At 34.5% G+C, this 141,726-nt stretch overlaps 17 protein-coding genes, 3 long non-coding RNA genes and 4 pseudogenes across 22 annotated transcripts; 14 read left to right on the top strand and 10 right to left on the bottom strand.

Annotated features, from left to right (window-relative positions):
- The first annotated feature begins 8,782 nt into the window (after positions 1-8,782).
- Positions 8,783-14,808, top strand: LOC111204098 (annotated as a pseudogene).
- Positions 14,809-15,135: 327 nt separating this feature from the next.
- Positions 15,136-20,765, top strand: LOC106410089 (annotated as a pseudogene). The gene is made up of 16 exons (XR_007321372.1): positions 15,136-15,308; positions 15,430-15,543; positions 15,921-15,972; positions 16,176-16,290; positions 16,392-16,442; positions 16,578-16,697; positions 16,893-17,012; positions 17,122-17,269; positions 17,559-17,729; positions 17,918-18,064; positions 18,150-18,256; positions 18,360-18,450; positions 19,551-19,692; positions 19,805-19,973; positions 20,064-20,180; positions 20,256-20,765. The product of XR_007321372.1 is annotated as a rhamnogalacturonate lyase-like (transcript).
- Positions 20,766-24,848: 4,083 nt separating this feature from the next.
- LOC111204707 (cinnamyl alcohol dehydrogenase 7) lies at positions 24,849-27,468 on the top strand. Its single transcript, XM_022700002.2, has 4 exons — positions 24,849-25,137; positions 25,235-25,348; positions 25,982-26,649; positions 27,091-27,468. Exons 1-4 carry the CDS (start codon positions 25,052-25,054, stop codon positions 27,294-27,296), a joined length of 1,074 nt encoding a protein of 357 aa, XP_022555723.1. The 5' UTR covers positions 24,849-25,051; the 3' UTR covers positions 27,297-27,468.
- A 10,046-nt stretch (positions 27,469-37,514) lies between these two features.
- Positions 37,515-40,739, bottom strand: LOC111204706. 2 transcript variants are annotated; one of them, XR_002657227.2, is made up of 5 exons: positions 40,419-40,739; positions 39,833-40,335; positions 39,286-39,493; positions 38,850-39,188; positions 37,515-38,775 (listed from the first exon to the last, which is right to left on the bottom strand). It is a non-coding gene; the product is annotated as an uncharacterized LOC111204706 (long non-coding RNA). The 2 variants fall into 2 exon arrangements; XR_002657228.2 differs by having other exon boundaries at positions 39,286-39,393.
- Positions 40,740-51,745: 11,006 nt separating this feature from the next.
- Positions 51,746-53,050, top strand: LOC106388898 (rhamnogalacturonate lyase-like). The gene is made up of 4 exons (XM_013829074.3): positions 51,746-51,977; positions 52,090-52,258; positions 52,349-52,465; positions 52,541-53,050. Exons 1-4 carry the CDS (start codon positions 51,866-51,868, stop codon positions 52,905-52,907), a joined length of 765 nt encoding a protein of 254 aa, XP_013684528.1. The 5' UTR covers positions 51,746-51,865; the 3' UTR covers positions 52,908-53,050.
- Positions 53,051-57,168: 4,118 nt separating this feature from the next.
- LOC106410078 (cinnamyl alcohol dehydrogenase 7-like) lies at positions 57,169-64,550 on the top strand. Its single transcript, XM_048752972.1, has 4 exons — positions 57,169-57,422; positions 57,520-57,633; positions 63,065-63,732; positions 64,177-64,550. The coding sequence occupies exons 1-4, from the start codon at positions 57,337-57,339 to the stop codon at positions 64,380-64,382; spliced, it is 1,074 nt and encodes a 357-aa protein (XP_048608929.1). The 5' UTR covers positions 57,169-57,336; the 3' UTR covers positions 64,383-64,550.
- Positions 64,551-65,688: 1,138 nt separating this feature from the next.
- LOC125584478 lies at positions 65,689-69,619 on the top strand (annotated as a pseudogene).
- A 5,693-nt stretch (positions 69,620-75,312) lies between these two features.
- LOC106388894 (pentatricopeptide repeat-containing protein At4g38010) lies at positions 75,313-77,252 on the bottom strand. The gene has a single exon (XM_013829070.3). It carries the CDS (start codon positions 77,164-77,166, stop codon positions 75,508-75,510), a length of 1,659 nt encoding a protein of 552 aa, XP_013684524.2. The 5' UTR covers positions 77,167-77,252; the 3' UTR covers positions 75,313-75,507.
- Positions 77,253-77,281: 29 nt separating this feature from the next.
- Positions 77,282-81,113, bottom strand: LOC125584476 (rhamnogalacturonate lyase-like). Its single transcript, XM_048752971.1, has 13 exons — positions 80,825-81,113; positions 80,428-80,485; positions 80,212-80,327; positions 80,072-80,125; positions 79,686-79,919; positions 79,441-79,588; positions 79,155-79,325; positions 78,913-79,071; positions 78,723-78,829; positions 78,552-78,630; positions 78,140-78,438; positions 77,929-78,045; positions 77,282-77,837 (listed from the first exon to the last, which is right to left on the bottom strand). Exons 1-13 carry the CDS (start codon positions 80,968-80,970, stop codon positions 77,477-77,479), a joined length of 2,049 nt encoding a protein of 682 aa, XP_048608928.1. The 5' UTR covers positions 80,971-81,113; the 3' UTR covers positions 77,282-77,476.
- A 4,533-nt stretch (positions 81,114-85,646) lies between these two features.
- On the top strand, positions 85,647-87,730 carry LOC106388892 (probable glycosyltransferase At5g03795). The gene is made up of 5 exons (XM_013829068.3): positions 85,647-86,176; positions 86,258-86,544; positions 86,923-87,155; positions 87,236-87,393; positions 87,476-87,730. The coding sequence occupies exons 1-5, from the start codon at positions 85,724-85,726 to the stop codon at positions 87,575-87,577; spliced, it is 1,233 nt and encodes a 410-aa protein (XP_013684522.1). The 5' UTR covers positions 85,647-85,723; the 3' UTR covers positions 87,578-87,730.
- Positions 87,731-87,785: 55 nt separating this feature from the next.
- Positions 87,786-89,487, bottom strand: LOC106361382. Its single transcript, XM_048752970.1, has 2 exons — positions 88,739-89,487; positions 87,786-88,497 (listed from the first exon to the last, which is right to left on the bottom strand). The coding sequence occupies exons 1-2, from the start codon at positions 89,109-89,111 to the stop codon at positions 88,448-88,450; spliced, it is 423 nt and encodes a 140-aa protein (XP_048608927.1). The 5' UTR covers positions 89,112-89,487; the 3' UTR covers positions 87,786-88,447.
- A 2,615-nt stretch (positions 89,488-92,102) lies between these two features.
- On the top strand, positions 92,103-96,090 carry LOC125583927 (uncharacterized protein At4g38062-like). Its single transcript, XM_048751519.1, has 2 exons — positions 92,103-92,701; positions 92,841-96,090. The coding sequence occupies exon 2, from the start codon at positions 92,874-92,876 to the stop codon at positions 95,916-95,918; it is 3,045 nt and encodes a 1,014-aa protein (XP_048607476.1). The 5' UTR covers positions 92,103-92,701; positions 92,841-92,873; the 3' UTR covers positions 95,919-96,090.
- A 1,464-nt stretch (positions 96,091-97,554) lies between these two features.
- LOC106384190 (uncharacterized protein At4g38065-like) lies at positions 97,555-100,051 on the top strand. Its single transcript, XM_048751520.1, has one exon. It carries the CDS (start codon positions 99,389-99,391, stop codon positions 100,049-100,051), a length of 663 nt encoding a protein of 220 aa, XP_048607477.1. The 5' UTR covers positions 97,555-99,388.
- Positions 100,052-100,460: 409 nt separating this feature from the next.
- LOC106384189 (transcription factor bHLH131-like) lies at positions 100,461-101,645 on the top strand. The gene is made up of 2 exons (XM_048751521.1): positions 100,461-100,715; positions 100,789-101,645. The coding sequence occupies exons 1-2, from the start codon at positions 100,464-100,466 to the stop codon at positions 101,182-101,184; spliced, it is 648 nt and encodes a 215-aa protein (XP_048607478.1). The 5' UTR covers positions 100,461-100,463; the 3' UTR covers positions 101,185-101,645.
- LOC106388891 (protein CURVATURE THYLAKOID 1D, chloroplastic-like) lies at positions 101,394-102,741 on the bottom strand. The gene is made up of 5 exons (XM_013829067.3): positions 102,501-102,741; positions 102,137-102,357; positions 101,884-101,988; positions 101,735-101,806; positions 101,394-101,643 (listed from the first exon to the last, which is right to left on the bottom strand). Exons 1-5 carry the CDS (start codon positions 102,640-102,642, stop codon positions 101,572-101,574), a joined length of 612 nt encoding a protein of 203 aa, XP_013684521.1. The 5' UTR covers positions 102,643-102,741; the 3' UTR covers positions 101,394-101,571.
- Positions 102,742-104,251: 1,510 nt separating this feature from the next.
- Positions 104,252-107,340, top strand: LOC106385821. The gene is made up of 8 exons (XR_007320969.1): positions 104,252-105,408; positions 105,622-105,869; positions 105,987-106,041; positions 106,183-106,225; positions 106,335-106,425; positions 106,498-106,646; positions 106,728-107,023; positions 107,265-107,340. It is a non-coding gene; the product is annotated as an uncharacterized LOC106385821 (long non-coding RNA).
- Positions 107,341-112,143: 4,803 nt separating this feature from the next.
- Positions 112,144-115,229, bottom strand: LOC106384186 (ATP-dependent 6-phosphofructokinase 5, chloroplastic-like; the record flags this gene model as incomplete). Its single annotated transcript, XM_048749839.1, has 13 exons — positions 112,144-112,486; positions 112,567-112,695; positions 112,772-112,852; positions 113,141-113,245; positions 113,331-113,447; positions 113,540-113,680; positions 113,762-113,836; positions 113,955-114,056; positions 114,151-114,246; positions 114,372-114,483; positions 114,605-114,678; positions 114,755-114,797; positions 114,871-115,229. Coding segments are annotated over 13 exons (1,602 nt in total), but the record flags the coding sequence as incomplete, so codon positions are not given.
- A 2,426-nt stretch (positions 115,230-117,655) lies between these two features.
- Positions 117,656-118,394, bottom strand: LOC111204097. Its single transcript, XR_002656512.2, has 2 exons — positions 118,082-118,394; positions 117,656-117,994 (listed from the first exon to the last, which is right to left on the bottom strand). It is a non-coding gene; the product is annotated as an uncharacterized LOC111204097 (long non-coding RNA).
- A 2,014-nt stretch (positions 118,395-120,408) lies between these two features.
- Positions 120,409-121,795, top strand: LOC125583935. Its single transcript, XM_048751549.1, has 2 exons — positions 120,409-121,068; positions 121,177-121,795. The coding sequence occupies exons 1-2, from the start codon at positions 121,054-121,056 to the stop codon at positions 121,570-121,572; spliced, it is 411 nt and encodes a 136-aa protein (XP_048607506.1). The 5' UTR covers positions 120,409-121,053; the 3' UTR covers positions 121,573-121,795.
- A 339-nt stretch (positions 121,796-122,134) lies between these two features.
- On the top strand, positions 122,135-123,272 carry LOC125583934 (classical arabinogalactan protein 3-like). Its single transcript, XM_048751548.1, has one exon. The coding sequence runs from the start codon at positions 122,643-122,645 to the stop codon at positions 123,078-123,080; it is 438 nt and encodes a 145-aa protein (XP_048607505.1). The 5' UTR covers positions 122,135-122,642; the 3' UTR covers positions 123,081-123,272.
- Positions 123,273-123,358: 86 nt separating this feature from the next.
- Positions 123,359-124,949, bottom strand: LOC125583933 (putative clathrin assembly protein At4g40080). Its single transcript, XM_048751547.1, has 2 exons — positions 124,328-124,949; positions 123,359-124,252 (listed from the first exon to the last, which is right to left on the bottom strand). The coding sequence occupies exons 1-2, from the start codon at positions 124,768-124,770 to the stop codon at positions 123,574-123,576; spliced, it is 1,122 nt and encodes a 373-aa protein (XP_048607504.1). The 5' UTR covers positions 124,771-124,949; the 3' UTR covers positions 123,359-123,573.
- LOC125583206 lies at positions 124,822-132,478 on the top strand (annotated as a pseudogene).
- Positions 132,479-132,938: 460 nt separating this feature from the next.
- LOC125583205 lies at positions 132,939-134,207 on the bottom strand. The gene is made up of 2 exons (XM_048749838.1): positions 133,604-134,207; positions 132,939-133,327 (listed from the first exon to the last, which is right to left on the bottom strand). The coding sequence occupies exons 1-2, from the start codon at positions 134,205-134,207 to the stop codon at positions 132,939-132,941; spliced, it is 993 nt and encodes a 330-aa protein (XP_048605795.1).
- Positions 134,208-135,000: 793 nt separating this feature from the next.
- Positions 135,001-136,075, bottom strand: LOC106384184 (glutathione S-transferase T2-like). The gene is made up of 3 exons (XM_013824188.2): positions 135,350-136,075; positions 135,086-135,193; positions 135,001-135,012 (listed from the first exon to the last, which is right to left on the bottom strand). Exons 1-3 carry the CDS (start codon positions 136,073-136,075, stop codon positions 135,001-135,003), a joined length of 846 nt encoding a protein of 281 aa, XP_013679642.2.
- Between the last annotated feature and the right edge of the window lie 5,651 nt (positions 136,076-141,726).

Below are 141,726 nucleotides of genomic sequence, written 5' to 3'. Positions count from 1 at the left end.
GTCGGGTCGCCCAACCCGCGCTGGGTCGTCCGTGCGGGTCGTCCAACCCGTGCTGGTCTACCCCCATCAGCTTCTGTCGTCCAGCCTTCTTCACCCGCGCGGGTAAGGGAACCCGCGGTGGTCTACCCGGGTTCGACGAGGATTGATATGCCTCTAGTAAATCGATCATAACTCCTCCAATACAGCTTCAAATGACTTGAGACCACTTCCATTAGAAAGCTAACTCAATTTACTATGTCCTCCCAAAATATTAGCAACAGAAGATATCTTTAAGACTTTCATCCATGTTCATGTTTCACCCCTTTTGCACCAGAAATGTCTCAAAACACCTCCAAGAACTCCATAGGACGCACCAACACCTGATAAAGATTTATGAATACAAAATGGATCCTAAAGATGCTTAAATCTATTTTACATGATCAAAATATACAAGAATGGATTATTAAAAACATGTAAATATGCAAAATATCATTATTTTATACTAACCAGCCCAAAGAGGGGTTATTTAGTTTTGTTGATTTGTTTTCAAACAGGTTATGCAATATCTTGGCAATCCATATCATTGCAGCAACAAAAGCACGTGGGACTGCAATATCTTGTAGTATCACGCGGAAAGCATAGCCATACAAGACGCAAGCCGTGGGTGTGTGTGTCTTGAGATCCATGACTCAACAGACCAGCCCGTCATTATTACACGAAGACATACCAGCTCGACCTAATCACTTTTGGAGCTCCCGGTTGTATTATAAGCATACATTACCATGCCCGACATATGTGGACTATGAGAGTGTTTTGGTCGAGGTCCGGTCAGAACATGGGATGGTCGACGGCAAAGAAGCGTATCCTGCCCAAAGTTTTCCTTCACCCATGCATTGCAAAGGCAGGAGAGGTACAAGTAATTCATGTTCATTCAAGTAACAATTCAGAAGATCTATTCATCAAGTGAGGTTCAAATCAGGGGGAGTAATACGTGTTGTACTCTTTTTCCTTCACCATGGTTTTGTCCCAATTGGGTTTTCCTGGTAAGGTTTTAACGAGGCAACATCCAAAGCGTATTACAAGTTCTAATGGTTATAGCATCCAAGGAGGAGTGTTATAAATCATATTATGGATGACCCATAACCATAGCATCTTCCACGACCATACTCGACCAATACACATAGACGGCTAAGTCTTTGGGATGTTTTTCCTTTCTCTTGTCTTAATAGTTTTCCTAATCCTAGTTGGTTTAGGTTTTGGATACTTTCCATATTTCTATATCGTGTAATCCTTATATAAAGGAACCATATGTTTTATGAATAAATATACAAACTATTCCCCTTAGTTTTATAACAAGAGCATGATTTTAAATGATAGTGTGGATGATATTAAGACCATGACTGTAAAAATTCAGTTGTAAAATTTGTGTTGTATGTGAGTTGGCTGTAACTATAAGTTTATTATTGCAGATTTGTTTTGCATAGATTTTTGCTATTTTATGTTGGTTGTAGTTGTTGAGTTTTTTGTTGTATATTTAAAAAAACATAGAACATGTGAGAATCTGATGTATATATACAGTAATTATCTTTATCAGTTAAAATATTTTATATTATTCAATGTACTATGTAAATAACATTATGATCTTTAAAAATTCAATAATTTAAAATTACATAAAAGTAATTAAATTATATCTATAAAATGTTATAATTATAGTAAAACTTAATATCTAAATATTAATAAATTCTACATGCAATTATATATTTTTTTGATATTATTGATGATTTTTTATTTTACAGATTATAAAGTCTAAATAAAATATTTAGATTTTTTTGTTAATAAATCTAAACATTATTAGTAAAAAAATTATTAAAATTTAAATGTAGATATTAATTTTTAAAAAGAGTTAATTTGCAGTATCACAATACTAAAAGCACAATATAGTGAACAATTAGGCTATCCACATCATCAAAAATAATCATCCAATTAGTTCATTTCGTTTTTACACATCAGACGGGCTTCAATTACATCTGGACTTCAAGTTTTTCTTTCATTTACAGTGGGCTTATGTATGGGATTTAGTTTCTTCTCATTTTGGAATTATCAAACCAAGCTTTCATTTTTACGACACAATATTTGGTTTTACTATTTTAGATTTCCTTTCCCCCCTTACTATTTGGGCATGATATCTCTAGATATATTTTTTGGTCGTCTCTATGCCATTAACGCCATAACATACTACCATAACATCTTTTATCGTCTTATTATGTATTTGTTTACGAACAGAATATTATAATATTTTGTTTAGTGAACTAAATGAACAACTCCGTTGTTTTTAATAAATATATTAGAGCAGGATGTTGTTTCTACCAAACCTGTATAATGCACAATGGACCAAAATTAGAAACGGCACTGCTGCATTATTATGGCCACCCCCATGGATCGCAATTTTCAATAACTTGCAAGCTTTCAATTAGAAACATAAGTAATTACGTTAGCAAATTATTATCCATACAAAATTTAGTTAACAAAAAAAAATAACAACACAAAATATTTAAAATCATCTTGAACTCACAAAATTTAGTTTACAAAAAAAATAAAAACACAAAATATTTAAAATCATCTTGAACTCGCTTTTTCACTCGCAACAAGATTTTACTTTGACAGCTCAATCAAATACGTCAAGCACTTCAAAGGACGGATAAAAAACATCAAGAAGATAAAAGCTAGAGAGGAAAAGAAAAACTTCAACCTATTTGTTCGTTTTACAAATTATTTTTTGTTTTTTTTATCTTTCTGAAGAACAATTTCTTTCATTTACAAATTTTATCTCTATTTTTAAAATACATAGCCTAGATAAACTTATTTACAAAAGGAAAAATTCATAAAAATTTACCCCTTTTAAAAATAACATCAAATAAAAATATCAACGTTGATCAGCTTGATAGATTTTTTTTGAGACAAATTAATGTTTTCTAAAATATAAAAAAAAAACTATAATGAGTTTTGGAGAATTTGGGGAGTATTGTTAGATGGTTCTACTAAAACCATATAAATGATGCAAATATTTTTAAATTCAAAAATCAGATACGGTTTTACTAAACTAATAAAATGGAATTCAATTATATTGTAGTATAATTACATATAGACTATAAAATTGAGAATTGAATTATAGATGGGATGAAACAGGTCTCCACAAAAGAGATCTATTTAATATTCTCCAACAGTTCTGACCTCTCCTCCCCGTTTTGTATTAGGTGCATTAATGTTTTAGATTTATTGGGCACATGAAGCTCATCGTTGGGCATCATCTCCAGCAACGTCCAGTCCTTGATATGATCACGGGGAAGGAGATTGTTGCTACACGTACAACCTAAACCTAAAGAGTAAGCAAATTGTATTCCATATTACCACCCAACTTCTTAATGCTTCCATAGTAATGATATCCCTCAACTTCTTCCACGCTCATGTCGACAGGAAAGAAGTAAAAAAATATTATTACCCTTTCATATTGAAGATGGAAAGCACTTTCTAATGATTCAATAAAAATAAATGGTGCAGAAGGAGAATCCGGGGACGATGTTGGACGAAGACACACAGCTCATGGAACAAAGAGGAACCTAATCCAAACGGCTCAATCTTTACAAAACTAGCTTGAGATGTATCGATCCTGTGCCTTAGATATATAATGGGTTCTAAGCTGGCAGCACTCTCCTCTCTCCATTCTTAACACGAAGAATGAAGAGCAAGTTTGTTGTGACTCCTCCAGCTAATGTCACAGAGACTGTTCTAAGTAAGAACCCCAAACTATGCTCTAAAAGTCAATTTTTACCATAACATTAATGCATTGTGGCTTGATGAAGGTACTTTCTTGTAGAGGAGATCCCGGTTCAGTACGGTGGTAACGAAAGAGATGATGATACCAAATTATCCAACGAAGCTGATTCTCCAACGAAGCTGTTTCTGAAGTTGTCGTTAAGCCTGGGTCATCTGTAAACATAGAGATCCCAGCTTCTGAGGTAATAACTTAAAAAACAAACTCCTTTCTGTGTTCGGGAGTTGTAAAAGATCTATAGCAATATTTTTGTTTAGTCCTTTTCTTTTTAAAACAAAGTTTATTTCGAGATTGTTGAAGACCTAATTTTTTCTGCATGGGTTCACTGATAAACCCGAAACAGTTGCCAATAAATTCCCTCTAGAGACAATGGTGCTAAGTGTTATCATTAATATTTTTTTGGAAAAATTTACCATTCATCTTTTATTCACTAATCAATTCTTGAGCTTGAGACTAGAGATTTGTTTCTTTCTTTAATACAAGAACAAGGTGAAACCAATACAAGAACAAGGTGAAACCAAAGCCTCTGAAGATGATACTCATCAATCTTCAAAAGTATTTGTCAAATTAATTACCAGCGCTAAATGACATGGGACGGGGGAGTCTAAATAATTTAGCAACGCATGTCCCTGAGCTTCAGCTGTTTCTATCCATTGAATACATGGCCGGAGGATGTAATTCTTGCTGCCTCTCCGGGGCACATGGCAACCATTGCAGCCTTTTTAATCTTTATTTTAGGTTTCTAATAACTATCCGCTAAGTTTCGTGATTTTTAAGCTTTTAGTTCTCTCTCTCTCTCCTGAGTTATTGCTGATGTCTGGAAGAATCTCAGAAGAAGAAGATATCGTTTGGGGACAAAGTGATCTTTGCACAAAAAGATAGAAAGATTAAATGTTTCTGAAGACTTTCAAGACCATATATACACATAAAGTTTATATATCAAAATCCAAGTTGGGAACCTTTTATAAATTATTTGACTAATAAATTAGCTAAGATACATAAAGAACTTAGAAAGACAATTGCACCAAATTTTAGCAAAAAAAAGCATATAAAAACTTAGGAAGACAATGTGTGAGACTTGCCCGCCGTTGAAAGTATTTAATCTTACACCATATATTGGAAACTAATCACTGTCAATTTGTTCCAATGGATTACATTTTTCAAATAATTCGTATGTTCTTTTTGTAACATGGTACGATGAATAACTGGGCTCAAAACAACACATGTAGTTAGTCTAAAATTAAACACGAAAATTGGTAGTAATTATGATGATTGAAATTTTGAACACATTTCATTGGTAACAGTTACGATGAAAAGAGTGTAAAATGGAGAATCAAACACATCATGAAGAGTTGTTTAAGGATTTAGACTTAGACCACTTCTTCAAATTATATTCATTCAACAACAATCTTCATAAGTAATTTAAAAGTTGTGAATATTAAACTAAATCCTCACCATATATAAATTTTTTAAAAACACCAGATTATAACTTTAAAATAAATAACCAAAGGTAGATATCAACATAAAAGTAAAGACTAATCTCTTTGTGACGAGGCCGGAATATCTTAATTTAAAGAGTTATTATTGGTTTATATGATTTAAATATAAAGTTTCGGTGATGGTTTATTTAAAAAATTGTCTTAAAACTGGTTTGGTCTGTTATAATTTTTATTTATTATGTATTTTCATGAACTGATTTGGAGAACAATATTATCCTTAGTTTGGATCAATTTTTTATTCAATTTAATTTCTGTCATGAAACTGTTCAATATGGTATTACAACTCAATAATTCTAAAGTTAAAACAAAGTTTAAATCGGTTTTAAATTTACAATTGTTTTATACAAAACCTAAATTAATAAGATAAATGTATTTTAAAGTATTACAAGGTTTAGTTAACTTTGACCCATCTTACTGATCTTTCTATATATGATTTCCTTTAATAACAAATTGTAAGTTAAATTATATGAAATATTTTAGACACAAGGCAATCAATAAATTCAAACGAATTTAAATTTCTTACCAATTTAATAATTTAAAATCGATTATAGTATATATAACAATTTATATTCAAATGATTGTAATTTTTTTAATTTAATTAAAACTTATACGAATACCCCGGGCGTAGCCCGGGAAAAGCCTCTAGTATACCTAATAATGATCAATATTAGCAAACTACCACTTGGGTATGTAAAATAAAAATCCTTGTAGCGAAGTACACACAAACGGATCATTGTGCCCCTGTCAAGCCCCTGCCCCAATCTTTCCACTCCTCGCTCTCTCTCGTTCTATCATCTCTTTCATCTGTATCTTTTTCTTCTTGTAAATTTTTCTTCTCATTCTCAACTTTCATTAAAATAAAAGTATATTCTTTAAATTTGTAATCAATCTCATCATCGCTTTTCATCGTTGCATACTCTATTTCTATCACCAAATCTATATTAACTTTACTCCACAACTCGTTTTTATCACCATCAAATCACTTATGCGATATTGGATGCGCCATATATGCCATTGAACCATGGACTCAAAGAAAACCAAACCTTCTAAATAGATTACAACTAGATTTAAACTAATAGTAATGTAACTGAATTTATTAAAAAATAATATTATATATAAATATTATATATAATATAACTAAAATATAGGTGAATTTTTACTTTTTGTTACAATAATTTAAACATTCATCACTATATAGTTTTCATAGCCTATTTTTAAAATTTTCATACGTTCTACTATTCTTATATTCTTATAACATTTTCTGTTTCAAATAAAATACAGGATCCCAAAATATTATGTATATATTTAGATGCAAAAACTTATGTAGATATGTATACAATAAATATATAATATATATATACCTAAGATTATGTAAACCAAATATATTTTTCTTTCAAATAAATGTATTTATTATTTAAATATATAATATTTAACAAACTATTGTTAAGATCACGTTCACAATATCTACGATGTATGAGAATAATATCCTTTCCATTTTTTTTAATATTAAGTAATATATATTAAGTTTTAATATATATTAAGTTTCTAGTGAATTGGTCTAACAACTTTTTTTACAGTAGATAAAAATATGACTCTATTTTAATAGAGTAGATTAGTTACATGATTTTACCGATTCAATATTCTGAAATTATTTTAGAGGAGATAGTAAACATAATACGATAACAATAAACATTTAACGCTAACATGTTACATAAAATATTAGAGATAATGTTAGTAGATAACTTGTTTAATAGAAAACATACTTATCAAGTAACAAAAACAATGAAATCAAATTTAATATGTTATTTACCTTATATACCATAATATTAGATATTATTTATTTATTTATATATAATATATTAATTGTTAACCGTTAAGAATATATCAGTTGAATAGATAATGATTAAGTTAACCCGATAATCTAATATGTATCATCTAACAAAATACATAGTAGTTAATAATAGCTATTTTTAACATCTTACCAATCAATTTAAAAATTGATAACATGTTTTGTAACAGCTAACTGAACATGTATGTACTGGCTAATGACAACATATTATATAAAATGTAACCATTAATTTTGGATGTACTATGTTATATGACCAGTTAGACCGGTAACCAATTTTGTACCATCTAAGAGACTGTGTATCAGCCAACGTTAGCTATTTATTTATGTTTTGCAGCGGCTAAACAAACATTTATCTACTCACAATACTTAATATATATCATCTAACAAACATTTATTAGTTAAGTTTTTAATAACAGCTACAAATACTCTCAACTTAAATGTTAGATTCATGTTGTTTTCAACTATGTCGGAGAGATTTGGTTCTTTCTCACTATACTACCCATCCATACATCTGTGTGCCTTACTAGAACATGAACACTCTAATACGCGCAAAGGCGGTTGAGATCGAGTGGAACGACGGAGAAGGTGTGGTAGACTAACTCATGAGGTGATAGTTATTGTTAGATCCATGCTCTGTGTTGAATGAAACATATATAACAGTAAACTCATTTACACTGATGAAAGTTTTTTAAAAAACAAGAAGAATTTATTTAGCATTGAAAAAGTATAAACTATATTTAGAGATTTTGAAGAGATACAAAAGAGATATACAAAGAAGAAAGAAGATAATGGAAAGAAGAAAATTGTTTGGACATGGAAATTTATGAAGACACAGAAGAGAAAAAGAAAGAATGTGGTAGTTTGGACAGAGGTAATATTGTATTATGAAAATGTCAATAGTGTCTAAAATAGTTTTAGGGTAATTAGCTAATATTGGTTTTTTATATGTATATGGAGCCTAAATGTTCTTTTAAAAAGAATTATGATTAAAAATACCAATAATATTGAGTATAGCTCAAAAAGTAGCATACTGTCATTAAATATTAATAGAGCTTAAATATTCAAATAATCAAACTTAATATTTTTAAACCAATTAATTAATAGACTTAGATACGATTTTCAAAATTTAATTGCTAAAGTTATTTTACTCTTTGACTAATATTGATTAGATATTATAAAATATAATAGAGACATATGGATTATAATTAATCAGAAATTATTTATAAAACAAGAATATATTTAAAATCTGAGATATATATATATATATATATTCAATATAAATACTTCAAAGGGAAAAATAAAATATCATTATTATAATTAAATATTTGTATATATTTTGAAGATATTTGTTTTCTTCTGTAATTTGGAAAATGTATTATTAAAAAGGAAAACAAACAAAGAAATCTCACTAATTTATATCAAACTTAAATTATTTAGTCATAAACTAATATGAAGTTATATACATGTTATATATCGGTATGTATATTATTTAGTCATTGTGACTATTTCAGACATATATATATATATATATATATATATATATTTGTTTTTAATTAAATATGGATTAACTTTTTGTTGTGACTTACCACATATTTGATCCGTGCACTCGCGTGGATACTTTTTTTTATTTTGTAATGGATATTATGTAAGAATTTTTTTGTAAAGTTTAATGATCTTGACTGAAACTAAAGTTTGAACATTTTGTATAAAGCTTCAAAAAAAATTAATGGTATTGTTTAATCAAGCATGGAGATTAGATGTATACAAATTATGTCAAATTATTGGTTCAAAAATATATTAAAGGTAGATTATTAAATTAACATTATAAAGGTTTATAAGAAAATTTGTAACAAACAAGCAGAGTTAATTGGTTTAGAACTGAAAAGATTCATAACAAACAATTTTATATCTATTTAGAGAATATTAATGGTATCTTGGATTTTAGATAGAAAATCTAGAATTTAGTTTTAGTTATTTACATAGCAAGTATATTATATAACAGAGTATCTAACTTTAAAATTGATATCTTAAATATGAACAACCATTTGCTATATGATTGTATGTAGCATTCAATAAAAATTGTATAATATAATTTAGTGTGTTTACCAAAAAAAAATATATATATGTAATTTAATTTGTAACCAAAATTATTGTATAATTTCTTGTATATAAATTAATTCAATACCTAAAAATAAATAAATATGTTTCACATTAATTTTGCAAGAAAACATAAAAAAATATTTAACAAACAAAAGATTAATATATTAAATTAAATTAAATTAATTGATTCAAAGTTACTATTCTAAGATATTTAATAAATACCTTAATAAGATTTATTTGCTATTTATATTCTTAAATACGTTATATAGTAATGAATTTGTCCAATCATGATTCTTATACAGTAGATTTTTAGTGACTTTATTTTAACAGATTATATGTATTTCAAAACATGTAAAGGAAACAAATCTGTTGATCTGAGTTATAAAGGATAGTGATCTCTCTTTTTTCTTTTGTTAATTAGAGATTGTAATAGATCTTATTACACTGGTAAATCAAATAGGGAAATATAAATATCGTACAAGAGATATAACTTTCTTCAGTGAAGAGGGCTAATTCTTCCTCTCCGAGGAACCAAAGCTGCAAAGGAACTCAACAAAAAGAAAAATTGTGAATTTTCTAAGTCAACGTACGTGTTTACGATATACTTTGTAGTTATGTTAAATGTGTAATATTTGTAGACCATTTAATGTTAAAAAAATAGTTTTAGACCATAGAGTGTCATTTTGGGATATAAAGTATATTGTCTGATCTTCTTTTTTTTGGGGGCAAAATCTTCTATTTTCTTTGTCAGAGAAGGAGATGAAAAACGGAGCTATTGTAATGAAGATGGCTCGAGTCATGACTCAGGTTTTCGTTCTGATATTTCTTCTTCAAGGTGTTCATTCCCGAACGTCACGGTTCGTTCTCGTAACTTCTGTCTTTCACTGAGTCGGGTTCTTACGGTAGATTATCGATTATCATATGCTAGTGACTTTTTTTTTTAATATGAAGGGACAGATGATAATTGTATGTTGTTTAACTAAAATTCTTCATTTTTTAATTATTTATTCTTCCTGTTACAGAAACAAATCGAATATCGCTAAACCGGGACAAAGCCTCGCATCTCCCCCGGTTACGCTTAAGAAAATTGGCCTTAACCAAGTACGGTCGAAGTTCTTATTTCATCTTCTCATATTCGGTTTAAATATGCTACTAGAATATTTTATTATTTTTATGAAATGTTTTATTCTTTTAGAATATACTTCGGTCCAAAAAAATAATACTCCAAGTATTATTTTGCTTACTTTGTTGTTTTAGTGTTTGGAGTACATGAGATTTGTTGCTTACTTTGTTGTTTTATTAAGGTTGTCGTTGATAATGGTATCATCCAAGTCACCTTCTCGAATCCATCAGGCTTAATAACTGGAATCAAGTATAATGGTTTTAACAATGTGTTGAACGATGAAATCGAGGATCGCGGGTACGATGTAAATTCATATAAAAAAAAGATATAAATTTACATAGCTTTTGATAAAAGTATTAATATGTTTCGCTTGATATTTATTTATTATACATAAGGTATTGGGATGTAGTATGGTATGAACCAGAAAAAAACCCGCAAACAGATTTGTGAGTATTAAAATTTCTCTTTGTATATTTTTGTTCATATATAATCCAAATAATCATTTATTTTACACATATATAATTTACTTCACAAAACATATTTGTTCCTGATAATATTATGTTTTAACAGTTTGAAAGGAGAAAAAATCGATATTATAAATCAAACAAGTGAGCATGTCGAAATTTCATTTTCAAGAACATGGACTATGGCTCGACGTGGCTCGATAGCCCCATTAAACGTTGATAAAAGGTACATCAATTTGCAACAGAAAAAAGTTACAAGATTTCGTTTCGATTAAGTTAAATATATATATTTTTTTCTTGTCATCCGATTAAGTTAAATATAGATCGATCATTTAAAATATTTTCTTTGGAAAGATATATTATTCGACGCGGTGTATCTGGAGTGTATATGTACGCTGTGTTAGAGAGGTTAAAAGGATGGCCGCAAGTGGAGATGGACCAAACTAGAATTGTCTTCAAGCTTGACACAACAAAGTAACAATTATGAAAAAAACAATTATGTTTATTAAAATTTTAATTAATGTTTGATTCCAAAAATATTGTGGCTAATAAATTTTATTTTTTCCTTCTTACGCAAATTTTTTTTCAGATTCGATTTTATGGCTATATCAGATAATCGGCAGAAAGTTATGCCTTCTGATGCAGATCGAAATATCAACAATGGCATTGCCGCTCCATTGGCTTACAAAGAAGCGGTTCGGTTGATGAATCCACAAAATCATACGCTTAAAGGGCAGGTATAAAAAATTCGATCCATAGATTTTTATAGATACAGAATCAAATTTCGACTCCACTAAAATAAATAAACGTGTATAAACCTTAACTATTTAAACCAGACTCCTAATATAGTAACAAGGTAAATGATTGGTTGTGAAAAAAAAAGTGAATGGTTGTGACGCAGGTTGACGATAAGTATATGTACTCGATGGAAAGCAAGGACAACAAAGTACATGGTTGGATCTCTTCTGACCAACGTGTCGGCTTCTGGATGATTACTCCTAGCGATGAGTTCCGTGCTTGTGGGCCCGTCAAACAAGATCTCACTTCTCATGTTGGACCCACCGTACTTTCTGTGAGTCCATCCTTTCTCATTAAACACACAATCTATTATTAACAAAACAAAATGTATTATTCATATTTTAAAGTTTTTTTTCTTTTTGGTAAACATGTTAAGAGTCATATTTTAAAATTGGACTGGCCTAAACTAAAACTAAAATAAGAATGGTGACCAGAGAACAACGAAAAATAATATATTCCCTAACATTCCTAAAAAATATCACTATTTATAAGAAATAGATTTTTTTTTTTATTCTCTGCCATCCTTTTTTTTTGTAGAAAAATAAAGAAGAAAACTATTCCTTGTTAAATTTGAGATGGAATAACCATTTCTTTTCACTCATGTAATTTTATTCTTTTGTGTTCATTTCCTATTCGTTGCTCTTGTTTTCAGAATGATCACCAGTCGAACCCTAAGAAAATTCGGTTTCTTTTCTATATAAATTTTTTATGATGTATTCCCTTTTTTATATAAGATGCAAAAAGTTAAAACTTATAATTTTCATAAACTTTTAGTTTTCTTGATTTTAGCTAAAAATTTAATAAACTAAATATATATAATTTTAGTTTAAATGAATGAATAAAAATAATGTTGATTCAGTGAACTTGAAATCTCCGGCTCGATTTGGAACGTAGACATTTAAAAAAAAAAATCAATCTGCTGATTCAGTGAACTGTATATTTCATTTTTTTCTCTTAATTATTTGGATGTAATTAATATATTGTGCTTTTAGATGTTTACAAGTGTACATTACGTGGGAAAAGAAATGAATACAGCTTATGCAAGCAGTGAGCCGTGGAAGAAAATGTTCGGTCCTGTTTTTGTTTATCTCAATTCTCCCTCCTCTAGTGATCTCCTTTGGACGGATGCTAAACGACAGGTCTCGATATGGTGTGCTTTCAATTAGTTTGTATTGTCACAATTATTGTTATTTATATTTACAATGTTGAATCAATTATTTAGATGGCTGCCGAGGTTCAAAGCTGGCCTTATGACTTCGTGAAGTCAGTTGATTACCCTCTTCACCACCAAAGAGGAACAGTCGAGGGTCAACTATTTGTCACGGACAGGTTAACAAATATATTCCTCTGACCTTTTCTTTCAAATATTACATATCTTCAGAATATCATTTAATTCCAAATGTGTGAAACACTGGTTTAAGAAAAAACATTGAATTTTGTAGTTACAAAAGCAAGTCGAAGTTATACGGGGAGTTTGCTTTTGTGGGTTTAGCACTACCTGGTCAAGCTGGTTCATGGCAAACCGAAAACAAGGTATTATATTGTTGTTTTGTTATACAAATAATATTTGGCATGCCGGCTATATGCTACAGCCATCTAAGTTTTGGTATGAGAATTTTCGAAGACTTTACTCCGTTCCACGAAGATAGACTTTTTAGTATTTTCACACATATTAAGAAAACACATTAAACTACCATTATAAATGTATTGTTTTCTGTAATTTTCAATTTTCAATAACTTTTAACCAATATTAATTCAATAAAGTCAATTAATTTTCTTGAAGTTTACAATTTTTTATAGTAAACACAAAAAATACATTTTTGTGAAACAAGTTTTTTTTTCAAAAAAATCTATCATTAAAGAACGGAGAGAGTATTTATTTTATGCTATATAACGGCTTAATATCTGGACTTGACAACAAGACGACAGTAAAGAGTAAAGACTGATTAATAACGGCTTTTAATAATTTTAAATTTTAATTATGGACAAAGGGATATCAATTTTGGACACGAGCAGACAAAATGGGGAGGTTCGCAATAGCGAATGTGAGACCAGGAAGTTATAGCCTCTACGCATGGGTTATCGGATTTATTGGAGACTATAAATACGAGCGCGACATTATCATCACACCAGGTATATTTCATTTACTTGCATACAAAAATGTAACATGTGTGTAAGTAAAGTCCACTTTAGATCCGACAAAAGAAGCATTAATGTCCGTTAGTTCATAAATTATTAGCTAATATCCAAAAATGTGGTACACAACAAGGGCAAGTTATTCGTTTCATAGCGTGTTTGTTTTGGTGTAGGCAAGGAGATAAACGTAGGACCAATAGTGTACGAGCCGCCAAGAAATGGTCCGACGCTGTGGGAAATCGGGGTACCGGATCGGACCGCAGCAGAATTCAATATTCCAGATCCGGATCCAACCCTTTTGACCAAACTCTATCTTAGTAACGCAAATCCTTCTCAAGACAGGTACGTATATAATTAAGCACCCGGTCGGATATGATTTACATTGTACTTCTCATATATACTAAATGGTGTTTCATCTATATAACAATGCAGATTTAGACAGTATGGTCTATGGAATCGTTACAGTGTTTTGTATCCTCGAAAAGATCTTGTTTTTACTGCTGGAGTAAGTGACTATAAAAAGATTGGTTCTATGCACATGTCAACAGGTAATATATATTTGAAGTTCAAAATTTTTTATATTCACTTAAATCTTTTGATTTTTAAATATTTTTCTACAATACAGATATTCTGGAAAAGAGAAATATCAAGCAACGACATGGAAAATAGTGTTCAATTTAAAAACAATGATTAAAACAGGAAATTACACACTTCGAATGGCTTTGGCTGCAGCCACGAATGCGGATTTATTTGTTCGGGTTAACGAAGCTAATTCCAATCCTATTTTCACGAGCGGGTTAATAGGTCGGGATAACGCGATCGCTAGGCATGGAATTCATGGTCTATACAGATTGTACAGTATCGATGTTCAAAGAAAGTTGCTTAGGGTTGGTGATAATACATTTTTTCTTACTCAAAATCGGAATACTAGTTTGTTTACAGGTGTTATGTACGACTATCTTCGTTTGGAAGGTCCATATTAAGTATAATTAATAAATTAATAAATGATGAGTGAATTAATTTAGTCACAATTTATTTATTAGTTAATATAGCTTCAAATTTCATGGATATTAATTATAATGCATTTTATGGCTACATAAAATAATAGTTACCATTAAAATTATGGCTAATTGTAGTTAAGATAGACGCAAATTCAGTTTTTGCTATTTATGGATATCATTGAACGGAAACAATGGATAATGTTTGAACGATATTCAGAAACTCAAAACTAAAAAAAAAGTTTGTGGTTGCGCGTAGATGTTCATCAAATAACCACAAAATTTTCACGTACTTACAGTAAAATTCGCATCTGTAACCAGTTTTTCTTGATAATAAATACACCTCCAATTTGGATCAGAGTTATAAAACATAGTGACTGTAAAAACAAAAACAAAAATTGGTAAATCAAAAAACAAAAAAAAATTGTACAAGTGATACAAATTTCTTCAGTGGAGAAGGCTCATCATAAGAATTACAGCTGAAAAGGAACTCAATAAATAGAAAAAATAGGGAAATCATATAAGACAACGTACGTATTTATGGATCATTTCTAGTATGTTAAGTGTGTAAATAGTTTTAGACCATAGAGTATCATTTGGGGATAAGAAAGCATATCGTCTGATATTGTGTTTTCTTTGTCGGAGGTTCAGTGAATTAGCCAAGGAGATGAGAAACGGAGCTCCGGTAATGAAGATGGGTCGGGTCATGACTCAGGTTTTTGTTCTGATATTCCTTCTTCAAGGTGTTCATTCCCGAACGTTACGGTACGTTCTTGTAACCTGTATGTCTTTCACTTAGTCGGGTTCTACATACGAACTTATATCTATTAGATTATCGATTTTCATACGCTAGTGAATATTTTGGGAAAAATGGAAGGCATATACATAATAATTGTGTTTTTTTGTCTGATTTTTTGTGTTTGTGGAATTATATTGGTTCTATGTCTCAATCTAGTTTTATTTCGTGTTTATCCTCTTTTTATAAAAAAACCGTGTTTATCCTCAAAATTCAGATGTTTAAAGTAATTAATCTAGTTTTATTTCGTGTTTACACATTAGTCATTCAAGTGAGCATTTTGAACATGTTTAATTGAATTTCTCAGTTTTTCTTTATTTTTAATTGTTTATTTTTCCTATTACAGAAGCGAATCAAATAATGCCGCGGTTACGGTTAACACATCTGGCGATAAACAAGTACGGTCGAAGTTTATATTCTATCTTCTTCATTTTTCTTTGGGTCAAAATATTCTATCTTCTAGTACCTCGTTTAAATATACTACTAGAATGTTTTATTCCTTTTTAATAAAAGAATTTATTATTTTGATATATCATAATACGTCGGTCCAAAAAAATTGTTATACATGAGATTTGTTGCTTACTTCGTTGTTTTTTTTAAGGTGGTTGTTGATAATGGTATAATCCAAGTCACCTTCTCGAATCCAGCGGGCTTAGTTACTGGAATCAAGTATAAAGGCTTTGACAATGTGTTGAACGAAAAATCAAGAATCGAGTGTACGATAAGTTTTCTTTTTTTGCTAAAATGTTATATAGCTTTTGAGAAAAGTATTAAAATGTTTCGTTTGATAAATTATTATTTTATTATATATATATAGGTATTGGGATATAGTATGGTATGAACCAGGACAAGTATCGCAGACAGATTTGTGAGTGTTAAAATCTCTCTTCTTATATTTTTGTTCATATATAAGAAAATAATTCCTAGTATACAAATTTAAAATTTTAGTTTCCTTTTTGGAAAACATGTGTATTTATTTCCGATGAATATTATGTTTTAACAGTTTAATAGGAGAAAAGTTCAAAATAATAAGTCAAACAAGTGAGCAAGTCGAAATTTCATTTTCTAAAACATGGGATACCTCTCGACGCGGCTCGACAGTCCCATTAAACGTGGATAAAAGGTACATCAATTTTCAACAGAAAAAGTCACTATTTTCTGATAAGTTAAATATAGATTCTCTTTTTTTTTTTCTAACAACCGACTCCTTAATAGAAGGCATCACATAATAGGAACACTGTCAAGCAAAGCTCTTTTAGCTAGAGCATCAGCTGCGTGCTCTTGATATAGATTAATTTAAAATAATTTTCTTTAACAGATATATTATTCGACGCGGTGTAATCGGAGTGTATATGTACGGTGTGTTAGAGAGGTTAGAAGGTTGGCCGGCAGTAACAATGGACCAAACCAGAATCGTCTACAAGCTTAACGCAACAAAGTAAGTATTAAGTATCTTGTTCAAAAAAAAGTATTATGTTTTCTTAAAAATTTAATCAACGTTGTGGTTGATAATTTTGTTTTCCTCTCTTACGAAACAAATTTTTCAGGTTCGATTATATGGCTGTAGCAGATCGTCGACAGAATCTAATGCCTTTAGAAGCAGATCGAAATCTCACCGATGGTAGTGCCGCTACATTGGAATACAAAGAAGCGGTTCGGTTGGTAAAACCACAAAATAAATTATTTAAAGGGCAGGTATATAAAAATCGATCCACAAAATTTGTATAGTTTAATTCATATTAAATCAAGTTTCGACTACACAATTAATACGAAACTGTATATAAATCTTAAAACATTTTTGAACGCCGACTATAGATAATACCGCTAATACCAAACTACATTGAAATCATTTTCATTTGTGTAAATATACATAGCCATATAAGGAACCATAAATATGCTTTGAACCATTAAATAAGTCGTTGATACAAAAAAAAAATTAAATAAGTCAAATTAAACATTAGATAAGTGATTGGTTGTGACGCAGGTTGACGATAAGTATCTTTACTCAATGGAAGGCAAGGACAACAGACTACATGGTTGGATCGCTTCTGAACAACGTGTCGGCTTCTGGATTATTACTGCCAGCAACGAGTTCCGTACTTGTGGGCCCGTCAAACAAGAACTCACTTCTCATGTTGGACCCACCTTACTTTCTGTGAGTCCATTCTTACTCAATTAAGACACAATATATGTTTATAAGGTAGTGTTATTATCAACTATTTCTTTTATAAAAAAAACTAATTTAACAAAAAAAGGATTTTTAATAATGTTGATTCAGTGGATATATATATTTCATTGTATTCTCTTAATTATTCGTATTTAACTAAGAATATTTGGTTTTAGATGTTTACAAGTACACACTATGCGGGAAAAGAACTCAACACAACTTACGCAAGCGATGTGCCGTGGAAGAAGATGTTTGGTCCTGTCTTTGTTTATCTTAACTCTGCCCCCTCTCATGATCTCATGTGGACCGATGCTAAACGACAGGTCTTGTTATCGTGTGAAATCAATTAGTTTGAATCATCATGGTTATTCTTATTTACATTGTTAAATCATTAAATCAATTGTTTAGTTGGCTGCCGAGGTTAAAAGCTGGCCTTATGACTTCGTGAAGTCAGTAGATTACCCTCTTCGCCAACAAAGAGGAACAGTCAAGGGTCAACTATTTGTCATGGACAGGTAAACAAATATATTACTATGATTTTTTTTTCTTTTAAATATTGTCTTACATATCTTCTGAATACTCATTTAAATCTAAATGTGTGAAATTCTGTTTTTATAGCTTCAAAAGCAAGTCGAAGTTAAACGGAGAGTTTGCTTTTGTGGGTTTAGCATTACCTGGCGAAGTTGGTTCATGGCAAACCGAAAACAAGGTATTACATTTTTATGTTTAGTTATAATAAGTATTGGCATGCCGACTATATGTTATAGGCAGTAGTCTAAGTTTTGATATGAAAAATTTCGATGACTAAAAGATATTTATTAATTTCTTGCCACATAACTTGTTGTATAACGATTTAATACATGGACTTGACTATATGATATTAGAGTATTGTTATCGGTAGAACTCTTCCAAGAATTCTAGATTTTGATCCGCAATTCGGATTATTTTTTGATTCAGTAGACATATATTTTTAATATATAAAAGTATAAAAACTATTAATTTATATGGTTTTGATATAGCATTTGCGTTTTGGAATTTTTTCAAAATATATTTGAAGATAAAATTTGTGGGTTTAATAGTATAAAAATAGGAAATGAGGTAAATATATTGTTATTAGAAAGATTCTTGTCACATTTATTTATATGTATATTAACTATCAAACTACACAAATATAAAACCTAGTAAATAAAATACTGTTATATGTTATTATTATAAGCGAATGATGTCGTAACAAGGGGATTGACTAAACCACAAAATTTGATATGCATCTTATGTTACTTTGTATTGTTAAGAAAATATTAGGTAATTAAGATCAAGAAATAATTAGCTAATGAATAGATTCAACAACCTTGTTTAAATAGATTTTTTTATTATTATGTTTTAGTTGCATAAACTAGATCTGATTCACCCTTAAAAAGGGCGGGCATATTTTTTGTTTTACATTTTTTTAGAAATTTAATTTTTATATTTATATTTTAGTCATATGTATATTTTTCTTTGTATAATATTTTTCTTAAATGATTAATAAGAAATTTTAATAATTGTATTAAAATAGTTGGACCACACCTATATCAATAGGTCATGTTCATGTTTTAATAGAATAGATAAAAATTTTAAATAAAGAAAATTGATACCAATCACATCATGACAAATAAGCATGAAGATCTATAATTTGTTACGAGTCTAGACAGTTTATGCTCTCTCCTTTTTCTATTTTTCATTTTTTTTAATATGCAGAGCTTTGGTGTAACACCACCATTGTGAATTCACAGCGTTTTTAATAGTTATAAATATTAATTTTGGACAAAGGGATATCAATTTTGGACAAAAGCAGACAAAATGGGGATGTTCACAATAGCGAATGTGAGACCTGGGACATATAACCTCTTCGCATGGGCTGCCGGACATATTGGCGACTATAAATACGAGCGTGAAATTATAATTACACCAGGTATGTTTAATTTATTTGCGTACAAATGTAACTTCTTTCATGTGACTCATGTGTGTAAGTATAGGCCCCTATAGATCCGACTAGAGATAATTCATTTGTTCATTACGTGTAGGTAAGGCAATAAACGTAGGATCCTTAGTGTATGAGCCGCCAAGAAGTGGTCCGACGCTGTGGGAGATCGGTGTACCGGATCGGACCGCCTTAGAATTCAATATCCCAGATCCGGACCCAGCCCTTGTGACCAAACTATATGCAAATCACCCAAATGCTCCTGAAGACAGGTAATGTAAATTAAGCACCCGGTCAGAAACGATTCGCAGTATTGTTTTCAAATATATACTAAAAGGTGTTTTATCTATGTAACGTTACAGATTTAGACAATATGGTCTATGGGATCGTTACAAAGTATTGTATCCTCGAGAAGATGTTACTTTTACTGTTGGAGTGAGTGACTATAAAAAAGATTGGTTCTTTGCACATCTCAACAGGTAAGCTATATTTAAATTTCAAAATGTTTTATTTTCACTTAATATATTGATTCGAAAATATATTCTGTGAAACAGGAGAGCTGGAGAAAAGAAACTTCAAGCAACGACATGGAAAATTGTTTTTAACTTAAAACAAGTGTCCCAAACTGGAAATTATACTCTTCGAATGGCTTTGGCTGCAGCCAACACTGCCGATATATTAGTTCGGGTCAACGAACCTAGCTCCAAACCTATGTTTAGGACTGGGTTAGTAGGTCGGGATAACGCGATCGCTAGACATGGAATTCATGGGTTATACAGATTGTTCAATATAGACGTTCAGAGAAAGTTGCTTAAGGTTGGTGACAATACGATTTTTCTCACTCAAAACCGGGTCACTAGTATTTTTACAGGTGTCATGTATGATTATCTTCGATTGGAAGGTCCTTCAGGAGCCATATAATCTCTTAATAATAGATAAGTGAGTGATGGGAGAGTTTTATTTTTATCTTTTTAATAAAAACGTGAGTGTTTATTTTTTTAATAGGAAGATTTGTTATAAATAATCAATAATTTTTGTAACCAGTGAAATAAAGATTTTGACTATTACATTCTTTCAAAGTTAACGAAAATTTTATTCTTCATTTTGTTTTCATCAAGTTATTATATATAATGTTTCTTAAACAAAATAAAATGACAACATATATACATGTATTCTTTAATTAGTAACTAGATTTTGATCCGCGCTTCAAAAGCGCAGGTTTTGTTTGGGTTATAAATAAAGTTGGATATGAATTAGTATTTTAGGTATTTTTCGTCTTTCGGTCGGGTACATTCAATTTTTTTTTCGCTCATAAATATCCAAACTGAGCTAGACTATTATGTACCCAAATTACATGTATTTTAGGGTTATTTGAATTATGGACTCGTACTGACTCGATTCCAAAAGGAATCAAACTGAACCATAACCAAAAATATTTCAAATACCTAATTGGATTCAAATGTCGAGGACTCGAAGAATTCGGATTAAAAAAAAAATTACCCGACCTAAACCGAAAACTGAATGAGTATATTCTAAGATATCCAAATGTAAATATATATTAGTTATATTTTAAAATTAGGTCGGTTCAGGTATTACAAACATGACAAACATGTTTCAGATACATTGGTTATTTGGTTATTTTTAGGTTCATATACATTAGAACCGAACATATCCGTATCTGGGAGGACCGACTCGAACCCTACCCAAGAACTCAAAAACTCTAATACCCTAAAGAACTGACTCGTACCCAAATGGGTACCAGAATGCTCATTCATACACTTAGGCCTGGACGTTTGGGTCTTTGGGTTGGGTTTGGTCCAATTTTTTTTGGGTCTGGGTCCTTCGGATCCTAGAAATTTGGATCTAATAGGTATTCGTAAATTTTTCGGGTTTGGGTCAGTTCTTAGCACAAGATACGCATATTTAGGGTTGAATATTAAGAAGATCTGATACGATTTTTTAGTTGGAGGAGTAAGGAATATTATTGGAATATAAATTCTACACGATAATGTTTATCCAGTTAAAGTAGGTAACATAATTTTTTTGCACGGAAAATTATCATGTATTGTAGTTAATACGAAACTTGTAGATCAAGTATTCTAATATTTCGGTTTTTATGTATTTAAAATCGTATCGAACATATTGTTTCGAAAATCTATTCAGTTAAAGTAGGTTAGAGAAATTTATGCTAGCAAATTAATAACTTATGGTCGTTAATACTAAATTTGAAAATATTATAGCAATATATAGTTAGGATAACGTGGTTATTATAAACTTGATCTGATTTCTTAAAAACAGATACTTTGATAGATAAAAATTAATTAATAAAGAACGAACTTCTCAGATTAAGAACGAACTAAGAACTCTCTCAAAGAAGAGACTTGATATAAGCACTAATACTTTGCCATATTAGATTGATTCAAAATGATACCGCATTTTACCAGATAAGTTTTATTCAAAATGATACAGTATATGTAAGGTTATGCTCTGAATCATTTTGGCAGATTGAGAATGAATGTGTTGTTTCATCGAGGTTAGGGTATGATCTGGTCTTTCAATTGAATGAGAGTGTTGACATTTGGCGTTTGGGTCTAAGAGAGGAATACATGTGATATGATTATTGTACAGATAACTGTCATCAACATGAGCATGACTCAATGAATAAACTATATAGTGTATAGTGTCTTGTGTATAACATGTATTGTGTTCTATATTATCGTGTAGAACATGTTTTGGTCTGTCAAATATAAAGTTGTTATATTACTGGTTTAGATAAGGCGTAATAAATATAGTTAGCTAAACATACGGTTATATTTTGTTATTGGGCTAACAGATGGTAAGACCAAATAATTGTTACTTAAATGAAAAAGTGCAGTAACCCTGTATAAGTAGATTTTTTCAGAATGATTCTCTTTTAATAGAATAGATAGATAAAATAGTACAACGCTCACCATCATGATATTTTTAGTATATTTATAATATTCTATTTTATTAAATATGTTCGAAGAAAATACATTATAAGAAAAGACAAATGTTTTGTTACCAAAAAAAAAAGAACACAAATGTTTTTGAAAAACTAACATGTTAAAGCCCAATAGCGAAGTTTGAAGCCTATCTATTCGATCGCAGCAAGCGGTGATTTTGCAGCTGAACATGGTATAAAAGCAGCCATTGGAATCATATCCATGGAGTATGTGAGCACCATCATGGATCGACTTGCAAAAGGAGACAACAAATATCGTTTGTCATCGACATTGGTCACATTGCGAACACATTGGTTGCTACTACATCTTAGAACTAAAATGAAAAATATACAAAGACTTCTTGTTGAGACGTCACAAAATATTGAAATAATGGGTTTCACATCGATGTTCTCGTTATGTTCGTTTTTCTTTCCTTCTTGTTTTGTTTTAACTCTTTGTTGAATTAAATTCATATGAAAAACATGGAAGGACATAGCAAAAAAAAAAAGACATATCAATGAAAAAAAAACTATTTTAAATTATCGAAAGAGATATTATTTGTGAATTGAGATAAGAAAAAAAAAAACTCCATGTGATATTTCTTTGTTCGTTTGTATTACCCATGTGATATTTCTTTTCTGTAGTTTTTGCATTATTCATATTTTGAATATACACAAAATGACTTGTCGGAGTGAAATGAAACCTGGGTTTGCAAGTACGTGGTTGATAATTTCCGGTCCATTTGGATTTAACTTTTTTTTATCAAAAAAAAGTGTGGTTGATCATTTCCCACGTGTGGATTAGATTTTGCTCTGGATATAATTCCCTCCACACAAACGTTAAGTAGGCAAACGTATTATTTCAATTAGTTAAATGCGTTAGACTTCAATTATTTCAATATCCAATTTATTTATTTTGGCTTATTCTGAAAAATATGAAGTCGAGTTTCATAATTTAAAATCCAACACACCTATAGTTTTTTTGGTAAAACTAGTTGGGTTTACAGTTAACAATGAATTTAGTTTCAAATATTCAGAAGGTGTGGATCCATTTGAAAAACTGTAAATTAGTATTTCAGAACATGATTTGAACATAAATAATTTATTTTTAATTTTGGAATTTAATGTTTATAATTTGTAACTGTAATCGATGAAGATATTTTAATCACGGTATTGTAAAATAGTTAAATTTGATCATAGATTTTTGCAGTACTATTTTCAATATTTTATTTAAAATAGATGATACTGTTTTAATTTATATCATTCAATAGCAGAGAGAAAAATAAAATTTTAAAAGAAACTAGCAATAATAATTACGAAAACGAAAAAAAAAAACGCTACGAAAACGAAGGAAGAAGACATCAGTATCATACATTCAGTTTTGTTTTGTTTACCGAGAATTATGAGTTATCAGACTTATGACTATGTTTTTGAATCCACAACAAATCTTCAAATCTCAAAGTATAACTTATTTATAATGAACGTAATTCACTATGAAATTGGAAGTAAAATTCTAACCAAGCGGTAGTAGTCTTTTTTTTTTTTTTTTTCATTGAAAGTTCATTTGATTATAGGTCCAAAAAGACAAAGAAAGAGAGGAGGAGAAACCCCTAGTTTGTAGAAAAAAAACAAACGGTAGTAGTTTAGTGGTAATTTTTTTGGGGATTGATACGTATCCACATCAGTTTTTGGTTCGATTCTTCCTACAAACTAAATTATCATCATTTGGCCAGTCTTGGCTTGAGATTCGGTCCAATTGGTTTATATGTTGGATCATAACAGATAATCGGTTCACCTCTGTCATTAATCGGAAGATATTCCAAACTTGGGTCAGAAAGTGTGGTAGTAGTCAATCCAATCTGTAGTACTAAATGCGTTCTTCCCAAGACCGACTAGATCAGCTGATATGATTTATAAAAAAAAAAAATAATTAATTCTCGTAAGAATATTTTGTTCGCGTGAGATCACACCTACTATATAGTCTGTAAGTTCATTGGTTTCACCTAGTATATAGTCTGAAAGCTCATTGGTTTATAGTTCAAAAAAAAGTTCATATGGTAAAACAATTACAAAACATCAAATATACGTTATGAAAATGGTCCAAGAGAGTAATGAGTAATAGTACTCACTACTCACTCCTCAACCTACTATATAGTCCGAAAGTTCATTGGTTTCTAGTGTATATATGGTAAGATAAGTTCAGAAACATCAAATAAACGTAATGAAAATGGTCCAAGCGAGTGATGAGTAATAGTACTCATATCGGTTCAACAAGCCTCTCCTATATTAAACCGTGTCACTCCTCTTCACTATCCCTACATTTCTCAATTATTAATATCATCACTCAAAGAATAATTCTCAGCCTTATTCTCTTATTGCTTATCCATAATGGGAGAGGTCCTTAAGAAGGAGGCGTACGGACTGGCTGTAAAAGACGAATCTGGAGTTATCTCGCCTTTCCATTTCTCAAGAAGGTTCCAGTTTCCTTTTAACGAATTGATCTCTAGGAATTATGTTTCATATTATATGTTTTCTTTGAATGAAACTTAATTTCGTGGGATTAATGTATAGGGAGACAGGAGAAAATGATGTGAGGTTCAAAGTGTTGTTCTGTGGAATTTGCCACACAGATTTAAGCATGGCCATAAACGAGTGGGGGTTTACTAGTTACCCCCTTGTCCCCGGGTAAGACAACATTTGGATACTCAAAAGATACTCAAAATCATATCAAGAATGGAATTTAATATGAAAACATTCCATCTGATCAAATCCAAATAAAAAAATTTAGAAACCCTAAAATTTTGATTCAGATTCAAATAATAATATTTAAGATTACGGATCAGTATCCCAGTCCCCAGACATGGTAAATTCTAATCTTACAATTCATAGCCGTTAAATATACTAAAGTTTTGTAAGAGATACTCAAAATCAAAGATAGAATTATTTATGAAAAGATTCCATCTGAGATTCAATTCAAAGAATTTGGATATTTTAACACTTTGAGTTTGAATTCAAATATTTAAGTTAAGCAAAAACTGTCCGGATCCCAAATATCGTGAATTTCTGATATATTTTTGACAAATTTGAATTTCTGATATTATAATCAATACCTGTTAAATATATTAAAGATAGAGATTATGTACTTTTATATATAAAAGATATACAATTTTTAAATTTATTATAAGTTATAACATATCATACCATATTATTTTTAATAAATGTTATCCAAAAATATAATTTTAGAATTTATTTGCGTGTTCTTTTGAAAATTGTTTTTTTTTTGGTTTTTCATAATTAACCTCATTACAATTGTTTCAGGCATGAAATAGTGGGCGTGGTGACTGAAGTCGGAGCCAAAGTGACTAAATTCAACGCCGGAGACAAAGTGGGAGTTGGTTATATGGTCAGCTCATGCGGGTCATGTGAAACCTGCACTGATGACCAAGAGAACTACTGTCCAAAAATGATCCTAACGTCCGGAGGCAAGTATTACGATGACACTATAACATATGGTGGTTACTCCGACCACATGGTTTGTGAAGAGGACTACATCATCCGTATTCCAGAAAATCTTCCCTTAGACGCTACCGCGCCTCTACTCTGCGCTGGGACCACCGTCTATTCCCCGATGAAGTATCACGGGCTCGACAAGCCGGGTATGCACATTGGTGTGGTGGGACTAGGCGGTTTAGGTCATGTAGCTGTGAAATTTGCTAAGGCTATGGGTATTAAGGTTACAGTTATTAGTACTTCGGATAGGAAGAGAGACGAGGCGTTAACTCGGCTTGGTGCGGATCTGTTCTTGGTGAGCCGTGACCCGGAACAGATGAAGGATGCAATGGGTACTATGGATGGTATTATTGATACCGTATCTGCTACTCATCCAGTTCTTCCGATTCTTGATTTGCTTAAATATAAGGGTAAACTTATTATGGTTGGTGCACCTGATAAACCACTTGAGCTTCCGGTTCTGCCTCTCATCTTTGGTAAGAGCCATCTTTTTTGACCATTATCTCACATGATACTTTTATTGTCAATTTTCATAAGCTTATAATATGTATATGGTTTTCATGACGAAATACTAACTTTTTTTTTAGAGTATGTTGTCTTTAGCCAAATTTAAGGATTGTCTTAATTTCAAAATCTTGACCCTAGACAGATTAAACATTATAATCCCTAAAATTTAAGAAATAATTTACATAAACATATGTGTCAAATTTTTAAATTTTTTTATTAATAAAACTCCTACTAAATTACATATAGCTTTTTAAATCTCTGGGCCTGTCCTGGTATTTTGTATCATTAATAAAATCTACCGACATATATATCCATGACTATTATCAATTTATCATAACAAATTTAATAACATTTCAAGTGTACAGTTGATAAACATTGAGAATATATTTGTGGTTGTGAATATATAATAGGGAAAAAGATGGTGGTGGGAAGTATGGTAGGAGGGATAAAAGAGACTCAAGAGATGATGGATTTGGCCGGAAAACACAACATCACGGCAGATATTGAGCTTATCTCTGCGGATTATGTCAACACTGCCATGGAACGGCTCCAGAAGGCTGACGTTAGATACCGTTTTGTGATTGATGTTGCCAACACCTTGAAGCCTAGTCCTTAATTATAAATCTTAAGAATTGAAGTTCCCTAGAAGCCTTTTTTTTTCTTGTTTGGTTTGTTGTAATAAGTTACGTTGTTTGTCTGTAGCACTTATAATATTGTGCCCTATAAATTGAATCAACTTGAATGTAATGTTTGCTATATTAATAAGATATTGGGAAGTTTAATTCAAATCGTAGGTTTTGACTGGTGATACTGTAAAATCTCAAAAATATTGGAAAATAAAAATATTGTTATAAACCAAATGATGATCGACCATGGACCAGCCCGTACTGCAGGCTCAATCCGGGGCATGATAAACACAACCAGAGACTATGTGTTTATCTAGTATATATTCCATGTATATCTGTAACATAGTGTTTATCCTTATCCTTATCTTTTTATGATAAACATGACCTTATGACGGTCTAATACCTTGTATATATATTGACTTTCTGGTCGACACTAATAATAACAGAAGTATTTCCCCAACACTTCATTTACAACACGTTATCAGCACGACGTTGCTCTCATAAAGTCTAACCCAAAAAACCAGAAATAAATCTGAGCAGTAAAAACCCTAATTCCCGACGAACTTCAAACAGCTCTATCCTTCAACTCCGGTGGATCCAGACGACGAGCCAGATACCAAATTAAAGCTCTTGACGAGATGAAGCCAACGCCGCTAACCCCGCATCAATCGGAGTTCGGACGCGCCCTCACACTCAGCTACAATACAGGCGGAAAATTTGTTCCAGAAACCAAAATCTCTCTCAACCATATATCAGTCTCTTATTCTAACAAGCAGCAACAAAAACAATAATTCCGAGCAATCCATCAGCTAACAAGGAAGATCTCTAACTGATAGACCGATCAACCCATCAAAAGTTTTCAGGTATCATCGAAAACTCATCTAAAACCCATAAAAGTATTAAATACCCCCCATCCGCAGCCATGTAGCTATATTTAGCAACATGTCTCTGCAAATAAAATAAAACCAGAAACCATAAACTTTTTAAAATCTCGAACCTGAACTTGTTTTCAACATGTTCTTAATCTGAAACTGATTTTAAAATTGTTTAAAACTTTTCGTGATGATAGTTTCACATTAGAACTGTTTAGGATTGAAAGTTAAACAATTTTTTTAAAATCTGACTGCTATATGTTGAAAGAAACCGACTGTTACTTGCTTAAACTTATCATTATTGTCCTGTTTAATGTTCTTATCTGATCTGAATCAACTAGAACTGTTAAGGACTGCATGTTACATAATTTTTTTTGAAAATCTGATCATGGTTTCATAAATTAATCCGAGGTTTTACCTCCTGTTTTTGTCTGAGAAATTTATTTTCCTGATGATTGATAACGACTAGAACTTGATTAGGATTGAAAAAAAATATTTTTTTTAATATTTAAAATCGAAATATGAGAGATATATCTGAGAAAATATATTTATTTTTAAATCGAAAAGTATATAATAAATTGCTTGATGATTCCTGATTAAATAACAAATAAAACCTTAATAAAAGGATAATCAGTCCACTGATAGTTGATTTCATGCATGGTTTAACTTTACCTTGATTGTATAGGTTTAACTTTACCTTCCCGCAATCATATAAAATCAGTTGTTGGGTGTAGACTAATGAGTCAGTTCACTGATAGATTGATTTCTCGCATAGATTTAACTTCATCTTGATTGTATAGGTTCAACTTTACCTTCCTACAATCACTTGAAATCAATTAATTGGTACTGATAATGGTAAAAGACACGACATTATTCAGACCCATTGAGTTATAAAGAAAAAAAAATTTCAATGTTTTCTACATTGAACCATTGAGCAAAGAAAATACAATTCCTTTCAGATTTTTGAAAAATCGCCTAAAAGCATTATGAATGCCTATACTCATATTTTCTACTGATTTATTCTATGCTAAGGATCAGTATGAAAGAGGCATAAAGCCATGGTAACCAGTATGGTTCACCACGAAATAAACACTTATTGCATGACCAGATTAGCCATCTTGATCCAAAACATAATGAAAAATTAATTAAGGCACAAAAGTGATCTCATAAAATCTCACAATGTGTTATAAGTACACAGAAGGGAAAATCACTAAAATAACTAAGGCTCCACTGTCCTAAGCACTACGAAATTATGAGTATGTTCATGAGGGGGAGAGAGGACTAAAACCCACAGTCCATGATCATATCATAAATTCGGATTCCATGGTTGACAACCATAATATACACGGCTGAAAAGCTTTAAAGCTCTCACTAATGGTACATCACCCACGTACAGCCTAAAGCTTAAGGACATTATGTATATAAATATTGATTTACATCAGGCCATACATGTAAGCATAGACATTCCCACCTCTGAATGATTAAGGGTCATAAACCAGATATATACACAAACTATCTTAAGAAAATACGAATATTCCACCACATATATGTGTGCCATTTAAGATGGAACCTCAGATGAGGATTGGGAATATATATTAGATAAATAAGACTTCCTCCACGAAACTATAATGTATCTTGTGCCAAACATGGATGATTTAATCAAGTGGCCAAGAACACAGATTACAAAAGATAGTAATCTGATTATCCAACTTTAAAAGGAGAAAGTTATCAGGCTGATAAAGAGTAAAGAGTAAAAGAGAAATATAATGGTATCAACCATAGTTGTCTTGGCAAGATCCTCAGACCAAAGATTATGATCTAGACGTTCTAAAAGAATATGATCAAAAGATATAAAAGCTAGCAGAAATATATGTCAGACACACTGACCCGAAAAGAAAAAATGACTATGTCATACCAGCTTAAGCACCACGAATTTGATGTCTAAGAGACACAATCAAGTTGCTACAATGTCTATTAGAGATAGACAAATAAGTTCCAAATAATAAGGAACCTCGAAAAGTAATGAAAGGTGCTCAGAATCGTACAAATTTGAGTTCATAAGAGAAACCAGTTCAGACAGAGAAATAAGGTTGCGCAACCACACATCTAAGGTACCAGACCATGTAGTTTGGGATGCCAAACTGCAAGGTATAAAGGTCTTGGGTAATAAGATCTCAAAATCTAATTAGATCATGTCTGGAACAGTATGAAACTAAAGATAAAGAGTGTTAACACCAAAGATGTATTTACATACATAAGAGCTCATAAAAGATTGTAGTACTTGAGATTTGAATGATATAACCTGAGGATCATGAACCCACATAGAGTACTCATAAAACCTATATAGGGACGTGGGATGTTCAAAGAATTCAAAGTAATTATAAGACAGATGGGCGTAGTAACCATGTACATACAGAAAAGCCATCTAAGAAAGAAACCAGTGAATGGATCTTGTGAGATAAGAAATTTCGTGAGATTAAAGGACATGACCACATGGTATAGTGTGTCCATGTTCCTTCTAAATAACATTCAAGTATAGCTTGATTACACAAGGATACTCACAAGGACCAAGAAACAATTTATAAAGAGATATGCTCCTATATGGTGGATGCTACTACAGAAAATCAAGTTTAATTTTGTCTGGATATTTACTAAAGAAATAATGGTGTAGTAAGCAGCAAATGGATCACTGTATAAAGGTATCAACGTACCATAGAAATATGAGAAAGAAATTCTCATAGAACAAGCTTTGTTCCTAAGTTGTTTATGGATTGTAATATACAGCAGCTGTAAGTAATATGAAAGACTAAGTATTTACTTAGTACAGTCAGTCCATACAGAAAATATTATAATTCCTTGTGATCATAATAAAGACCAACTGAGAGAAAAATGTTTAATGGTTCAAAGGTTCAATGATACAAGTTATCGATTGATTAAATAGTCTATGTTTTACATATGGAATGTATGTAGAAAAATCATAGCCGTGTGTGTGTGTGTCAGCACGCCTAAGTGAGAACCATAAACCAGGATAGTGACCAGAAGGATGTCTGGTCGTGGCTTAATGATTATAAGCATTGCTAAAGCAAGAAAAGATCGATAACCATGTACAAAGGACATGAGTGTATGACTGCGAATTCATTGTGTGATGAGTTTCATTGCAGCAAATAATTATTTATGGTATGACCTTAGACACTCATGATTACGAACGAATATAGACAAGGTCTATAGCTCAACATGGATCAACAAAAGAAAATAAAGAATGATTGGTTACAATGGATAAAGCCATTAGCACATACGAAGAGATATAAGTCCGAATGAACGAAAGATATGAAGTAAAGTTGTTCGTATGTGTTCTGGGTCTATGACTCAATATATATTGAATGTCCACGTTTTGGGAAAGCCATATAACCAAAGAGAATCCGTGGGACATGAAAAAGGACCTGCAAGTAAAGTTTTATTGCAGATTATAAAGTCCATCCGAGCACCGTTTGAAGCACCATCAGTTCATCCAAGACTTACAAGTTCATTCAAGGAGAATCCAGCTGATCATCTTCACCAAGTCATAGGCAACTTCAACGTTCAAGAAGACTCGGATACCAGATGGGAATGCGTCTACTACAGTGATGCATTCATCTGGGGGAATTCATGTGTTGTACTCTTTTTCCTATCCTTGGTTTCCCATTTACATTGGTTTTGGGGTTTTTCAGGAGATGTTTTAATGAGGCAACATTAAGCATGCAATGAACCTGTGCCGGATGTGTCGATCAAGGGGGAGTGTTATAAACCAAATGATGATCGACCATGGACCAGCCCGTACTGCAGGCCCAATTCGGGACATGATAAAGACAACCAGAGACTATGTGTTTATCTAGTATATATTCCATGTATATCTGTAACATAGTGTTTATCCTTATCCTTATCTTGTTAGGATAAACATGACCTTATGACGGTCTAATACCTTGTATATATATGGACCTTCTGGTCGACAGTAATAATAAAAGAAGTATTTCCCAACACTTTATTTACAACAAATATTACATGTATAAGTGAATGTTTGTTTTCCTGTTCATATTAAATTGGTCTTGTATAGGTTTTGAAGGTGAAATATGCTGGGTGTAAATGATAGAAGCTGTGTTGTCTGAGCAATCCGACCAATAATAACGATATGATTGATTATAAAGTACCAAGATTTTTATGCAGTCTCTTGATAGAAAACTTGCTCTTGTCTCTTGATAGTATAAACACGTTTCATAAGGTATGATTTCGGGACTAAATTCAAACTATTCGTTTGGTCTCGTATCCAGGTGCATGTATCTTAACAGTGTAAACGCGTTTAGTTATGAGTATGTTGCGTAGACGACACTATTTGGGAGCAAAAGCAAGTGGCGATGTATAGACCACAAGAACAGACAAAAAATACACGACTACACTGACAAAATCATATAACTTTGAACTTTGAAGTAGTATTAAATTTCGTCATTTTTACGTTTATTCGATTTAATCAATACGAATAATATGTGAAAATAGCTTTCCTAACGTTCGCAGTGGCCCGCACGTACAGACTTGTCGGTGTGCCAGGTCCATACAGCATGTGGTTCAACGAGTTCCATACATTTAATATGGATTTTTAATTATGCTCGGAAAATGAAAATTAGATAGAACTGAAGAACGACAATTTTTTGGTTACAAGGATTATAAAAGCACGTTTTACATATTCGTTATGAAACTACTTTGCTTTTATTTAATACTAGAAAACAAATCCGCGCGAATCAATTAAATTATTTACGGTCAAATTTAAATGATTGGATATTAATAAAAAAAATCTATTTAACAATTAATTTATCTTAACATAATAATTTTTCATTTAGTTTACATATTTATTAAATTTATTTTTTTATCACACACATGTTTTGCTAATTATTCTTTTCGTTTTTATTAGATGATGTTTTAGGATGGTATATAACGTCTAAAAATATTTAATATGTAAATTTTTTACACAAAAATATTAATAATAGTTCTACTTAACCATAATCTGACCAATAGAAAAACCAACTGCAAAATACATAAAGCCTAACATAAAAAAAATAATAGTTTTTTCATTAGAAATTGAAAACATCATCTAATTTGAAACAATTTTTTTCCAAACCTTCAAATATTAAAAAAAAAGGAGTATATTATACACGTACAAAATATAAAAAGAATAATTTTGTCTTATTTTTTTATTTTAAATACAGGTCAATTTTGTAAAATAAAACTGTTCAGTCAAGATGTATAAAGATTGTTGAATCTTGAAACATTTAACAAAAATGCTGATAGTTTAAATAACACTAAATTTTAAAATACATTGAAATGAAAGAAAATAAATCAATGAATTTCGATCTTTGTCAAGTATTAGGATACACAAAATTTCTTTATATGATAAGACAAAAAAAATTATATTATATCAAAACTTTTCAAATTATTTAGATGTAATACAGTTAAGTTGTTTATCAAAATTTTGTTTTAAGGGTATTCTGAAATTTGAATTTGGGATAATATGTTCTACAAGTTGTAATTTTCAGATTATGTTTGTTCTTGTAATTACTTATATATAACATTAGGAATACCATGTTCTCCAAAGAAACTTACCTCTGAGGTCTCTCCACTTCTTTTTTCGAGTCCAAACTAACCCTCTCAGATGCAAACAGATAAGTGATGCACTTGAGGATGTTGTTGAGGCTGCTTTGGACCATACTCTTTTGTAATTGTTTTGTCTCACCTAACAATCATTCATTTACAACTTCCTAACGATCTGGATAAACTTTTTGAAAATCAGAAATTGGTACAAAAAGAATGTAACAGACATCATCCACATGACATTACGTGGATTCCACTGAAAAACAGCATATTAAAGTATTTATATAGAAATATTAAACTTCAAAACCATTAGATTATTCATATAAATATGATATATGTCCACTGTGCTAATTGAAACACCAAATTACCATATCTCAATAAGACTAATAATTATTTGTATATAGAAAGTTCGTAAAGCTAAACTCATATGTTTCTGGGAACATCTATCATCATAAATTCATAATTATCTGTTTTAACCACTTAATACATTTCTCCTAGCGTTTGTCTCCCTTAGAATTCAGTTTAAAGAGAGTTCCTATTTCAAACTTAATTGGCCATTTCTTGAACAATTCTGCCTCATTTATAATTACTTATGCATACAAGTTTGAAAAGAGAGAAGAGAGGATCATAGAATTTGGAAAAAGATACAAACATGTAACCGAAAAAGAAGATTTTCTTGTTTAGATAGCCATGCGTCAAAGATTGCAAACGTGTGATAGAATGCTGCTATGGAACTCTGCAATAAACACGATATGTGTGCCGTGTAACGATTCTCAAGAGACCTGTCACCATCTATTCTTTCGTTGTCGGTAGTCAGATTAGATTTGGAAGCCTCTTGTTGGGAGGCTGTTTTAAGATACCTTCACAACCATATGGAGTGATATAATTGATATTTTTTTCCAATCCAAGACTTACTCCTACCAAGGATTTTCTTGTGCGATACACATTTCAAGCAGTAGTTCATATGGTATGGAGGGAGAGAAACTCACGTCAGCATGGTGAGCAGGCAAGGGATGTGATCTGTCTGATCAAATTTGTGGACAAAACCATTAGACTCAAGCTTTTATCATTTCAAGGGAGGGGTCAAAAGTTCCTAGAGGAGAGTTTGGTTACTTGGTTTCGAACAAGACAGGGCTCATCTCCAACTTGAAGGATCATTATTTTTCGGTTTTTAGAACTCATTCTTTGATTCTGTAAACTTAGAAAAAACAGCTGCACTTAATGTAATATAGGTTTTGACTAAATAAATTTACATTCATTCAAATAAAAGAAGAACTATTGACATTAATTTTGATTCAAGTAGAAAAATAATTTAGGAGTTATAACCAATGTATAAGAAAATGCACAATAAGATTTGAGTTGAAAAATATTGTAACTAACTGCAGTTTAAAAACTTCTAAAAAATAACGATTCCAAAGACGAAAGAAGTCGGGATCTATAAATCCCTTATATATTAATTGAGGATCATTTAAAAAGTTGTAACCTTAATTTTATACTAATTAAAAAGAGACCATGCTTAAGTGTCACTTAATTAGGATGTCAATTTAGCTTACGTGTCAGCTTAAAAATCAACTGAAAAAATGTTTGTTCAAATCCAATTATTAGGGAACATTATATTAACCCAAAATATAAGAAGCGTGTATTTTTTCTTAAATAAAAGCCACGGAATTACCTAATATGTTTAACATATATATGACAATTAATGACAATGAATAATAAAGATTTGATAACAACTTTTTGCATTTTTCTTCATTTTTTTAATTTTATATTATTAAAAAACATTAAACAATCACATTAACCATATAATAATAAAATTAGATTTTTTTCTTATATGTTATATTTTGAATTTTTAAAAATTACTTTAAATTAAAAAAGTGAGGAAACCTTATATGTTATATATTAATTTTTTTTAAAACGACTTTAAAATACAAAAATGAAGAAACCTTATATGTTATATTTTAATTATATGTTATATTTTTTCTTATATTTTATATTTTAAATTTTTGAAACGACTTTAAATTACAAAAATGTAAGTTATCCTTAAGCATACGACTAAAACCATTAAAATGACATGTATCAATTCGATGGTTGATCTGAAACCTTTCAAAACCTTATGGAAGATAAAGGTCAAGATAATTCAACTGTGGAAACAATACTTTTCACTTTTTCATAAATGTGTTAGGTGGAAAAAAAATAAGGTTTTTGTGTTATAATTTGTTTAATGTCCAATTCGATCAACCCATGATTTATTAATTTATCGTTTAGTTCCATAATTTTTAATAAAAATTGATCCGGTCCATCGGAAAGAAATTATATAATAAAAACAAAAATTATTATATATGTATAAATAAAATGATCAAATATATAAAAAAAAAATTGTCGATAATATATACGAATAAACTCACGATGCGCAAGGCGCATATATTATCCTAGTAATATACTAGTTGAGAACAAATATAAGGGAAAGCATGTTAACAGATTACTCGCTGGCCACAGATTCACTCCATCTCCTCCTACGCATCCCTAACCATTTGAAAAGAGATTTATCTCTTGATGATATCAATAGAATTATGAAGCGATAACAAAATTTGAAACTTTCATATACAGATTTATTAAAAGATGCAAATGACACGTTGACACCAAAAGAATGTCATTTCAGAAGCAAATGAGACATCGTTAATCGTTATATAAAATAGAGATTACTTCAAATCTTTTGTTCTCATTTTTGTTCGCGGTTGTCTGTTGATGGCTAATGGGTTGTGATGCAGAGAATATTTGAATATATTCCAATTGCAAACTCAAATCAAAGGTGAACTTAGAATACAACTTACATGTGACACAAATGTTTTTCCCATCGTGTAAGTCAGCTTTATCATTCGAATGGTAAAAGTACAAAGGAAAATTGGAGTAGGAGAGAGTAGAACTCACTCACGCACGACGTTCCGAATCTATTAGTAACTATATTTCTTTCAGGTTATAAGCTTATCTGAAATTCCGAGCTACAGATAAAAAAACATAATGGTAAAGTTCGGGTAGTTAGCCCAATTTGTCTGACGTCTCTGTCGATATGTGTCCACATCAGTATCAATCTTATCTAATTACAACAAAATATTTGTGGAAAAAGCTATTTCATTTATTTGTGCTCTCATCCCAGTTAACTTGAAGATTTGCTGAGTTTTCAGCATAACAATATTATTATCTATTAAAAAATATTGCTTCAAAGTTCAAATTAAATAAGATAGATTGTTTATACCAAATGTGATATATATAATGTACCAAGTCAAAATATCTCATGGGGAACATGGTTGTGAAAAAAACCTTTCTCTTTTTTTTTTCTCTCTCTATATCCTTTCTACATCCAGATCCAATCGCTTCTCTACCGGCTTGGGCGGTTCGCCGTCGGAAGGGCTCTTCCTCCTTCTCTATTTTTTCTTTGCCTCTATCACTCTGTCGATTTCTCTCCAATATATCAACGCTCTGGTCAGACCACTCGATTTCGTTCTCCAGATCCGGGGCACCGGCGAAGGATGCTATTGACGGTGGTTTGCTGGAGTTGCGGTGAGGCGAGGAAGACATGGATGCGTTAGAGGTCGGCGTTTAGGGTGGTCTTCAAGCGGATTGAGAGTTTTCATATCTCTTTTCTCGATCTGTCTTTTGACCGGAGGTGTAGGCGCGTGAGTTACGGATCGAACTCTCCCAACTTAGATCTATATGTTTGGGTCTTTGTCGGTGTGGAGTGTAGGTGGTAGGTGTCCGCTCCTTTGTCTTGGTGTCTCGACAAGGAGCTGCCTTCCCTCTTTCTCAAGCTGAACTTCAGTGTTTCACAACATCAAGGCGTGCGTCGTGTTGAGTTTCTTGGTGGTGTCAGGAGATGTATCTCGGCGGCGCGTGTAGGTATCCGGTTCGGAGGCGCGTGGAGTAGTAGTTGCTTTGGCATCGTCAGTTTGGTATTATCTTCTTCGGTCTTTGTTTGTTCCGGCTTGCTGGTTTGTCTGGCGGTGAGCCCACAATAGAGTTGGCCTCTCTGGTTGTTGGGTTTTGGTTACCCGTTCTCACTGGTTTTTGTAGAGCTCGTTCTGTCACCGAGTTTCTCTCTCTCAGTCCTAGAAGAATCTTCCTATTGTTCTAAAAGGAGAATGGTGTGGATGTCTGTCAAGTTTTTGTGGTCAGAAAAGCTCAATTTCATTCTGTGGCGGCGTCTTTGGATCTCCTCCATCCCAGTATCGAAGCTTGCTGTTTCAGCAGTGTTTGATAGGAGGATCTCCGTTCTTCTTGGTTGCAGGTACCGTATCGCTTCTAGGCGAATCAGCCTCTTCTCAACCCGTGTTTCTTGTTCGGTGAGGGACCTCGACTTATGGTCTTTTCCTCCAAATAAATGCTCGTCATGTCTGAGCGAGTGCTTGCTCGGGTGTTCTCTCCTTGTGCTGCTGATTGAGAGGTCTCTCACAAGCTATTCTTGAGGAGTTGATCCTTAGAGTTTTTCATCGGGTACTGCCAATTTCTACCGGGCTCAGCTCTCGTGCTTAATGCAGTTTCTCTTTTGTGGCAAGTGGTTGTTCCAACTTTGTTGTGTCCACTAGGTTGTTGATTTGCTTGTAGTAGGCCTTGCTTAGATTAGATTGAGTCTTAGATTAGTTTGTGTTTAGTTTCATTTCTGCATTTTGTTTCTTGTAACTCTTGTAATTCTGTCAAAATCAAAAATTGGTAATAAAATTTAACATTTATACCAAAAAAAAAAAAAAAGTCAAAATATCTTTGGTATGTGGACAAGAACAAAAAAAGAGTAACGCATGAGGGCACATATACCTAAGATGCTCATAAAAGGTTTTAAAATCTAGAAAACAAGCTTATGTGGCTCCATTCCTTGTGCAATGAAAACTGTGCAAAGGCAAGTATTCAACTCTGAAACTACCTCGATGGCTTTGATCAAAGCTCCGTCCACAGCCATCTGGTCGTCGTTTTCCCTATGTGTAGGCACTTTCTGAGAATGAAGAGAGGAGTTGTATTATGTCTTTCATCAAAACAGTTGATATATTTCCCAAAGAAGATTATTACCTCTCTCTCTCTCTGCCTCGAAGACTCTGATACATTGGAGTGTATAAGTAAGGACACGAGAGAAAGGCAACACGCAGAGGAAGAGGAAAGAAGTGAATAAGTACAAGGGAGAGCTTGAGATTGAAGCCTAGCAGAAAACAATAAACTTGAGTACTATAAATAGTACACTTTTTGAATTTTGCCTTTAGGTGTTTATAATTCAGATATATAGATCCACGGCTCCATCAGAGACTCTCCTTCTCCCTTCTTGTTCTTCCTCTCGCCTACCTTTCCAAAATAATGATCATCATATTTATCGAGGCTAACATCAGAGACTTTCAGGACGTGGCAATCATTGATCTTGAAGGACCAATTACAAAATAGGAACATATCAGGTGACACAAGTAGTGAATGCTTAAGATGGATAATAGAACGTGGCAGAATTATAAAAACTCACCGGTCACAAAAAGAAAAACAGAGGGTAGTTGGTTAAAAAAAATTAACTCTCTTGCCCTTGAACCTACCAGCAAGGATGATCAGTAGTGTCCCAGGGGTGATGCTGGATCTGCAATACAATCACATTCACATTCACAAGCCTACTCAGACTGCAGCGTATAAATATTCATTAGATATCTTGATTCTCTTGCCATCGATATGGAACCAGCCTAATCAGACAAATAACATGTAACTGAAGTTAAGAACATGCAAGAGATTAAAAAGAACGATATGTAAATAAGGAATGGATAATTAATTTGAACCAGTTAACCGTCTTCTCCTGTGTATACATCTACCATCTATGCAATATATTATATTCACTGACATCTAAAAACATCTCATCTATACGTTCGGAAACTTTTGTTAAATCAAACATATCTCTACACCTAGTACTTATAACAGAATTTCTAATGTAGTATCAATTACGGGAAATTAATATAAAACTAATTTAGAAAACAAAAAACAGATTTTCAATGGCTAGAGAGAAATGTGATTAGAGAAAGACATACACTTGACGTCTGCCCCGGTTGCTTCCGACCCAAGAAACAGCACAAGATGTAACAGACGAAGCTTCCAAATTGGCGTCGTAGTTGAGCCTCAACATCAGATGACATGATCTATCCTCCGTATCTTATTTTCTTGAAATTGAGCCTTTCAATTCCATCCATGGCAGCGTTGTCACCGCAACAACTTTCTTCTTCTACTTCTTGCTCTTCTCTCTCATCAACTTTATAACGTCAGTCTCATCATCAATGAAGACGGTGGTGGCGGTTTAGATTCGCGGCGAGATATATTAGAAATCAATTGTAGCCATCGAGTTGGCCGGTTAGAGCAGAGCATGATGAGGAACCAAAGCTTTTCCTTGGGACTTCGATTGAGAAGCGTTCTCAGAAAAAAAATAGCGACTCTAACCAGTACTTCAATCTAATAATCAGTTTAAAAGGTGCGTCGTTCCCGTATCAAAAGAGGTCACCGTAAAAAGGTGCGTCGATCAGAGAAGAGGTGCATCAATCTGTGGAAACAATTACATGACGTAAGATTTTGTGATTAAAATAAATCGTGTCCGTTAGATTAAAAGTAGTGATAAACTCAAACCTTAGATCAAACTTCTTTTTTTTCCTATTAAAAAATGCTGAAAACAAAATTAGGTTTGCTATTATATATAGATTCCTAGGCGATTTTGTTAAAAAAAAACAACAACATGGTTTTACCAATGAAATACTTCAGTTTTATAATTTTCGGCCCATTTAAATATCCGTGAGAAGGTCTGTCCGTAAATTGCACCTCCCACCTAAAAATTAGATATGTATATTTAATAGATTCCGATCTAATTTTTTTTTATCAAAAAAAAGTGTAGTTGATCATTTCCCACGTGTGGATTAGATTTTGCTCTGAATATAATTCCCTCCGCACAAACTTTAAGTAGGCAAATGTATTATTTCAATTAGTTAAATGAGATAGGCTTCAATTATTTCAATATCCAATTTATTTATTTTGGCTTATTTGGAAAAATATGAAGTCGAGTTTCATAATTTAAAATCCAACACACCTATAGTTTTTTTGGTAAAACTAAAACACCTATAGTTTGGCGTTTGGGTTTACAGTTAACAATGAATTTAGTTTCAAATATTCAGAAGGTGATCCATTTGAAAAATTGTAAATTAGTATTTCAGAACATGATTTGAACATAAATCCTTTATTTTTACTTTTGGAATTTAATGTTTATAATTTGCAACTGTAATTATCGATGAAGATATTTTAATCACGGTATTGTAAAATAGTTAAATTTGATCATAGATTTTTGCAGTACTATTTTCAATATTTTATTTAAAATAGATGATACTGTTTTAATTTATATCATTTAATAGCAGAGAGAAAAATAAAATTTTAAAAGAAAATTAAAATTTTAAAAGAAATAACCAATAATAAGAAACTAGCAATAATAAGAAACAAAACTTTGAGAAAAAAAAATTCCTCTTTCTCTCTCAAAAAGAAAAAGAAAAAGCTCATCTTTCCTCCGGTTGCTCCGGTGGTTCTCCGCCGCCGGAGGCGTCTTGTTTTCTTTTTCCCTTTCTATCTCTTGCTTCCTCACTGGTCCATCATTCCCTGCTGATATGTTTCCGACCCTGTTGTGATGAAGCTGAGCTGAAACGGAGGAATCTCTACCTCGGTGAGTGACCTTCAAGTATCGCTTGGCGCGGAGTGGTGGTGTCGAGACGAGGTTGGTTCTTGGGTGTACTGGCGATAAAGTCGGCTTTTGGGTTGCGGAGTGGAGTAGATCTAGGTTTTCAATTTCTAGATCTGTTTCCTCTGTGGCGGTGGGAGCGCGTGGTCGTGTGTGGGTGTCTCCTCTCTCTAGATTCGGTGGCTTGGTGTCTTGCTTCAGGTTGGTGAGGAGGTTTCCGGCGTAGGTGGTTTCGTTTTCTCAGGTCAAGTAGGTGAGACCTTCCTACCTTCTCCGGTTCTGTGGGGCTTCGGAGATTCTCCGGAGACGAGCTCGTGGTTTTGTTGGCTGCTGTGTAGTAGCTACTGCTGCTGTGTTGTTCGTGTACCGCTGCCATTCTCGGAGTTGAGGCGGGCCGTCTATGACCTGTTCTTGGTCTCCTCCGGCGGTTGCTCCAACTTGTCACTCTCGGTCTTCGCCGCTTTTGGTGTTCGTTTTGCATCAGTTGTTTATTTTTGGAGGGTCTTCCTTTCCGGTTCGTCGGAGTTGCTCACCGGCTCTCCCACGTTGGCGTAGCTTTGGCGTTGCTCTTGGAACTAGGTCCGGTTCTCGGGCTTAGCGTGAGGCGGCGTTTCTTAACCTCTTGTGGGTCATGGGAGGGACAGTTCGTCGAGGGAGCCTCATGTTTGGATATGTCATCCCAGCACCAGTGTTGAATCTTTTGGTTCACAATGGTGGGCTTATCCATAGTCTAATTGTAGGTTTGGAAGAACAACATCAGAATGTGGCTCTCACTGCACCCAGTTTTTGCTATGGTTCGCATTAGTTCTGAAGCCGAACCGAATAATGATAACTTTTGGAGATTTAGGTGGAACTTCCCAGTGGGCGCAGCTAGAGCTTTTTGGTAAGAGTAGTGGTAGGAGTTCTTGAAGCTCAATTTCCTACTGCTGGTGGTGGTTGGAGGATTGAGTTTCTTCGACTGAGATTTGCAAAGCTGTCCGGAGATGGCATCAATCATTTGGAGCAGCGTTAGCAGGCAAGCCAATTTCTACTGCAGCGTGGTCTCATATTTCATCAAAGGTATCATCTCCATTTGGCAATGCATTCATTTGGTCAACCTCTAGCTTCTGCAATGCTTCTATGACTTAAGATTGTTTGATTGCTCTTTAGGTCTCTTGATGTTGTCTTTTCTTCTTCTTCCCTGTGTTGTTTAGATTTTTTTTTTCCTTTCTCTGTTACTAGTGTTTCTTTGTAAATTATGTAAAAACTGAAAATGATATAAAATTTTAACATTTTTACCAAAAAATAAACTAGCAATAATAATTACGAAAACGGAAAAAAACGTTACGAAAACGAAGGAAGAAGACATCAGTATCATACATTCAGTTTTGTTTTGTTTACCGAGAATTATGAGTTATCAGACTTATGACTATGTTTTTGAATCCACAACAAATCTTCAAATCTCAAAGTATAACTTATTTATAATGAACGTAATTCACTATGATATTAGAAGTAAAATTCTAACCAAGTGGTGGTAGTCTAGTGGTAATTTTTGGGGGTTTGGTATGTATCCAAATCAGTTTTGGGTTCGATTTTTCCTAGGGACTAAATTATCGTCATTTGGCCAGTCTTGGCTTGGGCTTCGGTCCAAGTGGTTTATATGGTGGATCGTAACAGATAATCGGTTCACCCCTATCAGTCGGAAGATATTCTAAACTTGGGTCAGACAGTGTGGTAGTAGTCAGTCCAATCTGTAGTACTAAATGCGTTCTTCCCAAGACCGACTAGATCAGCCGATAGGATTTATAAAAAAAAAAATAATAAATTCTCGTAAGAATATTTTGTTCGCGTGAGATCACACCTACTATATAGTCTGTAAGTTCATTGGTTTCACCTAGTATATAGTCTGAAAGCTCATTGGTTTATAGTTCAAAAAAAAGTTCATATGGTAAAACAATTACAAAACATCAAATATACGTTATGAAAATGGTCCAAGAGAGTAATGAGTAATAGTACTCACTACTCACTCCTCAACCTACTATATAGTCCGAAAGTTCATTGGTTTCTAGTGTATATATGGTAAGATAAGTTCAGAAACATCAAATAAACGTAATGAAAATGGTCCAAGCGAGTGATGAGTAATAGTACTCATATCGGTTCAACAAGCCTCTCCTATATTAAACCGTGTCACTCCTCCACTACAAGAAAACAGCGGTATTCTGACGGACATTCCGACGGAAAATGAAATCCTCGGAATATACCGAGGAAAACACAAAATTGGGATTCCTCGGAATTTCCTCGGAATATACCGACGGAATTCCGAGGAAACCTCAGTCCGTCGGAATATTCCGAAGAAATTCCGAGGAACAATGTGTTCCTCGGAAAAAACCGATGAATTCCGAGGAAATATTATAGCCGTTGGAGAGCCGTTGGGGGATTTTACAAAATTCCGAGGAAATTCCGACGAACTAGCCTTTTCCGTCGGAATTCCGTCGGAATTTCCTCGGTATGTCGGCAGGATTTAATCTATATAAACAAGCACTCCTCTTCCTCTTCATTCACTCCATATCTTCATCCTCCCTCTTACTCTATTTACACACGAATTTGATTCATAAAAAATATGTCTTCTTCAAATTATTTCCGTTCTTGGATCGATCGACCTCATTTGGATCCGAACACGAGATTGCTTACGGAAGAATACCAACGAGGTATAACCGAATTCATGGGGTTAGTTCACCGACAACCGGAAGCAAAAACAGGTAAGTTAAGATGTCCTTGCTCTAATTGTAAAAATAGAAAGGTTATTAAAGAGTGGGATGTTTGGACTCATCTATATTTGAGTGGGTTTACACGAAGTTACAAAATTTGGTATCATCATGGGGAAACTGATTATGAACATGGTAGTACTAGCGAACCTCAGCCAGCGGTTAGATTAGAAGAACCAATTAGAACGGATGTAGATTATGGTGTAGGTACTGAGCAGATGGTAAATGATCATTTTAGAGGGGAAGATTTACCCAATGCAGAAGCTAGGAGATTTTATGATATGTTGGATGCTGGAAAGCAACCATTGTACGAAGGTTGCAGAGATGGTCATTCAGCTTTATCATCTGCTACAAGATTGATGGGCATTAAAACAGATTATAATTTGGCTGAAGACTGTGTGGATGCGATTGCTGATTTTGTAAAAGGTATTCTACCCGAGGATAATGTAGCTCCTGGTTCATACTACGAGGTTCAGAAACTCGTAGCTGGTCTTGGTTTATCGTATCGGGTAATAGATGTATGCAGCGACAACTGCATGATTTATTGGAGGGCGGATGAACAGCGGGTTACATGCAAATTTTGTGGAAAGCCTCGTTATAAAGATATGAGTGGAAGAGTTCCAGTGCCATATAAAAGGATGTGGTATTTACCTTTGACGGAAAGGTTGCAGAGGTTGTATATGTCTGAACGCACAGCGCAACCAATGAGATGGCATGCGGAGCACTCAACAGATGGTGAGATCAGACATCCTTCAGATGCAAAAGCGTGGAAGCATTTCCAATCATAGTATCCCGACTTTGCGTATGAGAGAAGAAATGTCTACCTTGGATTATGTACTGATGGTTTTAGTCCGTTTGGCAAGAGTGGAAGACAATATTCTCTATGGCCCGTCATTCTTACACCATACAACCTCCCCCCAAACTTGTGCTTGCGACGAGAGTTTTTGTTTCTCTCGATTCTCGTTCCCGGACCAGAGCATCCTAAGAGATCACTTGATGTGTTTCTTCAGCCACTAATATATGAGTTGCAACAACTATGGGCTCAAGGTGCTGAAACATACGATGTTTCGTGTAAAGAAAACTTTCAAATGCGGGCAGTACTAATGTGGACAATAAGTGATTTTCCAGCATATGGTATGTTGTCTGGATGGACAACGCATGGAAGGCTATCATGTCCATATTGTCAAGATAACACTGATGCTTTCCAACTAAAACACGGAAGGAAAACGTGTTGGTTTGACTGTCACAGGAGATTCCTACCACCTGATCATCCATATCGTAGGAGTAGGAATTTGTTTACGAAGAACAAGAGGGTGTTTGACAGTCCACCTCCGGAAATTTGTGGGAAAGATTTGAAGATACAACTAAGAGATTTTGGTGCAGAAAGGACGCCAGAAGTCGGTGGACATGAGCGTTTTCCGGTAGATGCTGTTGGAGAACTACATAACTGGCACAAAAAAAGTATTTTCTGGGATCTGCCATACTGGGAGGATCATCTGCTAAGGCATAATTTAGATGTCATGCATATTGAGAAGAACTTTTTTGACAATCTCATGAACACGATCCTTAATGTTCAAGGTAAAACAAAGGATAATTTGAAGTCAAGACTGGATTTAGTCGATATATGTGCTCGTTCAGAACTTCATGTTGATGAAAATGGTAGGGCTCCTTTTCCCATATACCGACTTGATGCAGCGGGAAAAGATGCGTTATTTGATTGGATTTCAAACGATGTGGAATTTCCAGACGGTTACGCATCAAATTTGCGTAACTGTATCGACAGAAAGGAAGGAAAGTTTACTGGCTTGAAAAGCCACGATTGCCATGTAATGATGCAGCGCCTCCTTCCGTTCGCCTTCAAGGAACTATTACCACGAAATGTTCATGAAGCAATTGCAGGGATAAGTGGTTTCTTCCGCGATTTATGCACGAGATCAGTGACTCTTGAAGGTATTGAAAATTTGAAGACTAACATAGCCGTGATTCAGTGCAACCTTGAGAAGATATTTCCTCCCTCATTTTTTGATGTTATGGAGCATCTTGTTATTCACCTGGCAAGAGAATTGGAACTTGGTGGTCCTGTGCAGTATAGATGGATGTATCTGTATGAGCGGTATATGTTCCATTTGAAGAAGATGGTGAAAAATTTAAGTAGGGTGGAAGGTTCTATAGTCGCATAGATGATCAATGAAGAAACTTCAAACTTTGCCGAGTACTACTTTCCAGCAGAAGTTCAGACCAAAAACAGAAGACCTGCTCGGCATGATGATAGAGGCGAACGGGCAGCATATCACAGACAATTGTGTTCTATTCCATGTTTAAACATCTGTTTCATGCATATTTGATCAAGGAATCAACACGGAAATAAGAAATTCACAAAACCCAAAAAATTGCTCAAGAACAGGATTTCAGAATGTGGAGATTCGCGGAGTATACCTGTCTTAGGGTGAAGACGAGTGTAGGAATCAGGTAGAGCTCGAAAAATCAAGTGGAATGGAGCCCAAAATTGTTCAAATCGGATGATTATAGAGAGAGAAAGGGGGGCGAATTATAGGGGAAATCGAAGGGGATGAGAGTTCTAAGGTTTAGATCCAGAAAAGGTCGGGTTTTGCCTTATAATTCTGTTTTCCGAACACACATCGATCGATGCGTTTTTGTTCTATAACGCATCGATCAATCACAATCTTACGGCCCGGTCCATCTTTGTAAACGATCGATTTGTTTTTGTTCAGAAACGCATCGATCGATGCGTTTTTAAAAAAACATACAAGATTTTCCGAGGACATTCCGAGGAAAAATTGAGATTCTCGATCGATCGATGGGATACTCTCATCGATCGATCACAATCTTACGGCCCGGTCCATCTTTGTAATCGATCGATTTGTTTTTGTTCAGAAACGCATCGATCGATGCGTTTTTAAAAAAACATATAAGATTTTCCGAGGACATTCCGAGGAACAATTGAGATTCTCGATCGATCGATGGGATACTCTCATCGATCGATCACAATCTTACGGCCCGGTCCATCTTTGTAATCGATCGATTTGTTTTTCTTCAAAAACGCATCGATCGATGCGTTTTTAAAAAAACATACAAGATTTTCCGAGGACATTCCGAGGAACAATTGAGATTCTCGATCGATCGATGGGATTCTCTCATCGATCGATCACAATCTTACGGCCCGGTCCATCTTTGTAATCGATCGATTTGTTTTTGTTCAAAAACGCATCGATCGATGCGTTTATTTAAAAAAAATTACGTTTTGAAACCCCAAACACTAGTTCCTCGGAATTTCCTCGGAATATTCCGAGGATATTCCGAGGAAGAAGAGGGTTTCCTCGGAGTTCCCTCGGAATAATCCGAGGAAATTCCGAGGAAATAGGGTTTTTAAACTGAAAACAACGTTTTGCCGTTTGAATAACACATATATAACCCTTATTAAGTGTCTTACGTTCATTATGAAGACAAAAATTTGTTCCTTACCGTATAATTAACACTTTTCCGATTGTATGAACGAAATCTCGCAACATAAGACAAACACTTATACCTTTTAATGAACGGTAAAGGGAATACTTTCAATTAGTTTTGAAATTTTTTATTTCATGGTTTATGCTCATCTATACAAAGAATCCTCAATGGTATGCATTACAATTGTATAAGAAATGAAATACGGCAAAAAAAATTGATGTTTTGAAACCCCAAACACTAGTTCCTCGGTATTTCCTCGGAATATTCCGAGGAAATTCCGACGGATATTTTACTATCCGTCGGAATTTCCTCGGAATATTTTCATTTTACCGGGCAAATATTTCGCGAAAATTGAAATTAGAATTCCGACGGAATTCCGACGGATAATATCCGTCGGACCCTAGGTTTTATAACCACGAGCCACTTCTTCTTCCCCATTTCTTTCTTTTTCCTCTGCGCGACTCCTCTCTTTTTTCTCCGGCGATTTCCCCCTGAAATCCGATGATATCTCCGGCGATCTCCCCCTTTTCTTACACAAATCATGTAAGGACCCTATCCCACTCTCTTAGGTTCTATTTGTTAGGTTTTTGTGTAGTTTTGATAGATTTTTGTTAAGGTGATTGGTTAGGATTGTGAATTCTTTTTATAATAGGTTTAGAATTGTGATTTAGTTGAATGATTTGTTTTGTTGAATTGATTTAGAATTTTTGTATAATTTTTTTTTTCTATTTATAAAATCGATTTTTGTATATAAAATTGATTTTTGTATTTTAAAAAACGATTTTTCTATATAAATTCGATTTTTTGGACTTTACAAAAAAACAATTTCTATATAAATTCAATTTTTTGGATTTTACAAAACATTTTAAATATCTATAAAACTTTTTTTGTGATTAAAAACTATTATTTGGGATTTAAAAATATTTTTAATATATATATATTATTAAAACTATTTTTTTGTAATTATTAAACTATTTTTATTTATTACAACTATTTTTTGTTTATTAGAACTATTTTTATATATTTATTAAAAATTTTAAATATATATAAATCTTTTTTTGTGATTAAATTATTTGGGAATTTTTTTTTAAAAAAAAATTAATTTATATATTTATGTATTTATTAAATATATTTTTTAAATTTACAGGTCTCATGATGATCAGACCCGGCCTCGACAGCGTCGTGGTCGTGGTAGTACGGGGAGCCAGTCTCGGGATTCCAGCCATTTTCAAGATTCCCCTTCGCTCCACAGCTCCAACCATACATCTCCCTCTGCTGCACCCGCTCCTGCTCCTCTCGCTCCCGCTGCTGCATCCGCTCCTGTTCATCCGGGTCCTCCGGGAGTGATGCGTGTTGCGGAGTTGGTTTAACAGCCCGGTCGTGACCATCTTCCGTATCTCACTCCGTATCCACATGGACGGGGTCAAACATGGTAATTAAACATTTTTTTTTCTTTAAATTTGGATTCATTATTAACCGTTTGTTCTTTTACTAAGGTTCAACCGATCCGGGAACGGGATCAGCGCATGGATCAACCGTATGATGTACTCGGCCCTCGACAGTGGACATCCGACTTTCACTCACTTCCCAACCGACAAGCAGGTTCTGTGGTTTCGTCAGTTTGCGGTAAGTATTCTAATTTTTTACTTATATTTTTAATCTTTAATATAAATTTTCTACTAATTGTGTTTTTTTCAGCAAGAGTTCAACTGGAATTCCTATGAGACGCTCTTTATCTATCACCACTTCGTCCATAAAGTAATGGACAACTATGGGAAGCAGATCAACGAGTGGAAGAAGAAGTGGGAAATAAATAAGGTTCGATTTAATTTATTAAACCATTTTTTTAATTTATTAAACTATTTTTTAATTTATTAAATTTTTCTTTTTTTTTTATTAAAAGGTCCCAAAGTCGATGAACGACACGGTCTGGAAGGAGTTGTGTGCGCATTGGGATAAGGAAGAGACGAAAGAAACTTCTTCCACCAACTCCACCAACCGCAAGAGCGACCGTTAAGGGAAGGGCATCTACAAGCATAACTTGGGTGCTCAATCTATTGCCACTCTCGGAGATCGCATGGTAAGTTCAACCGTTTTTTCTTCAATTATTTGAGTTTCAAAATTTAAATTTATTGTGCATTTCTTCTAATTTCTAATGTTTCTTTAATTTATGTTTTTTTTCAAGGCGGAAGAAAATGATGGCGAGCCGGTTGATGATCTCGCCCTAATGAGGAGGGCGTATACCAACAAGAAGACCGGCCAGATTGATGACGGTCTTGTGAGGGACGTGGTCGACCTGGTCCAAACTCAGGTGGTAGACGAAGTGTCTCAGCTTCAAACTGAGGATGACGCTTCGACGGCTTCGACCAACTTGTCCCGATTTCGAATCAACGAAATCGTTGAATCCGTAAGTTCTTTGTTTTTAAAAGTTCAATTCATTTATTTCTTGGTTTAAATTTCTAAATTTGGCTTTTTTCTATTCAGTCGGTTCCAAAGAAGAAGGGACGTTTGGTCGGTTTGGGTCGTCGCACCCGGTCGGTTCCCCCTTCTTCTGCACCACCGCCCTTCGTTGATCCAGAAGTACTTACGGCCCAGTTGAAGGACAAAGATGATCGTATATCTTTGTTAGAGACCCAGATGGCGGCTCAACAGGCGGGCTATGAGGCACAGAGGAGGCTGAACCAGCAAATGATGGAGATGATGCAGAGGATGTACCCGAACGAGGTGTTCCCGGACGTGCCAGACCCGTAGTTTTTTTTTTTCCACAAACTCGGAATGTTTTATTTTTATTTGTGAAACTTTAAATATTAATTAATATGATTTCAATTTTACTTTTAATTTCATATTTTCGAATTTAAATTTCAGAAATTTTATCTTTTTAAAAAAATTAATATTTTTTACATTCCGAGGAAATTAATTATATTTTTCACTTGATCGATCGATGCGTTTTTGTTCAAAAACGCATCGATCGATGCGTTTTTTAAAAAACGTTCGGGCTATACCGAGGGACAAGGTATTACATTTTTATGTTTAGTTATAATAAGTATTGGCATGCCGACTATATGTTATAGGCAGTAGTCTAAGTTTTGATATGAAAAATTTCGATGACTAAAAGATATTTATTAATTTCTTGCCACATAACTTGTTGTATAACGATTTAATACATGGACTTGACTATATGATATTAGAGTATTGTTATCGGTAGAACTCTTCCAAGAATTCTAGATTTTGATCCGCAATTCGGATTATTTTTTGATTCAGTAGACATATATTTTTAATATATAAAAGTATAAAAACTATTAATTTATATGGTTTTGATATAGCATTTGCGTTTTGGAATTTTTTCAAAATATATTTGAAGATAAAATTTGTGGGTTTAATAGTATAAAAATAGGAAATGAGGTAAATATATTGTTATTAGAAAGATTCTTGTCACATTTATTTATATGTATATTAACTATCAAACTACACAAATATAAAACCTAGTAAATAAAATACTGTTATATGTTATTATTATAAGCGAATGATGTCGTAACAAGGGGATTGACTAAACCACAAAATTTGATATGCATCTTATGTTACTTTGTATTGTTAAGAAAATATTAGGTAATTAAGATCAAGAAATAATTAGCTAATGAATAGATTCAACAACCTTGTTTAAATAGATTTTTTTTAATTATTATGTTTTAGTTGCATAAACTAGATCTGATTCACCCTTAAAAAGGGCGGGCATATTTTTTGTTTTACATTTTTTTAGAAATTTAATTTTTATATTTATATTTTAGTCATATGTATATTTTTCTTTGTATAATATTTTTCTTAAATGATTAATAAGAAATTTTAATAATTGTATTAAAATAGTTGGACCACACCTATATCAATAGGTCATGTTCATGTTTTAATAGAATAGATAAAAATTTTAAATAAAGAAAATTGATACCAATCACATCATGACAAATAAGCATGAAGATCTATAATTTGTTACGAGTCTAGACAGTTTATGCTCTCTCCTTTTTCTATTTTTCATTTTTTTTAATATGCAGAGCTTTGGTGTAACACCACCATTGTGAATTCACAGCGTTTTTAATAGTTATAAATATTAATTTTGGACAAAGGGATATCAATTTTGGACAAAAGCAGACAAAATGGGGATGTTCACAATAGCGAATGTGAGACCTGGGACATATAACCTCTTCGCATGGGCTGCCGGACATATTGGCGACTATAAATACGAGCGTGAAATTATAATTACACCAGGTATGTTTAATTTATTTGCGTACAAATGTAACTTCTTTCATGTGACTCATGTGTGTAAGTATAGGCCCCTATAGATCCGACTAGAGATAATTCATTTGTTCATTACGTGTAGGTAAGGCAATAAACGTAGGATCCTTAGTGTATGAGCCGCCAAGAAGTGGTCCGACGCTGTGGGAGATCGGTGTACCGGATCGGACCGCCTTAGAATTCAATATCCCAGATCCGGACCCAGCCCTTGTGACCAAACTATATGCAAATCACCCAAATGCTCCTGAAGACAGGTAATGTAAATTAAGCACCCGGTCAGAAACGATTCGCAGTATTGTTTTCAAATATATACTAAAAGGTGTTTTATCTATGTAACGTTACAGATTTAGACAATATGGTCTATGGGATCGTTACAAAGTATTGTATCCTCGAGAAGATGTTACTTTTACTGTTGGAGTGAGTGACTATAAAAAAGATTGGTTCTTTGCACATCTCAACAGGTAAGCTATATTTAAATTTCAAAATGTTTTATTTTCACTTAATATATTGATTCGAAAATATATTCTGTGAAACAGGAGAGCTGGAGAAAAGAAACTTCAAGCAACGACATGGAAAATTGTTTTTAACTTAAAACAAGTGTCCCAAACTGGAAATTATACTCTTCGAATGGCTTTGGCTGCAGCCAACACTGCCGATATATTAGTTCGGGTCAACGAACCTAGCTCCAAACCTATGTTTAGGACTGGGTTAGTAGGTCGGGATAACGCGATCGCTAGACATGGAATTCATGGGTTATACAGATTGTTCAATATAGACGTTCAGAGAAAGTTGCTTAAGGTTGGTGACAATACGATTTTTCTCACTCAAAACCGGGTCACTAGTATTTTTACAGGTGTCATGTATGATTATCTTCGATTGGAAGGTCCTTCAGGAGCCATATAATCTCTTAATAATAGATAAGTGAGTGATGGGAGAGTTTTATTTTTATCTTTTTAATAAAAACGTGAGTGTTTATTTTTTTAATAGGAAGATTTGTTATAAATAATCAATAATTTTTGTAACCAGTGAAATAAAGATTTTGACTATTACATTCTTTCAAAGTTAACGAAAATTTTATTCTTCATTTTGTTTTCATCAAGTTATTATATATAATGTTTCTTAAACAAAATAAAATGACAACATATATACATGTATTCTTTAATTAGTAACTAGATTTTGATCCGCGCTTCAAAAGCGCAGGTTTTGTTTGGGTTATAAATAAAGTTGGATATGAATTAGTATTTTAGGTATTTTTCGTCTTTCGGTCGGGTACATTCAATTTTTTTTTCGCTCATAAATATCCAAACTGAGCTAGACTATTATGTACCCAAATTACATGTATTTTAGGGTTATTTGAATTATGGACTCGTACTGACTCGATTCCAAAAGGAATCAAACTGAACCATAACCAAAAATATTTCAAATACCTAATTGGATCCAAATGTCGAGGACTCGAAGAATTCGGATTAAAAAAAAAATTACCCGACCTAAACCGAAAACTGAATGAGTATATTCTAAGATATCCAAATGTAAATATATATTAGTTATATTTTAAAATTAGGTCGGTTCAGGTATTACAAACATGACAAACATGTTTCAGATACATTGGTTATTTGGTTATTTTTAGGTTCATATACATTAGAACCGAACATATCCGTATCTGGGAGGACCGACTCGAACCCTACCCAAGAACTCAAAAACTCTAATACCCTAAAGAACTGACTCGTACCCAAATGGGTACCAGAATGCTCATTCATACACTTAGGCCTGGACGTTTGGGTCTTTGGGTTGGGTTTGGTCCAATTTTTTTTGGGTCTGGGTCCTTCGGATCCTAGAAATTTGGATCTAATAGGTATTCGTAAATTTTTCGGGTTTGGGTCAGTTCTTAGCACAAGATACGCATATTTAGGGTTGAATATTAAGAAGATCTGATACGATTTTTTAGTTGGAGGAGTAAGGAATATTATTGGAATATAAATTCTACACGATAATGTTTATCCAGTTAAAGTAGGTAACATAATTTTTTTGCACGGAAAATTATCATGTATTGTAGTTAATACGAAACTTGTAGATCAAGTATTCTAATATTTCGGTTTTTATGTATTTAAAATCGTATCGAACATATTGTTTCGAAAATCTATTCAGTTAAAGTAGGTTAGAGAAATTTATGCTAGCAAATTAATAACTTATGGTCGTTAATACTAAATTTGAAAATATTATAGCAATATATAGTTAGGATAACGTGGTTATTATAAACTTGATCTGATTTCTTAAAAACAGATACTTTGATAGATAAAAATTAATTAATAAAGAACGAACTTCTCAGATTAAGAACGAACTAAGAACTCTCTCAAAGAAGAGACTTGATATAAGCACTAATACTTTGCCATATTAGATTGATTCAAAATGATACCGCATTTTACCAGATAAGTTTTATTCAAAATGATACAGTATATGTAAGGTTATGCTCTGAATCATTTTGGCAGATTGAGAATGAATGTGTTGTTTCATCGAGGTTAGGGTATGATCTGGTCTTTCAATTGAATGAGAGTATTGACATTTGGCGTTTGGGTCTAAGAGAGGAATACATGTGATATGATTATTGTACAGATAACTGTCATCAACATGAGCATGACTCAATGAATAAACTATATAGTGTATAGTGTCTTGTGTATAACATGTATTGTGTTCTATATTATCGTGTAGAACATGTTTTGGTCTGTCAAATATAAAGTTGTTATATTACTGGTTTAGATAAGGCGTAATAAATATAGTTAGCTAAACATACGGTTATATTTTGTTATTGGGCTAACAGATGGTAAGACCAAATAATTGTTACTTAAATGAAAAAGTGCAGTAACCCTGTATAAGTAGATTTTTTCAGAATGATTCTCTTTTAATAGAATAGATAGATAAAATAGTACAACGCTCACCATCATGATATTTTTAGTATATTTATAATATTCTATTTTATTAAATATGTTCGAAGAAAATACATTATAAGAAAAGACAAATGTTTTGTTACCAAAAAAAAAAAGAACACAAATGTTTATGAAAAACTAACATGTTAAAGCCCAATAGCGAAGTTTGAAGCCTATCTATTCGATCGCAGCAAGCGGTGATTTTGCAGCTGAACATGGTATAAAAGCAGCCATTGGAATCATATCCATGGAGTATGTGAGCACCATCATGGATCGACTTGCAAAAGGAGACAACAAATATCGTTTGTCATCGACATTGGTCACATTGCGAACACATTGGTTGCTACTACATCTTAGAACTAAAATGAAAAATATACAAAGACTTCTTGTTGAGACGTCACAAAATATTGAAATAATGGGTTTCACATCGATGTTCTCGTTATGTTCGTTTTTCTTTCCTTCTTGTTTTGTTTTAACTCTTTGTTGAATTAAATTCATATGAAAAACATGGAAGGACATAGCAAAAAAAAAAAGACATATCAATGAAAAAAAAACTATTTTAAATTATCGAAAGAGATATTATTTGTGAATTGAGATAAGAAAAAAAAAAACTCCATGTGATATTTCTTTGTTCGTTTGTATTACCCATGTGATATTTCTTTTCTGTAGTTTTTGCATTATTCATATTTTGAATATACACAAAATGACTTGTCGGAGTGAAATGAAACCTGGGTTTGCAAGTACGTGGTTGATAATTTCCGGTCCATTTGGATTTAACTTTTTTTTATCAAAAAAAAGTGTGGTTGATCATTTCCCACGTGTGGATTAGATTTTGCTCTGGATATAATTCCCTCCACACAAACGTTAAGTAGGCAAACGTATTATTTCAATTAGTTAAATGCGTTAGACTTCAATTATTTCAATATCCAATTTATTTATTTTGGCTTATTCTGAAAAATATGAAGTCGAGTTTCATAATTTAAAATCCAACACACCTATAGTTTTTTTGGTAAAACTAGTTGGGTTTACAGTTAACAATGAATTTAGTTTCAAATATTCAGAAGGTGTGGATCCATTTGAAAAACTGTAAATTAGTATTTCAGAACATGATTTGAACATAAATAATTTATTTTTAATTTTGGAATTTAATGTTTATAATTTGTAACTGTAATCGATGAAGATATTTTAATCACGGTATTGTAAAATAGTTAAATTTGATCATAGATTTTTGCAGTACTATTTTCAATATTTTATTTAAAATAGATGATACTGTTTTAATTTATATCATTCAATAGCAGAGAGAAAAATAAAATTTTAAAAGAAACTAGCAATAATAATTACGAAAACGAAAAAAAAAACGCTACGAAAACGAAGGAAGAAGACATCAGTATCATACATTCAGTTTTGTTTTGTTTACCGAGAATTATGAGTTATCAGACTTATGACTATGTTTTTGAATCCACAACAAATCTTCAAATCTCAAAGTATAACTTATTTATAATGAACGTAATTCACTATGAAATTGGAAGTAAAATTCTAACCAAGCGGTAGTAGTCTTTTTTTTTTTTTTTTTCATTGAAAGTTCATTTGATTATAGGTCCAAAAAGACAAAGAAAGAGAGGAGGAGAAACCCCTAGTTTGTAGGAAAAAAACAAACGGTAGTAGTTTAGTGGTAATTTTTTTGGGGATTGATACGTATCCACATCAGTTTTTGGTTCGATTCTTCCTACAAACTAAATTATCATCATTTGGCCAGTCTTGACTTGAGATTCGGTCCAATTGGTTTATATGTTGGATCATAACAGATAATCGGTTCACCTCTGTCATTAATCGGAAGATATTCCAAACTTGGGTCAGAAAGTGTGGTAGTAGTCAATCCAATCTGTAGTACTAAATGCGTTCTTCCCAAGACCGACTAGATCAGCCGATATGATTTATAAAAAAAAATAATAATTAATTCTCGTAAGAATATTTTGTTCGCGTGAGATCACACCTACTATATAGTCTGTAAGTTCATTGGTTTCACCTAGTATATAGTCTGAAAGCTCATTGGTTTATAGTTCAAAAAAAAGTTCATATGGTAAAACAATTACAAAACATCAAATATACGTTATGAAAATGGTCCAAGAGAGTAATGAGTAATAGTACTCACTACTCACTCCTCAACCTACTATATAGTCCGAAAGTTCATTGGTTTCTAGTGTATATATGGTAAGATAAGTTCAGAAACATCAAATAAACGTAATGAAAATGGTCCAAGCGAGTGATGAGTAATAGTACTCATATCGGTTCAACAAGCCTCTCCTATATTAAACCGTGTCACTCCTCTTCACTATCCCTACATTTCTCAATTATTAATATCATCACTCAAAGAATAATTCTCAGCCTTATTCTCTTATTGCTTATCCATAATGGGAGAGGTCCTTAAGAAGGAGGCGTACGGACTGGCTGTAAAAGACGAATCTGGAGTTATCTCGCCTTTCCATTTCTCAAGAAGGTTCCAGTTTCCTTTTAACGAATTGATCTCTAGGAATTATGTTTCATATTATATGTTTTCTTTGAATGAAACTTAATTTCGTGGGATTAATGTATAGGGAGACAGGAGAAAATGATGTGAGGTTCAAAGTGTTGTTCTGTGGAATTTGCCACACAGATTTAAGCATGGCCATAAACGAGTGGGGGTTTACTAGTTACCCCCTTGTCCCCGGGTAAGACAACATTTGGATACTCAAAAGATACTCAAAATCATATCAAGAATGGAAAAAAAAAAAAAAAAAAATCAAGAATGGAATTTAATATGAAAACATTCCATCTGATCAAATCCAAATAAAAAAATTTAGAAACCCTAAAATTTTGATTCAGATTCAAATAATAATATTTAAGATTACGGATCAGTATCTCAGTCTCCAGACATGGTAAATTCTAATCTTACAATTCATAACCGTTAAATATACTAAAGTTTTGTAAGAGATACTCAAAATCAAAGATTGAATTATTTATGAAAAGATTCCATCTGAGATTCAATTCAAAGAATTTGGATATTTTAACACTTTGAGTTTGAATTCAAATATTTAAGTTAAGCAAAAACTGTCCGGATCCCATATATCGTGAATTTCAGATATATTTTTGACAAATTTGAATTTCTGATATTATAATCAATACCTGTTAAATATATTAAAGATAGAGATTATCACTACAAGAAAACATATTTTTTACTAGGGCAGTATTCGTTGTAAATTCGTCGTAAACGGGGTGTTACGACGAATTAACCTCGAAAGAGGTTTCGTTGTTAAACGTCCGTCGTAACGGAGGTTTCGTCGTAAACGACTCGTTACGTTTACGACGAAATATATTCCTCGTAAAGCGCAGGGAAAGAATTCGTCGTAAACGACACGTAAGATTTCGTGGTAAAGCCCACGTAATGATTTCGATGTAAAGCATACGTAAATACTTTCGTTGTAAATCACTCGTAAACATTTCGATGTAAAACCCTCGTAAATCTTTCGATGTTAATCACTCGTAAACATTCGATGTAAACTCCATGTAATGTTTACGAGGAGTTTACATCGATTCTTATTATATTATCATTAATTAGTATATAATAAATTTTAATTTATATTTAATATTCAGAATTTAAAATAATTTAAATTTTAAAACGAAATATGAAATTGAAAAACATATTTTAAAAAGGCATTTAAAAGTCATACAATAATATTTAAATTCATAATACAAACAGAAATATAAAAAAACTACATTTCCTCGAAGTAGTTGGTGGGGTTGCTCGGCTGTTGACGGGTTGGATCGGACTCTTGGGGATCTCGTACTGGCAACCCAAGAGCGGCTCGTCTCTCACTCAACATTCTCTGCATAACCGGGTTTTCCACGACCATCACGTCTAGCAAATCCTCAAGAGAGTCTAAACGAACCTACTGGCTATCCATTCGAGCCTTCATCTGAGCAATGTCTTCATCCCATCTTGAAGTGTATGACGAAGTTTCCCTTGCAATTTCGTTAACAGAGCCTATACCGACTATCCGTCCCTTATTTTTAGGAGACACCTATGAAATCAAAACATATATTAATATAGTTAATTATGTTAAAATATTTAAAATAATGTAAACAAAAATTTTAAGTTGTACCTCTTCAAAGATTCTGTCGGCCTCTTCGGTGGACAATGTGACTGGTAATCCATCGGGAGACTCCTGGGTTAGTTGCGTCTCCCGTTCTTCAATCTGACCAGCCACTGCTTAGAAGAGTTTCTCAGATGCAGGATCCACAAAAACTCCGTCGGATGTGGCGTGAGTCATCTTGAATAGGTCAGACAGAGATGGTAAGACTCCCGTCTTCTCAAACTACAAAAAAAAAATTAAATTAAATATTAAAAATTATATTGATTGAATATTTTAAAATATATATTTAAAACAAAACTTACAGCTTCTAGACGGACTCCTGCATGAGGTTTTTGTCCGGTTCTGTGAAGCATGGGCAAATGACCATCTTTATCCTTCGTCCTTCGAGAAGCCGAGCACAAATTGTCCTTTTTGATCGAAGAGGGGTGCTCCCAATAGGCGATGAGGCCATCCCACACATCCGTCATGAGCTCAGTGGGCTTTCTCTCATACCCGTAGATCTCCCACCTGTCCTTCCAATCGGAGACTGTGTTGCAGAGGCGGATCTTTGTCTTTGCAACGAATTCCGCCTTCACCCTCTCGGTGATTCCCAAAGACCAATGCCACTTTTGCTGAAACACAAAAATTTTGAAAAAATTAAAATTAATAATAAATATTAAAAAAAAAAAAATATATATATATATATATTTAAAAGTGAAAATTTAATTAAATTTAAAAATCTTACCGCAAAACATTTAAACCACGTGATCTTAACGTGATTTGGTGTCTTGCTCCAGTTCGCATATGCCCCGTCGTAGTAACCCTTAATCGTCGCCGAAACGCTCCGGCTAACACGGTCGTTAGCCCCAAACCTGAAAAAAAACAATTTAACAGTTAGAAAATAATTTTAATTTTAATTTTAATGTAATAAAAAGTAATAACTTACCAATAAGTTCCTCGGGGTCTAGAACATCCAAACCCTCCCGTCCAGGCTGGCCAAGCAAATCCTCCACCGTATATCTCGCGAATGGAGCATATGAAGGCACACACAAATCCGGATGAACTGCACCTTCTGGGACAGGCTGAGGTGCAGCCGCTGGAGGAGGAGGTGGAGGCATCTGCGGTGGAAGAGGATGACTCGAAAAAATTCTCTGAGAAGTCTGAGAGTCTGGAACTGCATCGGAAGACGATGAACCAGAAGAAGATGTACCGGAACCATCGCCAAACAACTGGGAATAAGTAGGTGCTGCTGGTTTCCTTCTAGGAGCCATCTAAAAAAAATTAAAATAAATTTAATCAATTATGACAACATAATTAAAAAATTATTATGCTACCTAACTAATCACCTAAACTATAGTATTCCGTCATCTAACTAATCACCTAAACTAATTACCTAACTAATCACCTAAACTAATTACCTAACTAATTAATCACCTAAACTAACTTAAAAAAAAAAGGAAAGAGAGTGTACCTTAGAGGGAGAGCAGAGGAGTTTGGGAGGAATAGTTTGGGAGGAATGAACGAGGCAGCCCCGTTCTCGGCGTCTCAATATATAGAAAACGTTTCGTCATAAACGCGACGTAATATTACGACGAAGTTACCAGGCCCGCGTTTTTCCATTTACGACGAAGTTACCAGGTCCGCGTTTTTCGGTTTACGAAAAAATTACATCAAAACGTCCGTTTACGACGAAGTTACCAGGCCCGCATTTTTCCATTTACGACGAAGTAACCAGGCCCGCGTTTTTTCATTTAGGTCGAAATTACGTGGAATAGATTTAACCATTTACGACGATTTTTCAACGCTTAACCCTAAACACCGAGAATGAAATCCCTAAACCCCAAAGTTACATATCATCTAACATCATATCTTTCTCTACTACTTCTTGCTCTTTCTCCAACTTAAACTCTAAAACCCTGAAACTCCAAATAATTTTTTAAAAACTAAAGAAATACATATTATATAAAACAACATTTGTTACACATACATTAAGATGGTAAAACAACAATATTTCTTTAAACATACGTTACAATAGAGAAATATAACATTTGTTACAAATATTACATCACTCTAAATCGTTTTCGTTCTCATCAATATTACATCACTATAAATCGTTTTCGTTCTCATCACTATCATTACAATCATCATCGTAGCTTCTCTCGAACTCGTCTTCACATGCTTCATCTGTCGTATCTTCGGAAATATCTTCATATTGAAAGTTTTGCGGGTCGATCAAAAGGATTTCATCAGTTGGTTGTTCTGGTACCTCAACTTCATTGATAGCGTCTTCTTCTTGCAAGGGCGGTTCTTCTCCAGCGACAATGCGTCCACGAGGTGTAATTTTTACTGGCCACAAAGAATATTGTCTACCAGACATTCCAAATGGACTAAATCCATCGGTGCATAACCCAAGATAGACATTCTGAATATTTGTAGCAAAATCTGCGTGTACCTTGTTGAAATGTTTCCACGCTCTTGCGTCTGATGGATGTGCAACCTCACCATCTCTCTGGACATGTTCCGCATGCCACCTCATCGACGCAGCAGTCCTCTCAGATTGATATAATCTTTTCAATCTGTCTGTAGTTGGTAGGTACCACATCCTTTGGTACGGTACCCTATTCCTCCCACAGCCTTGCGGTTTGAATCGTGGTTTTTTGCAGAGTCGACACTCTTCTAACTTGTCATCTTCTTTCCAGTAGATCATGCAGTTGTCGATGCAAACATTAATCATCTCCGAAGGCAACCGAAGACTATAAACCAATTTCTGAATCTCATAATAAGATTCAGCAGACACGTTGTCTTCTCGCAAATACTCTTTAAGCAACTCCGCCCATGCATCCATGCAATTCTCAGGTAAATTATGATCCGTTTTAATATTCATCATCCTAGCTGCTAGAGACAATTTAGAGAGATCTTCTCTACAACCAGTGTAGATTGGTTGATTTGCAGCATCTAGCATTTCATAAAACTTTTTTGTATCCAAATTAAGTTCTTCTACATTTCCAGTTCCATCAGCTACAATCTGCTCCTGATCTTGATGATAATTATATTCATTATGCAAATGATCCCGGTTCTTCACTATGATGAGCATCCTCAAAATTATTATTACTACTACTAGCTTCATTTTCCCCATAACCCTCTCCATATTGATACCAAATGTAGTACTGTGGTGTAAATCCTCTGTTTACTAAATGCTTCCATACAGTTTCACTACGTGCAAATTTTGAATTCTTGTATTTCCGACCGAGGCAGAACATCTTACCGCTTTCCTGCGTGATCGGTGTACAGCCCGCCTGGTGCATGAATGTCTCTAGCCCGCTCAGAAATGCGTTCATCAGCCTCCTTCAGAATCTTTGTGCAAATACATCCAACTCCGTAACTCGTAAATACTACCGTCACCGGCCATTTTTTTCTTAGAATTTTTTTTGAAATCTTTTTTTTCGGATTTTTTTTTCTGTCTGTGTGTTGTGAGGAAGAGAGTTGTGGGAGTTGAAATATAACAACGATTTTACAAGGAATATTTTACATGGTTTTAACATAATATTTACGACGACTTTACGACGAAATTAGGTAAGTTAAAGCACATTGAATACACGTTTTCACCTAAATATAACAGTAACATGTTTCGTTGTAATGTCGATGTAACGATTGCGACGTATTTCTCATTCCACGTATTTCGTCGTAAACTTACATGGATTTTACGACGAACATATTTCGTCGTAAATTTACATGGCGTTTACGACGAAAGTTGGACTCCTCGTAACTGCGTTGTAAACACCATGTAAATTTACGACGAAATATTTTCGTCGTAAATCTTCGTTGTTATGGACGTGTTTTCTTCTAGTGTATGTACTTTTATATATAAAAGATATACAATTTTTAAATTTATTATAAGTTATAACATATCATACCATATTATTTTTAATAAATGTTATCCAAAAATATAATTTTAGAATTTATTTGCGTGTTCTTTTGAAAATTGTTTTTTTTTGGTTTTTCATAATTAACCTCATTATAATTGTTTCAGGCATGAAATAGTGGGCGTGGTGACTGAAGTCGGAGCCAAAGTGACTAAATTCAACGCCGGAGACAAAGTGGGAGTTGGTTATATGGTCAGCTCATGCGGGTCATGTGAAACCTGCACTGATGACCAAGAGAACTACTGTCCAAAAATGATCCTAACGTCCGGAGGCAAGTATTACGATGACACTATAACATATGGTGGTTACTCCGACCACATGGTTTGTGAAGAGGACTACATCATCCGTATTCCAGAAAATCTTCCCTTAGACGCTACCGCGCCGCTACTCTGCGCTGGGACCACCGTCTATTCCCCGATGAAGTATCACGGGCTCGACAAGCCGGGTATGCACATTGGTGTGGTGGGACTAGGCGGTTTAGGTCATGTAGCTGTGAAATTTGCTAAGGCTATGGGTATTAAGGTTACAGTTATTAGTACTTCGGATAGGAAGAGAGACGAGGCGTTAACTCGGCTTGGTGCGGATCTGTTCTTGGTGAGCCGTGACCCGGAACAGATGAAGGATGCAATGGGTACTATGGATGGTATTATTGATACCGTATCTGCTACTCATCCAGTTCTTCCGATTCTTGATTTGCTTAAATATAAGGGTAAACTTATTATGGTTGGTGCACCTGATAAACCACTTGAGCTTCCGGTTCTGCCTCTCATCTTTGGTAAGAGCCATCTTTTTTGACCATTATCTCACATGATACTTTTATTGTCAATTTTCATAAGCTTATAATATGTATATGGTTTTCATGACGAAATACTAACTTTTTTTTTAGAGTATGTTGTCTTTAGCCAAATTTAAGGATTGTCTTAATTTCAAAATCTTGACCCTAGACAGATTAAACATTATAATCCCTAAAATTTAAGAAATAATTTACATAAACATATGTGTCAAATTTAAAAAAAAAAAAATTATTAATAAAACTCCTACTAAATTACATATAGCTTTTTAAATCTCTAGGCCGGTCCTGGTATTTTGTATCATTAATAAAATCTACGACATATATATCCATGACTATTATCAATTTATCATAACAAATTTAATAACATTTCAAGTGTACAGTTGATAAACATTGAGAATATATTTGTGGTTGTGAATATATAATAGGGAAAAAAGATGGTGGTGGGAAGTATGGTAGGAGGGATAAAAGAGACTCAAGAGATGATGGATTTGGCCGGAAAACACAACATCACGGCAGATATTGAGCTTATCTCTGCGGATTATGTCAACACTGCCATGGAACGGCTCCAGAAGGCTGACGTTAGATACCGTTTTGTGATTGATGTTGCCAACACCTTGAAGCCTAGTCCTTAATTATAAATCTTAAGAATTGAAGTTCCCTAGAAGCCTTTTTTTTCTTGTTTGGTTTGTTGTAATAAGTTACGTTGTTTGTCTGTAGCACTAATATTGTGCCCTATAAATTGAATCAACTTGAATGTAATGTTTGCTATATTAATAAGATCTTGGGAAGTTTAATTCAAATAGTAGGTTTTGACTGGTGATACTGTAAAATCTCAAAAATATTGGAAAATAAAAATATTACATGTATAAGTGAATGTTTGTTTTCCTGTTCATATTAATTGGTCTTGTATAGGTTCTTAAGGTTGAAATATGCTGGGTGTAAATGATAGAAGCTGTGTTGTCTGAGCAATCCGACCAATAATAACGATATGATTGATTATAAAGTACCAAGATTTTTATGCATAGTCTCTTGATAGAAAACTTGCTCTTGTCTCTTGATAGTATAAACACGTTTCATAAGGTATGATTTCGGGACTAAATTCAAACTATTCGTTTGGTCTAATATCCAGGTGCATGTATCTTAACAGTGTAAACGCGTTTAGCTATGAGTATGTTGCGTAGACGACACTATTTGGGAGCAAAAGCAAGTGGCGATGTATAGACCACAAGAACAGACAAACAATACACGACTACACTGACAAAATCATATAACTTTGAACTTTGAAGTAGTATTAAATTTCGTCATTTTTACGTTTATTCGATTTAATCAATACGAATAATATGTGAAAATAGCTTTCCTAACGTTCGCAGTGGCCCGCACGTACAGACTTGTCGGTGTGCCAGGTCCATACAGCATGTGGTTCAACGAGTTCCATACATTTAATATGGATTTTTAATTATGCTCGGAAAATGAAAATTAGATAGAACTGAAGAACGACAAATTTTTGGTTATAAGGAATATAAAAGCACGTTTTACATATTCGTTATGAAAACTTTGCTTTTATTTAATATATAATTTGTTTTGTTTTTTTTTTGTTGAAGATACGACATATTTGGTCAGAGCAAGGCTTAAGTTTCGACCAATACATTTTCATTTTGGCTATTACCAAAACTTTAAGAGCTTGAATATTTTGTGACGTGTCTTCTTCTCAATGTTTCAGCAGATCTGGTTCATATTCTAACAGCAGTTCTGTTGCATTCATACCAATTTATGAATGTATCATATTCACGCATGCTTAGCAAACAAACTAATACCTAATGTATTCATACTTATCTTGTAGAGTCAAAGATTTAACACCTCTAAAAAAGGCAAGAAAATATACAAGGAAGAAAAGAACGAGTCATTGAGGTAATCTTATAGTGTGAATGGTCCTAATGGCTCCCGTTCCCGTCGGTGCCACAATCCCTTCCTATATTAAAGATCTTGTCTCTCTACTCATAAACTTAAACTTCTCAATTATTTAGAAGTGCATTCACATAAAAACGAAACCACACACTTGCTTACTTCTCCAATCCATTTCTCTAGCTCTTGTTCTTCTTTGATCCATTATGGGAAAGGAGGCATTTGGATTGGCCGCGAAAGACAATTCTGGAGTTCTCTCGCCTTTCCATTTCTCTAGAAGGTTTTTTTACATAAAAATCTCCGTAACATTATTTGAGAAGTCACTTTCTTACGTGACATGCTCACGTTAACTCTCACAGTGGTTTATTACACTGATAGCATTAATGAATTAAGTTTATTACATAATTGCCATTATTAATATTTTATTTTTATTTTGTTTCTATTAATACATTCCTATTATAACCAAATTGTTATAAAAAGGAATTTCATATAAAAGGCAATATCTATGAATATTTCTGTTTATTTTCTTTTTTATTAATAAAACCATATTATAATGGTTTATTACTAATTGAGTTTATTATTATAACTGTTGTTATTAATATTTTATTTTATGTTCTTTTTAGTAGTACATTCCTTTTATAACTAAATTGTTAATGAAAAGAAATTTCATATAAATGACAATATCTAGAAATATTTTCATTTTTTTATTTTAGTTTTTATCAATGAAACCATATTTTATGAAAAAGGAATATTTTTACTATTAAAATGCGAAATTTTAATATGTTTCAAACATATTTTTTTTTAATAAAAAGGAAACTATGTGATATACCATTTGATAATTATACAATATTTTTATTTCTACAAAAATATCAGCACAATTTTATGCAATTTGTTTTACATCATAAAGTCTTAATTCTAATACTATTTAAATGCTTCAAAAATACTCCATCTGTTTCATACTAAGTGTCACTTTAGTATTTTTTTTCTTGTTGCAAAAAGAGTGTCATTTTAGAATTTCAATGCAACTTTGAGATTAAAATTAATTACAAATGCATTGATTTTATAAATAATTGTATTTATCTCAAATACTATTGGTTGAATATGTGTAATTAATAAGAACTTAAATGCATTTCAATCATTTTCATAATCTGTGTAAAAAATGTTGAAGTGACATTCTTTATGAAACGGAAGGAGTAATAAATAAGCAATTGATTCTCATATATCTAAACTATTAAACTATCGACATCAATATAAAATATCAGTCAATCATTCATTATTCACATAAAAAAAATTATGCATAAAAAAAATATCTTTCCTTGGTAGGAAAACGATTTCTACGACTTCCATCCGAAAATTTCATTCTTCTTTAGATATATACATCTAAAATCAAATAAACACTATGACGTGTTTGGAAAAAAATATTTTAAAGAAGTTGTTTCTATTACGATGGTTTTGATTGATGCTGAGATAATTTTAAAAATGCATATCTTTCAACTTCTATTAATCCTACAATAAACAAAATCAAAATAGAAGAAGAATAATTGTAACAACCAAAAGTAATGACTTGGTTATGAAGTTCGAGAAACAATTGGTAAAATTTTAATCAAAAATAATTAACACATTTAACATCAATTTTTACACTAGATTTTAGAAATAAATATTATTGCCAAATTGAATATATTGCACAAAAAATCATAACACTGCAACTAAATAATTTATAAATAAAACTTTAGTTAAAATAACATGAAAATACACAAACAAATACAACTAAAACTAATATAAATTATCCAAAATTATTACATTTTGGTTTATTAAAAAACGTTATGCCTGTGCATAGGCGCGTGTGAGTCACCAAGTGAATTAATATCTATCAATGACCCTATATACTTTTTGTATTAATGAAAAATAAGTTTTGGTCGAATTGATGTGTAGGGAGACAGGAGAGAAGGATGTTAGGTTCAAAGTTTTGTTCTGTGGAATCTGTCACTCTGATTTGCATATGATCAAAAATGAGTGGGGAATATCTACTTACCCTCTCGTCCCCGGGTACGTAATACATAAATTTATATTTTACCAATCTTATAATATGTGTGTGTTAGAGTAAAATATGTATGTTATTTAAACATAAAGCGACGTATGAACATTATTTCTAAGAGTACAAATGTTCAAAAGATTTGTGAGGCACTAATTAGACGTTTAGCAGAGGACTATCGACTAGACGGGTTACTGGGAGCCTAGAAAGGGTTTAGATGTTAACGAATTATTGATTTATTATTATATATTTTACATTTCTATTAGATATTTTCATTTAAAAATTAATTATAAAATTATTTTAATGACCTATAAAAATTAGATTTACAAAAAGAAAGAAACTAGACATAGATTTGAACTAGCATTATTGGCTGATTTAAAAAATTTATACCAATTTAGATTAATATTCTTTTTTAGAACAGTTTAAACCGATTTGATTAGTATAAATTAGGTTTTAATAAAATCATTTCGGTTATGACTAATTTACGTGGGCGTCTAATTTAAACCGATTTTTAGAACATCAAGAACTATTAAATTAGGCGATGAGCATTTTTAAATCCGAAACTTGTGTTTTTTTATTTGTTCAGGCATGAGATTGTTGGTGTGGTGACTGAAGTGGGAAGCAAAGTGACTAGATTCAAAACTGGAGACAAAGTCGGAGTAGGTTGCTTGGTTGGCTCGTGCGGATCATGTGATAGCTGCACCGAAGGTCTCGAGAACTACTGTCCAAAATCGATCCAAACGTACGGATTCAAGTATTACGACGACACAATAACCTACGGTGGTTACTCCGACAACATGGTTTGCGACGAAGGTTTCATCATCCGTATGCCCGACAATCTCCCATTGGACGCTGCTGCTCCGCTACTATGCGCGGGGATCACGGTCTACTCCCCGCTGAAATATCACGGGCTCGACAAGCCTGGCATGCACATTGGTGTGGTTGGACTAGGCGGTTTGGGTCATGTGGCGGTGAAATTTGCTAAGGCTATGGGTCTTAAGGTTACGGTTATTAGTACTTCGGATAGTAAGAGAGATGAAGCGATTAATAGGCTTGGTGCGGACGCGTTCGTGGTGAGCCGTGACCAAAACAGATTAAGGATGCAATGAGGACATTGGATGGTATTATTAATACCGTATCTGCGACTCATTCCCTTCTTCCTTTGCTCGGTTTGCTAAAGCCTAAGGGAAAACTTGTTATGGTTGGTGCACCAGAAAAGCCACTCGAGCTCCCGGTCATGCCTCTCATCTTCGGTAAGCCTATTATGTCCGTATTTAGCCATATTTATGTGGTTTTAGTAACAAATCCGTTTACTTTCTTGCGGTAATTTTTTTGTGTATAGAAAAAGTGCGGAATAACCTTTTTTATTGACTAAAATTTGGTTTAAACATATAAACATTTGACAAGAAAAAAGTTAGTGAAAATAACATTAGAATTATGTTTTTTTTTTGTTATTGTGTATGTCTAGAGAGGAAGATGGTAATGGGAAGTATGATAGGAGGGATAAAGGAGACTCAAGAGATGGTGGATATGGCAGGAAAACACAACATCACTGCTGATATTGAGCTTATCTCTGCGGACTATGTCAACACTGCCATGGAACGGCTCGAGAAGGCCGACGTTAGATACCGTTTTGTGATTGATGTTGCCAACACATTGAAGCCTACTCCTTAATTATAAATCTTAAGAATTGAAGTTCCATAATGATATTGTTCTTGTTTGGTTTGTTGTAATAAGTTTTATGCTGTTTATTGAGGAGGTTGGGGCGATGTAGTATACCTTAATCAAATTAATAAACATTATATGTTATGAACCATATCGTGGATGGCTCATAACCAAGAAATTATGATTTGTAATCTTTCCATTTATCTTTGACGGTGTAATCTCCTATATAAGGAACCTCTATGTTATGAATAAAGATAGACTTTTCCATTACTTTTATAACACGTTATCAGCACGATTGATCTCTGAAACCCTAAGCTAAAATATCGACCATAAACCCTAAATCTCTCTCCATTGCTAAAACCCTAATCTCTATCGATCACCTCTCTCTCTATCGATAAACCCTAATCACTTTCGATCTCAACTTGTACCCGATCTCACCTCGCGGACTGCAAGGAAACAGTTTGGACCAGTCCTCGTAAGGTTCCAATTTGTACCAGTCCACGTAAGCTCATTCTCTTGGTGGTCCATTCAACCCATCAAAGGTTTAAGGTATACCTAAACTCTAAGAACCCAGAATCGAATGAACTAATGTTCAAAGTGAAACCTTAAAATCTGTAAACCCTAATTTACGTGTGCATGGATTGTTTTATTTGATTGATTGAATGTTTCTTTGAGGCTTAAATCCATGTGAGTTAGGATTGATAGTTTTTATAACCTGATTGAATGATTTGAGGTTTAATATTTCATGTTAGAATCTGTTATAATATAAACCCTAATTCGAATTGATAAACCCTAAAATAGAATCCGTGTACTGCATAATCCGAATTGAATGTTTTGAGGTTTCATATTATACTAGGTTGATAGTTTCATGATATAATCAACTGTTCTGAGGTTTAAGATTATTTGCTAGAAGCTGATTGATTGATAAAACCCTAAATTTGAATTGAAACCCTAAACCCTAATTTGCGTATTCCTAAAATCAGATTGTTTGATTCCATCTTGCTAATATCAGCCTTGAAACTGATTAATAAAATTGATAGAATCAGCCTTGAAACTGATTGTTTTGGTTTTTCATGATTGAAACCCTATTTTTGGATCGAAACCCTAAATTGTGTAATGCTTGAATCCGTTTGATTATTTTTGATTATTGATCCAAATGCTAGTCTTGATAAAATCTAATTGAATCTGATTGTTAGTCTACCTAAATCTCATACCTGAAACTGATTGATTAATTGCTAAACCTTGATTGAATGTTTTAATATTATCCTTGCACATATAGAATCCGATTGCTAAGAATGAGTGCATCATATCTACTTGGCCGTGTGGCCAGTTTGCATCATATATCATCCTGACCAACATGTTTATGTTATGCGCATGATCTGATTATTATCACCTTTGCATGATCTGATTGTTTTAAATTGAGGTTCCATAATTCCACTCCTGTACATATAAAATCAGTATGCTAGGTTTGCATTATAACCATATGGCCGCATGAAAACATATAGAAATTACTTGTTTGGTTGATACCCTTACTTGATAAATCTGTGTGACTTATTATGCATCATATATCACTTTGGCCGTGTGGCCTTATTGCATTATATCACCTTTGGCCGTGTGGCTTGTTTGCTTATTAGAAATGTATTGACTTGATAGCATGTATTTTTTATGGCCGTATGTTAAATATTTTATGAGATCTAAAATTGATTGATATATGATTTGAGATGTCGAAAATCAACTTGGATTTTGCTGCCCTAAATCTCTCAGGAGATAATTATTTGAAATGAGCACTGGATACTGAGTTTATCCTAAAGTCAAAGGACTTGGTGAATGAATCACAAAATGAATCACAAAAGGCGATAATGCCAAATGAGAAAGATTGATACATGGCAATATTAATTATTAGCCATCATCTTATTAAGAGTCTCAAAGATCAGTATCTGACTATAGAGAATCCTCTAGACCTTTGGACAGAGTTAAAAAATCGAGATATGATCACCAAAGAACGGTGTTATTACCAAATGCCCTATTTGATTGGAGGAATCCCAGAATCCAGGACTATAAGTCCGTGGATGAGTCTATTGCTAGCTGGGCAAAATAATGGATTACTGATGAGAAACAGTGAATTGAGACCTCCTGGATTAACCCCATTACCTGATACCAATAAGGCCGCAGAAGAAAAAAAAAATAACTACGTCCAGAATGATAGACCACACGGCCATGGCCATGGAGGGTGGAAAGGACGTGGCCATGGCCACTATAACACATTTGGCCGTGGGAATCACTATGGCAGAGGCCGTGGGTATCAACCCAATTTGAGCCATGGTCAAGGCAGTGGCCGTGGTATATCCTTTAAACCACAAAGCTCGACCAAATCAGTGTGTCATAGATGTGGAATGGGGAACCATTGGGCTAAGATATGAAGGACTCCCAAAGAGAGTCTGAAAGGGAAGAATCCTGAAACCCACTTGGTCTATAAAGATGGTGAAAATAATTTCGAACATGATCAAGATGATCTTATGGAATATGAGACTTATTATTGCCTAAAAGAATCAAGTTGATAATCTGATTTCGACATCAAACTTGTGTGATTGCTTTGCTTGTATGTTTTCTCTGATTTTTATCTCCTTGAATTTATTTCTATTACATTGTCTGCTTAGATTAAATGAATGAATGATTTTTCTATATGAGTACACTGAAAAACGCCAATATAAGTACTAAAGCAGGTATCGCTAGTCTGAAAGAAGACTATGGCTAGGCTAATATATTATTGCCTAAGGGTATGCATCAGTGATGCCTTATATTCACCCATCACTAAGAGCAAGAGCAGCCTATTGAGTTTTAAGATATAAGAATGAATGGTTTTCATATTGAAACAATGGGTGAAGGAAACAAAGAGTTCCTTAAGATATATGTATAAAATCGTCCAAGGCCATAATAAGTCCTAAAGACTATACCTGCATTCTCTACTGACCTAGACTATGCATAGATCAGTATGATAGAGGCTAAAAGCCTGCGAAAATATACACTTTATGGCACGACCGGATTGGCCATCCTGGTCCAAACATGATGCGAAAATTGATATTCAAAAGGCACACATTAAAAGATAAGAAGAGTTATCCCAAAGAATCTCACGTGTGTAGCATGTACACAAGGGAAACTCATTAGGCCATCACCAGTAAAACGGCTACGAGCCCCTTTTTCATAATAAAGACTATATGTCTAGATAATACTGGTGAATACATGTCCCAAGCGTTTAAATGATTATGGTATGTCCATGGGGGTAAGTGTGGACAATTTGTGATACATGTCCATACCAAGAACGGCTTGGCCGAAATCTTTTAAAACGCAAATAGCTGATTGATAGACCATAACTTATGAGGTCAAAACTCCCATTCACAGCTTGGGCCACACGAAATTTACATGCACCTAAGTTAATATGCATCAGGCTATTTAGTGAGCATAGATATCTCCTATCACAATTATTAACGGGTCAAGAGCCAGACATACCTCATCATAAGACATTTGGATGTGCTGTCTATGTACTAATTGCTCCACCACAGAGAACTACGATGGGACCTCAAAAGAAGGATGGGGATATATGTTGGATATGATTCTCCCACAATAATAAAGTACTTTGAGCCAACTATGGGTGATTATATTTGAGGCCAGGTACACGGATTATTTTAAGACCAGGAGAAGAAAAATAATAAAGCTGGTAAAAGAATGGTAAAAGAAATAGAATGGAATCAACCATCAATGTCTTGGCAAGATCCTCGGACTAAAGAATGTGAAATAGACGTCCAAAGATTATACATTTACAAAGCTAGCTAATCAAATGCCAGACACATTTGCTGACCCGAAAAAGAATGACTAAGTCATATATAAACCAGCTTGTAAAGCACCAACGAATTTGATGTCCAAGAAGAGACACAGTCAAGTTGCTACAGAGTCTAGACAACGTATGAAACGTGGTAGACCAATAGGTTCCAAAAGATAAGAATCCTCGGAAACAAAAGAAAGGTGCAGAGAATGATAATCAAAATCCAAATCCGAGGTTACTAAGGAAACCATCCCAGACATGGAGATAAGGCCGGCCGGCTCTAAGGTACAGGTACCAAACAATGTAGCTTGGGACGCCAAGCTGCAAAGTGTTAAAGGTCCTGATAATAATGAATCTCAATCGATTATATCATGTCTGGAACATAATGGAACCAATAAGAAATGTCGACATAAGATCATTTATTTGCATACAAAGTAGCACTTGAATATATGAATATAAGTGAGGATCATGAACTCACGTCAATATAAGAGTGCACACTCGTAGAACAGGTTGGATTAAATGGAAATGTGGGGTTAAATAGTTTAAAGAAAAAAGGCGTATTTGGCCATATGATTAAGACGCCATATGATGTTAAAACCAGTGGATATAAATGGATTTTGTGAGGAATAGAAATCGTGAGATATAAAGCTGATGTTGCACAAAGATTCTCACAAAGACCAGTATTAGATTATGAGGAGACATACTCCCATGTGGTGGATGCAACTACTTTTAGATTTCTCATAAGTCTGGCTATGTAAGAGAGAATATTAGACTTGTAGCAAAATGATGTAGTGAATGCATATTTATATGGTCCACTGGATAATGAAAGTACTAGAGGGTATTGAGCTGAAAGAACAGCAAGTTCTCGAGAACAATATTGATAATCATCAAAGTATATGATCTGAATATCCTAGGAACCTCTAGATACAATTTCCCAAACAGTTGAATATTTCAAAAAAGAGTTTGAGATGAAAGATCTTGGAAAACAAAGTTTTGTTTGGGATTACAGCTTGAGTACATTAACAATAAAATCATTGTGCATCAAATAGTATATACAGAAAAGTGTACTGAAGAGATTTAATATGGACCAGTCTAACCCATTATCTAGTACATAGGCGTGAGATCACTTGTTTTGGACACCGATCCATTCAGTCCAAAGGTGGACGATAAAAAGTTCATTTAGTCCTGAGATGGACGATGCAGAAGTCTTGTTTTAGATACTGATATGTTTGGTCCATAAGAAGGACGATGAAGAAGCCTTTGATTTTGGTTTATTTTATACTAACCAGCCCAAAGAGGGGTTATTTGGTTTTGTTGATTTGTTTTTCAGACAGGTTATGTTTTACACATGGTGGTACACGCATATCACAGCAACATCATCCAAGATTTTGTGTGTGTGTATTTGAGGTCGATGACTCAATATGTTCGATCAGATTGTGGCATGGCCGATGGTAAAAAAGAACCAATTATCATGTTCGAGGACGAAGCATATTCTGCCCAAGATCTTCATCACCCACGGATTGCAAAAAATTGGAGAGGTCCCAGGGACCTTCAGTAATGTCCAAATCAGAGGGAGTAATGTGTGTTGTATTTTTTTTCCTTCACCATGGTTTTGTCCCAATTGGGTTTTTCTGGTAAAGTTTTAATAAGGCAATATTAAAGCACATTACAAGTTTTAAATGGTTGTGGCATCCAAAGGAGAGTGTTATGAACCAGATTGTGGATGGCTCATAACAAAGAGATTATGATTTGTAATCTTTCCTTTTATTTATGACGGTGTAATCTCTTATATAAGGAACCTCTATGTTATGAATAAAAATAGACTTTTTCATTACTTTTATAACACTTAAAACATTTTTATACTTTCCCTATATGATAAGGTTTTGGAGGTAATACAAACCTAGTTATATTATTATCGATGGCATATAACCATTATTATTCTCAAAATATTGTAGCTAGCATGCATAAGCTATTGATGAAAAAATAGTACTAATATTCGCCCTTTTGTAGTAATTTTCAGCATAATAATTTGCCTGATTTTCAAGAAAAATTACTGTTTAAAATTTAATCATTATCAATAAAACTAGTTTTAATTGGTTGAAGCCACATTTGTGTGATATATAATATTCACGTACCATATAACTGCATATAAATGACAACATATATTTATTATTAAATTGTATATGCACATAATAAGATGAAGAAGCAAGAAGAACGTGAAGTAGAAGAGAACAAGTTAAGCTTTAGGCAGAGGCAAGCGAGAAACTCATGAACTCTGGCTATGTATGCAAGACTTTCTCTTGTAACCATACATCCATCATCATTGTTCTATGCCAAATTAATTGACGTCTATAGCACTTGATCCTGGAACCTTTGATATACCTTTTACCTTCATCAATCTCCTAATCTTAGCAACATCATTCCATCTTCTGTTAGCAGCAAAAATGTTAGACAGTAACACATAAACGCCACTATCTTCAAACTCCATCTCTAAAAATTTATCCAATATCTCTTTAGGAAGCTCCGTTAATGTCTCTCTACTCTTACAAGCACTAAGAATAGCTCCACATATAAGCACATCCGGTTTAACCGGCATCGCTTTGACAAGCTCCAACGCTTCATCTAACAATCCAGCTCTACAAAGCATATCAATCAAGCATCCATAATGCTCTAGCTTAGGAGACAGATTGTATTCTCCGGTAATCATCTTATAGAAATATCTTCTCCCTTCATCTACCAAACCGGTGTGGCAACAAGCGTTTAAAACCGCGAGAAAAGTCACCTCATTGGGCTTAAAACCGAGCTTAACCATCTTTTCGAAGTATCTAAGAGACTCATGCCCATGTCCATGGATAGCTAAACCACCTAACAGAGCGTTCCAAGTATACACATTCTTGATTCTGATTCCGTTGAAAACCTCCAAAGCCGTTTCGATGCATCCACATTTCGCATACATGTCAACAACCGCTGTTCCGATATGCGTGTCCCATTTGATCCCAGCCCTCACAACATACTCATGAACCCATCTCCCGTACTCCACAGCTCCTAAGCTAGCACACGCAGAGAGAACACTTGTAAGTATATGCCCGTCTGGTTTAACCCCAGAAGACGTTTGCATCAGAGAAAAAAACAACTCAACCGCCTCGTTAGGCTTTTTACACTGAACCAATCCACTGATCATACTGTTCCAAGAAACTTTATCTTTCGTTTTCAACTCACCAAAGACTCTCTTCGCATCACACAACTGCTCACATTTCACATACATATCTATAAGAGCGTTACCAATTTCCAAGCTGAACAAATAAGCTTTCTTCATTATCAATCCATGGATCCCTTGCCCTAACCTTAACCACCCCACTCTCCCACTAGCAACCAACGCACAAATATACGTAGCCAGATTAGCCTCAACATCCATCTTTAGAAACATCCTCAGAGCTTCTTTATACAACCCAATCCTCGAGAAACCGGATATAACGCCGGTCCACGAAACTACATCTCTCACAGGCATTTCATCGAACACCTTGCACGCACTCTCTAAATTTCCGCACGAGCCGTAAAAATGAAGAAGCGAGTTCTGCACATATACATCGCTCAAGAAACCCATTTTCGTGACGCTCCCATGTATCTGTTTGCCTTCTCCGATCCCTGAGAACTTCCCGCAAGCTTTGAAAAGCGGTGGGAACGTGTACGTGTCCGGTGGAAATCCATTGCTCAGAAACGTTCGGTAAACAAGGATCGTCGCTCTGGGTTTATCGCAGACTGCGTAGCTCGACAAGAGCGTGTTGTATGGATAAGAGCTCAACGAAGGAAGGATTGTGTGGAGGAATACGCAGCTGTAAGATGCGAAGTCTGCGGATTTACCGAAAAAGGTCACGACTTTATCAACGACTGAGTCGTCACGAAGAAGATGGCGAGAAATTAGCTGAGTCTGTATTTGTTTGAAGACGCGGAGAGAGGTGCATCGGCTAGTAAACTCCAGAAGAGCTGATTTCTCCATGAAAGAGATACAGAGGAAGACGAAGAAGAAGAAGAGAAGATAGAAACAGAGCCTGAGAAGTTATGTTATTGGGCCTAGCCTTTTACTATAATGGGCTTTTAGTACAAAAGCGAAGATAGGAACAGAGCCTGAGAATTATTTTATTAATGCTTCGATCTTATTCCGGTTTGTAAGAACCAAAATATAAACTTGAAAATTATAAATCCAAATAAGTTTTTTTGAAAAAACATATCAAAATCTGTAAATCTCTAAGATCCTGATCTATGCAAACTATAATATTATCAAATATTATCTACTGTCTAGTATGACTTTAAGCTGTAGAAGGCTCTTCAAGACGAATGTAATCATACATAAGACCTTCAAACGCTCCCACCGCTTTAGACTGACGTAGATAGATTGTGTTGGTCCCGGTTCTTAGTAACCTTCCAGGTACATCAATGCTATAAAGATGGTAGGCTCCATGGATTCCATGTCTTGCTATAGCATTATCTCTTCCGATACCCTCAGAGAACAATGGCCTAGAGTATTCGTTGTTGAACCGTACTTGTAAGTTAGCCCGTGCAGCCGAAGCTAAAGCTAGTTGCAATGTGTAGCTACCTCGCCAGTTCACATATGGAAGTTCAAAAACAATCTGCCATGTCGTTGGTACATAGGTCGAACCATAAATGTTCCTGCAGTAAAAAGAATTAAATATTAATTTCGAAATACTTGAAATTCTATAAAACTTTATTGTTTATAACTTTATATGATTTGTTTTTTTACCTTGTGACGTGAGCGTAGAACCAGTCTTGACTATAGTTACTAACTCCAACTGTGTAGACGAGATCATGGTTTGGATATAACTCCGTGTAACGTTGCCATAACCCATACTGCCTAAACCTGTGGAACAAACAGCAAAACCGGAATCATTAGTACCAAAAACCGGTTTTGGAACAGTGTTAACTGGGATCATGCATGACGGTTAAAAACTTACTTGTCAGTGTGGTTTAAGTATAAGGGGTTCATTGTATTCTGGTATGGTTCCGGTACAAAGTATTCTCTGGCGGTTCGGTCCGGTACACCAATCTCCCATAACGTTGGACCATTCCTAGGAGGCTGGAACACAACTCTATCAAGACATATCTCTGAACCTGCAGCTACGTTAACTAGGTTTTGGTATTTGAAGTCTCCGATAAAACCATGAACCCATCCGTATAGATTATACGTTCCCGGTCTAACGTTAGAAATGGTGAAATAGCCGGTTTCATTCGTCTGTGTCCAAAATTGGTATCCCTGTGTAAACACAAAATAATATTTAACGATCAACGCATGTAATTTAATGATTTTGTTACATTAAAGGTAAATCAAAATTAAAGAAAAGACGTCAAAGTGTAACAATGATAGACCTTAGTATTTGTTTGCCAAGAACCAGCTTCTCCTGGCGGTGCTAAACCGATGTATGCATATCCTGCCGGAGCCAAGAACCTTGAAAACGTTTCCCAGGATTTAAAACATTATTAATAAGTCAAAAGTAAATATTTATTAATATTATTTTGGACTTGTGTGTGTAAATATACCTGTCGTTGACAAAGAGTCGACCGGTAATGGTTCCTCTTTCTTGACGAGTAGGAAAGTCAGAGGACGCTACAAAACCGTACGGCCATGCTTCAACTTCTTGTTCGGTCTGAATATTAAGAAAACAAGATTAACGTCTCTTCTTTAATAAGTTACGTATTAAAATAAAGATTATAACAAACTATAGTAAACCTGTCGTTTAGCATCTTCCCATAACGAATGTTGTAGATTATTGCCGGTAGAATCAGAGTTTAAGTAAATGAATACAGGTCCCAAGACCTTTTTCCACGCTTCACCAGTTTTGTACCTTGTCTCCATGTCCTGACCAACATAATGCTGGCTTATAAAGGTCTGCATTATTACAAGATTTCAAAACTATTATTTTCTAATTAATTTTGAAAATTAAGATTAATTAGTTTTGGATCAATCCTTACCGTAAGGGTCGTGGGACCGACGTGAGACGTGAGCTCCTGTTTGACCGGTCCACCAGAGCGGTATTCACCGCTCGGTGAGATAAGCCAGAAACCAACATTGGACTTGGTCGATATCCAACCATGCACCTTGTTGTCCTTGACCTCACATGAGTACTGGTATTTATCATCCACCTAATATTATTCAATTTGAATGTTCAATACTCGAGTTAAGTTTAATAGATTTATAATCCTTGTCTATCATATATTCAGTTTTAGAGCTTTTTAATTGTATATAAAAACTAATTACCTGGTTTTTGAACATTTGGTTGTGAGGATTAGTCAATTGTACAGCCTCTTTGTAAGCAAGGGGCTTGGCACGGCCACTGTGGATGTCACGGTCATCGTCTGTTGGCATTTGTCTTTGCCGATTATCTGCCACCACCATGTAATGAAATCTACAAACATGTTTACACCAATTTTTAATAAACTTTGTTATTCAAACAAATAACATGAATATCAATGATTCTTTTATGATGAAAACATATAAAATACCTATCAGGGTTGAGTTTAAAGGCGACTCGAATTAGACCCATCTCCACTTCTGGCCATTCGGGTTGTCTCTCAAAAATTCCATAAGTGTAGATTCCTGAAGTATTTGTACGTATAATATACCTCTTGTCTACGTTTAATGGAATATGATCAGAACCACCATTCCATGTTCGGGAGAAAGAAATCTCCACTTGTTCTTCGCTTTGAGTTATGATTCTAAAGTTGGTTCCTTCGATTCTGTTGAACAAAGATAGAATAGCTTCGTAAATTACAAAAAGGCTATATTATTCTTGAAAATAAAATATCAAACCAATTGATACATGCTCTATAACTGTGAACATGTTCAACTGACAATTTTAGACAAATTATTAAATTAAATAGTTACTCACCTATCCAACGTTGGGAGAATGTTGTTTTCTCTTTGCCATGTTATGTCCCAGTACCTGATAAACATTACACCAGAATTAAGTAAGCAGAATTTTCATATATTATTTGATTACTACAATATAAAATTGCTGAAATTAATTACCCTCGAGCTCGGAGATATGGATTAAGAACATTGCCGATTTCATTGTATTTGATCCCAGTTATTAATCCTTCAGGATTCGAGAAAGTCACTCTCACAATTCCATTGTCCACTATCACCTGAAAGAAATAAGTAATTTATATTAGTTATTTTTCAGCTCTTAATGTATATATGCATGATATTTTCTACTATTATTGATTGAAGACATGGTGTACATACCTCCTTGTTTCTTATCTGCTGCACTGTTGGAGCTCTTGCACTTGTTCCCTTTAAGTTTCTGTAGAAGTTCAATAATAACAAATAAATAACGTTAATGAACTGAATTGAAAACGCTCAGTACACATACTTACAATTAATTGAGTTAATTATAACGCATTGAAGGTTTGTTTCGAATGTTAGCTAGACACAAATAAAGAATTGAATAATTCAAGGACCTCTTGGTTAATCAAATTTTCTATGTCAAAGTTTATAATATCTTCAAACTCATGAGTGATAAAACAAACGTAATATGCATGAGATTTGAGAAACATGTATACTTTGTGCGCATACATATATGTGTGTATGTGTATGCTTGACCGTAACGTAACATATCACGAAGATCAAAAGATAAACTGACCTTGTCGGCTCAGAAAAAGCTATCGGAAGAAGAAGCAACAGAAGGAAACATATCATCCACGAAGCTATCGTCTTCTGCGAAATCATCTTCTTTTTCCAAATCTCAAGATCGAATATAATGTAAGAATAAGATTTTTGTGGAGACATCCATATTTATATGTGTGTGTGGTTTATTTTCTTGTTAAACAAAGTCCAAGACTAAACGGGAATAGGTGCACCAAAACCTAACTAGGAGTTACTTTGACTTATCACATTAGAGTTCTAATATGACTCGGTGTCATATAAGAACACGGAAAAGATTTGAGTTTCCTGTTTTTGATTGTCCTTTTTATTTCCTTAATTTTTTCTCATAATACATAATTTATTTAATGGAAAACCTTCCTGATGAAAATTAAATTATTAAAGAGTTGTTGTATTGCATTCAAAATTAAATTATTGTGAAGTTTTGTATTGCATTCACGATGAACGTAACAAGTTGTTGTAACATTGGATTTTATTGCATGTTTTAATTTTGTTACAAAAGATATTTAAAGTGTTTTTTAATATTTCATGTATATATAAATGTTGTTATGAAAAGCATTTTACCAAACAAAAGTGCCAAGTTTGTTTTATAAAGTTATATTAATAGTTTAATATACATTACTCCTACATCAAAATATCATTAACTAAAACTAAATCTAACCCAATGATTTAGGATAAGCTTTGAATTAATAAAACAAGTAACAAATAAAGTTAATTAGCAAAATAGGAAAGTCAAAAAAAAATCTCTGGCTAAGCTTTGAATTAACAAGAAAAGTAGGTAACAAATATACTTAACTAGAAAGTAAGATTTTTCTATGAGCCAATAGATAGTGAGTGGACTGGTCAAATTGTATTAAGTTTCAATTTTTCTAGACATGTAATTCCTAACTCTAGTAAAAACTAAACGAATAGATAAGCTTAAAATATGTGATTTATCAAATAAATTTGTAATTCATTGATCTAGCGGTTGATAAAAATTGATATTTTTACTAGAGTCCTGATTTAAAACCAGGGCCGGGCCTGAATAAAGGCTGGTGAAGCATTAGCTTGAGGGCCGGATAGCTTAAACTTAATTTAGGGGCCATTTTCAATAAAGTTCAGTTAGTTCTAATGGTAAGTTTGGTCGCTAATTTTGTCAAGGTACTCCCCGATCCTGTATATTATTACATTATTTTTTTATAAAATAAATTTATAGGACCAAAAAAAATTAGTTGCTTCTAACCTTATATATATCAGGCACGGCCCTGCTTAAAACCAAACATATATATCTTATGATGTATCAAATGTGAGCTTAGAACAACCTAGCTCTTAAAATTAGAAGTATTAACCACAAAGACATATTCTTACGGCTGGAAGATTGCTTTCTCTAATACAAAAATCTAGAAGACATCTTTCTCAAACTAAAAAAGATCTAGAAGATATATGTGTTTGCTTGCTGCTGCCATCAACCACTTGCAATCAGTCGTAGTACATTTGTTGTCGTTTGTTTTGATGTCGTGAGACTTGATCGCCCGACTAGTTAAGTTACAATTTTAAATTGTTAGAAAAAGTAGTGACTAAAAATTAAAAGTATTCTGAAATGCAATAAATCGATAGGACTAATCACAAAAAGTTGCGACAATGAAACAAAAAATATAGTTAGAACCGACATGCAAACAAATTTTTTTTGTTTACAATGAAAAACAAATTTAATTTTGTATAAATGAAATAATGATAATGAAAAGTACAATAATAAAAATAGATTTGAGTAAGGGTGGGTAAAAAGAACGAATCCGAAAAATCAAATCGAATTTGACTCGGTAAAATGAATTTGAACCAAACTAAATCCGACATAAATACCAAATACAATTTGTTCTATGGTATTTGGATTATGGATTTTACCTACCAGAATTCGAATGAATATCCGAAAAAATCAAAAAGTTCAAAATTTCAAAAGAACATTCATACCAAACCCGAACTTAATCCCAAATAAGTATTCAGATTATAACACGAGCCCATGCGCGGAGAGAGTTTTTATAATTATGTTTATTTATTAAATAATTTTAACATTTTGCAACACTATAATTTTTATCGATTATACAATGACGAATACAAATATTGGTCTCTTAAATATATCATTTTTGTTGAATAGTTAATATATTACATCTCATTTTAATTATTTCTAAGACTTCATCTGCACAAAAAGAAATTAAGTTTTGCGGCTGACACAAATCACCAAAACCAAATAAACATCGATTGTATAATGACGAAAGGGGGTTAGGTTTTCTGCTCTCGATTTGTTTACTATTGACTTTCCATAAGTGATTTCATTTTCTACTTCTATAAAATTGTGCTTTCGTTCTCGTCTTTCTTTCATTGATATGAGTTGAATTTCTTTTTTTAACTTTACTATGAATTCGGTGAATTACATAAGTGTTTAAGATATAGACATCTGTAAAAATTAGTTTCACTCCAGATACATATCTAAGAATCAAAATTTTGAAAAAAAAAATTTACCGGAAAACTATATTAACAGGTTAGTGTTCAAATCTAATATATCAGGCTGTTATAGAATATAAGTGCAGACTCGAAATATAAATGTCTGTCAAGTATATATTCACCAACTTGGTCTAAAAATCATCTAGATCAAGAACAACAAAACAAATTACTTATTTCAACAGTTCGGGTAATATCTGAATCCGAACGGGTAATATCCGAACCCGAATGGATCCGAAGATAACCAAACATAAGTATACTTAACACTATATTTCTAATTTACTTCTATCATTTTATTTAAAATATTTATATTAATGATGTTTATTGCTCAAAATTAGATAATATACATATAATTATGGACAAAATCATTTGCTACTCATTTAAAATACATATCAAGCTCTTGTTTCTTGCATTAACAAAAGTTGCATATAAAATTTCAAAACAACAACTAAATTAGTGTCTTTCTAACCTATTAATAGTTTAATCTTTTAAAAATTAGAAAACCAGTTAATTTAAAATATATTTTAAATACAAAAACTTAAACAATGAATAATTTATTTTATTTTTTTGAAAATTTAAATATTCGAACCCAACCCAACCCAAAATATCCAAACATGAACATAAAATACCCGAACCCGACTCGTAATGTAGAAATACTCAAATGGGTTCTATAACTTTATACTGAAATACCCGATACGAATCCGAACATGTATCCGATTGTCCACCTGTACGATATATGATTATTTGTATCTTGCTTGAACAAAAAAAAAGTTAAACCATTTATCACAAAATTTTCAATGTGAGACTTTTACTTTTTTAATATTTATAGTCGTTTTTAAAAATTCAAAATATAACATATAATAAAAAATCTAATTTTTTTATTATATGCTTAATGTGATTGTTTAATTTCTTTTAATAGTATATAATTAAACAAAAAAAAATGAGAGGTTAGAAAAATTGTTATCAAATATGTTTTATTCATAATCATTAATTGTCATATATATGTTAACCATATTAAGTAATTTCGTAGCTTTTATTTAAGGAAAGAAAAAATATTATTTTTTACACTACTAATTAATTTGATAGTTAGTTTAATAAAAATCATATTATATGTTTATATGGACCAACTTATTTCTCTAACAATTCTAAGAATCATTATCGTGATGACACCTAGTTACAAAAAGATGTTATAATGCTCCAGAATTAATACATAGGAGATGTCACTGAATATATAAAATAAGTACCTATTACATAAATAACTAATTCAAATACTTAGTTTAATATATTTTGGTATTCGGTGCTTCTCGTTCTTCTATATAGTCAAGTTTATCAGGTTTGATTTGTTTTCGCTTTGGATTTTTCGAGTATGATGTGTTTATACATATTTTAAGTTTTGTTCTCTAATTTTATTTTTTTCACTCTCTAATTCTGTTGGTCAAAAATTACGCTAGAACCAAAAAAAAAAAAAATTGTGACGAGAGCATTTCTTATTTCAAATTTTTGATTTTGGTCTTTATTTCACTGAATCTTTATTTGATTTCGGTTTAAACTAAATACGAAATAATATTTCAAACCAAAAATCTGATTACGATTCAAAACTGAAATTATATTAGGTTCAACCTATTTTGGAAATGTTACTAAACCCAAACCAAATCCGACTAAATCTGAATCCAAATCCGAATATACTCGAACCTAATCCGAATTAAACTTTTATAATATTCAAATTGAACTGAAATTCGTAAATCCGAAAACTCGAAAACCTGATTAAACCCGAAATGAAATCAAATAGGCCAGGTAAATAGCAATAATAATAGCCCATGTGAGTAGAGCTGGGTTCGCGGGTCAACCCGCCCCGCCCGCCCCGCCAACCCGCGGATCGACTCATTTTTTTTTCATTCAAAACTTCAACCCGCATAACCCGCAAAGAAAGATTCACATACCCGCATCCGCCTCGCCCAAGTTTAAGGGTAACCCGCAGGTAATATAAATTTTAATAAAATAATTATTTTAATTATATAATACTTATTTTTCTAATAAAATAATTAAATTATATATTATTTTCTGAATTTATAGTATTTTATTTATTTTTTACAAAAATATATATTTATTTTTTGAATTTTTTTTACATTTTTAATTTTTTTTGCGGGTTAGCGGATACCCGCGATTCAAAATCGACCGACCCGCACCAGTCCCCCGTAGAATCGACTCGACATGCACCCACACCCGCATGGTGAATTTTTCGAAATGGCCGACCCGCACCCGCCCTGCAGCGGATCAAACGGAGCGGGACCCGCGGGTAAAAACTAAAATTTCCAGCTCTACACGTGAGCTTAGAGACAAAGACAGCTAAAAGAACCAAATGCAGAGAGATAGAACTTGTCAAAATCCAATTTAGATCCGTCCGATGACGATCACCAAACCGCCGCAGCTCTCATTCTCCGCCGCCTCCTCGCCGCTATGCTCACTCAAAGGCTCACTCCTCACCGTCGCCGTCCTCACCTTCCTCTCCCTCTTCTACCTCTCTCTCAATTCCCTCCGCACTCCCCCGCCGTCTCCCATCGTGTTAGAGTCCACGATTCACGTTCCTCAGACCAAGGACGAAGATTACTCCGACGTCTACCACTCTCCAGACTCCTTCCGGCTCAATTACGCGGAGATGGAGAGGAAGTTCAAAATCTACATCTACCCCGACGGAGATCCGAACACGTTCTTCCAAACGCCGAGGAAAGTCACCGGCAAATACGCCAGCGAAGGCTACTTCTTCAAAAACATCAGAGAGTCTCACTTCCGCACGTTGGATCCAGAGGAAGCCGATCTCTTCTTCGTCCCTGTTTCCCCTCACAAGATGCGTGGCAATGTAATGAACCTTTACGACTTTAAAGTTTGGTTCTTTTTTAACTATCTTCATTGAAAGTTTGATGCTTTTATTTTTGTCCAGGGAACATCGTATGAGGAAATGACTGTGATTGTTCGAGATTACGTCGATGGGTTGATAGCTAAGTATCCTTACTGGAACAGAACTTTGGGAGCGGATCACTTTTTTGTGACGTGTCATGACGTTGGTGTTAGGGCGTTTGAAGGGTCTCCGGTTATGATTAAGAATACGATCAGGGTTGTGTGCTCTCCGAGTTATAATGTTGGTTTCATTCCTCATAAAGATGTTGCTTTGCCTCAAGTGCTTCAGCCGTTTGCTCTCCCTGCTGGTGGAAATGATGTTGAGAACCGGTAAAAACACTAGCTCCTTCCTTACCTCTTGTTTAGTGGCTGTGTTTGATTGATGCATCCATTGTCTAAGCACTAGTCTCCTCTATCCCTTGTGTTGATGTTCAAGTTTATAGCTTTGTTGCTAAACTCCTCCAGAATATAGATTGTCCAGTGACTTGATTTAGTAGTTGCATTGTTGATGTTGTTACTCGATGTCCAAGAAATCGCTATGCGGTAACTAGCTCTGGAGATTATTGATTAGACGGGCGCCTAAACCGATTTTTTGAATGCCTAGACCGATTTTTTTTAAAAACAGTCATTTTGTTTGGGTTCGATTTGCCGTCTAAACCGATTTTTAGAACACTAATACTCCTGTTAAATGGTGGTGTTACTTAACAGGACGACGCTTGGTTTTTGGGCTGGTCATAGAAACTCAAAGATACGTGTAATACTTGCCCGTGTGTGGGAGAACGACACTGAGCTCGATATTTCGAACAACAGAATAAACAGGGCTACAGGGCATTTAGTGTATCAGAAGAGATTCTACAGGACTAAGTTCTGCATATGCCCTGGTGGTTCTCAAGTCAACAGTGCTCGCATTACTGACTCAATTCATTACGGATGTGTTCCTGGTAAGTGTTCTCTTATATACTCTTTTCTCTATTCAAGAAGAGACTAAATCTTATGGTTATTGTTGTTTGTTTTGGATCAGTTATATTGTCAGACTACTACGACCTTCCTTTCAGCGACATTCTGGATTGGAGAAAGTTTACGGTTGTGCTTAGAGAGCGAGATGTGTATGACCTCAATCAGATCCTCAAGAACATAACTCAATCTGAGTTTGTTTCCTTGCATAACAACTTAGTCAAGGTACAAACCACTGTTTAACCCTTTTGCTCAGTATTTGTATAACAAGAAGCTGATGATTGGTCTTGTTGATGTTGTTTTGCAGGTGCAAAAGCATTTTCAATGGAACACACCACCAGTTAAATTCGATGCGTTTCACATGATCATGTATGAACTATGGTTACGCCACCATGTCATCAAGTACTGATCAAAGACTCTTTCAGTCTTTTTTTTTTCTCCAACCAGTAGATACGGTCCCAAGTATGTACACCTCTTGTAAGTTTTTTAATATCATAGCTTATAACAGTGACACCAAACAAGATTACTTTCTTTCAGGAAAATTCATTATTTTTTTTGTGTATTGTGTAGTCTGTTCCACCCTACTGTGGACTAGTCAGTTTCTTCTACTTTGCCAATTACAGTATAAATACATACTTTTTATTCTATTGACATCAATGAATATATATAGTGTATACAGAAAATGTCTATAGAGAATTACAATGGCATTACTGTTTCTATGTACAAAAAGATCAGTGGTAGTTAGCAAATTACATACAATCTGCATGAGTTATATGATACAGGACCAATATAGTATATACATCACTCTTTTTTTTTTTGTATTTACTTTGAAGTCTCTTTACATGAATTTTCCAACTCAGGATGAGTAATCAAATCCTCTTCCATACCACCAATTCCATCATCTTGATATAAATCCATATTCCTTTCCCGGGATCAATGTTAATTGTTCTCCATCCTCTTTCATTAATCAATGTAACCACTTGCATCATCTTCATAAGAACCATTAAGCTGCATCTTCTTACATAGCTTTTCCAATCCCACACATTCTTTTTAAACTCTTTTTTTTTCTTCCTTTTTCGAGCTTAATCCGTTTACAGGATCAATATAAACAACACCATCATCTTAATCTAAACTATAAAACTACTTGAGCTTCTTTTTTTCCTCCTTTTCTTTTTTCTCTCTCTTTTTTTTTTTTTGAGTTTTCAGGGTTAATGTAGTAGCCAAAATGGTATTAGAGAACTAAAACTACTTAACTAACTACTAAAGGAAGGAGACCTGGTCAAAGGTTCTGCAGAGATGAAAGCCATTGCTCCATGTAGTTCCTCCCATCTGCACATTTTTGATTAAAACAAAACGGAACTTGAGCACTTTGGATTAGGACAAAAAATGTTGAGACATCAATAGCGAAGCCTCTGTAGATCATTGCACATGGCGATAGATACAAAACGAAACCTCTAAGAGAGCAACTATACATACCAATCTCATGCTACTAAGCAAAGATTCAGAGCAAGTAAAATCAATTACTAAACAACGAGCATTAGCCTTTATATCAAAACCCCAAGAGACATACCAGGAGGCAAACCGTTGGGGAGATTCTTGACAGCAGTCAAGAACTGGTTATTACCAGAGCCTTCAGAGACAGCTCTGTAACAAGGAACCAGCACCAAGAAGCCACCGTCATCTCCTTCTTCACCGGTATGAAAACCAGGTCCATGTGGCTCAGTCCATCCGACAGACCACTCAGGCCCATCCCCAGCAGCAGCAGCAAGAGCCACAGATTCTGAGCCAGACGAACCAAAGCTCTCAAGTTCCATCTCCTTCCTCTTGATAACCCTTCCTTTCTCTCGATTTATCTTTGTAGGGAACTTAAGAGCTTCGGTCTCTTTCTCCTTTTTACCACCTAATAGCCTCCAAGGCCAAGTAGGAATCTTTCTCATCATCATTTCAAGAATCAAACTCCAAGATTCTGAAATAAAGGATCAAACTTTCGAGCTGGGTTGAAAGAGATTAGCTTTTTTTTCTGACAAGAAGCTAAAAGACCAAAGTGTCTGCCACCGTTAGGACACAGACCATTGAAGCAAGATTTGAGAAACGAGATCAAACACACGAAATCGATTTAAAAATTAAAACTTTTATCTATTTATCGTCCTCTTCCATCATATCTCTCCGACCAAATGTGTCCCTTCTACTCAAGAGCTAGCCGTCTCCTCCTTCCTCTGCAATTTATAATTCGATTTCTCGAAACTTTTGGTTTAAGTTTGATCCAACGGTCGCTATTTCACGATCGCCCCCTCCAATCATTAAGCTGCAATTATATGATTGATACAAACAAAAATATTATTAGTTACTTTAATTAATAACTAGACCCTGATCCGCGGAGATATAAATTTTCGGTTTTTGATTATTTAATTTATTATCTGATCTATTTGTAATATTTGATCATATTATGTTCACTAAATAAATATTTTTTTGCATTTTAAACTATCTATTTTTTTGACAAATGTGCGATATCATATAAAAATTAAGTATATAAAGTTAATTAGAAAATTGTAAAAACATAATTTCTTTTTTCGTGTGCGATATCATGTAAACAACGATCCGCCCAGTTAACAGAAATCATGATTTCTTTCATGTGTGATTTTTTTATATGAATCATTTCGTAAAAAATATATTAAATTGTACATATTTTGATTAGAATATTTTTAAATATCTATACCTTTCTATTTGAAATGCAACTCAATATTTTTTAAAAATAATTATAACAAAACCTTTGAAAATATTTTTAGACGTTTTTTTTTTAAATCTGAAAATTAACATTTTAAATTATAATTATCCTAAAATATGATTAGTTTTGATGTAAACGAAAACTAAAATTATGTCAAAAATAATTATATTCAATGATAATAACAATTGAAATTGATTTTAGAAAAAATTATATACAAAAAATATTGTTAGAAAGAAATATTCATTCATCTTCCAAATATAAAATGAAAATATTATAATTAAATAATAAAATTTATAAATAAAAGCCATAAATTTAGCAAACGACAAATGAATTATATTATGCTAAAATTTTGTTTAAAGTTATACTACCGATAGGAGCAAATACCATATAATTTTTTTTAAAACATATCAATTCTTAAATATTTTTTGAATAAATAATAATTTTTAAATTTAATCAATTGAAAAATAATACCCGTACGATTATGTGGGTTAAAATCTAGTTTTATTGATGCATGTTATATATTAGTGCTGCAAGTTTTAGATAACATTTTAATGATACACGTTTTGAAAAATCTCCGTTATTAAAATTATGCACGTAAAGATAACTTATGAGTTTTTTTTTTTTGATTAAATAACATTACGTCCAAATTCATTTAAAGATATTTCATTAATGTAACTGAAAAAGACAATCAATAAAATAGGTAGTTTAAATTCATTTAAGGATATTTCATTAATGTAACTAAAAAGACAAGAAATAAAAGTGGTACTTTAAATTTATTTAAAAATATTTTATTAATGTAACTGAAAAAAATAAATAAAAAATAGAAAGTTTAATTAATGAAGTAAAAATATTTTCAAATGGGTACTTCTCTTTTAATAATATAGATAAGAAAAAGGGGAAGAGTTACTATCAACCGTTGATCCATGGACAAGTGGATCCCTAACCGTAGATAAATTGATGATGTGTCATATTTTATCCAATCCCGTCTTGCGTGTATATGAGGCTCACGTTATTGACACGTGGCAATCTCATCTGCCTTTTGTTATCTGCCTATAGTTTTCTGGTGGTTACGGGGAAAATCCTATGATTTTAGAGATAAGACTATAATATACTTCACCGAATGTTCTAGGAATATTTGTATATGGTTTCTCTTCTGTAATTGGTTATGCGTTGACCACCAAATTTTAATTGGCGTTTACATGTTTGTGATGATAAAATAAAATTGTGGGAATTATTATCAAACTGAATAATATGTCTTTTTCGTTTTTTTGACAGCTGAATAATATGTCATGTAGAAGAGATTTGTATTATATGTTTGGTACTTACTGGTTATGAATGATGAAGTTTTGTATATATGTAATCGGTGTGCTTATGGATAAGTGTGATTTATAGCCTATAGTATTAGTTCATCGTTTTCGTCTCACCTGCTTAAGATATCAATTACCATAGTATCAAATAAAAAATTATAGTTGGGTTTAATAATAAGTGGAATAATGATACAACAAGAAGATAAAAGCTACGATAAGATTAATTTGATTTAATGCAGTTGGTCTTTTCAACAGCTTGTGGTTGCCTCTCGTTGGTGTTGTTGTGCTGTCGAGAAATGAAAGACACCGTTAATGAACACACACGTATACGAGAAAAAAACATAAGTATAAATTATTTAATTAATAATTCGTTTAATTTTACCATCATACACGAAACCATTTGATTAGCCAACTAACTTTATATTATAGTCAAACCTTCATCACATCTCTCAACTTGCGTTGCGTTGCGTATATATCATGCATGTATCGTTTCTTGCTAACGCGTATTCGTTATCCATATTAACACATAAGCGAGTCATATAGTAGAAATCCTACTATATTTATATTCGTTATCGGTACATGATGGGCAAATCTCCTAAATATCACATTTCTAAGTTTATATCACAAAAATAGCACTCAAAAACTAAAATGACCAAAATAACACCTTTCTAAGTTTATCATTTGAAAATTTTAATTTTTTTATTTTTCAAAATTTGAAATCTTATCCCCAAAACCTCATTTCTCAACTATAAACCATAAACCCTAAACTCTAAACCCTAAACCCTAAACTCTAAACCCTAAACTCTAAACCCTAAACCCTAAATTCTAAACCCTAAACCCTAAACCCTAAACTCTAAACCCTAAACCCTAAATCCTAAACCCCACCCTTTAACTTTAAACCCTAAGTTTGTGACTTTTGATAAAACATTAAGGGTTATTTTTGTGACTTTTGACCTTGAGTGCTAGTTTGGGAACAAAAACTTGATTTAGTGCTATTTTTGTCTTTTTCTCTTACGTGATTTTGATTCTGTATAAAACGTTACACAATCAAAATATATAAAAAAGAGTAAATAAAACAAATAGAATTTTGTTTTTGTCTCCTATACATAAGTAGCGTTGACGTATGTATCTAAGAATAAAATACATGTGCACGTAAACGTAATCCTTGACAAGTTTGTCAACGATAACTTGGACGTTGCAGTTAACATCACCTTGCACAATAATTTTTCTAACCATAGAAAAAACGATGGGCCGAGATTCGTAAAGGCCCAACATAATAAAGTTGGGCTTATTGAGGGGAAGTCAGTTAACGGAATTAACTAGATCTCCGTTTGTGAACATTTGAAATTTAAAACTAGTTCTCCTTTCTCCTCCAACGGCTCCTTTCTCAATCCCTAACTCTGTTTCCTCTCTCTTCTCCTCTCTCTGTCCCTCTCTCTCTCTAAGATCTCCGAAAAATCTGAGTCAATCGATTGTTTGAAGATTCTGTATATCGAATCAGGTACTGTGTAGTGTGATTGATTGGCTCATGATTGAAGAATCTCAGATTGAATCACTGTGTTTTTTTTTTTGAAATATGCGTAGATTGGTTAGGGTTTAGATCTCGATTTGCTCAATTTGTTGTTTGTTTGCTTTTGTAGGTGGTTACAGTGAAAGTGTTATTAGCTTAAACGATGGAGAAGGTGTACGAAGAGCTAGATGAAGTCAAAGCCGCGAATGAGAAGCTCAGAGCCAAAACGGAGCTTCTTGAGAACCTGAAGAAGGCTCAGAACAAGCAGTTGATAGAGATTCAAGAGGCGAGATCTGTGATCGAGAAGCAAGGTTTTGAATCAGAGGAGAAAGCCAGAGAAATCTCTGAGCTGAAGGGAACGAACGACGATCTGCAACGTTGTTTGAGGGAGAAGGATTCGGTCCTCAAGCGTTTGAATGAAGCTAACGATAAGCTTAGAGCTGATGGGGAAGAGAAGCACCGCGGATTTGAAGATGAGAGGAGGAAGTTGGTGTTGGCGTTGGATGAAGCAGGTGAGAAGAACATTGACTTGGAGCAGAAGAGCAATGTCTATAGAGCTGAGATTGAGGGACTCAAGGGGACTTTAGCGGTGGCGGAGAAGAAGAAGATTGAAGCCGAGAAAACCGTCAGAGCTTTGAAAGAAGCGAGAGGGAGAGATGACGTGGCGGTTAAATTGGAGGAGGAGAAGACTCAGGTGGAAGAGAAGCTGAAATGGAAGAAGGAGCAGTTCAAGCATCTCGAGGAAGCTTACGAGAAGCTCAACAACACGTTCAAATCTCGCAAGAAAGAGTGGGAGGAAGAAAGATCGACGATTCTAGACGAAATCTACTCTCTTCAGACCAAGCTGGATTCGCAAATTAGAATCTCGGAAGATCTCGAGAAGAAGCTGCAGATGTGCAACAGCGTGCTGACGCAAGAAGAGACGAGAAGAAAGCATCTCGAGGTCCAGGTTTCTGAGTTAAAGTCTAGATACGAAGACGCCTTTGCGGGGTGCCGAGACGCGAGGACGCAGCTCGATGAGTTGGTTGGTAAAAGAGATGAGGAAGTCGCGGAGCTGAGACACTCCTTGAGCACCAAAGAGGCGTATTTCAAGGAGATGAAGTACGAGAACGGGAAGCTTGAGCTGGAGAACCGCGAGCTGCTGGCTTCGTTGAGAGAACTGCAAGAAGCTACGATTCAGGGATCGGGAAGCTCTGCGCTATCAAAGCTGAAAAGCAAGTTTCGGAACTTGGAGAACACGCACAAGAACTGCTCAGCTAATCTAAGGAGTAAAGAGTCTGAGTGGAGGTCTCAGCTGGAGAAGGTGGCTGAAGAGATGAATGATTATAAGTCCCAGCTGGGAAGTAAGGAAGCGGCAGTGAATGAGCTTGAGTTGGAGCTTGAAAACTTTCATTCCTCGGCAGATAAAATGAGGCTGCAGTATGAAGAGATCTCAGTTATGTTCTTAGTGTTGAGTAGAACAGTGTCTGAGGCTCAGTCAAGGCTTGTGAATGTCACAGATGAACAAACCAAAGACGAGAGAAGTAAAGAAAAAAGGTGTTCTATACTGATTGAGGAGCTAGAGCAAAAGAGTGTTGCGCTGGCCAGGGCGCACGAAGAGACTGAAGCAGAACGCGAAAGGGTGGCGTGCTTGCTGAAAAGAGTTGAAACGCTGGATCATTTTGAAGAAGAGAATCTTCATATGCAGAAGGAGGTGGAGAGGTACAAACAAACAGTTGAGGAGTCATCTAAATTCCAGGCTCAGATGAAAGAAAAACTGAAAGAGGCTGAGATTGACTTCGAAGAGAAGCTTCTACAAGTCTGCGACGCACTTGACAACACAAACTCGGACCTCGTTGCAGAACGTGAGAAAGTGGTGGGTTTAACAAGGCAGATTGAGTCCTTTGGTGTTATCAAAGAGAAGAATCTAGTGATGGAAAAGGAACTTCAGAAGCATAAGGAGATGCTGGAGGAATCAGAAAAGCGTCGAGTGGTTTTAGAGGAGCTTGAAAGGGATTCCAAGGAGAATATTAGAGAGCTCTGCAGCAAGGTTGACACTGCATATGCGAAGTTGGCAGAAGAGGTTGAGAAGAATGTCTCATTGATAAGAAAAATTGAGTCCATTGATCAAAACGAAGAGCAGAGACAAAGGGAGCTTGAAAGTTACAAGGAGAGGCTTGAGAAGGCGACTAAAAGTCAAATTCTGTTACAAGAGAAAGTTGTAGAGGTGGAAAGGCACTCGAAAAGGAAACTTGCTGAAGTTTCTGAGGCCTTAGAAGCAGCGAACTGTGAACTGTCTGATAAAACCTCTGAAGCGTACCAGCTTGAGTTCCAGTTATGGGTCTGGAAATCCATTGCTAAGAGGTTGAAAGTGGAGCTCGAGCAAGACCAGAACCTGCGCAAAAGAGTGGAAGCTTCTCTTCTTGAACAGGTTACACTTGGAGATGCCATGATGCAAGAAAGAAATGAGCTGGTGAATAAACTAAAGGCAGCTGCTATGTCTGATTCAGAGAAAGAAATCCTAATAAAGATTATGAGGGAGAAGGACAAGAACTTGGAAGAAGTCCAGAGAGAGGTAGAGCTGTCCCAACAAGAATCACTTACAAGGGAGCTTGAGGGTGCTGTTTTTGCGCATATAACTGTAGAGAGGGTGTTGCAGAACGAGAGAGATGAATTGGAAACTTCATTAAAGTCTGTGTCTTTGCTTCTGGAACAGAAGCAAAACGAGGCTACTATGGTTTACAAAGCATGGGAGAAACTAGCTGCTGATAAGATTCTTACCGAGGTAGAAACCGAGGCGAAGAAGCTGATGATAATAGAGCTAGATGAGGACATCTCTAGTATTAGCCAGAAGCTAGAAAGATCCGATGAGTATGTTTCTTGTTTCAGAGCAGAAGTGGAGTCTAAGCAGGGAGAATTGAAAGAAGTAACCACACAGTTGCAGGAAAGGCTAAGAACTTTAGAAGCGGACAAGACAGAGTTAGATAAACAAGTGGCAAGTTTGTCATCAGAGAGACAAGAACTTCTCTGTTTTATCAGCGAACTGGAGAATGGAATGTCGAAGCAGTGTGATGAAGACACGAAGCTGATGAAAGCTTTGGACAAAACAGCCCAACGTTGTGATGGATTTGGTAAAGAGAACAACAGTATTGGTTCTCCAAGATTGGTAATGAAGCATGAAGATGTTGCGGTTGAAGATAGGTCACCATTTAGACAACTTAACCATTAGACTTATAGTTTGATTCCATTCCACAAAGACACAATGTTTTTAGTTGTTTTATCCTCGGTAAAACTTGTTTGTTATGTTGTTTGATGATTCTCTGATGAAACCCTCTTTCTTTAACAGAGGCATTTCTCATTGTATAAAAAAAACAAACGTACAATGGTATGTTTATTAATCATTTGGTTTTCTTTAGCAAATTCAAACGATTTTATTTAAATGTTGTATAGTAATGTGGACTATTAGTCTCTTACAAACAGGGCTAGTTGTAATTTGGCTGTGTTTAGAGGGGTGATACTTACCCATTTATGCAACTTTTGAGAAAGTTCTTAAATCCAAAAGTTGAATTGATAAATTTATTGGGAAAACGTCAATAAAATCCCAAACTTTACAAAATAAGTTAAAAAAAGCCTCAACTTTTAAGTAAACCAAAATATTCCCAAACTTTAAAAAAATTCCTAAAATAATCATGAAGTTATATTGACTCGGTCATTTTAAACATTTTAAAGTCAACTGTTAACTTTTTATAAACTTCCGTTAATTAATATACGATGTGTTTTACTTTATCATTAAGAAGAAAAAAAGAAACTCGTGGTCTTCTCTTCTTCTCCATCGATAACAATCCCTAATTCTCAAAATCATTCACCTAAATCCATAGTTTACTACACAGGAAGCAAGCTTAATTCTTGACTATTTGAAAAACACAGATGGAGAGGCCGAAGAATCTTGATCATAGACGTCGTAAGAAGAAGGCTACATCGAGTGAAACAACCGAAGAGGGGCACAATGCAAGAAAAGGTTGTGAGCTTGAGCAAATCGCCGCAGTGAGAGACGAAACGAACCTCGACCCGACACTGAGAAAGGCCGTCAGGATGATGATGTCGACCTAGATGAGGGAGAATGAGATGGTGGTGATAATGAAGAGGATGATGTTGAAGAAAATCAAGTAGAAGAGAATGGAGAAAATGGAGTAGGTGTGGAAGAATAGAACTGTGATTATTTATCACAACATTTTGGAGATGTCACGAGAGAAGAAGAGAATGCAAGTGATGGAGAGAGTGGTGATGATATTTGGGATGATGAGAAGATACCAGATCCATTTTCTTCTCACGAAGACGAAGACGAAGAGGAGGTAGAACGAAGAGAGTTGTTTTCCAATAGTGTTGACAATGAAGAACTTTTGGAATTGGGGAAGACATTTGCTTGTACAGCAGATTTCAAGTTGGCATTGTTAAGGTACTCTCTGAAGACTCATTACGACATTTAAATCTACAAGTCTACATCAAGGAAGATGGGTGCGAGATGCTCTGATGTTGAGTCGAGTTGCCTTTGGAGGATTTACTGTTCTTACGAACCAAAGAGGTACAAGATGCAAGTGCAAGTGTATATCAATGAGCATAACTGTACATCAGGCTATTCAAAGATGCTAAAGGTATCGTCAATTGCTTGACTGTTTGCGGAGAGGTTAAGGATCAAAAGGAAGTTTACGAAAAAAGAGATGGCTGAAGAGGTCAAGAGAGAGTACAATTTGATTGTCAATGTGCAAAAGCTATTTTGACAGAGAAAAATAAGCCATGAAGTGCATTTCTCACGTATATGGGATTATGAACAATCTCAAGCTTAATAACTTCTTTTTTCTTTTATTATGTAACGGTTCAGGCCATCTTTTTTGTTATGTGATGACTAAAACCATCTCTTTTGTTATGTTATGGCTGAAACCATCTCTTGTGTTATTTAATGATTCAAAACTCTCATCTCCTTTGTCATCTCATTTTGTTAACAGCATATCATGGATCACGTCTTTCTTGTTACACGTCTTTCTTGTTACACGTCTTCTTTGTTACGTTTCTTTGCCATCTCCTCTTTTGACTCAAACTGTTCCAGCCATCTCTTTTATTATTTTGTTTAACACCATAACAACACATCTTCTTAATCATCATGAACAACACATGTTCTTAAACATCAAAGCAACACAATTTCTGGGAATTAGGGATTTGTAGAGTCGATTAAGAAGAAGAGAAACATGAGTTTATGTTTTTAATCAAACGCATCATTTCACTATTTAACAGAAGTTAAAGCAAAATTAACGGTTGACTTCTGAGTGTTTAAAAAGGCCTAGTCAACATAAGTTTAGGATTATTTAGGAAATTTTTTGAAAGATTGAGAATTTTTTGGCTTACCCAAAAGTTGAGGATTTTTTTAACTTATTTTTGTTAGTTCGGGATTTAAATGACGTTTTTCCCTAAATTTATTGTTAACTATTTAGATATACAGACAACTACGAAATAGATAATAATGCTTACCGTTTGCGGTTCATCTTAAATCGGTTCAAAATTAAATAAATTTCCTTAATTGTAATACTTTTGTTTGAATAAGATTATGTGGTCATTAGTTTGGCGGTTAAAATAAGTAATCCACTAAACAAAAACTAGAAATTGATCTGCACACCGTGTGGGTATTTATTTTTACTTTTTATGAGTAAATATTTGCTTCTAATGATTAATGATATATATTTTAACATTTATAGTATAGCTAATTGTATATTATTTATTTCCAAAAATAATTATATAGTGTGAATGCAATAATTTAACCTATTGTTTCAAATTATAATTTGTATCGCATTTGTATAATATATTTATTTTATTAGTTTTGAGCTCAAGTTCTAGAGTGGAGAATTTATTGTAAAATAGAAATCTGAATATTATTTGTCTCAGTATTTCATATATTAATAAATTTAAGTACATGTATAATTAAATTTTAAATTATTAGTAATACATAATTAATTATTTATAAATTTTATTTGATTTAGTTTTATTTCTAAATATACTTGAAACAATATATTCTATCAGTAATTAGTTAGAAATGAATCAAATGATTAAGGTATATTATATACTTGTTTTAAATGATGGAAAAATAATTAATGCTAAAATTTAGGAATAGTTAAAATCTTAATGGCAGAATCTGTAATTTTTAATTTAGAAAAAGAGTTATATTATTTTTGTATTTCAGTTTTAATAAGATAGATTTGTTATTCAAATTTTATGCTTCATCTTTTAGTAACAAACTTAATGAAATATACACCCAAACAATATATAAAACTTAGGAAACAATCTTAGGATAAAATTCTATGATTCTTACATATTAAGATATAGTTGACTACCCAAATATATATTAAAATTTATTCATTAAATTAGATTTTGGACCGAAATTCGTAATTCTTAATATGTAAAATCACATCGTTTAATATTAGTTTCGTTACAAGTATATCTCAGTTACTCGCAGGAAAATAACTATTATTCAAAATATTAATACAAAATAGTAAATAGTAGTAAGACTACATTTCATGCATTAAATATCTGCACAGCCTTTAAACACAACCAGATCAATATAAAACCATAGTGTCATTTGCATAACAAGTATACATCATTTATAATCTCAACTAGGAACCAAAACACTTCTCTCTTCTTTGTATATCTCTGATGGCTTCTCATATGTCTACTGTGGGAGAAGTTACCGTCGGTTCACAATGCCACAAACTTCTAGGCATGCGTGACTTTACTAGCGCTAGGCATCTCGTTAAGATGAATAAACAGTTAGGCAAAGATTGGCAAAAACTCGACCAAGTTGAAGCAATCTGCGACGTGATCATCGCCGCAGAGAACCGGCTTCCCAACGGGTTTATGGATTACTATGGAATGCTTCGGGCGACCCGATTCGGACCGGTGGTGTTGGATGATTTCAGGAGGTTGATGAAGCTCCTAGATTGGAGGTGTAATGGTCTACCCTCTAGCCAGGAAGCTGCTCAATATGCCTACCAAGCCTGGTCGATGCTTTCTAAGCCCGTCATGAAGGCCAGATACGATCTCGACATCTCCTCCCCGATGGTCGGGATGGTTCAACTAGGGTTTCCTGAAGGCAGTTCCTTTGTCCCCAAGGAACAGAACCCTAATCAGGATATTGGTCGTGGAAATGACAATAAAGTGGTGGTTATTTCTGATGATGACGATGATGGAGATCAAGACATGATAACAATGGCTCGAACAGCGAAAGTGTTCAAAATTAATGGAAAGAGAGTGAAGTTTATACCATTGAAGAAGAAGAAAAGAAAGGATTCTTCAACAAGCAACGTGAGGAAGACCTAGTTTTTTTTATTTATGATTTTAAACCTAGTTTTTTCCAGTAATAAAACAAAGATTGTACTTTTCATTTTTCTTGAGAATCTCAATCTTTATTGTATTATCTCCTTCCTGTTTTTTAATCCTAAGTTAATTATTACAAAATATTTCCGTGCTTGGTATCCATTAATCACCTATTTATTACACTTTTGAAGATCTTCTCATTGATATCTTTGTTATTATTACAAGGCTTTTGGTCTTTATATTTATACACAACAACAAAACATTCCCCTCCATTTGTTTTTTATCGATCTCTCCTTTCTCTTGGTGTCGCCATGGTTTTACTTCAACATGTAAGTCTCTCCCTTTTACTTTCTCTACAAGCAATCAAAGTTCCTTCCTCTCTGAATAACTTTTTTAAACGCAGTTAGAGCAAGGGATGCGTCCACTTTCTCAGCGTTACAATGCAACAACGTATTCAACAACAATGGGAAGAAACTTCTTCTCAAGTGGAACCTCAAGCAGCAACCTATTCTCCTCAAGAGGGTACTCAGCCAATGCAAAGCCAAAATCGAAAACCGAGTCCAAGGAGGTGGCTGCAAAGAAACATAGCGACGCAGAGAGAAGAAGAAGGCTTCGGATTAACTACCAATTTGAAGCTCTTCGCACAATTCTTCCAAACTTAATCAAAGTAAGTTTAGTGTATGCAATTCTATTACACCAAATACATATCAAGATAGTTAACACTTTTGTAAACTTAACAGCAGGATAAAGCATCTGTGCTAGGAGAGACTGTCAGGTACTTCAAGGAACTAAAGAAGCTGGTTAATGAGATACCAACCACGCCATCTTTAGAAGACAGTTTGAGATTGGGTCAATGTAAGAACAGAGACTTTGCGAGAGTCGTGTTCAGCTGTAGCGACAGAGAAGGGCTGATGTCTGAGGTGGCAGAGTCGATGAAAGCAGCGGATGCAAAGGCGGTGAGAGCTGAGATGATGACAGTAGGCGGAAGAACCAAGTGTGTCTTGTTTGTTCAAGGTGTGAATGGGAATGAAGGTTTGGTTAAGCTCAAGAAGGCATTGAAACCTGTGGTGAATCGTAAACCAGAGGCGACAAACAACAACAATGGAGTATCGTTAATGTTGCCTCAGCAGCAATGAGTACATATCTCTGTTTCTACTAGTGCCATTAGAGAAGGTAGATAAATTAGATGTAAAGGTATATAAAAGCCCGTGTGTTATTGAATTTGGGTGGATACATACTTAACACAGTCTATTATATTGTTGCAGCTCTTTCTTTGTGAGTGATTGCTACATTATTAAAAAGAGGTTAAAAAAGTAATCTTCCTTTCCTAACTCCACCACATTCATTTTCTAAAAACTCTTCTATATGTATCAAAAGATGTTCTTCAACACTGTGAAGCAAAAAAAAAGACAAGGACGAACCATTGTTTTCCTAAAAGCAGTTCAGTGGGAAGGGAAACATGTTTTTTTTTTCCTTTTTCATTCTACACAAGCAAGCAAGCAAACAAAAAAAAAACGAACTACTCAATCACTATCAGAGCCAAGAACTTGCTTTTTGATTTCACTAATCTTTGTCTTGAGTTCTTCTCTGTTACTCTGCAAAGAAAGTTAAAATTGTCGTTTTATTAAACAAGAAATGAGAAAACGGGTGATTTAAGATATAAACTCAATAGTGTTTAGATAATACCTTAAAAAGCAAGTAACGTGTCGTGAACCAGAGTGTGTATCCGAGACCAACCACTTCCATGAGCTTAGGTAACTGAACCATCCAAATGAAATGTTAGTATAACATGTGTTTGGAAACAAAAATAAAAAGGATGGCTCGAGGTAACTAACCAGAGGGACTGATTCGAGTGAACCAACGATAGCAGAAGTCAAGTAGATAGCAAGTACAGAACCAAACCCATAGAGAACGATTGAATACGTGTTGTCTGAGTCCAGCTGCATTACAAACCCCAAAACATCAACTGATTCTTACATTTTCGTAATCATAGTCAACATACATACTATGAAGTCTATGAACAAGAGGCATTTCATACAATCAAAACTCTAAGCAGATGTAAAAGCTGCTAATAGGTAATGAAAATACCTTGATATCGTTCAAGAACTCTAAGGAGGCTTGAGTTTGCTCGTCTTCAGCTTGAGCTTCACTAGTGAAGTTTTTCTCTTTGTCTGCAACCACATCACTAGTAAAGTTATCCTCTTTGTCTGCAACTACTTCAGGCTTCACAAGACCAAACTCATTAACTCCAGTTGATGTGTCTTCAGACACTGTTTCTCCCGGAAACTTCCTCGTGCATCGCAACGTGTCTTTTCCATTGGAACAAAAAAACACACACAAAAAAAAGACAGACATCAAAGTTTCTGTCTTGATGGCAATTGGCAAGAAAACACTAATCAAAGCCAATCAATTAAAAAATATCGAAGGCGATAACAACGAGTGAATCACGTACGGGATTGAAGACAGAGAGATGGAACGTTTCCCTGGAGGGGGAGTGAGATTCGACTAACAGGGGCAGTGTTTCCCGTCAGATATACGTGGCGGCTGGTGGTCAGAGGGAGGTGAGTGATGGTGGTGACTGTGGAGAGCTCCATTTTCGTACTGTCGAAGGAACCAAAGTGTCTTCCGGTTTCAGAAATCGGTGAGAAGAAGGTAACCTTTCCTCTAGGGTTTTTTACGCGTTAATAATATTTGGGTCTTTAAACTCAAGCCCAATTATAATTGTAATGGGCCGGCCCCTTTTTAAAATTTGTTATTTTATTGACGCAGACTATATTTTTTCTTGAAAATTTTAAAAATCATTGTCGTCAAATAGCTGTGTCTAGGCCGGTATTTCGGGTTTTGGTTCGGTTTGAGTATGTCAGATAAAGATATCGGGTAGTTCAGGTAGGGGGTTAAAAGATCTATTTACTACTTGACATATTTTCGGTTCTATTCGGTTCGGATAGTTTCGGGTTCGATTCGAATAGTAAAACAAGGAACCGGAAAATACCCCCAAAAAAATTTGGTTCTCGTTCCGGTTCGGGTAGTTTGGATAATTCGGGTAAAATATTGGTTATTTAGGGTAAAATATCAAAATAATTAGGATGATTTAGATAAAAATGTGGATCAGATTTATCTGGATAGTTTCAGATAATACTATCTCGATAGTTTCGGATATTTTATAATAATTTAGTTATTTTAAAATATTTTTTGGTACTTTTAATAGATTTTTAAATTATAAATATATATTTAGATATGTTATATGTATTATAATTAATATTATATATTCGGATACCCGTTCGGTTCTCGGTTCGGATCCGGTTCAGTTATTTCAGATATAGAAATATAGAAGTCGTTCGGATATTTGAAGGTCTTGATCTGATTTCGGTTTCGAGTATTTCGGTTTGGTTCTGGTTCGGTTCTTCGGTTCTGGTTTTTTGCCTAGGCGCCTAGCTGTGTCTACAACATCTTTATTTTTTACTAGATGAATTTTAATGTTGTAAAAAGTTAACCTTAATTTCATCATCCTATAAATTTCACATTCAATTCAAGTGGACAAGTTAACACAGTATTCTTTTTTTTTTTTTGTCACCAGAAAAATACCACGAATACAAACTACAAACGAAATGAAAAAAGATAACACCAATAGGTGCTTTTTTAAATAAACAAAGCAGAAACTTCTGCAGATGATGTTAATCAAGGAAGCTTGATTAGGGAAGACATCCCGGGAAACGTCTTGACCCAAGCTTCAGGTAGGATGCTGGTTGATAGTTGAAATCGCCTCAGCAAGGATGAGGTCAAATCGCATATGACTGGAGCTTATCGTCACGAGTGACACTTTTGGCAATCTCTTCAGCCGCTACATTGCTTCTATCAGGGAGCAAGGACTAATCCCTAACAAGGATAGCAAAAGCGATATTTGGAAACACCAGCCACATATATGGCCGGACAAACGTCACCACCGACGAACCACTTATCAAAACATCCGTGAGAACTCTCACGAGAGCAAAGGATATGAAACCACCAACTTGAGATTGGACAGGTGAGGAGAACTGAAACACCTTCCTTTCTCTAGCCTCAACGAAGAACACCAAAAAGTTGTATCCAAAGAAACAACGCCGCCGGACAAAAAATATGAGAAGATGACGAAACTGGAGTGGAGAAAATAAGCCACATGAGAGGGAATAGAAAAAAGGAAGAAAGAGCCTCCCCGGCGTGCCGAAGCCAAACCACCGGGGAAGCTATGGATCTGAGTTAACACAGTATTCATTACCAAACTTTCTATGGAGATTGAAGAGAATGGAAAGAAGCATGAAAAAGGAAAGTGTCGAATGTTATATACTGTATAAGAATTTTGATTAAAAAAACTGATATAAGAATTAATAAGTGGTAGGTAGACATTGGGACAGTACTAAACTCTTTTTTTACTCTTTAGCTATCCACTCTTGTTTGTTTTCTCTCCTTCACATAAATCATATATACATGTGTATTTAATTTTATTCAATTGATATGCAAAGTGAATAGATACTCGAATCAATACAATACTAAAAGGGGGATAATCTCAACTCTCAGCTATGCCACGTCATCAAAAATAATCCTCCAATCATAGCTCTTTATTTTTGGGTTGGGCTTCAAATCACAATTGAATGGGCTTTGTTTCACTTCCGGGTTATGGGTTGAATGTGTTTCGGTTTTGTCGTTGTTTTGGTTTTATCTTTTAACTAAGCCTAGATCTACGGAGACGAAGTCGCGAGTCTGCGAGTCTCTTCTCCTCATCCCAATTCACTTCGTCTTCTCACTTTCAAACCGTAGCTTCTGAGTTTTTTCATCCTATTCTTCACAATCAATTTCGCAATCAATTTCTTCTTAGCGAAGGAGATGAGGAAGAGAAGCGCGAGAAAGAGGAGAGCCGAGGCAGGGCCACCACTGGTGCCCGATCCGAGAGAGGAAATTGGAGGCGAGGAGGTAGATGTGGGGACGCTTGGTCTTGGATTCGTCGGCGCCGGATTCGCCGGGATAAGAGAGATCGGCGTCGGAGTGAGGACGGCGGAAGGAGAGAGCGCGATCGAGCATCGTCGTCGCGTTGGCCCGTAAACCCATTAACGAGACCTAATCAGAGAGCGCACCACCAAACCGTCACGAGGATCTCTATCTCCTTCCCTGTTGCGCAGGAGACGATCTCCATCTCTATTCGTCCTTTCCGAACCTGAGAAACGTGAACGGAGATGGTACCTTTGTCATTATCTCAACATAATCTATGGCCACCGGAATCTGTATCTACGGTGTTTCGGGGTTACGCAACCGCCACATCGAAACACGCCTGCGACCATCTTCGCCGTCACCTCCGGCTTGGCTTCCATATCCGCTCTTCCCTTCAGGTTCAAGCTAACTTTCTTCTCTTATATTTTTCTCCTAAAGTTTTGAACTTTGGAACAAAAAAGGTTTAAACTTTCTTCACCTGTGTGCTTTGTGATTAGCTCTTTTGCAATTCTAATTGTAAAAAGGTTTCAACTTTCAATCACGATCAAAGCTGCTTTCAAAATTTATCTCATTTTTTCTTGGACTCTCTGTCTCTCTGCTGCTTTTGACAGATACTGCTGCAAGTCTATGAGACTGCACGAATGGAGTTCTCAAGAAGAGTCGTTGTATTCAACAGGGCTAAGTTTCTTCACTCCAGAGATGATATCAGATCTTCGTTATCTGTATGTTTCTTTAGTGGATGAGAGAGTAGGATAGGTCCTAGAGGTGAGGAGGGGTCATCATCAAACCAGGAGACATCCAAGAGAAACACAAGCAGTGGACGGAGGTGGACCAATGTCCTCCTTGCCGTTAACGTTAGGTAATGTGTTTAGTTCTTCTCTCTGTTACATGTAACAATAGATCATGTCTTTTGGTTTGAGATGTTCCATTAGATAAATGCTTTAGGCTTATGGGTTTCATTCTTGTGTCATGACAGAATGTATATTGCACAAGTTGCATCCAATGGTAGAGTGCTGACATGGGGAGCCAAGGTATCATATTCAGAGACTTGATTAAATACAAGAGGAAAACAATTTGATATCTGAATATCTCTGTTCCATTTCTCTTAATTCTATCTCCAATGAATTTTTTTGGTTCTTACGATAAGCCAACTCATCTAATAGCTTTTACAGATAAAACGTTGTTTGTTCTCTTCTCACCGCTTGCTCGAAACATGTATGTTAATTTTTTTTTTTGGTCCTGTGGAATTTCAGGGCTTTGTTTTTTTTTTAATAAGTTACAATATTTAGATTAAGAGTTTTGAATTTAATGAGTTTGGTGGAAGCTCAACGTTGGCTGCAACTCTTACTTGGGACAATGAACTGTCTTGGATGCTGGAGAATACTACTGAAGAACTTAAAGAGACTATGCTTTAGGTAAACCTAGAACAAATTCTGCTTTTAAGTTATTGAATGGTCTTTACACTAAAGAGAATTTTGTTGTGTCAGGTTTCTTCTGTTGTTATGAGGTTACGTATAGGGAGTCTCTAGGATTATATGTTCTTAGCAAGAATTATGTTCCCACAAAAGGATCGCATTACATTGCTGTAAAAAAGGCTTTGGAGATGATTAAGCAAAATATTTCATCTCTTAGTAAGGTAGTTTAGTGACCAGTGTCTGTCTCTATTCTTGCACTGTTATGATTAGCTTAACTGATGCCTTCTGTTATTGTTTGACAGAGTGAAGGGCATGATGCTTATCACTTCTCTCTGCAACTAACTGGTGCACCAGCTCTTATCGGGAACACGATATGTATATAAGTAGTCTCTTGGTGAATTATGTTTGATTCACATATCTTGAAGAAATTTTTGTTAAAGATATTTGCATTTTGTTTGACATACATCTTTGTGCAATCACCTGAGAGGATTTTCCAAATGAACCGGTTAGGCATCCGCAGTGAAGCTTTGACTGCAACTAGGCCTCGAGCTGCTTCAACTGCGTGTGATATCGAGATATAGCATGACTTACTAACCAGGTTAGTTTTTAATTCTACTGTTTTAAAAAATCACATAATCCCAAGCCCTTTTTTCATTGAAATTTCCGGATATGCATACTGATTTGGTTTACCAAATTGCTGCAGCCCTAAAGATGACTTGAGTTTTCGGATATTCCTATTGCTCTGCATCTTTTAAACCTTTTGTCTATAGTTAGTTTGAATTTTGACTCTTTAACAATTGTACTGACACATGTTATATCATCATATTTCTTCCTTTCAGTCTATATGTGAGAAAAAACTGTGAAGAAGCTTGCAAGATTGCAGCACCTATATTCTCAATTGGCGGAGAAGCTAAGGAGAGAAGATGACAAGGTGAGATAATAGTATTTGAATAATTTTACATAGCATGATCATCTAGATAGCTTGAAGTTAAGGGTTGTGAATGTTATCTCCAGGTTTTTCTTTTCTTCACAGTTGGTATGACTCCTTTGTGTTTTTATCTATAGTTTAACGTCATCTTGGCTGCTCTGCATCCAACTCCAGCTGTTTGTGTGCTTCCAGCTGTTTGTGTGCTTCCAGCAGAAGAAGCCAGACTTTTGATCAAGGAAATTGGTGAAATATTAGCTGTTTGTAACATATTTTTATAAATGCACTTCTCTACGACCAGAGCCAAACCGGTCAGATTGTAAGCTTGCCTCATCTCTGGGAAGAGGAGCTCATGTCCTAAACTAAAGAATTTTTCATTAGGTTGCAGTATCTGTATCTGTTTTTTTTTTCCATCATATCCACCATCAACTAACTTGAGTATAGATGTTCCGAAACAATAACAATGAGAAAAAGAAGGGCTTTATGATTACCGATCCTGTGAAGATTGAAAATATAGTTATGAATGTGGTCTCCCTGAATCCCCAAAGCAGCTTGAGCAGTAACGAAGTGGGAAAACAAAGCCTCAAGGCTTTTGCTGGTCAGGTATTGTAGATAGGACGAGGCCTTTGATTAATACATTGCAACACGTTGATGGTACCAAAATAATTATTACTTGATATAGCATTCACAAGAATGATTTTTCTGGTTTAATCGTAGTTCTTTTTCAAGTACCCGTAAATTACATCTCTATGCTGCATATCGTACAAGGAACAAATAAATTATAGTGTGGTTATCTAACCTAAATTAAAAAGAATAATACAAGTACATTCTTTCACAACTTTTCGTGGCATTTCAACAAAGAAAATTCCAGTAATAGCCGAGTTAACATGATAGAAATATAACAAGCATCATAAGCTCACTTTTAATTAAAAAAATTTTAGTAACATATATTTTGAAAATTACAGTTGTTTTGTGGATAACATAATTCATTTCATTTTCAAATATGATAGCAATACAAAATTTGAACAAAAAATTTAAAATTTCAAAATATGCATACCTAACTTAACCTTTTTTTTCTATAACTGTGAAAACAATTATATCGCAATAATCAAAGTTCTAATTTAAATATACAGAGGAAATACTAATTGTGATTAAGAAACAAACATAAATTACTGAGAAATAGTTGAAGTTAACTCACGACAAAAAAAAAGAAGTTTAAGTTAACTCAGTCGACGATAATATTTTAAAAATATTCTATTTGTTATCATATTCAAATTAGAAAAGACGTTTACAAAAATGAATAAAATATTTTCATAGTGAACGTGGTCATCTATAATAGAGCTGGGTATAAAATCCGACACCAAATCCGTTGATTCAAAATACTAGAACCTAAATCAGGTTAGATCTATAAAAGTATTGAACGGATATTAAGTTGGAATAGATTAGATAACTGATCTCGATTAAATAATTCCCAATATCTAAAGGTAATCCAAATATATCTGAAATTATATAAGGTGTCACCCTTGAATATATTTATTTCCTCAATTTCAAATATTATGTGTCTTTTTCTGATATATTAAGTATTTTGATAATTTAAAATTAACTTAAATTTATCAAATCAAATTGTTAGAAAATAACATGTCATCTATATTAGAGCAGGGTATAAAATCCGGCACCAAATCCGCTGATTCAAAATCTTAGAACCTAAATCAGATTGGGTCTGTAAAAGTACTGAACGAATATTAAGTTAGAAGAGATTAGATATTTGATCTCGATTAGACAATGCTCGATATCTAAAGGTAATCCAAATATATCCTAAATTATATAAGATGTTAATCTTGAATTAGTTATTTCATCAATTACAAATATTATATGTAACTAAAATAGTGCAAGTTCACTGATTTCAAACAAAAAATATAAATCTTTGAATATCTACTATGTTAGAATAGTGATGAAGTATGTTCTCATATTTTATACGTGTAATACATGGTTCATTTCTATCGCAACCAGATGGATCTACTATGATTAATAATTTTTTTTCATGATAATCCAATATATAAAATAAAAAATACTTGGATCATAATTTATATTTAACTATTCTTTATTCATTTCACATTTGCTTATTTTTCTATATGTATTTTTATATGGTAAAAATGATAAATTGTCCTTTTTATTTATTTCTAATTCAATATATAGTTTATATTTTATAACAAGGGATGCAATATATGTGCATTACTAGATTAAATACATTTCTAATTGTCTAACTCCGGGCGTAGCCCGGAAAAAGTTTCTAGTCTTAATAATGAGACTAGATAGAGATCCACGCTTCGTGTGTGATGAGATTTTACTGACAATAACATAATGTAATTTACATTTTTTGTGGATAGTTCGTATAAAGTCGGATTATGCATTAGTTTGTATAGGGCTAGGTAAAAAAAAAACCGAATCAAAAAATCTAAAACCAAATCTGATCTAAAACATAGTATCAAACCCGATCTGAAATTGGTTAAATATCCGAATAGATTTAAAATTTTGGTATTTAGAAAAACGAAACCGAACCTGACCCGAACAAAAGGATTTCGGTGTTCGAATATATCTGAAATAGATTTATATACTTAAATAAATTAATTATTTTATATTTAATATCTAAAAAATATCTAAATATATAAGATATTTTGAGGTTGTCCAAAATATTTTAAACTATATACAAATAGTCAAAATTAAATAGCTAAATAAGCAAACAATACTCGAAACACTAAAAATACTTGAAATATCTAATCGATTCTCTATCCAAATATTCAAGCTAAGCTAATTTATATGTTAAATTTAGGTATTTCAGCATACATTGTCCAAATTTATGTGTAACATATTATTTTTACTTCTGATTTTTGAAATTTTAAAGTATATATAAATTTTAAGTTATAAATTTTAAAAATAAGTTAAACAGGTTGTCCGAACCCGAACTGAACCCACAAAGAGCCGAACCAAACCGAACCAAAATTTATAAATACCCAAATGTGGCTGAAATTTTAATCTCAAAATTCGAAACCCGAATAGATATGAACCAAACTCGAATAGATATCCGAACGGTTAAACCGTAAATAGATAATATACGCATGTATTTTGTAATATTGACGTTATCCCGACAAATTGTGAAATGGTATTCACTAATAGAGAACTAAACAGTTCAAATTATCTTAGAATTGGTTTAATGTTCTTCATATACTAAAGTCGATAACGCCAAAGAGATATAGTATGCTCTAAACTGTTGAGGTGGACAAAAGAAATGGCTTAGGGTGTGACTGGTAACCATCGAAGAACATTAGAAATGAATAGAAAAAAAATGAATAGGAATAAAATTTCGGGAATGATAAGAAATGAGGGTTCCTTATCAATAGGAAACAAGAGGAACGAATAAAAAAGGAATGTACGGGAATAAAATACCAGGAATGAAAAGGAATGGTTATTCCTTATCAAATTTGACAAGGAATAATTTTGTTCTTTAATTCTCTACAAAAAAGGGAATGAAAGGGAATGAGAGGAAATTATTATTCCTTGTGAATGGTAATTTTTTTTAGGAACGTTAGGGAATGCATTATTCCTCGTCGTTCCCTGGTCACCATTCATACCCTAATAAGGAACAAATTTGCATTATAATTCTCTACAAAAAAGAGAATGAGAAGGAATGAAGAAAAAAAAATATTCCTCATGAATGGTAACATTTTTGAGGAACGTTAAGGAATGTAGTGTTCCTCTTCATTCTCTTGGTTACCATTAAAACCTTGGTATGAATGGTGACCAGGGAACGACGAGGAATAATGAATTCCCTAACGTTCCTAAAAAAAATTACCATTCACAAGGAATAATAATTTCCTCTCATTCCCTTTCATTCCTTTTTTTGTAGAGAATTAAAGAACAAAATTATTCCTTGTCAAATTTGATAAGGAATAACCATTCCTTTTCATTCCTGGTATTTTATTCCCGTACATTCCTTTTTTATTCGTTCCTCTTGTTTCCCGGATGGTCACCAGTCGGACCCTAAGTGTTCTTCTCTGTTTACAATGGTGCTTTTATTCTATATAAACTCTCTTATGTAGTCTCTTCTTACCGTTTGCATTCATAGTTTGAATACAAATTATGAAATGGTATTCACTATAATTGGTGAAAATGTTAGAAAAATAATAATATTTATTTTACATTTTTTGTTCATAATTTTATATAACATCATAAATTAATTAATTACATGTTATATTAAATTAATAATATTATAGGTTTATAGATAAATGTAAAATTCTCATTTTTTGTATCAAAATGTTGGGCTATAAAAATCTATGGACCAGGACTTGGTCTTTAACTATGTCAATTGGTTAACAAAATTACTTATAAAATCACATATGCAATATTGACGTAAGGATTATATGCATTAATAATAATGCCGAAATTTATGCAACCATTATCCTAATTGATTCAAGTACTATATTCTAACTTGTAGTTCTACGGCAAATGTAATATGCATTAAATGTTATTGTAATTTTAAATGAGCCGTATTAAATAATTTACATGAAGAAAAATGTATAATAGAGGCCAATGGTATAAAATGTAAATATCCTAATAATTAAAGGGTACATTAGCTTAGTTGGCTAAGGAGGACTGTGAGCTCGCCACTTCAGTGATAATCGCAAAATTGTTATTAATCAACTAAAGCAAAGTTAGTTATTTAAAATGTTTCTCGATTAATAAGTAAGGGATATAAACCTAAAGCTTCTCGAAAGAATATGAATAGTCAAGTAATATCTTCAGAAACATTTGCTCTTTATACATCTGTACAGAAGCTTATGAAAGTCTTCTTAGTTAACAAAAGAAGACGATAAATCTGCTTTAGTTTTTTTTTTTCGAACGAGAATTCGTGTGTTGGGTTTTATTCTCTTCTGAAAAGCTCCAAAAAGAAGTAATAAATGTGGATAAAAATTACAAAAAATCAGGCTGGCCAGTGGAAGTTAAGCAACGATGCCACATTCGACTATTGGGATCAACTGACTTGTCATAAGCAATCACTTCAGGAATGGGTAAGTAAGCATAATGATTGTTTATTATCCCCACAGTTATTCCACTGTACCCAGCAAAAGCACCATGAACCTGTGTGAAAGAGAGAGAGTGATGTAGATCAAATGTTGTTTAAGCATCGTAGACACAGTTTTAGTATATAAAGACTTTACAGCGTTTTGTCCTAAGACCGTGCAGAGGATTCCATCTGATGCATTTGCACGTACAGCTCGGATCATGTATGTTGGATCTATATACTTCACATCTGCCGCAACACCAATCTCCTTGAAGTATTTCTTCGTCTGTATAATACAACTTCGAGGTGTCAGTTTTTCATTAAGCATTATTCGTTTCGTTTAGGTAATTTCACAAGCAAACCTCTTGTTGAATGTGAACACCGATATCACCGAGAACTTTGTTTCCAGATGCATCTTTTGCATTTGTATTCTCAAGGAAACTCTGCAATAATATAACAAGGAAGAGGGGAGACAATGAAGTTTACAAAAAAAAAAAAAAGAGGGGAGACAATGTTAAAGTTTACGTCAAGGCCGGATCTCAGATTTTGGATTCATATTTGTAAAACTTTTATAAAAATATTATTTTAACAATTTAGCGGTTTATATCTTTTTTTTTTTTGGTCGAACTTTAGAGGTTTATATCTATGTATATCACCTATTAAATTTTAGAGGCAATACCAATATTTCATTGGTCTGTGCTCATAAGATTTGAAGTTCTAGTTTTTTTTACCTGTCCTGCTCCTTCCGCAACGCAAACTACAGCAGAGCCTTTTGTTTCGATAAGGTAGTTCAGATGTTTCAGTACACCATCAGGTCCATGGAAGTTGAAAGGAACCTTTAGAAATTGGGAGAGTTTTTAGTTATAACCAATCTCTTTCTTATTAGTGTTTCTGACAATTTTAGATAAAAACAGAACGTACCTCGGGAATGAGACAAATGTCGACTTGTCCGCTCGCTAAGGATGCTTGCATGGCGATGAATCCACTGCTACGACCCATCAGTTTCACAACGCCTATGCCATGGTAAGCACTATGTGCCTTATCGCAAGGACCATACAAAGTAAAAGAGAACTTTTTAATCTTGTTTCTGACGTACTTCATGTAACTATGGTTCTATTTCTTTAAAGTACCTCGATGTATGCAGAGTTTATAGCTCGTTGTGCTTCTTCAACAGCAGTGTCAAACCCAAATGTTTTATCCATATGCAAAATATCATTGTCAATTGTTTTCGGTACACCAACCACAGCTACCTTCATCCTTCTTTTGACACACTGAACAAAGTGTAAAAGGGTAAATCAAAGCAAAAACTTTGTTCGAAGGTTTCAACTTTTTTTTTTTAAATAAGTAGCAACCTCATTGTGTATAGCATTGGCACCAGCATGAGTTCCATTACCACCAAGCACGAAAAGCATGTTGATTCCTCTCTCCTAAATTCATTTTTTTTTTAAATACTGTCAAAAGTCATATTTCATACTGCATGCATGTATATGATCTAACAAGAAAACGTTTTAAAAAGTTTATCAAGTGAGAATCTAAATGATTCACCTCCATGCTGTCCACGATTTCAGTAACAGTCGGTCCTCCACGTGAAACCCCGAGCAAACTTCCACCGGAAAGATGAATGTTCTGCACCACTTTTCTTGACAACTAACAATCAAAGTCCAATATATTAGTCTTCTTGGCTAGCAAGCAGTTTTAAAAAGAAAAAAGAGCAAGCAATGTTCTTTGAAATAACTAATACAGGGATTTCAGGTAGGTTCTTATCAGAGAAGCCACGGTAACCAAAAGGAATCCCAACAATGTTCTTCACACCATATATCTCTAAAGTGATGACAATCTGCCACATTAATACAAGATCTTTTAAGAAACAGAACAATTATATTACAAAATCTTATTAAAAAAAGAACAGTCTTTTCAGATGAAAAAGAGGTTTTCTTTCTCTACACGGAAAGCAAAACTCACAAGCCTAATGACATCATTAAGACCAGGACAAAGCCCACCACAAGTAACAATAGCTGCCTTCACATCCTCAGGTCTGAAGTAAATATTTTCCCGTGGCCCAGCACGTTGAACCCTAAATGATCAATCCTTATAAACTTCTATTAGACAAGCTTAATCACAACAATAGTCCAAAACTCAAAAAAAAAAAAAAAAAAACTTGAGAAGAGTTGATCTTGTTTTGTTACTATTATTACCATTGCTCAATCCAAGTGCAGTCAGGATCAATACACACTGCTCCAGCAGAAGCTGGTGATGAGTAGTTTATAACCTGATGATCAAAACCAATCAAATATTAATTTTGCCCTAGATTCTAATTGTGCTGATTTAGAGAAGAATAAAAGTACCTTGAGGAGTACTCTATCTTTGTTATTAATGTACGTCGGAGACCTACCGTAGAAAAAAATACAAACTTTAGACCTAAAGCGATCATGAGGTCATTGGATTATGGAAACTACGTAACCTCATCTTGAGACAAAACGTGGAAGGGATGGCTTCTGCATCTGGGAACGCATCAGTGATATGAGGGATGTTGAATCTCTCCTCGAAGTCTCTCTGATACTTTAGTTTCCACTCGGGATCGCTTAGATCAATAGCCGTTGCTCTCGCAGCCGCCACCGCCGCTACTCGATGAAATCTTACCGAATTCGCAGGAGATCTCGGTTTAGGGAGGATCAAAGAACCAGGCCGGGCAGACCGGACGAGGAAGGGGTTCTTGGGAGATATGCACATGGTGGCCGAAGAGATAAGCACATCCACGGAGAAGAATGGTGTGATCTCTGCCTTTACAGTTCCTATTTTGGAGGGAGGTTTAGGGGTTCGTTGTAGTTTTTAATTGGTTTGGTTTTTACTAGGTATTGATTGTTGAGTAGCTTTTGTTTTCGAATTTAAAATTTTGTTTTAAAATTTGGTTTTTGGTTTTTATATTTCAGTATTTTTAATGGTTTTTAATTTTAATTTTAAATTTTAATATTAAGTTTTTAGTTTTATTTTTATTTTACCTGCTACAGCTTTTTTGTTGTTGGTATTGGTTTTATCTAATATTTTTTTAAAAAAATTGACTTATGATTTAAGTTCTTGATAAATTTGAAATTATTAAAATAGTGATCACGAAATTTTATAAATAATACCAAAATATTAGTTATAAAGGCGTATATAAGTTCATTTCATGATTTAAATTTTTTATTTTAAATTATTAATATAAATTTATGTTGATAATATAAGAATTTTGTGTTTTCACAAATTTAAGCAGTCCGTTCATTATCTATTAGATTTTAATTTTCAAACTTGCCTTCATGAACTCATGAAAATGTAGATATCTCATTATATCTCATTATAATAATAATAAAATTAGATACAAATTTGAAATTAATATAAATTATAAAACTCAATATTCATATTGGTATTTAACGTATTAAATTATGTTCTTTGTTTCATAATTTTATTTATATGATGTAGATTTTGGATCAATTTTCTGTAGTAATAATTAAATTAGAAAATTCGTATTTGAAATTAAACACATATTATATTTTGACTGAAAAGAAATCATGTCGCACTGAAAAGATTATAAAAAATTACAACTATAAAATATCAACAAAATATTAATAGTCCAAGAGTGTTCAATCCAGTAAAACCGAACCATTTAAAACCAAACCAAACCGCAATAGTAAAAATAGTCTGGATTTGGTAGTACAAAATAAGCCAAATGAATCTTTTTTTAAGAAACCGAAGTATATGGATATAGTTCAGTATATTAAGCGATCAAACCGAATAAACCAAAGAAACCGATTAGTTCAGATATATTATTATACTTATATATAAATTTTATAATAATCTGAATTTGATCAATATTTCCAAAAAAAATCAGAAAACTGGATATATAATATTAGTCATTAAAATCATAAACTAAATATAAGAGAAAAGTAATGATGATATTATAAGTAGATATTAGGTGTTTTGCCCGCACATGCATGCATAATTTTCTTATCAATACTTATCAGTTTATGTCTTATTAATCTAAAACCAGCATGATAAGTTATTATTTATGTTTTCAGATAGTTAAATCAAACATCAAAGTATTTATATATGTCAAATATTTTATCAAAATATATACTTATTATTGTGTTAAATTTTTTAAAACACTCATATCTTAGAAATAGTTTAGAAAATATCTTTATATAAATATTTTTTTCTTGAATAATATTTAATTTTAAGTTTTTTGTATCTTTTTAACTTTTATAATAAAAATATTATTTTCAGATAGCAACAAAAAATATATAAGAATTATCCTATTTTTAAATTTTTTGATAACTTTATTATATTATTTTAGAATCAATTATTTAATATTAATATAACATATAAATTTTATATGATTAAAATAAAATTCTTTCTTAATTATATATAAAATTCATCAAGGGTATTGTTTTAATTAACACATTAGCTAATCAGTTAGAAATTAATAATAAATCAATATCCTAGCTAAAAGTCTAAAACCTAATAATATAAGAAAAATAAGAAAAACTAACTAAATTTTAATATAAATCGACATTTAATATTACTAAAATAAAATTCGTTTTTAATATATATAAGATTCATTAAGGGTATTTTTTAAATTAATAAATTAGTAACTTAGCTAAAAATAAATAATAAATCAATGATTTAGCAAAAAACTAATAAAAACATGACAAATAAACAAAATTATCTAAAAAGATGGAGAACATAACAAATCAGCAAATTCACTTCTCAAATAATAGTATAGATAATATGTACATATGAATATATAAATGAGACTATCATATAACTCAGTTTTTTTTTTGGGTCAAAAGACTATCATATAACTCAGTATCGATCTTTATTCTAATAAAACAATAAATATTCCAAGATACAATATGAAAACAAATAATAAGATTTCATTAATATTTTTCAAAAAATCGTTAAATATTATTATAAATATTTACAAAATAATTACTAAAGGATTTAATAAAAATGCACAGTAATGAAACAGCCTCCATTATAATATTTGAAATTGATTTCTTAGGTCGAGGATCAGCACAATCATTTGTTTGCTGTATTTCATTGAGTAGCAAAAAAAAATTAACTAGAATAAGATCTATACTATTAAGAGTTGTTTTACGTATAAGGTTATTTTTCCAGATTTGTTTGCATGTTTACATACTTTGGGACTAAGATGTACTATTTGTCTTCCTTTAATTATTTCCCTCCCCAAAAAACTATTTTCGCGAAGGAACTTGTACCAAATATCACGTTTATTTTTCAACCAAATCTCACATAGTCCGGTCAAGTTTAAAGTATAAAAGTAACCATAGTTATATTACATAAACCTGACAACATTCTTCATCATTTTTAAAACACATTAACCACACAAATGTGATCATTAACAACACAAACCTGACCACATCATTTTTAAATTCTCTTCTCCTCCTTCTAGTGTAGACGATATTCTTTAAGTGTTAAACAACCAAATCTCTAAAACGTCCGTAGTGTCCACAAAATCATGACCACACAAATCTGCCTCTTGACCACACTAACATAGAAGCGGCAATCTGGATGAGAATTTTCTCCGGTTTCTGCATAACCATAGAAGCAGATCTAGGTGTAAACAATAGCTATTATCATGGGATGAGAAAATTAAAATCAGGTAAAAGAGGTCATACCATTCATTGTGGTTTCTAGAAATTGACAATAGTTTCAGAAATTAACGCCGCCGGTGAGAAATTGACGGCCGATTGAAGGGGATCTAGGTCAAACTATAAAGAAATAGGGTAAACTAAGTTAGAATTTGTCATACCTTTCAGTGCAGGAGAAAATGCCGGGGAGTAACCGTGACCTTTGGTCTTTGGTGAGAATGATGAATCATCGGAGTCTAGGGGTTGGAAGAGAAAAAAAAGTAAGTAATTGATTTCTAGATATTAAGGTAAGAGAATGAGTAGTTGGGTCACGGTAAAGAAAAGTAAAGCGAAGAAAAAGATAACTAAATGATTTTTGGTTTCAAGGGTAAATAAGACAATAGCACAAAAAAGTATCTGACATGAAAAAAATATGCTAGAGTGTTATGGAGAAGAGGTAAAGTATGTCTAAGTGTAAATTTTTCTACTATTAAAAGGGAAGGAGTCCTAAAAAAATCTACCTATGAAAATTGTTTGGAACCAGACTAACATTTTTTGCTCTTCCCTTCTATTTCTGTAACTATATCATAATAAATGATTTTATTTATCTTTTGATTGTTTGCCTTTTAATATACCTAATTTAATAGATTCAATATATAATATCAAAGCAAATTAATTGAAATAGGTCAGTTATGATTTGTGCTCAGTTTGGTCTACTTAATTTCAAAACTAAATATATCTTAACACGTTCTTCTATCTTACGCCATTTACAGACAATGTCACATTATAATATCGAAAACATAAATTCATATATAGTGCTATATACCATATAATAAAAACTCATGTGTATTTGTATCATGTATCAGTGATATTCTAACAATCGTTATATCATAAACCCTTATTCAAAGTATAAAAGTTTAAAACCTTTGTAAGGGAACCATGATCACGATAATAAATTTTGTTTTCTCATATCTATTTTATGGTATAACATATTTTGTTCAAATGTGTGATAACATTGTTCTATTTTTTTTTATGAAAAACCAATTCGTAACTAATTTTAATTTCAAAATTCATAAATGTAACTTTAGATAATTACTAAAAAACATATAAATTAAAATACATAACATAAATACAATGCATTTACCTTATATGACAAATCAAATAGTTTATTTAGTTTTATGTACTATTATAAAATATATGAGAAGTTAAATCAATTTATAAGAACATATTAAGTTTTTTTTCTGGGTTTTGACCGGGTCAGCCGGTGTCGGTTCACGGGTTAATGGATTTTTTTTGGGTTTTATCACATTTTTAATTAATAAATTTTCATAAATCTGAATTTTGTGAAAATATATGAGTTGGTAGAACATCTAATAGAATGCTACATAAAGAACATAAGCATATTTGAATTATATACGGCCACTGGGTTTACTGGTTTGACCGCGGGCCCAAATCGGATCTGAAAACATTGCTTATATTTTGAATAAAAAATATTCGGATAATTGTTTTTGGTAATTCTGTTTATAAATAATATTTTTTAAACATTTGGTTATTTAGAAATTAAATATAATATATTTGTAGGTAAATAATTTGTATTTTAAAACTTCAGATACTCATTCGGTTCTCGGTTCAATTTCAATGTTTTGTTCCATAGATATAGGATCTGCTCGGTTATTTATGAAATTCAGTTGATTTTTTATTTCATTTTTTCAGTTTGGTATGGTTTGGTTCCTCGACTCCGAATAAGTATTCTCAGACTTATATACTATTTTATACTCCTTCTGTTTCATTTTAATTGTCTAGGTTTATGCACACAGATTATTAAAACATATGATTTTGTATATTTCCAAAATAAAAACATAATTACATATACACCTAAACATATTTCAACCAATAGAAAAATAAACAGAAAAATTTTGTTAATAAATTTTGCATTGAAATTTTAAAACAATATATACTTATTTTGAAACATAAATTTTACTCTAGAACGACAATTAAATTGAAAAGAAGGGAATATAGCATCCATTTTATTTATTTATTTAAGTCCAAAAATAAATCCGCGCTTTCTAAGCGCGGGTCAAAATCTAGTAGCGTGTTATTTAATTAGTTGAAAGAAACAATTTTGACTTATTCAATTAAAAAAAAAACAATTTAGACTTATAATGTGGTATGTTATGTATACTTCATTATCAATGGGAAATCATTTTTAACCAATTGAAGACTATTAAATTATAAGAAAAATTAAATGAATTTTGTGATACAAATTTAATTGATAGATTTTTTTATTAAGTTTTGTTTGCAATAAACAGCTAAATTGTTTTGACCAAAAAAAAAACTGCTAAATTGTAATGTTGCAATGCCTTACAAGTGACTTATCAATAGTTTTCTTCATTTAAATAATGTAAAACTTAATTTCTTGGTTTTCTCCTAAGAAAATTGTTTTAATTACATTGAGTCAAAATTTTATTTTCTTGAGATAATAACAAATAAAAAATGAAATTTGTTCATCTAAAATTTTTACTGATCCCAATAATGTCATTTGAAAACAAATTGTTGAAGGAGACAAATTATTTTTGTCATAAAAAGTTATATAGAAGAATAGCATGTGTCTTGATTCAAACATGTGAATCGTCTTCTTTATATCTCAGGTAGAAATACTTGAAAGCAATCCATAGCAACCTTATAAGTAAAGAACTATCTCACCAATATAATAAAAAGACAGACATAAGCTACACTTTAGTCTTTAGATTCTGCACTTACAAATATTTGGCTCCGCAATGTGGTTGTTTAGTTAATGGGTCACTTAAAGCCCTGTTATTAAGAACTGTTTACAAACTTTGACATGTCTTAATTGGACCACCAACTACAGTACCGGAGCCCACAGCGACCCACCAAGACAAATGTCAATGTCAAAACGACACGGTTTTATAACCCCATTTACTACGAACCAAGTGAGAAAAAAAGAACTAGACACAAAGGGGACCGCCTCATAAAAGAGAAGAGAGACATCAAATTGTGCCATGGACCAACATAAGGTAAGTGAAAATTATAATTACACACACCATGACACATGCATGTAATGTAATCTTCTTGATGGAAAGAAAACTAGCAGTTAGTTAATGTTTTTATAAGTATAATGGTAGGAGGATAGAAGACTCTTATTGTCCAAAGAAGAAGAGAGGATTCGTGATAAGCTTGAAATGGAAATAGAAAGAAATTTGGAAGGAGAGTTCAAGGATGGGATTTACAATCTCGCACTCAAGCTGCGCAGGCTGTATGAACAAAGAAGGGAAAGAGAAGAGTCGCTGGATGCTTCAATGAGAAAGAGCAAGAGAGTACTGGAGGTGAACATTAGCATCAAGATGGAAGGAGATACCAAGATTGAGATCACTGAGAGGAAGAAGGAAGTAGACAATGACAAGATGAAAAAGGCAGAGAATCTGGTTAATAAAAAGAAGTGTGAAGCTGGTGAAGATAAAACAAGAAAGGAGAAGTTGAAGAATCCAACAAGGGCTCAAGAACTCAGATGGAAATGGTAAAACAGATTGATTGGCCTGGATTTACTTTCCTATTTGCTGGTAATATGTTTCAAATATTTATCCTAATTAAACAAGAGTGAAATAAGGATTGTGCATGCATATCACATTGTTCATTGAGATGGTAAGAGGAAAGCACACAATCTTCTTTTACTGCCATATAAAATTTGAGTTGTTGCTACAATATCATCAAACAAGATATTGATTTATTTATTTTTGGAACACAGACAACATATTAATTAAATATAATATCCTACAAATAAATATGATTTGGAGAATATTTAGCAAAAGAAATTTATCCGTGTACTAAGACATATTGTAAGTGATCAGGACTGGGAATCAAAAATATTGTTATGCAAGAATGCGCCACTGTAAGGCATCGGCTTGAACCCCAAATGCAAATTTAAAAGATTATCTTACTGTAAAAATATCATCTGAATGTCTCTCACGATAATATAAACGTCACAATCATCCGCAGATATTATTAATAAGTTGCTTGTCTGCCTCATCGTAACCTTAGTGGGAACCACGTATATTGCGCGTGGTCTTGACTCTTAACATAAACAAACATTTATAAGTTAGATATTTCAAGTATATCAGTTGGCAAGAAGTACGTCATTTTCTTAATTCCATGTAACTTGTCTATTTAGACTGCTAAGCAAAATCATTATGAATGAAGCTGCATTGACACGGTAAACCAGGAAGTGTAGTTACAAACTGTCAACAATAGCTATTTAGCAATTTTAAATCTTGCACATTGTTATCTACAACTCTTTAACATATTCATATTATATGATTCCGTTTGGTGATCCCCCTTGTAGACGATTCTTCGAGAGACTTGGTAAAGACTACTGGTTTTGATATTCCAAATCAATAAATAAATAACTAAGAGCTGTATATCTATGTATGTGCTTGCATGATTAAAATGTCCAGAAATTAAATAATCATTCCAAAATTAGCTCTATATATCAAAACCCTTTTCCTCATTTCTCCACCACCAACGAAGACAAGAGCCTGCTCAATTTCTCTATTGTTTTTTCCGACAACCAAAAAGAAAGTTGAAAGAGAGACCAATGGCAGCTCTTAAAACATTGCAAGCTCTGATTTTTCTTGGTCTATTGGCCACGTCCTGTATCGCTCAAGCTCCTGCTCCAGCACCCATCATGCTTCTCCCACCGGTAGAGTCTCCTTCTCCCATTATTACACCAACCGCTGAGCCACCATCTCCGGTACCGGTTGCTTCACCACCGGTTATGGTTACCGAGCCAACTCCAGCTCCGGCGACTCCTCCCACCGTCTCATCACCAACAAAGTCTCCTAAAACTTCCCCTGTCGCTTCTCCTCCCAAACCAGAAGGTATGGCTCCAAGCCCATCAGTCCCAGCACCAACACCAACGCCATCACCAGCTCCGGCTCCTGAAGGACCAATTGCTGACTCAGCATTTACGAACAAAGCTTTCCTTGTGAGCACCGCCATTGCGGGAGCCTTGTACGCCGTCGTTTTGGCTTAAGATAGCCTTGAGTAAATTACACTCTCTATCTCTCTCCTCTGTTCTTTCTTATCATGATTTGTTTGACGAATCTCTCTGTTTTCTACTTTTCTCTAAATACATTTTGTGTTCACTTCCACTTTGTTGATGTTTCTTTTTTTCTCGTCTTTTGATTCTTTATAACTCTGATGGACAATGAAACAACTCCACTCATTCTTCTTGTCATTGTCTACTTCCTTCTTGGAAATATATCTGAAAATAGTTTTCCGATTCTCTCAGTGTGATCAAGATTAAAGAAATTGTAAAATAAACTTCATTCGATTGAAACGTAGAGAACAAGTGTGCTTAAACACAAGTGGGATCATAAACCAAAGTAAACCATATACCAACAACTATAAACGAACTATATATCCTCTAATAATAGTGATCGTTATATAACTATCTTTTCTGATTTCGAACTGTATATATTACTCTTTGTCTCAAAATCCACAAGACATCTGACCAGATGAAAAATTCACAAGAAGTTCAAAGTCGTTTGCACAACACAATGTTCAACCGGATAATTAAACCGACCAACATTTGAAAATCTACCGGAAGAAAAACTAACTGTATCATCACCATAACCAATAACTAACCGATCACTAAACCGGGCTGATTCATATCCTTTTTCTCTCCTCCCAATCCCAACAATAGTTTTCTCAATTTGCTCATAAGCATCCTCTAAACCACCAATCACGCCCTTGACCTCACTAACCAAACTCCAGAACTTATCGAGCCAAGATCTCTTCCAATTCCCACACCAAATTTCAGACAATCTTTCTTTAGTACTCTCAAGCCTCTTCAAAGCACAGACAAGCTCTACCCTATCTCCGAAACTCAAAGTATTGGACCGCTCTTTAAACTCGTTGAGTCTCGTGTAAAGCTCGTTGACTGAAGAAACATAGTCTTCTCCGACCAAACGGATGATCTTGTCGGCTAGAGGTTTACCACCACCACAGGAGGGTATATCCGGAATCTTACATGCTTCTTGTAGTAAACCGACAAGCGCGTCGAGTTCACGAAGCAAATCAGTGTTGGTAAGAGACGAAACCATGTCTTCGTATTCATCTTTGTGAGTTGTGCTCGATGTTGAAGAAACGAAGAACCCCATGACTCTTGAAGTTGATAACAGATGCTCAAGGTATAAACCGTACCTTTAAAAAGAAACTTTTGTAATTAATATATAACATAAAAACCGAAACTTTCCTTTTATAGATTTTTGAACTTACCATCGGACCCAAGAAGAAAGCTCCCACATCAAAGGAGACTTCTCATCTCTAAACCCAGAAAGTTTCAGATAGTTCCGACCACCGGAAGCAGGAAAGACAGAGAGCTGATCCTGGAGGATGAAGCGACCATGTTTGACGATGTGATGGACGATGATCAATGATTTGAGAGCGGCGCAGGCGTCTCCGGTTGTGTGGAGACGTTCCATTACGGCTTCGACGGCGGAAGCTGCGGTGGCTCGTGAGCCAGTACCGGCGGAGAGGAGAACGTTGAGGTGACGATATCCCGGAGGAGTTGAAGGGTCGTGAGTGGTGGCACGGAGGACGGAGAGATGGAAAGAGAGAGATTTGCCTTTTGGGTTTGATGAGACGAGAGCAGCTTTGCCTTGAGAAGCTTTGTCTTTGATGATTCCGATTAGATCTGCGAAGCTAGTGATTCTTCCCATTGATTAAAGGTTTAGACTTTAGATGTTGATGATGGTGATCTACAAAGATAGATGACTTCTTGTCTCTTTACTTTTTGCTGGTTAGTAATGAGATGATATAAAAATACTTTTATTATTCTGGTCAAGAATGGAAACTGTTTTTATCTCATTCCATGTACCAACATGGGTCAAATGATCAAATATATAGAAACACTCACAAATATATCCCCTCTTTTTTCAGTCCTTCCCAAACTCTTTTTTTTTTGTCAACATGTCTTTCCCAAACAACTTCACATATTTACAACTAAATTATAAATTTGTAGAATAAAATGATGCAAAATAACCTTTTCATAGAAGTTTACCATTTGGTTTCAAAAGTAATTCCATCAATTCTTAGAAAATAGATAAAATCTATATATAATAGAAAACTTGATTTTGTTTTCGTATGACATCATCATTTTTTTATAGGAAATTTTTTTTTTAATCTAACGTCTGAGTTTTGACACTTCTTTTAATCTGACGGACATGATTTTTTTAATCACTAAATCTGACGTCATCCAATTGTTTTGTTTCCTCTTCTCTAAACGACACACCTTTTTAAGGTGAACTCTTTTGATAACGGAACCACGCAGCTTTTGACGTTGACCTCTTTTGATAACAGAACGACGCATCTTTTAATCTAAGTAATAGATTGAAGTACTGGTTTGAGTCGTTGTGTTCCCAGAGAAAGCTTCATTCAAGTCCCAAGGAAAAGCTTTGGTTCATCATCAAGATCTGCTCTAACCGGCCATTGAGACAGCCACAATTGATTTTGAATAGATTTCACCGAGAATCTAAAACGCCACGGCGCCACCGCCGTCACCGTTTATGACGAGAAACCAACGTTATAAAGTTGATCAGAGAGAAGAAGAAGAAAGTCGTGGCGCTGACGACGCTGCCATTCCTTATATTTTACCACTAGCAGGTTACAAGTCTGTCTCGTCAAAACATAGGATTCAACGCCATTCATCTGTTTTGTTTCAAATTCATGTTAAACAACGAACTTGAAACAAAACTTGAAACAATGTAACCTCTCGAAACTGATCTATCAGACTTGTAAACTGATCTATCAGAAACAATGTTGCCTCTCGAAACTTGAAACTTGAATTTTGTTTCACTTGGCAACGCCATTCATCTGTTTTGTTTCAAGTTCATGTTAAACAGAGGATTCAAAGCCTACATGACCGAGTCGGGGTCCTTGCAGACTTTCTTGAGAGAAGGCATTGGCTCGTTCTCTAACCAATCTTTAAGGTTTTGTTTCAAGTTCATGTTAAACAACGAAACGAACAAGTACTAAAGATGCCCTTATTTTTTGTTTTAGGTACGGATCTGGTGTCTATGGAGCAGATATATTTGATTGCATTTGGCTGCCTTACAACTCTGAAAACTGGTCACATATTAGAACCAATAATAGTATAGACAACGATAATGAATTTAAGCTGCCAGAAAATGTTATGGCCATGGCCTCTGTTCCAACAGACCCGGACGCTCATATGAACATTTCGCTAACCGGGTTGCGCATTACATCACGGTTCTACGTCTTCCTACACTTCTCAGAGATCCAAGAGCTCGATCCCAATGACACTAGATAGTTTAAGGTGATGTACAACAGAAGACTCATCATAAAGCCCTTTAAGCCAAGAAGTTCTCTATATTTTATCCTTTATCCAAGAGGAACTCAGTCCGAATGCAAATGGACAGTGCACATTTACGCTTTAAAAGACTGTGAGTTCCACACTGCCTCCTCTGCTCAACACCATTGAGGTTTACATGGTGAACTCGCTATAGCAGAGTGAAACCGATATATAATTATAATTTTTTGAACAAAATATTTTGTGACTTATTGTTGATCAGGACCAAAAATAAACTAATATAAGTAAAACGGTAATCAGTTGATAAGATGATAAATATCAAGTTGAGTTGCGGCATGAATAAGGTTGATGCTGAAACTGATGCAATGTCGTGAAAAAACTCTAGCATCGAAGGAAATCCTGGGATCTGTTCCTCTCCTTCATGCGCCACCACAAACAAGAAGAAGAAGAAAACCATTGTTATTGCATCAGTTTCAGCATCAATATTTTTGATCTTAGTGAAATAATGTGAAATCTCTCGTGTATCTTCATTAGCTCAACGTTCATATATATATACAAGACTATTTCCTATTTACGATAGGATCGTATCTCTACCATATCTCCTTATATGGAAACATATACTATAACCCAATACCCCCCTTCAAGTTGGTGATACGAAATTTCGTACACCCAACTTGGACATCAAATATTCAAACGTTCGTCTTGGTAAAGCCTTCGTGAAGAGATCGGCGATCTGGTTCTTTGTTGAGATGTGGGGCGTGACAATGAAACCATCTTGTACTGCGTCTCCTACTTGATGACAATCAGCCTCTATATGCTTCGTTCGTTCGTGAAAGACCGGGTTTGCTGCGATATGGATTGCAGCCTGGCTGTCACAATGAAGAGTGATCGGACGGGAGTGACTGAAACCTAGTGTCTTTAGTAATGCTTTTAGCCATTTGAGTTCACGAAGAGTATACGCCATTGCTCTGTACTCGGCTTCTGCAGAAGAGCAAGACACAGTATCTTGTTTCTTTGTCTTCCACGAGATTGGAGAACGTCCCAAGTAGACAATGTATGCTGACAGAGAGCGACGTGTTCTTGGACAAGCTGCCCAATCTGAGTCGCAGTAAGCTGTGATGTTGAGATTGCTGTCTGACCGAAGAATGATTGCCTGCGCTGATGTGCCTTTAAGATATCGAACAAGCCAGAGTGTAGCTTCCCAATGAGCCACTAACGGTTTCTACATAAATTGGGACAGGATATGTACTGCATAACTGAGATCCGGTCTTGAGATAGTTAGGTAAATGAACCTCCCCACAAGGCGTCGATATTGTTTAGGTTTGGCGAAGAGAGGACCAGTGGCGGAGCCGAGTTTATGATTCAACTCCATGGGAACTGCCGAGGGTTTTGATCCAAGTAGACCTGCTTCAGCGATGATATCTAACGCATACTTGCGTTGAGAGAGGCAAAACCCATCAGACCCTCGTGAGACTTCAATACCTAAGAAGTATTTCAACTTGCCTAGGTCTTTCATGTGGAAACATTTGTGCAGCTGGGCTTAAAATTTCTGAACGGCTCCCAAATCGTTTCCTGCAACAATAAAATCGTCTACATAGACAAGAACATGTAGTATTGTCGCTCCATTCTTATAAAAAAAGAGTGAGTAGTCTTGATAACTCTGTTTGAATCCAAGTTTCTTCAGAGCAGTTGAAAGTTTTGCAAACCAACAGCGTGGTGCTTGTTTGAGACCATACAAGGACTTGCGAAGACGACAAACCTTGGTTGGATCAGAGGAATGAAAACTAGGCGGAAGCTTCATGTAAACTTCTTCAGCAAGATCGCCGTGGAGAAACGCTTTATGGACGTCCATTTGATGAACTTCCCACTCTTTAGGTGCAGTGACACTTAGTAAGTATCGAACCGTTGTCGTTTTGGCGACAGGAGCGAACGTCTCCTTATAATCAACTCCTTCTTTTTGTCTGTTTCCCATAACTACCAGACGAGCCTTATAGCGTTCTAAGGTGCCATCGGCTCTGAATTTGAGTTTATACACCCACTTGCAATTGATTTCCTTTTTCCCGGGAGGTAGATCAGTTACATCCCATGTATGGTTTGATTCAAGAGCAGTTATCTCAAGCTGCATCGCTTCACACCATTCTTGGATCAAAACTGCGTCTTTGAAGTATTTTGGCTCATTGCTGTCTAGGACGGCTGCCATGAAAGCGATATGGCTAGCTGAAAAACCAGAGTCAGACAAGCATTGAGCGATGGGATAGAGAACCTTACCAGAGACCGTCGACGTAGAACTAAGATCAGAGTAGTCAGGCGTGAGAGCGTGTGAGGAGTGTACATGCTTAGTGACGAAATCTTTGAGCAGAACAGAGGGCTTCTTTGTGCGTTAGCCCCTGCCTAGTATCTCAGCTGGAACCGTTGGCGTATCCTTTGTTTATGCTACTACTGAAGACGGTGAGGTGGAGCTCGAAACATCAGGAGATGGAGGCTTACCAGACGGTGACGAGCTCGAAATCTCCAATGTAACGGGAATGTCGCTAGCTGGATGAGGTTCTTCAGAAGGATTTTCATTCTCTGGTGTGGTGATTTCTACAAGAGGAATGCTGCTAGCAGGTATGGCCGGCATAATCCAGTCATCATCAATGGCTTCCAGCATTGTGGTCGTAGGTGTCAATGTAACCTCTTCTGTTTCTTTGAATGGAAATACATCTTCTTGAAAACGTACGTCTCGACTAACAAAAAATTGCTCACTGTCTAGATCAAACAGTCTCCACCCTTTCTTCCCAAATGGATAGCCGACGAACACACATCTTCTACTACGTGGTCCAAACTTGTCTTTGTCGCGTGATAACTTATGAGAGTAGCACAGGCACCCAAACGTGCGGAGCAAGTCATACTGAGGCTTTGTTCCAAACAGTAGCTCATAAGACGTCTTGCCTTGTAAGACAAAAGATGGTGTGCGGTTAATCAAGTGAGTCGCAGTTAGGATGCTTTCCCCCCAAAATTTCCTTGGTAGTTTGCTCTGAAAGAGGCATGCTCGAGCCACGTTCAGGATGTGACGGTGTTTACGTTCTACACGCCCGTTTTGTTGCGGAGTATCTACACAGGAGGTTTGATGTATGATGCCATGTTCATGGAAGTAGGACATTAGACACATAAACTTTGTGCCATTGTCGCTGCGGAATGCTTTTACCTGTTTTTCAAATTGTCTCTCTGTCATGGCACAAAAATTCCTTATTAATTGGGGGACCTCTGATTGTGCAGTCACAAGGTATGTCCAGACAGACCGCGAATAGTCATCAACGAGTGTGAGAAAGTACAGTGCTCCACATGTAGATGGAGTTCGATAAGGGCCCCAAACATCTCCATGAACAAGTGAAAAACAATCTGATGCTTTATTGATACTATCATTAAAACTTTCACGTGTTTGCTTAGCACGAAAACAAATGTCACACTTCTTGATCTCCTCAACAACACTAGGAGATCGATCACAAAATGGCAAAGAAAGCAAAACAGTAGAGGAGGGGTGTCCTAGTCTACGATGCCACAACGCTTCAGAGACTGTGGTATCCTTTGCAGCTTTGTTCGCACGAGCAGCTTAAACTCCCGTAAAATAGTACACTCCCTCACGCTCTTCACCCGCTCCAATCAAAGTCCTCGTAAAACGGTCCTGTAAGAAACACAATGTATCAGTAAAGATAGCAATGCAACCCGTTTGTCTTAGCAGTTTTGAAACAGAGATCAATGTACAATTGAAATCTGGAACAAACAGTACATCAGTAAGCTGATAAGACGAATTCAAAGACAATATACCACGTTTAGTGGCTTTGGACCTTTTCCCATCAGGAAAAATTACAGACGATGGAACTATGTCTGTGACATCAGTTAAGATCGAACAATCCCCTGTCATATGGTGCGAGGCACCAGTGGCTATAATAACATCAGAAAGGTAAGTGTTACCAGACAACCGTTCGGATGAGGTAGTTGATCGCTGAGATTGGAGAAGACTAATCAGCTGAGCAATCGGGTTGTTTCCATTATCTGAGGATCCCACAGCACGTGCATTGTTGGCTCTGCCATGCCCTTGAGTTGAGGTTTTTGCAGGACGACCACCACGTCGATCTGAGTTCCTCTGCGATATGTCTCTGCTCTCGGAGGTTGGTGTACGACCTCCACGGCCCTCACGGCCCTGCTCGTAGTACCAGTCTGGGTAACCATGAAGCAGGAAACACTCAGCGACTTCATGACCTGGACGCCGGCAGTGAGTGCACGACAGTGTGGAACGATCGCGGTAACGTGGTCCCGACATTGCTGCTACTTGTGCTGGTGGCTCTGTTTTAATCGAGAACCCTACACCTTCTGTTCTGGTCACTTCTTTTGTTCTCTCAACATTCAGATTCTGTTCTTCTCTAATCACCCTCGAGTAGGCTTGATTCAAGGGAGGAAGTGGATCTTCACCGGTGATGGTAGATCGTATGTTACTAAACCGTGGAAGATCCAGTCCAAACAGAAACTGGTGTACTTGATCTTCCTCACGTTCTTTTGCGAGATCCGGAGCCGCAGCGCATGTGCACGGACGACTCATTTTGTAGTTTTGTAGTTCTTCCCACAGCTTGGTCAGGCTTCCGTAATACTCCAGCACGGACTGCCCATCTTGCTTGCACGAAGCTATTTCATCTTTCAGTACTTGCTTGCGGACTCCGTTGCCCACAGAGAACCGAAGTCGAAGACTTTCCCAGAGAACTGAGGCATCTGAGATGAATGACACTGTGGATCGAATTCTTGGATCAATGGAGGTTCGAATCCAACCCACAATCATCGAGTTTGCGGCAAGCCACATATTCAGTGCAGGTTCAGTTAGCGGTTTGGGAATGGTTCCCTCAATGAATGGGAGTTTTCGCTTTGCTTGAAGAGAGTTCTTCAATTCTGTAGCCCATTCAGGATAGTTGTCTTCTTTCAAAACAACCGACGAGATCAACGCTCCTGGATTGTCGGAAGAATGGAGCGTGTATGGAGAAGGTGCAGCACCAGCTCCTGTGACGGCGAGTGGCTGTATATCAGTCATGATAGGATCGCGGCAAAGTGTAGGCGGCGGTAGTTGCTTGGAAAGCAAGGCTACGGCGGCTGTTAGGAGATTAGGTCAGAGATGGCGGCTCTGATACCATGAAATAATGTGAAATCTCTCGTGTATCTTCATTAGCTCAACGTTCATATATATATACAAGACTATTGCCTATTTACGATAGGATCGTATCTCTACCATATCTCCTTATATGGAAACATATACTATAACCCAATACTTAGTCATTGTTTTAGTTATCCTCAAGAGGAGAGCCAAGCTTGGTCGTTATCTCAGTTCAGGTACCAAATTATGGTTTTGACTAAATAAAAGTAAATCAATCAACTATTAATATTCTGATAATGATTTTATAGATGATGATAATAATCTTCAGCAGTGGAATAATCAAAGTAGCTTCTCAGAAATGGCAAACAAATTGTTCACATATGAAGACTTGGCGCGCAAGCGACCGATAACTTCTCCAGTGTCAACTTCATTGGCCAAGGCGGGTTTGGTTATGTTCACAAAGGAGATTTTCCTGATGGAACGGAGGTTGCGATTAAGCAGCTTAAAGCTGAAAGCGGACAAGGGAAACTGGAGTTTCGGGCAGAGATAGAGATTATAAGTAGAGTCCATCACAGGCATCTTGTGTCCCTCCTTGGCTACTGCGTAACCGGAACTTAAAGATTGCTTGTTTACGAGTTTTTTCCCAATTCTGGAGTTTCATTTGCATGGTAAGTGCGATAAATGGTGTGCGAGAATTTAGCCACCTTGCTTTACACTATATGGTAATATTTGCAGAAAAAGGAGACCAGTATTGAATTGGCCAAAGAGGATGAAGATTGCTTCCGGAGCAGCTAGAGAATTGGCATACTTACATGAAGATTGTGAGTCTTTAAGTTGTATTGAACACATGTTTTTCAAAGACTCTTAATATTGTTTTTTTTTGTCTTGTTTCTCATCAGGTAACCCTAAAACTATACACCTTGATGTAAAAGCTGCTAACGTTCTTATCGATGATAGCTACGAGGCAAAGGTATTCTAAAAATAACTTTTAATAAACTGTCAAGGTTTATTTGAAATGTACAACTAAACATCAGTAATTCATCAGTTAGCAGATTTTGGATTCGCCGAGTGTTGTTAGACAATGCTTCTCATATTTCTACTCGGATCATGGGAACATGCGGGTATGGAAACCTTTTTTTTTATGCAACCTGCAGGCTGCAGTGACAATCTTTGAACTTGTTTCTTGTGATGTAGATGCAGATACTTAGAGCATCCGCATCAATGAACCCCCTTTTGGGGTTCATAGGATTTTTTTAATATTTTTTGATAGGACCATGAATAGTGATGAACTTCTATCGTTTGTGTATCTGCATTAGTGAACCTGAAGAAGGGGTTCATAGGAATAAAATAATTTTTTTTTAAAAAAATATTTGAAAACTTTTTATTCAATACATTAAGAATATTCAAATACATTAAGAATATTAATGAACATAGAAAGATTATTCATCTACATTACCATACTTTTTCCATACATTTTCAACTAAATCAGCTTTCAAAAGATGATGTTTCTCTGAATCCCGAACTTCATTGTGAACGCCTAACATATTACCTATATTAAAACTTGTTCTCGTTTTCACCTTGGAACTTCTGCTTGACTCTCCTGACTCGAACTCAGATGTATCAATTTGGGTATATCCGTCTCGTTCGTTCTCTACTATCATATTGTGCAATATGACACAACTTCTCATAATCCATCCTATCTTTTCCTTGTCCCATAGTAGAGCTGGATTTTTAACTATTGCGAACCTTGATTGCAATACTCCAAAAGCCCGTTCGACATCTTTTCTGGTGGATTCTTGACGTTCGGCAAATAGCTCTGCTTTAGGACCTTGAGGGAGTGGGATGGATTGGATAAATGTTGACCAATTTGGATAAATCCCGTCAGTAAGGTAGTAGGCCATACGATAAGTGTGGTTGTTGACCTTGAACTTCACTTTTGGTGCTCGAACTTGTAAAATATCATCAAAAACTGGTGACCGATCAAGAACATTGATATCGTTGAGGGTACCTGGTAATCCGAAAAATGCGTGCCATATCCAAAGATCTTGTGATGCAACAGCTTCTAAGACAATTGTCGGCTTTCCTGAATCACGTGTGTACTGACCTTTCCAAGCCGTTGGGCAGTTTTTCCACTCCCAGTGCATACAGTCGATGCTGCCAATCATCCCTGGGAACCCCCGTACCTCTCCAATATCGAGTAATCGTTGAAGATCATCCTCATTAGGTCTTCGTAAATACTCCTGTCCAAACAATTGTATTATCCCAGTAGTGAAATTTTCCAAACATAAACGTGCCGTACTTTCACCAAGTCGGAGATATTCGCCATATGTATCTCCCGATTGACCGTATGCCAGCATACGTATAGCTGCCGTACACTTTTGAAGTGCAGATAGCCCGAACCTTCCGTGAGCATTTTTTCTTTGCTGAAAGTATGGCACTTCAGTACTTAGGCGATTGACAATACGAAGGAACAATGACTTGTTCATTCGAAAACGCCGCCTAAACATTTCCGATGGGTATGTGGGATTTTCGTTGAAATAGTCGGTCAATAGTTGATTGTGTCCGCATTCCCGATTTCTTTCGATATAAGCTCGTCTCTTCGGGTTGTTAGCTTGACCATCAACTACTGAGTCGATGAAATTATCAACAACTTCGTCGACCATTTCTTCTAAATACTCATCTACTTCATCACTTGATGAGGAAGACATTGTTGAAGCAATTTACTTCCTATAAAAGGCAAAAGGGATTTATAAAAAACTAATAAAAATATAACTATCTTATAAGTACATTACATTTATTTCCTTGTCTATATCGTTTTTTTGTGCTGTCTCTTATCATTTTTTTTTTAAATTTTAAAATATTAATTTAAATTTCCATTACTTAAATTTTTTATAAACTTATAAAAATATAACTTATAAAAACTTAACATTTTTTCCTTGTCTATATGGTATGTAGTGTTGTCTTTTATCATTTATTTTTTAAATTTAAAAATATTAATTTAAATTTCCATTACTTAAATTTTTTATAAACTTATAAAAATATAACTTATAAAAACATTACTAACCTCTACGGATTGAGAATTAATTTATTTTGGTTGAATGCAAGGAACAACGCAAGTGTGGAGAATCAATGCAAGTGGTGATGGTTGAGGAGTGTATGAAGGTGTGGTGATAGTTGAGAGGAATCGTGGTGATAGTTACGAGGAATCGTGGTGATGGTTGAGAAAAATCGTGGTGATAGTTGCGAGGAATAGTGGTGATGGTTGAGAAGTGAATGAAAGGGTGGTGATAGTTGAGAGGAATCAATGCAAGAGTGAAGAATCAATGCTAGAGTGGTGATAGTTGAGATGAAACAACAATTAATATATAGAGAAGTGAAAGAGTTGTTGCACAAACAGAAGTGAGAAACATAGATTATATAAAGAGACATATTTTACATGTTGATCGGGTACATACACCCGTGAGTAAAAAATAGAACCCGTGGGTACATACACCCGTGAGTTCAAAACACAACCTGTGGGTACATACACCCATTAAAGCCGATGAAGTTAAAAGAAGTGTAGAAAGATTCAAAATTCTACACTCACCCGTGAATCAAACAGAGAACCCGTGACCTGATACCAAAAGAAGCCGAGACCTACTAACAACACGTCCACACGCACGCATCCACCTACCGCAACCCGTGACCTGCAAACCTGCAACCCAAAGCATATTCAGCAAATATCAAATGCAATCAAGTTCATATCAAGCATTATCCAACTAAAAAATTAACTTAAAAATTCATATCAAATGCAATTAACCAACTGACCCTATCAAAGCATTTCAGAAATGAGTTTATTTTTAAGAGACACTTTTTGTGGAGAAAGTGTAGCTTCAGTTTTTGCTAGCAAGCGATCAAGGATTTTCTGTTTGGATATAGTATTTTTCGCAGCTAATATGCTCTCTATCTGATCAAAAGCTGCTTTATTCGTGTGCTTCTTGCGTTTGGCTGCTTTGCTAGCCTTAACGCCAGGAGGCCTAACATTTTGGTCCGCAGGAACCTCCTCCGCCGGTTCCTTCCTTTTCTCCTTTGCACCATCTTTCGAGAATGAGTGTGATCTCCATTTTTGATCAAACCTAAGCTCCCTCCAACAATGTTCCATACTGAACTTGACAAGATAGTCGTTAAAGAAGATGTCATGGGCAGCCTTCATGACATCATTCTCATTTTGCCCACTCGCTTGCTCCTTCAGCGCGGCTTCATGGCTTCCAACATACTTGCAGACCTGCTCATTAACCGTTCCCCACCTCTGCTTACATTGACTCCACTCCCTAGGAATGGAGCCAATGAGCAGAGGACTAGCATTGACATACTCCTCTATGCGCTTCCAGAACGTGCCTGCCTTCTGCTCGTTACTCACAATTGGATCCTTGCTGGTGTTCAACCAAGCACTGATCAAAACAACGTCTTCTTTGGTTGTCCACTTTCGCTTTGACGCCGGTTTAGGAACCTCAGAACACCCTAAGTCTATTGATTGACTGCTCTGAGAGACTAGTAGGTTAACCAACCCGGGAGAGTTAAAGTTAAAAGGATCCATTTAGATTTTAGATAAATGGGTTTAAACTTTGGTTTGTGTTTTCAGAAGAAGATTGCCTATGATTTTAAACTAGTTTTGACTTTGAAAGGACAAAAAATTAAAGTGGGTCTAACCACCAAACATTGATTAAAGTTTTTAAAACTACAACTACTACACAGACAGTATTCAATAAACATCAAATCAGTTCTAATTCAACTCTACCTAGCAGTCGAATTAATTACGCAACCAACCAAAACACAAGTACATGGGGTTAACACTCAACCATTCATCAACATTCATTTCAAATTCAACTCAACCTAGTACACATAGTTCAGTTCAAATTCAACTCTAACTAGCACTAGAATTGATTAAGCTTGAGTGTTACCTTTTTTTTTCAGTCGAAGCATAGCTTCTCCAAGTCCGCGACCTGCACTGAGAGGTTATAAACCTGCCCAGTGAGGTTATCAACCTCCCCATTGAGGGCTTTAACCTCTGCCTGGACATGTAAAAAACAATCACAATTTGTTAGTCCGTTAATAAAAAAAATAAGGAAAATATTACAAATATTAAACAAAAAAAATGTAAGTCACATTACCTCCAGCCTCTCAATCTGATTATTGACCTCCAGGACCCAGTTGATCACCAACTCAACCTCCTTTCAGACGCTTTGTGAGACGTTCGATATGCTCCTGGACACCAATCACCCAAGGCTGACGGTACTGAAACCCATCAGCCTTGTTAAGCACAAAAACACATGTGAGAATCTCGTTAGAAACTCAATTAAATGGAAATAATTTAATTGAGAAGAAGCGCTTACTTTGTAGTTTTTGCAGGTGAAGAACCGCTTCCCAGGAAGAGTGTCGTAGTCGTCCTTCCCCCGAACATCGTCAATGATTCTCCCTCCGCAGGGACACCTCGTCGGAATCCCGTATTCTGAATCTGCCACGTATCCTTGCATGTTGATCAACTCCGTCTACCTCTTTGTCTCTCTTCTCTCTTCTGTGGGATCCATCTGTACCAGAAAAAGCAAATATTAGAACACAATAAACGGTAGAGCGTAACCAGAAACTCGATTTGGAACCCTAAGTAGAAACCCCCAAATCGATTTCAAATCCTCGAGAAACGAACCCTAAATGGAACCCGTATGACGATAATTAACCTAAATGGAAACCCCCATATCGATTTTGAACCCTACATCAAAACCCCCAAATCGATTTTCAATTGACCGATAACGCTTTCGACCCCAAAAAGATTCAATGAAACCGTAAAAGTAGTTGATACTCACCTGAGATCGTTTACGAGAGACTCCGACGTCGATTCGATCGAGAAATTCTCCGGCTGTCGCGTCGCATGAGAAATCGCCTCCCACAGAGAGAAACCCTAGCTTTCGAAAAAAGATGAGAAAATGAATCCTCTCACGCGTAACCCTATTTTTCTCGCTTTCATCGCGATAACACGCGGCCAATGCCTGTTCGACGCGTGGCTTGAACCCATATCATACGGGCTCACTCCAACGAGACGGATCACCGAATTAAACCCGTTAAAACTTTTCTTTTTATTTTTCGGTCCTATAAACCCCAGCCCATGAACTCCTTTTAATCTGCTAATGCGGCTGCTCTTAGCCCCTGAATATGCATTTTTTGGGAAACACGCAAGAGAGGAATTAATTCTAATTCTTACACTACATAATGTGACAGGTGTCCTGTAGAGTAAGGAATAAGGAATCCGTAAAGACCAAGGAAGTCTTATTAGATCAAGGATTCGAGAGGATTTCATTTTATTTTAAAATTCTCTCTGATTGTATCTATCATTTATAATTTTTATATGAAATCCAAGCTTATTGGATTAGTCATAAGTTCTCTCAAATTCCAGCTTATTGTAAAATATGAATTTTGTCAATAAAATCTATCAAATGAAATTTGAAGAAGTTTTGATAATATTTTAGGGCTTTTCGCAAGATTGACTCAAAACTCAAAGTCAAACCTAAAACTAACTCATGTTTTTCTTGGATTTTTCTTTTGTCCTATTCACTCCCCGAGTTCAAATTATTTACGTAAATGCCATTAGGTTTTTTTTTTCTTTTTTTCTTTCGAAAATGACATTTTTACTCTCTCAACCTCATCATCTTTAAGTATTTACAAGATTGCCATTACAATTAATACACCAATCACCATGAACAACCATTTTGAAGCTCGTAATGCACCTCAAATCAATTTACACTCTCTCTTTCTCACTTGTTATGAACTAAAAACAACATCTCTTTCACTTTGCCTCCATATTCATCCAAAAAACTCAAGCTTTTGATTCAATTTTTTTTTATGGTTGATAGAGCCATTCAAGCATACTATTCTTGGTGGGTTACTTTCGTTTGAGGTTCTGGGTGGTTGGAGAAGACTATGTGTGCTAAGGAAGTCATCTCACTAGTTTAAGGTATGAAATTGAAATTTTTTCCAGATCTGTTCGCGTAGAAGACCTACCCGTAAGTAGTCTGGCTGTAGAAGACTTCGGGTAAGTCTTCTGGTCAAACGGACGACTTACTTGTAAGTCGTTATCTTTGTTTGTTAAAAAAAAATCTAGAGATTACCCTAGACAACTTACTGGTAAGTCGTCTAGGATAAACGGGTTAGTTTTGCATTTGACCGAATTGTGTCAGATATTTGACTTTTCCTGGACGACTTATCAGTAAGTCGTCTCCGGGAAAATTTTTTTTTTAATATTTTATTAAAGCTAGACGACTTATCTGTAAGTCGTCTCAGATTACTTTTGAAATTAGAAAATAAAACTTAAATATTTAATTTTTTCCCAGACGACTTACGCGGAAGTCGTCAAGTAAGACGACTTACTTGAAAGTCGTCCAACTTACTTGAAAGTCGTCCAGGATAAGCAAAGTCGTCCATATTTATTTCCTAGATTCTGGTCAAACCTTGCTTATCTCGGACGACTTTCTCGTAAGTCGTCTACCTGGACGACTTTCAAGTAAGTCGTCTGGGTAAAGTTAAATATTTAAGTTTCTTTTTCGAATTGCAAACTAACTTGAGAAGACTTACAAATAAGTCGTCTAGCTTTAATAAAATATTGAAATTTTTGTTTACCCAGAGACGACTTACTGGTAAGTCGTCCAGGAAAAGTCAAATATCTGACACAATTCGGTCAAATGTAAAACTAACCCGTTTTTTCCTAGACGACTTACTGGTAAGTCGTCTAGAGTTTTTTTTTAACAAACAAAGCTGGACGACTTACAAGTAAGTCGCCCAATTTAAAATTCAATTGCACAAATGACCTGTTTGGACGACTTACTGGTAAGTCTTCCAGACGACTTACTGGTATGTCATCTGCGTCAATGTTTAGTAAACTTTCATTTTCTCTATGTTTACTAATGTGTTTTATTTTGAATTTTTGTAGATGATGCGTCAGTTACATGCAGTGTATGGAGAATGGTTGTTGAAAGATTGCCGTTGGGATTTTGTGGTTGATAATGTCAAAGGAGCGAGAATCATTTTTTTGGGCGAAGGTTCGACACATGCTGAACTTCTTGCAATGGCTCAAGAAGATTATAACCTGAACATGAACACAGAATCTGTGGAGATAACCAACTCATTACCAGCAGAAATGATGCTGGCTCCAGACACCTCTCCTATTCATGTTACAAGTGATAGACAAGTTCAAAACTTGCTCGAGATAACAAAACCGCATGGAGTATGGCTTTGTGTATCAAGCCGTAGCAAGGTGGAAACGGTTTCATAGTTCAGGAAAGAAGATGATGAAGCTGATGAATGTTTTGAAGATGATGATGATGATTTGGTTGAAGATGAAAATCATGATGTGGAGGAGGATGATGGGGAGGAGGATGCTGATATCTCTATTGTTGCTGAAGCGGACGAGAATGGTGAGGATTACAGTGTTTATGGAAAGGTTGAAGATGAGGATGAGGAAGATGATGATATGTGTTTTGAAGATTTCAAAAAGATTGAAGGAAGAAGATCGAATGGTAATAGTATCTATGTCAACCAGAGTTTTGTTAGCAAGGATGCACTGCTTTCAGAGCTGCGGTTGACAGCAGTGAGGTTTAGGTTCTCCTTCAGAATATACAAGTCAACGAAAACTCTCCTTGTGACAACATTTCCGGTTAGTGGTTGTCAATGGAAGATCAGAGCGAGGGTGAAACATGGAACAAACACGTTTTGGGTAACAAAGTAAGTGAAAAACATACATGCTCAGTGGGAGACCGACTCACTCAGCGGAGACACTGTACTCTGAAGTATGTTGGTAGGATTTTCTTTGATCGTGTTGGAATCATTGATGGGTTGAATCGTGTTGGAGACACTCATCCAGGGTTTTTTCTTCCCGAAGACCTTCAAGTTAGTCGTCCAGGGTTTTTTCTTCCAGAAGACCTTTAAGTTAGTCGTCCAGTGTTTAGTCTTCCAGAAAACCTTCAAGTAAGTCATCCAGAAGGTCGTCCAGTTAGTCGTCCATGGTTTTTTCTTCCAGAAGACCTTCAAGTTAGTCGTCCAGTGTTTAGTCTTCCAGAAGACATTCAAGTAAGTCGTCCAGAAGACCTTAAAGTTAGTCGTCCAGGGTTATTTCTTCCAGAAGACTTTCAAGTTAGTCGTCCATGGTTTTTTCTTCCATAAGACCTTTAAGTTAGTCGTCCAGTGTTTAGTCTTCTAGAAGACCTTCAAGTAAGTCGTCCAGAAGGTCGTCCAGTTAGTCGTCCAGTGTTTAGTCTATGTATCAAAAATTTGTGTTGTGAACTTATCTATGTCAACTTCTTTGTCAAATTGCACTACCAAACAAATTTAAGAAGGTCTTGCCCTTTATATAATCTGAAAGGTTACAAAAGGTCACTGCACAGAAGACTTTCCAGACTACGTATAGGTTACAAAATAGGGATCAATTTCAAATACACACATCAGCCTAATCTATCATACAAATAATCTAACGTAGCCTGTTTATCACCCCTCATACGCACCCAGGTTGGCATCATTGTCCTTGTTTTCGAAATCATGCGCGTCAGGAAGCTCTTGAAATATATCCACCGCCATCTTATCCCTCATAGTCTTCCCATTGGGCTTAGCAAAGTCTTTTTTACTAAACTCTATCCCAAGAGCACGACATTCAATGTACTTTAGAGAGTACATGCCACAATCACCAGCTCGAGCCGGAGGTATATTGGTTGGTCTCTCATATCTGAATGACTCCAGACTGTATTGGGCACGTTGTTCGTCTGAGGAAGCGCACTCAACAAGCAGATAAGGGACCATGTAGAGAAAAGGCTCCATTACCACATCGAGTACTTCTAGGGAGATACTGGAACAAATGCTGTCCCAAACGACTATGTGCCTCTTAGGGATCGATATTCACATAGCAATCCAATGAGTGTCGTTGTAGTTCACTGGCGCATAGACATCATCAATATCCGTCCCCAAAACCTTGTTTGATTGGCAAAATGATGGTATAGTGCCTGCATAATAATTCCACCCCCACCAGTGAGTCCTCTTCCTAAACCGTTTTGATCGGGCTTCGAGTCCTTAAAATTAGTTGAATCTCCATTGCTGAGCAAAAAGATGATCAAAGAAGCACATTCTCTCGCTCCTGAAATGTTGTGGGTTAGCGTCGTACCTCTTCCTCAGCACATTAATCCAAACATCAATATGCTGAATAGGGTACAAGTC

This window comes from Brassica napus, chromosome C3 (assembly GCF_020379485.1).
Source record: "Brassica napus cultivar Da-Ae chromosome C3, Da-Ae, whole genome shotgun sequence".
Classification (NCBI taxonomy): Eukaryota; Viridiplantae; Streptophyta; class Magnoliopsida; order Brassicales; family Brassicaceae; genus Brassica; species Brassica napus.
The sequence above is the reverse complement of the archived record's forward strand: the minus strand, read 5'-3'. Positions and strand labels throughout refer to the sequence as shown.

Excerpts from the sequence above, each read along its gene's own strand:
- LOC111204707 (XM_022700002.2), top strand. The coding sequence starts at position 25,052 with ATGGGAGAGGTCCTTAAGAAGGAGGCGTACGGACTGGCTGTAAAAGAC. Across the intron at positions 25,138-25,234 it reads CCTTTCCATTTCTCAAGAAG|GGAGACAGGAGAAAATGATG; the intron begins GTTCCAGTTTCC and ends ATTAATGTATAG. Across the intron at positions 26,650-27,090 it reads GGTTCTGCCTCTCATCTTTG|GGAAAAAGATGGTGGTGGGA; the intron begins GTAAGAGCCATC and ends AATATATAATAG.
- LOC106388898 (XM_013829074.3), top strand. The coding sequence starts at position 51,866 with ATGGGGATGTTCACAATAGCGAATGTGAGACCTGGGACATATAACCTC. Across the intron at positions 51,978-52,089 it reads TGAAATTATAATTACACCAG|GTAAGGCAATAAACGTAGGA; the intron begins GTATGTTTAATT and ends CATTACGTGTAG. Across the intron at positions 52,466-52,540 it reads TTCTTTGCACATCTCAACAG|GAGAGCTGGAGAAAAGAAAC; the intron begins GTAAGCTATATT and ends TCTGTGAAACAG.
- LOC106410078 (XM_048752972.1), top strand. The coding sequence starts at position 57,337 with ATGGGAGAGGTCCTTAAGAAGGAGGCGTACGGACTGGCTGTAAAAGAC. Across the intron at positions 57,423-57,519 it reads CCTTTCCATTTCTCAAGAAG|GGAGACAGGAGAAAATGATG; the intron begins GTTCCAGTTTCC and ends ATTAATGTATAG. Across the intron at positions 57,634-63,064 it reads AGTTACCCCCTTGTCCCCGG|GCATGAAATAGTGGGCGTGG; the intron begins GTAAGACAACAT and ends TAATTGTTTCAG.
- LOC106388894 (XM_013829070.3), bottom strand. The coding sequence starts at position 77,166 with ATGGAGAAATCAGCTCTTCTGGAGTTTACTAGCCGATGCACCTCTCTC.
- LOC125584476 (XM_048752971.1), bottom strand. The coding sequence starts at position 80,970 with ATGTCTCCACAAAAATCTTATTCTTACATTATATTCGATCTTGAGATT. Across the intron at positions 80,126-80,211 it reads CCATATCTCCGAGCTCGAGG|GTACTGGGACATAACATGGC; the intron begins GTAATTAATTTC and ends AATGTTTATCAG. Across the intron at positions 78,439-78,551 it reads CTTGGCAAACAAATACTAAG|GGATACCAATTTTGGACACA; the intron begins GTCTATCATTGT and ends GTGTTTACACAG.
- LOC106388892 (XM_013829068.3), top strand. The coding sequence starts at position 85,724 with ATGACGATCACCAAACCGCCGCAGCTCTCATTCTCCGCCGCCTCCTCG. Across the intron at positions 87,156-87,235 it reads TCATTACGGATGTGTTCCTG|TTATATTGTCAGACTACTAC; the intron begins GTAAGTGTTCTC and ends GTTTTGGATCAG. Across the intron at positions 87,394-87,475 it reads TGCATAACAACTTAGTCAAG|GTGCAAAAGCATTTTCAATG; the intron begins GTACAAACCACT and ends GTTGTTTTGCAG.
- LOC106361382 (XM_048752970.1), bottom strand. The coding sequence starts at position 89,111 with ATGATGATGAGAAAGATTCCTACTTGGCCTTGGAGGCTATTAGGTGGT. Across the intron at positions 88,498-88,738 it reads CCCCAACGGTTTGCCTCCTG|ATGGGAGGAACTACATGGAG; the intron begins GTATGTCTCTTG and ends AAAAATGTGCAG.
- LOC125583927 (XM_048751519.1), top strand. The coding sequence starts at position 92,874 with ATGGAGAAGGTGTACGAAGAGCTAGATGAAGTCAAAGCCGCGAATGAG.
- LOC106384190 (XM_048751520.1), top strand. The coding sequence starts at position 99,389 with ATGGCTTCTCATATGTCTACTGTGGGAGAAGTTACCGTCGGTTCACAA.
- LOC106384189 (XM_048751521.1), top strand. The coding sequence starts at position 100,464 with ATGCGTCCACTTTCTCAGCGTTACAATGCAACAACGTATTCAACAACA. Across the intron at positions 100,716-100,788 it reads TTCTTCCAAACTTAATCAAA|CAGGATAAAGCATCTGTGCT; the intron begins GTAAGTTTAGTG and ends TAAACTTAACAG.
- LOC106388891 (XM_013829067.3), bottom strand. The coding sequence starts at position 102,642 with ATGGAGCTCTCCACAGTCACCACCATCACTCACCTCCCTCTGACCACC. Across the intron at positions 102,358-102,500 it reads ATCTCTCTGTCTTCAATCCC|ACACGTTGCGATGCACGAGG; the intron begins GTACGTGATTCA and ends CCAATGGAAAAG. Across the intron at positions 101,644-101,734 it reads CACGTTACTTGCTTTTTAAG|AGTAACAGAGAAGAACTCAA; the intron begins GTATTATCTAAA and ends CTTTCTTTGCAG.
- LOC125583934 (XM_048751548.1), top strand. The coding sequence starts at position 122,643 with ATGGCAGCTCTTAAAACATTGCAAGCTCTGATTTTTCTTGGTCTATTG.
- LOC125583933 (XM_048751547.1), bottom strand. The coding sequence starts at position 124,770 with ATGGGAAGAATCACTAGCTTCGCAGATCTAATCGGAATCATCAAAGAC. Across the intron at positions 124,253-124,327 it reads CTTTCTTCTTGGGTCCGATG|GTACGGTTTATACCTTGAGC; the intron begins GTAAGTTCAAAA and ends TTCTTTTTAAAG.
- LOC125583205 (XM_048749838.1), bottom strand. The coding sequence starts at position 134,207 with ATGTCTTCCTCATCAAGTGATGAAGTAGATGAGTATTTAGAAGAAATG. Across the intron at positions 133,328-133,603 it reads CTGCCCAACGGCTTGGAAAG|GTCCTAAAGCAGAGCTATTT; the intron begins GTCAGTACACAC and ends CACTCCCTCAAG.
- LOC106384184 (XM_013824188.2), bottom strand. The coding sequence starts at position 136,075 with ATGGATCCTTTTAACTTTAACTCTCCCGGGTTGGTTAACCTACTAGTC. Across the intron at positions 135,194-135,349 it reads CTACACTTTCTCCACAAAAA|GTTTGCAGGTCACGGGTTGC; the intron begins GTGTCTCTTAAA and ends TTTGGGTTGCAG.